Here is a 144179-nt window from a genome sequence, read left to right on the forward strand (position 1 = left end):
ATTTTTTTTAGTCTCTCTATTTTTTTGCACATATAAATTTCAAGGCGCAGAGTTTTTATTTTTTTCATATTCCCCTAGAAAGTTTTCTATTTGACCAGTCTCAAAAATAATGTTGCAATATGCCTCTTTATTTATATGTATAAAGGCTATTACCTCACTAGCTTTAACTCCTAAGAGTGCAATTATTTCATCCCATACCTTATAGCTATCCAAGTCACCATCTTCTTTTTTGTCAATTCATGCTGCAAAGAGTTTCTTTTTTCTTGTACTTATTTCTTTCTTCTCTACTTTCCTATTTTCTCTACCTACCTTCACCATCTCTGCATATGAGTTTCTTTTTACTGCCAATGCTTCTACTCATTGAACAACCTTCTTCTGAATTCTGTCCATTAATTCTCCCCTGGAAATGCCTTTACAACTCTCTCTAGTTCACTCACATTTACTAAATCTATAAGTAACTCATTCCACCATGTTCCCAATGCAGGGTTATAAATATACATTTTTGTGTTGATTCCTCTTCCCAAAAGAGATTCTGCTGAAAAAGTTGTCTGAATAGATCAAATGAAAAACTGCCTTTTCCTCCATATCTGAACATTGCTTTTGAAAAGGTTCAACTGCCTTTTCTTTCTCATTACACTCATCTCCTTCTCACAAAAGCTTGCCCACCTTTGCTTCGATAACAAACAGTTTTGCTATAGTTACAGCCCTATTTGAGTAATGAATAATGCTTCTTTCTTCTATGTTTGAATATTTACTAGTGTTCTTTACAAAATCCATTTTGCAGTTAGCGACTAGCTCCATTTTAACTTTCATTTTCTCCCTACTTCTCCAAGGTGCCACTATGTCCAGAATAGAAGCAGGGTGTGTTACATTAATAGTGCTCTCTCTGCACAGCTATCACACAGTAGGGTTTTTTTCTTTCTTTCTTTCTTTCTTTAGTTATTTTTTAATTTTACATTTGTTTACCAGGAGAGTCTGACGGGGTTGGTTACCCATTTTCAGCAGAGGCCCAGGGAGAAAAGATCCATACAAATGATTAGTAAAGACAGTACATTGTTAAACAAATTAAAGATTAGTAGGACAAATAATACAAGAATAATAGAATAGAAACAGACATTATGATGTGCTTAAAAATTAATCATGCATAATAATTGTAAGGGAAAAGAATTTTAACATTCAAAATACTAAATATGCGTAACAGAAATATATTAAAAAATTGGATCAACATTGGCAAGAGAGAAAAGTTCCTTCACTACCTTGTGGTATCAATGATAGGTAAATTGAGTACTTGAGAATTGTATTTATTACATGATATATGATGCAGTCCATGAAAGTTATAAGGGGAACTGTAGTTAATTTATTGATTAACACAACTTATACACATTATTTACATATCGTACATTATTTGTAATTATTTACATTTTCCATCTACAAAAGAATGTTATATATATTAATGATCCACCCTCTTTTTCTACTACTAAAAAAGTATCTTTTTCAAAATTTCAGGCAATACCCATTTGCACTTTAATTTAATTTAATTTAGTTTCTCATTCCATATTGTCCATTAAATAAAAAACAGTATTTGATCAGTCTCTTTCACCTCCCTTTTTGTTTTGTTCCCATAGTACCCATATTCCAGTATTTCCATATTTATATCTTCAACACTTTTAAAGTCTTTCAGTATCTTATTCTCACATAATTTTATCCATAATTCCTTTGCTCTTGAACAGTTCAGAAAAACATGCTTCATTGTTTCAACCTCCCCACAATTATTACACACTTTGTCTTGTATTTTATATAAGGCATGTTGGCTTTATACAGCAAGTTACTTATTGTCAATCTTCACATAAAATCATGACATTCATAAATTATCATACAGAATGAAGGTCTTGCCTTAATTGCATTTCTTTCTTCATTCCCTAAATGCTTCCATGTATGTATATAATATTGTTCATTCATTATATTAGAATGTATTATTTTCTATTTTATTTCCTACATGTTATATTCAATTTCCATAAAAATATTTATTCTAATACTATTTCACGTATTTGTTTACCAAACATTTCCATCTTTTCTCAGAACTTATTTTCTCCCAATAATTTTTATACTTGTCTTTCATAATAAAATTTATTAAATTGTTATGCTTTTCTTCAGTTGTGCAAAAACGTTATAAAGATTCAATGATGCCGCATCAACAATTGGTTTAAACAATACCAGTCCTTCCTCCTCCTCTTCTTTAACATACAAAATCCTTCTCCTAACTGGATTCAAGCTGGATCCACATGTAAATGAGAATACAATATATAATAACTATTTTTCAAATTTAGATGGAATCATATGAACACCTGCTAAATACATAATTTTATATAAATGTATCAAATTTATTAAATATACTTTTTTCTTACACAGTTTATATGTCTTCCAGAACATACAGACGTCTCTTATTTTTTGTATTATTTGCTCCCATTGCTTTTCTCTATACATTTTAATCTTAAATTTTATTCCTAATATATCTATAACTTTATTATTAAATTGAAACTCTTCTATACTATGTGTTGATCCTATACCACTACTTTTGTATTTATTTATACATACTGATTTACTCTTTTAATGCCTTCTTCCATCTATTACTTATTATTCATAATTAAGGCTATATCATCTGCATAAGTAGAAAGTATTGGAATTTGAATATCTCCAATTATATCTTTCCATTTTTAACACTAAAGTCATATTACTAACAACTACATTCATAACTAGCACAAATAAAATACTGCTTACTTATCCCACATTCTGTTTTTATTTCCTCACTTAACTCATTACATCTGAGTGACGCCTCCAGGTGCATCTGAAGTTAAATGCTACTTATGCCTCTAGGAGTCAAGTATTGTGTGTTCATATTTACATCAATAATTCCAAAACCATGCTATGTACAAGGTTTTAAAAAAATTTCATCTTAAAGGGGGTCTATATTAGAACACCGAACTTTCAAAATTTTGAGTGTTCTAATATCGAACCCTATTAATTGTATATTTAAAACATCAAACATACAGAACAGCAAATTTTTTCCTAGGGAAAAAATTTGCTGTTCCAAAACACATACACACAACACAAGCACACCAAACAAACAGCAATCCACACACATACACCTAAACTCTTACACCAAACCCTACACTAAACTATACATACACCACTAACTATCCACTTACCTTAACCCAAACCCTAACCCTAAGGTCTGTCACTATCGCACAGTTGCCTCAGCTGTGCCCTAACCCTAACTCACCTACCCCGCCCTAACCCTCACATCCACACAATCGCACACTTACCTGACCCATGCCCTAACCCTAACTCAATTAACCCACCCTAACCCTCACATCCACACAATCGCACACTTACCTGAATCTGGCCCGTAACTTTCCACCACAGCGCTAAAAATACCGAAGCAACAGAAACGGACAACCAAATTCTTTCCCTAGGAAAAAAATTGGTTTCTGTTTCTTTGATATTTTCAGCATTTGCTGAAAATGGGTTGATATGAGAACACTCAATATTTTGAAAGTTTGGTGTTGTAATATAGACCCTCTTAAAGGTTACATAATGCCAAACTCAATTGCCTTAATATTTAACTTTTGTCTAGTGCAGGTAAATAGATATTAACTGTTGTTTTTATGATATTAATTTAGATAGATATAATTTTCATATTTTCCAAATATCTCAACAACCAGGTAACACAGACAGAACTCCTTAGCCTCATATAAAAGCTCTCAGTTCGATGAATAAAATGCTGCTGACAGTATGTGTACTACTTGAGTGGCTGCTGAGATATTTTAAGTTGTTTACAAAATATTAAACATGCAATAGTTACTGTGTTTACTGTGACTTATAAAAATCAGTTTAAGACCTAGAATCCAAAGAATACTACCACTATAAAAATTATTTGTGCTGGAGACTTTGCCATTTATACCTCTTTCATAATCTATATGGTTCCAGAGATATGAGCATTTGTTTGAAATGCGAGGACATAATTTGATTCTGTCAAATGGTTTAGGGTCCTCCCATTGGAAGTTACAGTGCAAACTTCCTGAGCTCCACTGGAGTAAATAAGTTAACCACTCATTTATTATCTCTCTCACATTATTATTTGCATATATTGACATAAATATTTGATGTTAGTTGGGGGTTTTGGTTAGTGATATCTAACCAATTAATGTTAACGTCCCCTAGGATGATTGTTTCATTTTGAATATTCTTAGATGACCAGGCAATAATTTCCTCTAGTAAAGGAATATTGTTACCTGGGGGTATGTAAAATAAATACTATGATACAGAGGCTTTTGTAGTTATTTAGCTTTAGGACCATTACTAAAAGTTCTGCTGTGGAGAACTGTGGAATAGGTTTTGTAAATTGGACTATGGTGTAGACACTTGGGTAAATTAAGGCAATGCCTCCACCTTTTCTATGTGGCCTGTGATTTTTAAGGCATGCATAGTTGAGAGGTAGGAATGTAGTGTTGTTGATATATGGTTTAAACCAAGTCTCCGTTATGGCAGTGAAGTCAGGTTTATTTTGCGATCATCTGCAAATTTAGTCAGCCAGAGATCACTGACATTGACCTTGACTTCTGAAAAGTAAATGCCAAAAAGGAGTATTCCAAGGACTGATCCCTTTGTGACTCCACTTGTGACTGACCTCTTTGTAGAGGTGGACTCCCCAATTCTAACTTCTTGGGTCCTGTCTTTGAGCCAGTTGGCTATCCATCGGCTGACATACGGATTTGTACCTAACCCCTTGAGTTTGTCAACAATACCCGAGTGGGGTATTGTGTCAAATGCATTGGCCAGGTCAAGTTAGACAGTGTGAATGATTTTGCCCTCATCCATTGCTTTGGTGACCTTCTCAAAGAAATCCTCCAGGTTGAATAGGTACGATCTGCCCTTGACAAAACCAAACTGGGTTTAGTCCAGTATCGGGAGGTTTACTATATCTCTATTGATTATCTCCATGATAATTCTTTTCATGGCTTTACATATAAGACTAGTGAAACTTATAGCTCTATAGTTTCCAGGGTCTGTACATGGCCCACCTTTGTGCAGATGGATGACTGTTGCCTTTCTCCATTCATGAGGCACCAAGCCTGTTTGGAGGCTACAGTTAAATAGTAATTCCAGATGCCCTGATAGGTCATGTTTCATGCTATTTAGACGGCATCCTGGGATATTGCCTGAGCTTATTGAAGCAGCATCCTTTGTCTTAGAGAGAGCATTAAGGACCTGTTCCCTAGTGATAGTAGGGGGAGATATATTTGATATTTCCTGATAGAAGGGTGAGGGGGAGAGAGGAGTAAAGCTGGAGCTGAATTTATGAGCCAGGAGGTTTGCTATATCTTCTGGCTCAGTATAGGTGGCGCCATTTACAATGAGCTCTTCACACAACTGTGCATTGCCTTTGAGGTTGCGGATATAGCTAAAGAATGCTTTGTGGTTGTCCTTCACTTAGGAGGCCAAACTTACCTCAAATTTGGCTTTGGTAGACTTTATTTGTCCTCTGAGTTGTTTGTTTAGTTTAATGACAGTGCTTTTATCCCACTGGGTGCTGCACCTCCTAATTTTTGCCATGATTTTCTTCCTCCTGTTATACATCTGATGGATTTTGTGATATATATATATATATATATATATATATATATATATATATATATATATATATATGTGTGTGTGTGTGTGTGTGTGTGTGTGTGTGTGTGTGTGTGTATGTGTGTGTGTGTGTGTACATATACATATATATATATATATATATATATATATATATATATATATAAAAACGCACACACACACACACACACACACACACACACACACACACACACACACACACACACACACACACACATACACATACCTATCTCTCTATGTATAAGAGAAAAAGAGCGAGATGTATCAAGTTTTGCCTGTTACTGCTCCTTATATGGTAGTTGACTATATTATCCCCCGGATTTGGCAAGCCCTGCACAGAGTGCAGGACTAGTGTGGGAGCTCCAGCAGGCAATATGTCTGCTGTGCAATCCAGGAATAAGCTGTAGGGACATGCATGAGCGCTCTTGCACTAGTCCTGCATGGACTCAGCCCCTGTATGCAAATTACCCATTTTGCAGGAGAAATCCATGCAAATGAGGTGAATTTGCGATCCAAGAAGCTGGAAACTGGCCGTGCAGGACTAGTGTGATCTGCAGAAATGTACTCTGCCAGTAACGGAGTACATTTCTGCAAACTACAAAATGGAGCTAGGTGGATATTATGTAGAAAGCATGCCAATGGCCAAATATAAGGCCAATGCAATGGAAAGCAGTTGCAAAAATAAAAAAAAAAAATCAACTTTTATTTATTTTTAGCCAATCTTGGCTGTTAAGCATAGGGCAGTGGCGCGCAAATGGGATTGAGTGATAAATAAGAAAAACAACCTAAAATAAGCATTCTAACCAAAATCACTATTTTGCCATTATACTCAATGGAAGGCAGAAGACAACATGGCCAGTGAATAGTGGTTGGTAAGGGGGAGGCTCAGTGTGGGACATGTAACTATGCATCAGCAGACAATCCTATGCAAATGATGGGAATGATACTGAATCCCAGATTTCTGCTGCATGCTAGTCAGCCCCCAACAGTGTAAGAGCAGGAATACCTTGGTGCAAGCCTAGGAGTTAGCTGACATCATAGGGGGGTGTCAGGCATACTGTAAGTGAACTGGAGCCCTGTGGCTTGGGTTTGCTTTTAGCTTAGCAAAGCTAAGCAAGGGGGGCATGTCTGAGGCTGCCTAGCACTCTTTACATTGCCTAAGCGAGTGTGCATGATGCGCACCGGGTTTTAAAGGAAAAAAAAAGTAAACCAGAAAATAGCAGCTCTGTGCACATTTGAGCACTGTATTTGCAGAGTGCACCCCCAGGCTTAAACAGGAAGGCAATGGGAAGGGAAAACTGCAGTAGGAAGGTAATCTAGGAGAACTAGCATAGCTGTCATGTGAAATGTATCAGAATCAGCCAATTACACAGACAGCAGACCAGCCCAGCCCAGAACACTATTATAAACTATGCAAACACCTTTCCCTCCATTTTTTGCCACATACTCTACACCACCGATGTATACAAGCAGGGAACTTTTAACAAACAAAAACAACAAAATGATAGGGGCTGCAGCAGCTATCAGACATCAACATGTGGAAGAGGCTGAGGGTGGTGAGGATGAGAATGCTGTCGACCAACCCACAGTGAGGAGACGGAGAAGGGTGTACAGACCCAGGGTAACCTACCAGGGGCTACATGAGCTGGAGACCGTGGAGTGCTATAAAGTTGACAGGGACCTCCTACAGCAAATTGTTGAGCTGTGCCGGCCATGCCTGACACGCAGAACTAACAGAGGGGAACCCTTTCCAGTGGATACCAGGTATGTGTAGGCCTAGGATTACGAGCCACAGGTGCCTTCCAAAGCCCAACTGGAGATATCATGGGGATCTCACAGGCATCAGCACTCAGGGTATTCCATCAGTTCCTGGATGCCATGTCAGCATATGCCGGTGAGCATGTATATTTACTCAACATCCATGAGGTGTTGCCCAGCAATATGCATCTCTTCCACAAATAGCAAAATACTCTGAGGTGGTGGGTGCTATAGACTGCATGCACATATGCATCAAAGCACCACCTGGTGAATGGGGTAGGGTCTACATCAACCGCAAGAGCTTCCCCTCCATCTACTGCCAGGTCATGTGCAAGTGTGTGTATGTGTGCTGGCTGCCCTGGAAGCTATCATGATACCCACATCTGGCATCTGGCACAGCTGTACTAGAGATGTGCCAATGGAGACATGCCTTACGGTCACCTAGTGGAGGATGCTGGTTATACACTGAAGCCATGGCTGATGACACCCTTCAGAAATGCACACATACCCGAACAAGAACTTCATAATGAGGCACACACACAAACCAGAATCATAATAGAGCACGTGTTTGGGATGCTCAAGTCACAGTTCCAGTGCCTGAACACCTCCAGTGGAGCCTTGCAGTACTCGCCAGCTACTTGTACCCAAATTGTTATCGTATGTGCCATGCTACACGATATGATCCCACAGAAACAGCTGCAGCAGGAACAGCATGGGCCAGGGCCACACAGCCCCCCACCAATGCCAAGGCCTGCAGAGGCACAGAGTGACTCAGAGAAAGAACAACCTGAGCCTGCCCCAGTAGGCAGATGGAGGTGTGCCCAGTATGCCCTGGCCGTGGCAAAGAGGCAACACATAGCACATACACTGACTCAGTAGGGACCCAGGGAATGACATCTCTCTCTCTGACTCACACAAACAGAAAAAGGGATGCCAAACATGACACTTCCTGTGCTCAACCATGTAATGGGAGTGTACTATGTGCATCCAACATAGGCAGCCCCCAGCACCATCCTCAATACTGGCACACCCAGAAGGTAAGTCACTCTCTTTACCAATTGCCAATTGGAGTAGTATGTATTGTTACTTGTATCTACGGTATGGATGTGATCATGCAAGGGAACTGTGTGGCTGAATGGGATGCCAGCATATAGTAAACACATATAGTGGCAGCATGACATCTGTAACAAATACTGGTGTTACCATAGTAGCCACTACTACACATGGTGACAAAACCCACTGCAGGAATTGTGCTAGGCCACATGTGTGTCCATATGACACACACATGCCAGTCAGGGAGGTTCACATACCTGAAAAAACAACAAACAATGTAACAGCTAAACACAGAAGGCTGTAAACCACAATTGCCACTCTCCAAAAAAGACGATATAGCTGTATCATAAAAAAAAACTTTAATTGAATAGTAAGAATGAAAGAAACAAATACAAGTTAAGTGCTTTTCATCCCACCTAGTTGTGGGACTTCTTCAGACAAAGAACCTTACAACAATTACAGTATATATCCTGGAGGAGTGGTGCTGCAATTACAAACACCACAGCTGATCTTGATACTAATTGAGAGTTAAGTAGTTTAAACTAACAGAAAAAACTGTGTTTACCATGAAAGGTAAAACTTAATGCTTGTCTGACATCAACAGGACAAGTCAGAACCATTTAAATGGTGCAAATTTTAAAATGTTAAAAACTTTTTCAAAACATATATATGCATGACAATAATGGGTCTATAATGATAAAATGCGAATCCAATAAATACATATAAAATGCAAATATTTACAATAAGCAAAATCCTGTTTAACAAACAATAGCTACTATACCTAGTATATAAAAAAACTCATGAATCTAGCCTGCATGATATGTGTAAAAGGGAAGGAAAAAGGCAAAAAACCCAATTTGAACGCCACAGCTGATTTTAATGCTGGTTAACATGAAATAGTTAACCCAATGAAAAACCCCTGTTACCATTAAGATAGTCAAACCTAGTACTAGTCTAATGTGAAACAAAGCCATTAAAATGGAGTAAATATTTAAGCAAATATTAAGAAGATTAAAAACTATGGCGTGTACCTTGTATACGTTGACGGCAGTGGATCTATAGTAGTGGAAATAGCTAATCCAGTAAGTACATCTAAACCATATATATTTACAAAGGATGAAGACCATATCAAACAAACAAGAACTTAGTATATCTAAATACATATAAAACCCATAAATCTAATATACATAATGTGTGTTAAAAGGGGGGGGGGTGAAAATGTCCCAAATGACATCATAGAAAACCAGATTGATGCAGAACATATCTGTATATAAAACAGGTCGATGTTGTCATTTTGAAACAATGACTAATACCTGAATCACAAACATAATAAAGATAGAGATAGGTCTATTCTGTACATACAAAATATATATATATATATATATATATATATATATATATATATATATATATATATGTGGATTATAATACGAAAAAGTGTAAATGTGTCAATACATGAATATAACTACATTAAATTAATCCAGATGAAATATATGTGTAGTTATATCCTCATCTGCACAAACTTCTTAGCTTCAATATTGGATAGATAGAGCATATTTCGTTGAGTCCAGGAATAACACTAGCATTACAACGGATCTGCCAGTATAATTCCAGTACCTCTAATTGTACATGGTATGGTCCACCCCTACCATCTGTGAGAACACAATCAACTGCTCTAAACAGAAATTTGTGATTCGGATTTTCCATTGTATGTTTTGCTAATGCATTTTCAAGTTTGTTTTTCCTAATAGCATATAAGTGTTCATAGACAAGTTCACGAAGGTTTCTGTCAGTTTTCCCAAAATAAAATGCTGGGCATTGTTGACACAGGGCTAAATACACTACACCTTTAGACTGACAAGTAAATTTGTGTCTCACCTCATATGTAACATTCCTTATGCAAAATGTTTCCCCAGTATTCATGTAAGAACAATAATTACACATATTCATTGAAACATACCCTTTCTCCATGGCAGTCACTGTATGTTGCTCTCCATGATTTGTTTGATGTTTTTACCCCTTCGCCAAACTATTTTTGGTTTATCTGGTAGTTTATTTCCTAATTCTTTGTCATTGTTGATTATTGGCCATTTTTTATTGATTATCAATGTGATGGCCTCAATGTCAATACTGAAAGGAGTTATGAATGCCAATCTTACTAATGATGTGTCTGGTTTTTGAACCTGTACTACCAAGTGTTTTGTACCACCAAGAGTAGCTTGCAAATACCTGATTCTCTTTTTGTTTTCACTTCATTAATCAGACTGTCTATGAGTTGTTTTGGGTAACCACGTCTCATAAACATTTCTTTGAGTAACTGGCACTCATCAAAAAAATCCACATCTCTGGAAACCATACGGACTGCTCTGACCAATTGGCCTTTTACTACTGATTTTTTCTGATACCAAGGATGTTTGCTGCTATAATGGAGCAAGGTGTTAGAATATGTTTCTTTCATATAAATTTTGGCATAGAATGATTTATTCTTATGCTCTTTAAATAAATCTATGTCTAAATAAGCAATCTTTTCACTACTGTACCTATACGTGAAAGACAGGAAACCAGAACTGTTATTAAAAGATGAAACCAAATCAAGTGCTGTTTCTTCATTCCTTCCATTAAAATAAAAATGTCATCTTGGAAACGTGCATAGAATTTGATTTTATTCATCATTTGGTCATCCTTCCCTATCACTTCTTGTTCCCAGTAGGCCATGACTAAATTAGCAAAGCTCCCCCGCATGGGGAGCCCATGGCTACACCTATTTTCTGTAGATAGGTTTTGTTGTTAAAAATCAAAAAGTTATATGATAGAACTATGTCTAGCATTTTTTCTATCAAGGTGATTTCTGACTGTTTAGCCTGTCTTTTCCTTAACATGAAGCTCACCCATTTTATACCGTCTTGGTGAGGGATGCATGTATACAAATCTCTCACGTCGTCGGTTAAGAAGTTTAGGCTGCCATTATACTCGAGGTTGTTAATATTTCGAAGGAAAGACCAGGAGTCTTTACATATTACTTTCAATTGTTGTACATATTTCTGTAGTATATTATCCACCATTTTCGCACACTGATATGTGATACTATTTCTATCATCGACTAAAGATCTCATGGGACGATCAACTAGTGATTTGCGTATTTTAGGAATACCGAAAAGGTTTGGGGTTCTAGGTGTTAACATGGTCAAATAGTTGAATGTTAACAGGTCTATTCTGCCTTCTATAAAGAAGTCATTGAATAGTGACCCTATTCTAGAATATGCTTTTTGCAATTCATTTCTGGAAGTTTATTGGTAGGCATCACTATTTAATATACTCAACATTTTGTCGGTATATTGTACCTGTGACATAACCACTAGTCCCCCTCCTTTGTCTGGTTGCATAAAACTAACCCCTGTTTCTCTCAATGACTGCAAAGCTGTTCTTTCTTTTGTAGTAACATTAAACAACATGTTTTTCCTATTGATGTTAGAACACAACATATTTCTTAGGTCTATCTCACATATTTTTTCAAATAAATTCAAAACAGGGTGCATAGGTGGTAGAGATGTACTAGCAATATGGAAATTGTTAGTTTCTGTTTGTTCACCACTAAAAAATAATTTCAAATTCATTTTTCTAAGAAATAATTTTAAATTAACTAATGTTTGAACAATATCAGCCTTACTACTGGGAACGAAGGTGTTATCTCTAGCCAGTAGTTCAATAACAACAGGTTCACTTACAACATTGGTATAGCTGAAAATTTTAAAGTCCTTGTCTAGGTTATATAAAATAGTGGGATTAATGTTGGAGTCAATATTTACCTCCCCCTCTTCCCTCGTGGGTTGGTATTGTTCCTGTTGTGATTGTTCTCGTAGTTCGTATTCTTCCGCAAGTTGTAATGTGAGGCTCCCATTCGAAAATTTGGCTGCTGGATGGTTGATTCATCCACAGTGTTGCCAGTATTATGTTGCTCTATGTTATTTGCATTATTAAATGGCAAATTATCTTGTGGGATTTGCACACTATTGTCACCTTGGCCCGTGTAATTCCTTCCATTGGGTTCCGTAGGACCAATCCATGTTTTAACTTGGGAAGGGGGGGGGGGTTGGATAAGCCGTTCCACTGCTATATGCTTGTTTGTCTCTGTTTAATTTTTTAAGTTTACCTTCTTTTATTTTGCCCATATATTAATCAATGCTGCCAAAAATTTGGTCATAGTCATACTGGTATCATGCAAAATTAATATTCTTTTGAATTGATTCATTCAGGGTGGTTGCTTCTTCCATAAGCAAAGCAGCCAATAACTGGTAAGGTTCACATACCCAGCAACAGTCTCAGCTAGCAGGACAGGTGTAGACAAACACAAACAAAGGCTATGCCAAGACCTTTGAATGATGCTTATGGGTAACCTCCCCCCCCCAGGCCTACACAGACAGACTACATCACGTCAGGCAGCGGGCTGTTAGTTCTGAAGGGTAGGATGTCAGAAACTAATATGTAGGTTAATCAAACTTAAGACCTGTAGTACACTGACATGCCTCTAGTCAGCATGATAGGTTAGAATACAGACTGAAATGGAGTACCTGACATACCAATACAGTCATAACAAATTTGTACAAATGTCAGGTGTGCCCACCCAATCATATGTAGAAATGTAGAAACAGCCTGGTGTGCCCCCCCAATCCAGTGGAGAAATGTAGAAATAGTCAGGAGTGCCCCCCAATCCTGTGTAGAAATGTAGAAACAGTCAGGTGTGCCCCCCAACCCTATTTAGAAATGTAGTAACAGTAAGGTGTGACCCCCAATCCTATTTAGACATGTAGTAATGGTCTGGTGTGCCCCACCCAATCCGATGTACACACACGTTGTAACAGTCAGGTGTGCCCCCCCCCCCAAATCCTATGTACAACTGTAGTAACATGTATGTGTAGGTATAATACCAGTGGAGCACAGATGGCCAGAGGTGGCCAAGGTAGCAGGAAAGACTGTAGCATTTGTACAATATGCAGGTATGTCCATGTTAGTTTGGTGTGTGTTTCATATTGTGTGAGAGTGGTCAGTATGTATGCATGATGAGGTTTGACCTGGTGGCCATTGCCCACTACTGCTGATGACAGGGCCAAGTCCTCACAACTACAGTGCCAAAGACAATTCCCATCAGTATAACACATGCTAGCAATAAGCCATTGTAAATGTATGGTGGTAATATGTGTCACCATCTGAAAGATGGACATGGCATGGCTGTTGGGCTAGATATGCAAGCAGTACACAGGGAAAAGTACCCCAGACATGCAGTATATAATTTGTAGCTGTTAAATGGACACACCCTTGGAATTGTACATACAGGTATGCATCACATTATCTGGGCCTGTAGTAGGGAATACCAATGTCGTCTGGCCGAACACTTGCAGATCACAAAGGTGATAGGACTGATGTACTGGGAAACAGCTGATGCCAGCATAACTGGAATGACCCATGCATATCTGTGAGTCAGATTCAAGTAGTATCTATAGCACACATGCACCCAGATAACCCAAATACCACTCACAGGTACCTATCTGGTCGTATCTCTACTGTTGGGAATGGGTACAATATGACCCCCACCTGTGTATGACAATAGCAAAAGAATGCAGCATGCAGTGCAGGTGTCCCATGCAGGTGTGTCCCTAGCTGTAGGTAGCACCCAGCCAGCATCCACACCACCTAATCAATACTGATGGAAAGTATTGGCATGAACACCTAGCACACTTACCCTGTCATCCCAGGGGAATATACTGTATGGTGGTCTGGGTGTGTAGGACTGACAGAATGCATTGGCCTGCCACAGCTGACCCACATCACCACCAAATGGCCTACATGCCTCTGCCAAAGGCCTGTATCTCACACTTACTGCCAGTGCATGTTATGTCATGGACACCCAAATAAAAACATAACACACTCCACATAAGCCATATGCAAGGCCATGTGGACAAACCACAGTAACATGTCCACCATTTCTCACTGCATGAACTGTGGACCAACACAAAACACAGCTGTGATGAGGTGATAACCTTAGGGAAAGTATCAGAGAATGTATGCATAATGTATGGAAGAGGATAGAATAATAGGGGGGGAGGGGTTGGAGCATGGGCAGCATGGAATGTGCAAGGTCCAACACACAGCCATGTGCATACACTATCCCTGGCTGCAAACAAATAAATGGGTGGCTACAAACCTGCCCATACACCACAGTAGGGGTAATGTCCTGATGTATGACCACTGCCTCTGGGTAAGCTGTGTGAATCTGTACAGCTGTGAGGTATTGCCACAGTAAGATAAGGCCATACTGTCATGTCGATGGATGTACAAGTATGGGATCCCCTGCCAGCACTGTACCAAGGTGCTGAACTGGATACACAGAACCAACAGCAAGTGTCTGCAGCTCCCCCTCCAGAATGGCATAACTTTCCATGAATATGTAGGTGTTTGCCCACAATACTGGACACAGCTGCATTCACCCTTGTTCTCCACGACATCACTGTGAGCAAGAATGTCCATTGGACAGTACTTGAGGACATACAACATCACAGTGTATAACAGTACACATGTCTGAATATCTCTGCTAACACCAGTACCATGTAGCAGAAGCATCACAGACACAATAACCTACAGTACACACTATCCCTTGCACAGTTTGACCCCATATTGCCAAATGATTTACAGATACCCTGCAGAAACAGTGTGCTACCTGTAGGTGCACAACACAAAGGTCTGCACTGGAGTACAAACTACCTGGAATGGATCCACACATTCATTGCAGATGGGCATACTGGGAATGCACACACACACTTAGAGAAATGAAGGCAATCTCAGACAACAACATACGGAAAAGTCATACTGGGCATGCTCACACACTCAAAGAAATGAAGCCCATGTCTGCAAACAGCAGTGGACCATACATATCTGACAGTTGCAGCTGTTAGTGCATACACTCCTCAGTATGCACCAGTCATGCTTTGCACACACATTGGATAGGAATACAGACATATATCCAAGGACAACACACTATAATATGCCAAAAGTAGACATACATAGATGTGTAGAAGAGAGTGACTGTGACCAAGAGCCATCCATCATGAGGCCTGTCCCACCCAGCACACAGCCAAATGGCTACAACCACATGATGTGTAAATGTCACTCACTGTAGAATTTATCCACTGGTATCTGTCAGCATTACAGAATATGTGGTGCAAGTGCTAGCTGTGCAACATGACTGTACAAGGCAATAGTAATCTAGCAGCTGTATACACGTACCTGTGGAATATAACCCTGCGTGTGCCTGCATGTGGTGTGTCAACCTCTAGATGAATGGGTTACATCCATGCACGCAAACTGCCCTCCCCACAGCCCTACTATGACAAGCCTGCTGATGTCATCCACTTTGAAATACACCTTTGGGAGTGGAGTAGCCCAGTAAAATCTGTGGCACATCCTAAAACTGCGTAATGCTGTAGTGTGATAAACTAGTTAGGTAGAAGTTCTAGTCCCAGCCAATGCAACTGTGTGTTTGTGTGTGTGTGTGTCTGTCTGTGTAGGGGGGCAATCCTTTTTAGGCTAGTCACACTCACTACAATTCAAATGCCCCACTTTGGCAAGGCTGCTGATGTCATTCACTGTGAAATACACCTTTGGGAAAGGTGTAGCCCAGTAATCTCCATAGTGCTTCCTATAACGGCCTAATGCTGTAGTGTGATAAAGTAGTGAGGTAGGAGTTTTAATCCCAGACATGGCAAGTGTGTGTGTGTGTGTGTGTGTGTGTGTGTGTGTGTGTGTGTGTGTGTGTGTGTGTGTGTGTGTGTGTGTGTGTGGGTGTGTGTGTGTGTGTGTGTGTGTGTGTGTGTGCATGTGTGTGTGTGTTTCTGTCTGTGTAGGAAGGAATGCTTTTTAGGCTAGTCACACTCACTACAGATCAAATGCCCTACTTTGGCAAGGCTGCTGATGTCATTAATTGTGAAATATACCTTTGGGAAAAGTGTAGCCCAGTAATCTCCATGGCATGTCCTATAACTGCATAATGCTGTAGTGTGATAAACTAGTTAGGTAGGAGCTCTAATCCCAAACATGGCAACTGTGTGTGTGTTTGTCTATGTGTGTCTCTGTCTGTGTAGGGAGCAATGCTTTTTAGGCTAATCACACTCACTACAGATCAAATACCCTACTTTGGCAAGGCTGTTGATGTCATTCACTATGAAATACACCTTTGGGAAAGATGTAGGCCAGTAATCTCTGTGGTGTGTCCTATAACAGAGTAATGCCATAGTGTGATGTAGTACTTTGGTAGGGGTTCTAGTCCCACACATGGCAAGTGTGGATGTTTGTGTGTGTGTTTCTTTGTTTGTGGAGGGAGCAATGCATTTGAGGCTAGTCACACTCACTAGAGATCAAATGCCATACTTTGGCAAGGCTGCTGATGTCATTCATTGTGAAATACACCTTTGGGGAAGGAGTACTCCAGTAATCTCCATGGCACATCCTATAACTGTGTAATGCTGTAGTGTAATAAACTAGTTAGGTAGGAGTTCTAATCCCAGACATGGCAGGTGTGTGTGTATGTGTCTGTGTTTGTCATTTGTATCTTGTGTGTAGGTGGCTGTGAGTGTGTAACAACTGGACTCATTGTGGAATGGGTTTTGCAAATTTATTATATGGTGGCCCTAGTATATGTCACAATGTCCACCTTACAAGGATAACAGATGCGAAATCACAGAGAGGCTGGGGTTCCAATCCATAGCCCTACATGTGAAATCAAGGCCTCTTGAACAAAGGTTGCAACCCTTGTATTACCCAGAGAACACTCTCAACCCATGTCTCATACACAAACACACTTGCCTAGGCAACAACCACTATGTTGGTAGTACCCTGCATATTGCTCACAGATAGTAACCATGGTGTGATTGCAGTGGACTACAGAGGGCATGGCACCCTGTCCATCAGGACAATAGCCACGTACATGCAGACAGTGAGTCTACACTATGTTACCCACTGGAAAGCTGCAACACCTTTGGTGCCATCAAATGTGACCCACAAAGGGCATACCATGCCTTAAACACATGCTCTGTATGGACAGATGCCACTGACATCAGGGAATATCTGTATCATGCTATCAATGTAGGTGCAGGGTCAACCTGCTGTCCATTACCAGTTCCCGCCACATGAGGCAAGGGCTGGCACATCTGATGATAACAATCTGTGTACACAACATGGGCCAGACACCACAGGTACAGTTCCACATGTCACTGTACATGCATGTGGGACATGTGCACATCCCAGACACCACCCATGTCATGGACTAAAGAACACATACATGGCAAGCAATGCACAGCACTGGCCACACGCAATAGTTACCCAGGTTACTGGATGGTGAATACAGTACCCACCTGTGTGGGCCAATCCGGACACTACACCTCTGAGGCACACTGCAGACCATTGTCATGTGGCCTGATGCCAAGGAATACCCCCTCACCTAGCCTTGTATAGCCTTCTGGCACAGTCAACCACTACACACCCATGAAGCAATGCACCCATGCATGTCAGTACTGGCACCCTGTGTCAGTGTGTGTGGTGTATGATGGTTTTGACCACATTTACACTCACTAAAACCCCCATTGGCATACTGAAGCATGCTGTCTGATGTCAGACACCTCCCATACCATTTGCTCATATAACCTGTGGATAATCCCTGTGGTGCACGTGATACCTGCACAGTACTGCATTGTGGCAAACTAACTAGTGAGGAGGTGTATTCCTGACCCTGCCAATTGTGTCAATGTGTGTGGGTCCCTGAGAGAGTTTGGCTGTATTGACGCTGACACCTGTTTATGCGGACAGGCACGTGCACTACACCTACCGTATCACTACCATATCACTGTTGCAGATGTCACTTACAATCACATATACTCCTCAACATGTAAGCTATGTGGTGCATCCAATAACTGCATAGACGTGATAGCAATACATAGTCAGGGGTTTGATACCCTGTACTGGTAGGTGTGTGACACAAACATGCTTAGGTTTTACTCTCCCGCCACCACCCTGACTTATCTTTGCCTCTGTCTGCCTCTCTCACTCCCTCTTTGCTGGATGTGGAGACTTACACCTGCTTTGCTTAGGTAGCAGCATGTGTTTTGCAAGTGATGCTCATGATCAGCAGATGGTCTCTGCATGAATTGCAGCCCTCCTCTAGCTGATTGCATGTGGAACAGCTGTGGTAACATTCCCATAGCCAATTGCATGAAAACACACTCCAATATCTAGGAACATCATGTTGGTGTTGGGCCTTTTCACTCACTGTGACCTAGATCTGTTGTTTGCCAAACAGCATCACAGATGGAGTGAGGATTTACCTCTAACAACATACACTATGGAAACAGGCCAACACACAGGATGGGGATGTGCCTGACATGACTACAGAATGTAAGTGCTGCTATTCTGCATTTGGAGTAATGCTGGTTTAACAGGGTGTGTGTGGATATGGCTGGTCTACATGTTTTAATACCTGTCATGACAGTGCTATGTTTCTGAGGAAACTCCCATCTGTAGGGTCATCTACAGACTGAGCAGTGTGTGGCGCCTTTTGTTTCTTGTGTTACTCACAGAGCACCTATCTGTGAACTGCAGACTCATAGTGTGAGGACTGCAGTCAGTACATGGTGACAGACATGAGAGTTACTGACTTCATATCCCTCATAGGATATATGTCACAACACACCCTGTTACAACAATAAATGTTTGAGGTTATCAGAGCAACATGTCAATATTGGCCCTGTATTTATGCCTCCAGGCACAACTCTGTCAACCTTTGTACATATGTCATGCAGTAAGAGGTGCATATGTTCTGTACACCATAATTTATTGACATCATATCTGATAACAAGCCAGTGAAATATCAGACTGCTACACATGTTATGTATAGTAGGGGTTATATATGAGGACATAACCTGGGCATTCTGTGATTGTGTGTACAGTACTGAGGTTTGTATACTTATTATGATTGTCGACAGTGTGTGTATTGTGAATATGTACCTTGGCCTGTGTACAGACTGTGGTAGATGTCATTGTTCTTGGTCCTGTTCTATCTGATATTACATGCTGCTCCACTGTATGTTACCCTATCAGCTTACATGTTTGTAGGGCCAAACACACACATGTCCCATACCATAGACAGGCATTGGACCACACTCTGTAGTGGCCCAGTATATGTAGGGTTAGTTTGTGAGTGGTACATATGAGGATGGCGTTGATCAGATAGTCCATATACTGTAATATTACAGTAGCTACCATATGTGGCAGTGGTTGTGTTCACATTGGTTGTGGTTATGCACTTTCACACAGGTGTCTGTTACTCTGTAATGTGACATGCCTGTAGAGCCTGCTATATATGCAGGTACATGTGTATTCCCCCATAAGAAATGTAGGCCAGTGTTGTGGCAGTCTGTCTGTAGCCTACACAGTGCGTTGTTACATGCTTAGCAGCATAGTGTACTTACCCAGTGTGATTTATTGTCCAGATACTTGCCAGAAATACTGCTGCCAGGCCACCATAACAGTCATGTATGTTAGACAAAGCAGTGGGATGCTGTACAAATGTGTCACTAACTATTGGGTAGTATGTGGCCATGGAGCCTCTGTGCCAGCAGTTAATATGTGTCAGGACAGACAGGGCTGTGTGACTGCATAACCTATGGGGGCAAATGTATACCAGTGTTTATGTGATATCCCCATCTACATGGCTGTTAACATACACATTGTCAGACTTAGTTCACATGTCTTGCACTAAGGGGTTGTGTGTATACCTCTGAACTGACCAGAGTGTGTCAGACTGTCCACAAGTATTGGTCATAGCTCTGCTGTAGTCCACAGGATCATTACTGTGCTAGCAGTAGTACTGTACTATGATGTCCTTAGGATGTCTGTCAGTGGCCAGTGGTGCACATGTTAAAAGCAGATGTGACCTCCCACACACAACATGTCTGTGAAGACAACCCCTATCACAGTAGCAATAGTCTACATATATACCTGCAATACATACCTGACATCCCCTTGCACTAAGAGGTTGGGACTATTGGGGCTGAGGTAGGGCTCCACTCAAAGTTCAGGACATATAGTGAATATATATGTATATTTACTTAGCCATATATCTATATAGATATATACACATATACATATCAACATACATAGACGGATATGTATATGTACATATCTATACAAATAAACACTCAGATATATACATATACACAGCAATATATGTCTGCACATATACAGCTAGAGATACATATACACATATACTTATCGATATCTACATATATATTGACAGTAATAGGTATATCAGAATAGATATGTATGCACATACAGTTATATATATTGACATATATATCTACATAAATAGGCATATCTGTGCACATAGGATGTGCATTCATATATAGCTATATATACATATGTATATATATATATATATATATATATATATATATATATATACACACACACACACACACACACACACACACACACACACACACATATATATATATGTACATGTAGACATATATCAACCTATTATATGTATATATCCATATTCCTGTCATGTGTAAACCTCACGGTTGTGTATACTCTCACAGATGTATCTCACTGTATGTATCTGCTATGTGTGTTATGATAAAACAACATATGTGATGTAACAGTCATATTAATAACAAGTACTACACAATTGTGAAATTAAAGGCAATTGTGCAACACTAATCAATATGTGTATTGACAGATATATTAGAAAACAGCTGTTTTCACAGTGGTCATGGCATAGTGGTTAAGTGTTGTGACTTTAGTGTACAGGGTCCTGGTTTCAAGACCTGCAAGGACTGTTCATTTTGTTGCTGGGCAGAACAAGGGCTGTCAGATACAGAGTGGTTAAGGCAGTTTTGAGCAGCTTTAAGTGCGTTTGCAAGGGTTTGCATGAAGCTAAGTGGTGCTAAGCTACGGGTAAATGTACGGACACTTACACAGTTTAGGCTTCGCTTACCAGTGTGCAAATCAGCTTAGCTGTTACATTGCAGCAATGTTGATAACTACTAAGCATGGTTTATCCCTGGTAACCAGTTCACACCACAAAGTCTGATAACATAGCAGGGTAATGACATCTGTAATAAGTTTACGTAATGCCATGTACAATACATGCTCCTATGTGCTGTCATTACATTAGCAAGGGGTGTAAGTGTCATGTGTGGGACACCGATGTATATAAGGCCTGTACAGCACTGTTATCCATATGAATGTGTTACATACAGTGGTAGTAGCCCAGGGTACATGCTGTCACACTGGCATGCAGTGTATCATGGTGGTACTACTGTTGACAGTGCTTACCCAGGCAAGAGTAGAGTGCTACATGTAGCACTTACAAAAGGCACACCTGCAGGCATAGCTGGACTCTGAGGCATCTCTGTTGTATCCCTGGTGTGTGAGCTGTGTCACAGTATATAACCCCTACTGGGTAATGATCTGACATGTGGAATGTAACTGCAGACTGCCGTCTGTACAGCACATGATAGCGAGGGCTCCTGACATGTAGTTATGGCATACATATCGTTGTCAAACGTCTATCTGTCACCAAATTCATCCTACTGCATAGCTACTTGCCAAGCTGATGACTATCAGTCCTTATACAGATGTGCAGATGGCAGGTATCCAGCTGGGATATATACAGGCATCCTAAGCTTGATTGACACTGACATGTCTGCCAAGCTGTGTAAGAACTGGCGCATATTGGAGATAACACCCTGTATGCACCATATGCCACTGGTACCTCCACTACACTACCATAGTCAACAGAACATGCCTGGATACAGGTCTCCATCACAGACAATAAACATGTGTTGTAATGCATGTTGCATGCATGTCAGCTTGATCATCTCAGTGGCCATTTGCAGGAGGCACCTGGAGGATTGGCTGACGCATACCACTCTCACCCTGAGGGTCGCCACAGTAGTGTCTATCAATAGATTTCCTGCTGTCACATGCCAGGTGGCAGGATACCACTGTACACACAACCCCTACACAACCCATTTCTCCTTGGACAATAGCTAGGTACACAGCTATGACAACCTGCAGTGATACACCCTAGTACTGACACATGTACGTGTGCATGACTGAGTATAGCAGTATCTGTGTGTTAGCACACCTGTACATGGAAATTCCATGAGGGCCTTCACAACCACCGCAACACCCATTGCCATAGTCAGTTGTGGTTGCTGCTGTATGGGACATTGCATGTACCCTGTTAAACTCCTCTCCATTCCAGCTACACAAGCCTTGCAGTAACAGCACAACAGTGTTGTACAAATGGGTTGATAGGCAGGGGATATCCCTTGTGTTCTGGCAAGTGTGTGTATGTGTGCATGTCCGTTTATCTGTAGGGTACAGCATTCTGAGGCCACTTATTCCTATTATAATATCCATTGACACATAGTAGTACAGGTAGTGTTGTTGCTGCCCATAGGTGAGGCATGACAATGAAACACCCTACTATGCATGTGCATTAGATGCATATCCCTGTAGTACCACTGCTGGGAACTACAATGTGTTGTATTGCAGTTGTGGCCAATGTGTGATGGTGGGTATGTCAGTGTCTCATCATGGGTTTCAGGGAGTACAATATCCACTGGGGGATGTGGGTGCTGTGTACACTGTCATTACACCAAGGTACACATGGTATATGTCCCATGTACCATGTTATGGTTACCACTGTCACCATCATCCATACAGGTAACTGATATCACAATCCAGGCCAGTTATGCATGTGCTGTGAGCAGCCTATCTGTAACACATTGGACACATGGTCAAGTTAGTTTGCAGTGATAGGCCCAGGTCTCTCGAATGTGTGCCTGCCTGTTATGTGCCTGTTAATGTGTATATGAAGGTATTTCACATTATGTATTGTCCATATACACCTGTTACATCCTCCATTAGCATACTATACATATCTGGGGATGTTCTGCATGTAACATGTAACCTGGAACACACCTCACCCTAAACGCTGTGTGATGTGTGCAATGGATGCCCCACACTTCAGTATCACTTCATACTTAGGTAGAGGTCTAGTCTCAGTGTTGCCAAGTAAGATTGTGCATGTATGTGGATGGGTCTACATCAGGTTGCAGATTATAATGCCTCATCGGGTCACCTGTCCATGTGGCACAGGCAATAACTGTAATAAAAACCTGTGACATGTGTTCAACTGTACCCCAGATATATCTCAGCCATGGTGTCACCACATTGCCATACCCCATTGTGGAATATGACTGCAGACCATCCTCGTGCTGACACATGTACATCTATAACACAAATGGAAAACATTATAGAGACCACAATCAACCAGTGTTACTAACAGATATAATGCATCATTGCTGGACAGCTAAACTACCTGACACCTATGCATTATAATTTACTCCTTACAACATGTTACACTGCAGTACTGTGGTACACAGTAGTAAATCACCGTGTGCATCAGAACCATATTAGCCTGTCCCTGCATTGATGGTATGGATGACAGGGATGTGACACAGGTATCATCATATGCACAAGGTGCGTTGTTGTTTTGCTAGAGGCTGAGGGTGGGACATACATTTGACACCATGTGTGTGTGGGTGAGGGGTGTACTGAGGTGAACTGGGCATGGCGATGTGGTGTGTGTAGGTATGGGGTTGCCCTAGGTGTGTTTGTATAGTGTGTGGTTATGAATGCACACAATTCTACCATGTGGCTGCCCTACACTGATGTTTATGGACAGCTGAAGACCATACCTGGCAGGGTGTGCAGTTCATGGCTCCAGCCATGGACATGTGGACTGTGCCTGCCAGGGGTCCTGATGATGACAAATGTCTGCTGGAACCAGGTCCCTCCTTGGACTGGCCAGGACCACATGCTCATGGCCTGCTGTGGTGTAGACAGTGGCCCCCCCTGCAGTGTCAGGGCTGGTACTACCACTACAGGAGCCTCTTGGTGTCCTAGCACTTCCACATTGACTGACAGCTGTTGGCGTTGCTGGCCTACGTCGATGCAGCCATTGTTGCACTCCCACCACATGTTCAAGCATGGACAGACCACAGTCGATGAAGGCCATCATCTCATCAGACCATCTATCCATGAGCTCAGTAAACACACAGATGTCACCAGACAGTTTACAGGAGTTGTCACTTACAGATGTGAGAGCAGCCCTCTGCAGTCTCAGGCCCTGTCTGGTGTAATGTTTCATAAGTGCATGGACCACCATGACAGCCTGAAACATGTGCCTGCTGGTACCAGCTGTGTCATGTCCGCCAGGGCCATGATGACTAGCGGCCCTACCATGAGCACCCTGGGACATCTGCCTATGTGGTTCTCTGCTGGACATCTGGCTATGCCTGCTGCCACCACACACAATAGGCATGTTTACCACATGTTCCTGTGCACTGCCACCAAATGCCAGCTGTCCCTCCATTATGGCCAATGGTGATGGGGTATGTATTGGCACTGAAACTGTGTGCGGGGTTGGGGTGGCTAAAAGTGGGATGTCAAATGATGGTGCTGTTTCAGCCCCTAACAACCCCATATGTGCCTCAGAAGTACTATCATCATCTTTAGTGTCTGTATGAGCACCAACATCAAATCGCCTGCAGGAGGGACACTGACCCACCTCACCACCTGTGGGTGAAAACACTAAACACACTTTAAAACCTGTAGAGCATTGCATAACAGTACAAACACACACACACCACCATAATACCTACCTGTCCTTGACTTTACAGGCAGTCCCATGTATATTTCCATCTGTTCCCCATCCTGCATCACACTTGGTAACATACACTCATTGATACCACTCATTAATATATAAGTCCTCTAAATGCCTAGACAAGTGATCACAACACAAGACCTGTTACTACATTATCTGTCTGACCTGTGTGTAGTGGTTTTAGATAGCCTCAATGCTGTCATTCAGTGTTCAACCTGTGTATGTACAGACATCATGAGAATGGCCCCTATATGTGTGGGCTTCTATGTTCACTCCATAATATCACACACTGGAGTGTCATGTGTATGTTTTGCTCGGTACATGCCAGATATGCTGCTCAATCAGCCTATCATGTGACAACTGTAATATATGGATACACTCCCTGGTGTTGACTACTCATTACCCAATGCATCTGTAGTGCTGCACGCATGGGTTGATGTTCACCTCTCTGCTGGATGTGATATTAAGGGTATACTTGGTGTCTATCTTCCCTCTCAATGCCTGTTCCATGCTACAGACCTTATTATACTATCAGCTGTACTGTGATTACATATGTGACAAGTATTCCTGGTGTGTAATGTGGTAGTCCATGTTCATGTACTGCTTGATCCCAAAGAAAGGTACTGCTGTATGAACAATCCCACAATCACACATGTGCATACATGGCCTCCCAAACAAACACACACACATGCACACATGCATCCTACATGCATCAACCTGCCTCCACTTCACCAGAGTGACCCAACAGACAAACTAACTACCCACCAGGATGGACACACACACACACATACAGGTGTGGTTGCACAATGATAGTACACACAGTCCTCCTATTACTCATCTGTCAACATGCATAACATATGGTGCTCAACAGCATGCAGTGCAGCTGTAGTCAATCCATGCTAGCAACAGGATACATGTGTTTGATGCATGTGCTGTGTCACTAATTGATGCCCCTTCCCCGGGATACCACTGCACCCATGTCCACAGTATTGCTGTGCACCTGATCTGCACCCTGCCATGTACTGTGCACCACACCACACAAGTGTACAACCCATTGCTGAATGTGTAGTACTGTGTAAGTTATCTCAGCTTTAATGCTCACAGCCAATATATTTTTCAGCAACACATACCTGGGATGATATGTGGACAGATGTCATTTGTAAATGCCTGATGTCTGATTTACAGCTCTCAACATCAGCGGACCATGTATGATCAATACAATACTCAAAAAAACAGCAGCTCTGGGAATAAAACGAAAGGAGTTGACTGTATCAGTCCATTTGGTGTACGAAGTCAAGCATAAACACAGGTCCAAAGCCAGGAAATGTAAATCACATAAACGCCTTTTATTCTACCAGTACGTTTTCGTCCTTCCACACAAAGTGACTTCATCAGATGTTACATGCTGTTTTTTTGGTTATTGGTCTTTTTTGCTGGGAGTTGCCTTCGTTTTTTATCAATACAATACTATTACACTGGCAACCATCAGAGCATACCATGCCTATGGGGGTTGTACAAACCCTTATTGATATGACGAACCCTTCCTTGATCTGCCATGGGACCACATCACCACATATATTAACAGTACATGAGCCTGATATGTCACATATGTCCTGTACTTTCACATACAGTGTCTACGGAATGTGTTAGGTGTGCAGATGCTGACCGCAGTGCATACACTCCATGTGGGCATACACTCTTATCATGACGGTTTGTTGTACCTATCGTTATGTGTACTACAGCAGTAACTACTCCTGGCAGGGGTATACTAGCATTGGCCATCTGCATTTGCCAGTGTATGTTCGGTCTGCCCTAGACATGTCCCCCTAATCTGCATGATTGCAAGTCCTACTCGTGCACATCCCTTGGTGTTTACACACTGCCGTCACTATTGCTGTGGGGGTAGGGTTAGGTCTGCCACAGTTCCTGAACCTGACTATATGCAGATACAGCTATTCCTAGCATCCTTGGGATCCCTGCTGCAGTGCACTGGCATGTCATGCTGACACCCCCCACATTCAGCCTTTTTGAAGATGCTTGACAAGTAAGGCCTACACATGTGTGTCACTTTGCAGTGTCCCATACACTGAACATTACATGTTGCAGCCTAGTCCCAGCTGACAATGTGGAACACAGTAATACCTTATGCCATAGTGTAACTCTGCAACAGTTGCCATTGTCCTACAGGTATATACACTGGTGTTGCACTGTATATGGGTGTTGTTCCAAACATGTCCCTACTGTAGGCCATGTCTCCCACCATAATATTACTCCACATTCCACAATGACAGGATGTTAGTTATCTTGCAGGTGTCTGACATACCCTTCCAATACCCCATTACGATCACCACTGTGATGCCATGCATTTAACAGCAGCAATGCATGCACATCTGCAGCATGCATTCTGGGTAGGTGTGTTAGATGTGTGTATGGAATATAGCATAGCCATTACATGCCTGGTGTATTGGCAAGCATCTACATAAACCATACTCTCCAGCTACAGGCTGCTGCCATGGTGGTATACTGGAGGGACCTACATAAGAGGGTGAGAGATGAAAAGTCAGTGGCCACACCTGTGGCATTGCTGAAGGGTGGGTGCAGCATTACAATACATCAACAGTACATGTCCACAATACTACCACATATACACATCTGTTTATCACTACTATGCAGCAACAAACTATATCTATGACAGGTCAGATATGCATGATCTACCTGTACAGATGCAGATCTGTACACAACAGTGGTCGACTGATGTGCCTGTGGCCTTGCCTGCATGATCCTCGGCCAGTGTGTGGGTTGCACCCACCTCCACCAAGGTGTCTGGCAGTTGGTGGCTATGTGAATGGACAGGTGTCAAGTGGCTGGCTAGGAGCTCCTCCACATGGGTCAGGGGGGATGGATGGCATGCCCCCCCTGTGGTGAGGTGATTCCCCCAGGACTGCAGCAAAATGCCGACGAGCATTGCAAAGTAGGTCAGAACAATGATGCTGGACCTGCGCATAACTGCGGTTGTGCAGTCCAACATCATTGACCCTGTGGACCAGGTCATTCCACAGGGCGGTCCACTCCTGCTGATCATGGGTTGCCTAGCCAAACAAGACAGGGTAGTGCTGTATGAGATGGTTCACCACAATGTCGTTCTCAGCTGCTGAGTATGCCGGAAGCCTTCCATGGGATGTTTTGCCTGAAAGACATAAAGATGAACACAGGTGTAAGCAAGTCATGCAGCAAGGTTACCACAGTTATCAATACACATCACTGTCACCCCCCCACCATATCAGTGACAACAAACTGTACACACAACTCAATAGGTATGGCTACAGCATACCTACCAGTTGGGCAATGTGTTTGTAGCCATGCTCCCTGTGTGGACACTATCATTGCTGGCCTGTTACAGACTATTCACCTGCATGCCATTGTCAGGGCCACTATGGTTCCGTAGTTCCATATATGCCTGTGGTATGTTTCTATGTGGTTGCTGCACATCTGACATTCTGTGTTATTGAGGTTATCTATGCATGCTGTTGGATATGTTCCGGGATTGTGTAGACTATTACTACCAAAATATGTTCTATAACAGTGACACAATAGTATATATATGTACTATTGGCCAGCAGAACCACCTCTCTAAACTCATCTGCCCATGTTACCAGGCCACATCACATGTGTGACAAACCCCGGGGCCTCCGCATGTACTGGTCCAGCAATACCTTCAGGTAGAACCAACTCAGGGGATGTTGTCCCCCCCAGGGGCACACACAGACATGTTCTTGTCCCCCATGGTCAGGTCCAGGGTCTGTTCCATAATGGGCTCCACAGACACATGTGGGATGTGCTTCATCACCTTGAGGCACCCAGTACACATTCACAGGGCCCACATGCTCCTCCTGCCCAGCCTCCAGGTCAGGCACCTTGGGACATGGACTGCTGTTGTGAATAGCAGTGGGTGGGATGCTTGTTCCCATTGTGTCCATATTGGGGCCTATGGGGCTACCACATCACAGACCACATACACCATTCAGATGGTTTACCCACCACATGTGTCACATACCACCCCAGTAGGCTGTCCTCTATATCTACCAAACCTGACCACCTCCACAACTATACCTGCCATACTTCCCCATATTCCCATTCCATACTTCACAGACAAGGGCAATGTGATCCCAACAAGGGGTTCACATGTGACATACTCGTCCATGTTGCACACACTGACAGCTGTAGGTATCTGTGTGCATTGCTTTGTGTGCTCTTTCCTCACACATAGCATGCAGCACTGTGATGGTAATATAGGGGACATGTATTTACATACATATATGTTTCTGTGTGTGTTTGTATATATGTAGACATGTGCATATAGATATATATGTATATATGTGTAGATATATATAATGTTGTATATATGTGTTTATATATATATGTCTACACATGGATATCTGTATATTTCTGGACATACATGTATATATATATATATATATATATATATATATATATACATATATATATATATATATATATATATATATATATATATATATATATATATATATATATATATATATATATATATATATATATATATATATATATATATATGTATATATATATATATATATATATATATATATATATATATGCATACCTATATATGGGGTACATCCAGACATCAAGTCCACAATCTCACAACACCTTCCTGCACAGCTGCACTGTTCTGCCCTGCTACAACACAGACAGGTGCCACATATGGACACAGCCTGACATTAGGGCGGTATGTATAGGGCCAGATTGCAGGTAACCCTATTACACATCTATGGCATTCCTGCATGCTGCAATACAGGTTAACCTGAGTATCCTGTAAGAGGGGACTGTGGAACCCACGTGTCTATTATTAAGTAATAACAGTGGTATATAGCCCTGTATTATTCAGTCTATGGGGGGATGCACCATAACTAACCGAGGCTGTTTCAACATGTGGTGGTATCAGGGGTAAGCTGCTTTAAGGTATCTGGATGTACATTACCATATCATTTACCTTCGGTAAATGGAGGCCTACTGCTTCCTGCCATACAGACTGTTCTGTTTGTCAGTCTGTTTGTGATGGTGTCAGTTATGGCTTGTTATGTAGCAGATACATCCCATTGTGTCAGATGAGGTCTTTACCCCCAAGGGATAGTGTACAGTGTGTAGTTAGAGGCTGCTGGACTATACATCTGCATTACTTACTGTTGCTTGAGTGTTATCTTGTGGCCTAGCCTGTCTTTACTATTGTACTAATTGAAGGCCTCTGCCTGGACAGCAACATATGTCAACCTTTCCAGACTGCTGTATTAATATAACTGTTTCACAGTTGCATTACTCTGTTTATATGTATGTCTAAACAGCTATATGACATAGCATATACAACTGTAATAGTACACAAATAAAGGTTCCCCATGTATGTAAACCTGTGTGTGGTGTTATATCCTTTGACCTCTCTGTGGGTATATGTTGCAGGCAACAATTGTCATTTGTATGGGTTGCTCATACAGTGTCCAGTTGGTCAGGTGGCAAATGTAGGCATAGTGACTGTTCCGTATTGTGTGTACCTTTTACATATGTATCATCCTATACATATCTCTGTGTGTGTATGTGTTGTTACATATATATATATATATATATATATATATATATATATATATATATATGTGTGTATCAGCATATATGTGTCTGTGTATATGTATCTTAAGAATGTTGATTGCTTCCACATTGTACATTCTCTATGTTAGCCAGACTGTACCACATGATATGTTACTGATTCCAGCCTGACATCATACAGGTGGGATGGAGTACTGTTAACATCTTGTGCCCATGTTGTGTCAGGTCCTGATTATGGGATTTGCAACAGTTGGTATTGTACTGCAGGGCAGACGTGTTTGGCTGTGGGGGTGATATCTATACGTACAGGATGTATGTTGTTTGGGCCCCCTCACCCCCATTAACTGTGCATGTCTGTATATATATATATATATATATATATATATATATATATATATATATATATATATATATATATAATTAGATATATATTTCTGCTTACATATATTTATTGCTGTATATATATGTATATATATATATATATATATATATATATATATATATATATATATATATATATATATATATATATATATATATATATATATATATATATATATATATATATGGGAACACTACTAAATCTCGAACTTTTGAAATCTCGAATTTCAAAAGCTCGAGACCATGTAGCCGAAATCGCACATTACCGAAAGACCAGAAGTGCGAAATTCAAAATCCCGATGGTAAGAGATTTTGAGTTAGCGCTTCTGGTGTTGCGGTTCAGGTAAGTATGTGTGTGTAAGTGTGTTTGTGAGGGGCTTTAGTGTGTGTGTGTGTGAGAGGGGCTGTAATGTGTGGGTGTGAATTTGCCTTGTGTATATATATATATATATATATATATATATATATATATATATAGAATATTAAAATTGGGGGTGTGGGGGGGTGCAGGGGGGCTTTGCCCCCCCTGCTTATCTTTAGTGTAGGGTGGTTTGTTTGGTTATGGGGGGAGGCTGTGTATATGTTTGTGTGTGTGCTGTATGTATGTAGTACTTTCACGATTTTGAATTTCGCGCTTTTAAAATGTCGGTAATGTGTGGTTTAGGGATTTTAGTCTCGGTATTGTGGGCTTCGGGATTGTGTAGTTTCGGTATTAAGTAGTGATTATATATATATATATATATATATATATATATATATATATGTATGTGTATATATATATATATATATATATATATATATATATATATATATATATATATATACATATAGATATGTTATATCTATGTAGATATAAATATATATATAATGGATGAGGAGGTCCTGGGTTGGGCCCCAGATGTGCTGGTGCCTGGTGCCACGGCCAGCTGAGGTGGGACAGGTGGGTCCGCTGGGACCCACATTCCCATAGGTGCTATGGTGTTTATGGTTTATCAACATATGTGGGTTAGTAATAGTCATCATATTCTGGGATTAGGTATAACAGCATGCATACATATTCCCATTAACCCACACACCAGATGAAACAGTTGCATAGCAAACCTAACACATGCATATATGAGACCACAGTGGTAATAACAACAGCATGCAGGTACATTGATGGCACCATGCCACCAATGTGGGAGTCTTTCAGCATAGAACATGCATAGAAACAGATTTAAATAATTATCAAACAATAGGACATATGTCCCAACATTACAGTGGAGTTGTCACTTACCAGTTGAGTTGGGTATTTAGTGTATTGTTGGAGATATGGTGGGGGGAGAGGAAGATGTCAATTGACAACAAGTATATTCCTGTAGTTCACATTACTTTTGTAGTCAGTGCTATTATCTGCACCCTACAAGTATTACTACATTACCCTATTGCCTTAGTTTGGACAGTGATATGGCTGTCAACATCTATATACATGAACTGGTTTCACCTGCAGTATACACCTCTTACCTGGTATACCTGTGGAAGAATTGTTTGTTAACACTAACTAACTCTTTCTACATATACTCCCAGATTCCAGGTTGATGTTATGCACATACCTGTCCATCTCTTTTTGCACAGACTCTGGCCATGTCATAACCACATGCAGGTGAACCAGGACATATGTAGACCATTGCCCTCTTCAACCTTTAGTGACTTACAACACTCTTATACAGAATTTCCTAAACAGTTATATTATGTAGCGCAGTGTGGGTGACAGTGATCAGTGATACCTTATTATTCAGAGCAACAGCAACACTCACAATTCCATACAATACCAGAGTAAACAGTACCAGTACAGGGTATCAAGCATTTATTTCTTGGCACAGTGCTAGTATCTGCCATACCTGTAGGAGCAATGTCTGTTAGCACTACCTTAATGTTGCCACACAAAGTACCAGTTTTACATTAGTATTATGCACTTACATCTCAGTCTGTTACTGTACACATTCTGGTCACAGCTTGACAACATGGGGGTGTAGATGGGACATACTTGGCTTATTACTCTCAAAGTTTGGGGAGTTGCCAGAGTGACTGGTTTGTTCTTGTAGATGTGTGACAGTCAGTTGTATTTCTTGTTTGCAGCCTATATGTCTGGGATCATCCCACTGATTTCCCAGGGGAACACAGTGACAGGCAGCTGATATGGGCCAATATACTGGACATTCTGGACATATCTGTTCAGTTGTGTGGTATGATTCTGTATGCAAACTACTACCACTCTCAAGATTAGAACCAAGGCTGTGTGTGCTAAAAATACAACATTTCACGTCTTAGTTGTGTGTGCAATTTGGATTTTGTTGTCCGTCTTTGAACTGTTTTCTGTCTATGTCTCTCCCAGTTTTACTAGCTGATCTCTGGGGTTTACACCAATCATATACACCAAACTAAAGCAAACAACACCTTAAATGCAAAACATGTTATTTTTTCAAGTTTTGACATTTACGTATTTTATAGTTATGATTTTATGGAATACATAATAGTAGGATTTTAGTAATGTTGCTTATTATAGCAATATGGTAATTTTTACAGTATTTTTTAAGGATGTACATTTTTGTATTGTAGATTAGTGAACTGTAGTTTTGGTACTTTAAATATTTCTAAGGGAAGACACACGCCGATTAAAGCGTTAAAATTATTTACTTTTGTTGTATGAAAGTTGGCGCCAAAAAGTATTTAAAAGTAGTAGTACTAATTGTGTCACCTGGTCTGATGAAGTCTGCAGTGTGCAGATGAAAGCACTTACCAGTATATGTACATATTTTATGGTGATGAGAGTAATGATGAGTTTTAATTGTTAATAAATTTTGTTATTTCATCCTTATCCGGGTATCACTCGCAGCCTTATACAGGAGCTTGGACGGAGGAACCAATCATATACAGACATTTCTACATATTTTTAATTTATGTTGCACAATGTGGGTAGCAGTGCTTAATACAAAAACACTATTAAGTAATTGCAAATCTACATTACCATATGATACCAGAGTAAACACATGCAGTCCAGCTGTGTGACCTTTATTGTCAGGCTATTATGCTTTTATTTATGTACAACCTATATGGGACTCTTCTTGCTGTATTCTCTGGTGTATGCAACACTTGCCTTTAACAATACAGGTTTTATACTGGGAATTAACTTACTAATACTTTTAAATTTATTTCCTATGACAGTACATGCAAGAGTATTACTAACCTGCATTGCGTCGCAACCTCTCCAAGCGACATCCATGGGCCTCCCGGTTTGCGGCTCACTCACTTGCCACTGTGAAGGACATAAGAACAACATTTAGCTATACCTATCCATATTATACATGAGCTGACAATTATTAAACAGGTGGTGGAGTGATACTTACACACAGCTGGGACCTTCCCTGCCATCCTAGCCTCTTGGATCCACTGATCAAAGAGATCTCCCTTTCACCGCTTCAGGTCAGCATAGTGATGCCTGACCTGCTCACCAGTTCATGGTATGCCAGTGGCACTGGTGAGGTCATGGGTGAGATGGTCCCAGGCTTCCACTTTATATTGGGATCCCTGGTACTGGCTCTGCAGCAGTCTCTGCTCATGGTCTTTGACAAAGAGACCTGCCATGACTCTGGACTCCTGGATGCCCCAGCACTGTGCTCAAAAGCACACCCTCTCCCCTTCCTGACATGGTGCCTGCAAGGTGAAGCTACAACAAGTTATGAGATATATTCCCGGCTGTTGGGTTTAAGTAGGGCTGATTTCCCACACTTTTCCATGATTGGACGATTTTGAAAAGGCTAAGCTATGGGCAAACTTGCTTACCTAAGCTGGCATTGTTTAAAGGTGTATAACACTGGGTAAATTGAGTTAGCTGGCCTACACATTGCTTACACCTACTAAGCTGGCCTGTGCAGTGCTTAGCATTGCTTAATATTTACTTTGCTCTATATTTGCTTTTGGGCATTGATTTATTATTCATTACATGTTATATGTATGTCTGGTGTCCATGATTCATGTGCACGTTTACTGTATGGGGTCCTTGTGTTTAATAGGGGACATTAACACTCTATTACAATTACACCTCATATCTGGCCTTACTTCAGTACTCCAGTTCACATATTTATGTTATGTAGTATGTTATAGAACATATGACTGTATACTGATTCGTTTCACATGTACAGTTTGATTTTACTATAGAGATAATTTGTTTGGTGATACCTCAGTCTTATGTACTGCTGTTATGGCTTGGTGGTTAACTACTGTGACTATAGTGTATAGGGTCCTGGGTTCAAGACCTGCAAGGCTGTTTGTTTGTTGCTGGGCAGGACAGCGACTGTTGCATACAGAGTGATTAAGGTAGTTTTAAGCAATTGTAATTGGGTTTGCACGGGTTTACACAAGGGTAAGCAATGCTAACCTCCTGTTAAATATGCTTACAGAGAGTTAGCTTCAGTATTGCTTAACCTGTGTGTGCATTGCTTACCCCCATGCAAATGGCTTAAACCCACTTACTGGTGCTTACATATGCTTACTCCTGCTTACTACTGCTTAATAGTGCTTACACTTGCTTACTAGTGCTTACTCCCACTTACCACTGCACTAATTTAGACAGTAATGTCTACTGGTTTTTGGGAAGGTGGGTGATTTGGAAGCTGTATGGAGTTATCATTCATTACACATTTTACCTTCCATTTGTATCCATGATTCCTGCGTACATATACTGTATGGGGTACATGTGATTATCTGTGGACTTTGCAACATTATGACACTGACACCTCACATCTGCATTTAATGCAGTACTCCAGTTCACAAATATATGTTATTTAGTAGGTTATGCAACTAAAAATATTGGTCATACCATGATTTGACATGGAAAATGGAACATGCTGCAGTGGGACTTGAGTCAGGAATGACTGTTTGTAAGGCAAATGCTCTGCCTACTACACTATTGCTATACTGCTTCATTGGCATATATCTTCCTTTTTAGCATCTTCTGCCATTTAAGCTGCATTAACCGTAGCTAAGTGATGGGCAAACCCATGCACCTACGGTTAATTTTAATCTGTTTCATGAAAAAAAAAGTATCTTTATATTGTTTGTGTTTACTATTGCTCTTGTAGACATGGGGGGATGTTACTGGGGGTATGCAGACTACTATGAGCGGTCTTGCTCTTTCTTTTATGGCTTTCTGCTGTTCTGCCTTGCAGGGGCATGTATATTCTGAGAGCTCTCCTCTCAGACATGCCCTCTGCACTCTTACATGCTCCATGTAAGATTAGGAGCTCAGGCAGCGTGCCTTCATTAATATGCATGATACGCTGCCGTCCTGCTCCTTAATGGCTGCTTCTGTGCAGGACTAAGCTAGTCCAGCATGGAAGAATAGTAAATCCGGGGGTATATCTAGCATATTTTTCAATTTTTTTTTTGTGATTAGGTCATGGCTAAGTAAAGGCTGAAGTGGTTCAGTTTGCTTGTCTGCTAAATAAATCTAAAAAAATGTCTTTATACCTTTGATCCCCTGGTACAAGCAAACAAGCAAACTACATATTTTATGCATTCAAATAATGCAAATGTGGCATGCTTTTGTAAATAGTGTTTCCTGCTTTTTGGTATGTCATGTTAATGGACTAATTGAGTGGATTGCATTTAGGCACTTTTATGCAGTAATGGTCATTTAAGCAGAGTTATACTGCAATAACTACATCTTTTGTTACTGAGATGCTTGGGCTGCATTTAGGGCTTAGTGTTTCATAAAAATTCATACTATAAAGTATAGTTTGATGGGACCAAATATGTCTCGGGGCTTATAGGTTTTCATCATTTTGATGTCTCTGTGCCATATTCATGGTGTTGTTGACATGTTACGAAGACTGATCTTGTCAATATATGTTCAGATTACATAAGGCAGTTATCTCTTCAGTTTTAACAGCTTTGTTGGAATAAGGATATGTCTGTATATGCATTTTCCACAGGCTGCTCATCACTTCTCTTTCAGTTGCAATTTGTTTAGTTTTGGGAGTTACAGTAGTTTTAAATGATTAAAATATGGCACGTAACATAACAGGTACAGTGTGTTCACTTTTTACATTACACACCAATATGGCAGAGATGTTATGTTGTATTGTTCCCTATAGGTTCCCCTTTTGGACATTCAGAAATGCTTCTTTTTTTGTCTAGAGTTTATTGACAGTGTTAGCGTGTGCATGTATGAGTGTTTGCACATAGGTGCGCATGTGCATGTGCATGCATTAGACAACACGTCAATGAGTGTGTGTCTGCTTGTGTTTTTTTTTTAGTTTACTATTACATTTCCAAAGTGCAGGGTATCGAGTGACACATGCTCGTATCACTGTTTTCAAAATGGCAGTGAAAAAAAACAAAACTGATTGATTTTGAAGGATCTAGTGACATGTTACACTTGATCATTCTTGATTCGACGTGCTGGGAGAGCACGGTTCAGTGGGAAACAGGGAATTAGCCCATTTTCTCACTGTAGTACAATCTCAGAGTTGGTATATTTAATGTGCAGGGGAATGCAGCCCCCCCCCAACATGGGGAGGTGTAGCCCCCCTGCAAAATTGTAGCATTAACATACAATTGACTGCAGAGTGTAATGGTAAATTAATGTGGATAGCATGGGTGACTGACGTCACCTCCTGCTATGTCAAATACATCGAACCATGGTGGTCAATGTATTCATTTTCACCTTGGTTTACTTTTCAGCATTCCCGATTCAGCATTTCAGGTATACATTGTAAACTGTCGACCGAAGTGGATTCATAATGCCAATAGTAAACCATTTTGTGTGTGTGTGTGTGTGTGTGTGTGTGTGTGTGTGTGTGTGTGTGTGTGTGTGTGTGTGTGTGTGTGAGAATAGGTCTGTCTGCTTGTACTTGTAAGTGCATGGGTGAATGGTAGCTTTAGTGGAGTTGTATAATGATTTGGAATAAGCAGTACTGAGATTAATGAATTTTCTACCTGCAAAGATGTCAGACCATATACATGGTGTGCTACCTTTGTACAAGACTATTTTATTTTGAACCTAAAAGGTATTCATATTACTGCTAAGATGACTTTTCTGTCCTTTTGCTAAATCCCTGTACATTGGCTTATTCCAGGAAATTCAACTAAAAGACCATGAATTGTCAAGCATTAAGAAATGATGACTTAACCTGTGTCAGCAGGTAAGTATAAGAGTAGTGCAAGCAAACTGATGTTACTTTAGAATACATTGCAGATATGTGGCATTTCTGGTCAAGACAAGAGGGTAGATCCCTGCTCATTACCAAAACCCAGACTTATTTTGATACTAAATGTTTTTACATCCTACTCTGTTAAATCCAGATTTCTTTTTTCTGACTTTTTATGTTTTATCCCTGCTTCTTGTCAATCAGGTGCCTTGAGACCTATCAAAACATTCATTCCTCATCACTGTGGTGAGAGTCAGTGGGGGTAGGTCATCATTCAGACACCTGTCATGTTTATTTTTTTTTTTTTTGTTTGTGGCTGACATTATCGCTCAGTTCACATTCATGGGAAGTTGAAGAATGGGCTGAACTTGGAGACCATTTCACTCACCTATGCAAGGATGCACCATCAAACAACCTTTCCTTCTACATAAGAAGCATGGATAGTGGTTCTCCCAATCTCCACCAAAGGGTATAACACTAATTCATGTGCTGCTGAACACACACACACACACACACACACACACACACACACACACACACACACACACACACACACACACACAAACACACACACACTGAGAGAGGCAAGTAATCATGCCCTTTCACACCTCTTGTTCCTGCCTGACTCCTCCACTGCCAGTACCACTAACTGGACACCAGTCACCTGGGTAAAAGTAATGGCTCCATCCATCTAGTTATATATATATATATATATATATATATATATATATATATATATATATATATGTATGGGTCTATGGGTCTACTAACTTACATAATTCCAGCAACAGACCCAAATGCTGACATTCAAAATATTGACCACAAAAGGTCAATAAAGTGAACATGGAAATGTTGCCATGCATATGCCAAGAAAGTACCCTTGCGCATGCAAACTTTCCTATAAAAAAAACAAATAAATAATATTATTTTTTGCATGGGTGTATATCAAATTGTCACCCATTTAGGTTGTTGAACTCCTAAACATCGACACCTAAACGTTGACAACTTAAAATCACGAACGGCAGTTTCCAAGCAGGGTAACAAGTCATTTGGCCGTTACATGAATTTTGCCCTGTTTAGAACGTAGAGCGATCTCAGAGTTGGTATACTGATTTATGTTTAATTTTTTTTTTACTTTGGCAACAGTATTGTTTCCCTGCGTGGAAACTGCTGTTCATGATTTTAAGTTGTCGACATTTAGGGATCGACGTTTAGGCATTCAACAACCTAAGTGGTTGATGATGTAATATAGACTCTTTTTTACACAGGGGCCCCCCTGCACCATGTGAGGAGCTGCATCCCCACAACATCTGCTAATTATATATACCAACTCTGAGATCACACAGTCCCTAGAGAAAGAAAATATTCCCTCTCCTTGGGTTTGTCAATATTGCACACCTGTTGGCCATCTGAATATGTTGATCAAATGTGGTCGATTAACAGCTGAAGGAGCACCAGATATATATGTAAGTGTGTGTGTGTGTGCAACCTGATGATTTGGCTATTAGTTTTGTACATCATCTTAATCACACCACTTCTTCTCTGAGGTTTAGTTCTCAGATTAGTGACAATTCAGTGAAGTTTTTAGACACTACAATCTTGAAAGGAAGTTGAGGTTTTTCCCTCTAACATTTGCCATAAGCCCACATTTTCAAATAGCTATGTACATTTTGACAGTCACCACCCTTTTTCCCAGAAGAAAAGTCTTGCTCATGGGCAATTCATCCATTTAGCTAGGATGATTTCAAACTAAGTTTCATTTAATCACAAAAGACTGAAACTTGAGAATATGGTCCTTGAAAGAAAATATCCCTGTGCCCTTGTAAAAAGTGTTAGTGACAAAGACTTTGAGGGTTGGGGAACTAAATTTATACCATTTTTGGGGATGGGGTCGCTACCAAACAACAATGACTCTTATAATGTGACTACAAAGGCTGTCAATGATTCCCCCAGACCTTTTTCTTTAAGTTCGAGAAAACATTGGGCTGACTTGAAGCCTAAATACACTAGATCCTTTACTGTACAACATGATACAGGCTGTAAAAGTGTAAAAAGAAGTGTTAATCAATGTCGGTCTATACTTATAAGTGATATGTAGATTAAACATTGTTGGTATAGAACCAGTATTTATTTATAAAAGAGCTAAGAGCATAAGAAATATTCTTGAAAGATCAAGCTGTCCAGACTGTAGTACCAGGTTATGAAATGGCACCACAAAATGTGGTACTTGGAATCAGTGCAAGTACATCCTTGAATTAGATATAATAACTTTAAATAATTCCTTGCATAGTACTGCTTATCCTGCAAAAGGCACTTATAACACAAAGGAGTGGTCTACATTGCTTTGTGTATAGGGTGTTCAGTGTTTTACATTGGAAAAACAGAAAGAAATTTTAAGAAATTAATTGATGAACATCATTATGACATCTCAACGCACAATGACAGCAATGCTTTATATTGATACCCTTTGGTTTGTACTATTTTCATCAGTTTTCATTTATTATTTTGGAAATAAATTTGCCCTGACATCAGAGGACAGGCAGGACAATCTGGATCTTAGGGAACTTTACTGGTAATTAAACCTGGACACCATTCACCCTCAGGTTATTAATGATCATATTTCTGTAATTTCTGTTTTGAAACAGAGAGCCAACAAATTGTAGTGTGCTTCACTTAGATTTTTTCTGGGACTGCACATAGGATTTAATTAAAGTTTAACAACCAATGCTTCTTTTGTTAAAAGTAAGAATGCATTTTTAAAGATTTTAGAATACACTGCACTTACATTTTTTATTTGTTTATTTTTTACTTATATATTGGTTTATCTTAATGAACTTTTGTTGGTGTATCTTTAAACATTTTTATTTTTAGCTATTGGGATTGTTTGATCAATCAACCAATTCTGATGTAAGCAAAGTTTTAGTACTTAAAAATTTGTTCAACATTTCTCTGATTATTTCTGATAAAATCTTGCTTTAAGTTGGTTTAGGATGAAAAGCACATTCAGTTTGAACTGTTTGTGCTTAAAGGTGCTCTTCAACTAAATATTAAGGTGAATAAATCTTGTGGTTTTAACTGATTCTCAGTTGTTTTGTGGTATAGACTTTGTTTTTGGTGTCAGGGCCTAAGGGTTCTTTTGGTGGAGTACGAGTTTTTCTAGAGATTGTTTGCCTTCATTTATCTTGTCTTGTTGGTTTACTTGCAGCATCTTTGTTAACATGCCACGGAGTGGAGCACCATAAAAACAATTCCTTGAGTGTCTGTCACTCTTCTTGTAATGCAGTTGATGCTGGGTATACTGCTTAGAAGCATGTACATTGTACCTCCAACCTTCCCCTAAATTCTTTGTATCTCTATTCAGCAGCTTCCTTACTCCTGGTCGAATATAAACAAGACAGTTTTACAACTCTTTAAAATCTAGTTCATCATTCTGCATCTAATCAATCGCTTTTCTCAATAGTGATTCATTACCTGTGAGGTCTATGGTTGTAAATTGTGCTGCTGCTTAATAAATATTATTACTGCAGTAAGTGACCTATGTAATGCTAGAGAAGGTGTACAGCATGCAAACTCTGGTACATATGAGCAGTTGTCATTCCTGACACCCATGTACTGCACCATACATTTCTGTGTACTGAGAGCAGCACTAACTGCTTTGAAAAGTCACACTGATCTGACATTCCTGTTGATTAATGGTATGCTATGTAGCTACAGCCATACCCCGCACCTGTCCAGATTTTTGCAGAATGTTCAGGTTTTTGACTCATATTTTTAATTTATTTTTGGCTCATATTTTTGGTCTTTTCCTCTTAAAATTTGTTGTTTTCTGGTAAGTGATTTTAGATCAATGACACCAACTAATAACATTCTTTTGTGCTTCAGACTTCATACCCTTCATGAAATGCATTCTAATGCAAGGCCTGTTATCTTAAGAACTTTTTTTAAGTTCTTAGGACCAATAATTCAAATCTGACCCTGGTTTTTGACCCTTGTCCCCTATTATTATAGGCTTTGTTCAGATTTCCTGCTCTATGAAGTTGAGAGGTATGGCTACAGCTTGTGTAGGAGTAAGAAAATATGACATCTCTGTTTAGATCGACATTCATTGCTCAGATCAAAGTACAGGCCCAAGATCTTTATCTTTTGCCACAGGGAATAGATAACTTGAATCAACCATTTATAAGAAAGGCAATAAACAAAAAATCATGAGTGAAATATAATCACTGTATCAGGCAGCAAGGACAAGGGCAAGCAGCTGAAGGTCAGAAAAAAGAGATACAGAAAACTGAGTCCAAGGAATGCTGATCTAATAAATGGTATGGAGATTTAAGGGGGGCGCCAAGGTCTGGGGAGCTAGGACATATAGAAGAGTGAGTCTGCACGCTATGAGGAATGTTCATCATTAGGAAATTCAAAGTAGTATTGTGAGAAGAAATGGTAATGCAACTTCAAATTGTCCAGGCTACCCAAGCTCTGTTAACAACCTGGATGCATGATGCAGCTGGTAAAGGAAGGAGGATATGCCCATACTGGGAGAGGCAGTCTGAGGCCATCCAGTGCCACAATCCCTCAGAATAAGGGTAGAATTACAAGAGGGGGCCCAAGGGGTGAGCATTCTTCTACCAAGCTGCTCCAGTGATGCCTCTCATTCTGACTACATGGAAATATCATCTACATTGGGAGGGCACTGTGGCTCCCATAGTGATGTATGTCATCAGTCCTTCCACCACCAGGATGGGTTAAATAACAATAAATATACACTCATTCCTGGGATGTCAGCAGGGACACAAACCATTGCTGAAACTGCCTGAGACTGCTTCCCCAGCCTACTCTTACAAAGTCTGGGGAATACCCAGGATGAGGGAATGCATGGGAATGACTCATAAGAGGAGACTTGTTCATCAATGGGGAACAGTGCGAAAAAGCTTATAGAAAAGAAAATATAATGATACAAGGCCAAAAAGAATATTTTTGTATTTATCTGTTTGTTTGCTTATTTGTTCATGTGTTTGTTTCCAATTGATAACCAGGTAAGTGAACTGGTCATTGACCCTTTTCAATCATGAACTGGGCACCTCTAGATGCACAAATAAAATAATAATACAATTCAAACAATGCAGTGTATGAAGAAAAGGTACACAGTTACACAGGATAAGAAATGCTGTTCTTACAAAGTGTAATTACTTACTGGATTAACATTGGTAAATTTATGTACAAATATACATGTGGCAAAAGCACACCATAGTTCTGTAATGTATACACAAATGAAGCATCTTCTGAAAAAAACAGATATTTAGCTATTGTTACCCATGGCTTCAAAAACACTTGAAGGTTGACTCAGAAAGTAGGTGTTTTTTAAGTATTATCAGAAACACAGAATAACAGTGATGGGGCATACAGACACAGGCTGTGAGCTACCATCACAAAAGAAAAATAAGTGGCAATATTGTTAGTGTTGCTGAAGCTTATTATAGAATGGAAAAAGCAACACAAATATAGCAATGGAGACTCTGCAGGAACTGGTCCAAGTAGGCTGAGGACAAAGGAAACAAAAAAAGGGGAGGAAGGTACTTTCTGCAGTCCCATAAATACTTCATGCAAACAATATTGTGCATACCTCTGCCCATAGAAAACATTCTACATTTAGCAATGAGCTGAAAAACAGTTTTGAAGCTACTTGGAATTGTCATTTTACAAATAATATAACAACTCACAAAAGTCTTCAATCATAATATTCAGTACGATAAAAAAAGATCAATAAATTACCATGCATTATCATTAGGGACCCTTCAGGCTTGTACATTCATTATGTCACCAGCCAAAAATATATTGGTTTACAACTTGACAAAATTTAATCTAAAAACGATCTGCTGAAAATTAGAATAAGATAGTAGGAAACCATTTAAGTTTCCAACATACCTTCTTTCCATGGAAGCTAAGAGAGACATTATTATTAACATTTTGCTACCAAGACAAGAATATGCACTGCGTTTACTGCTCTCATCTCCAAGTATAGTACTAAATTCCTGCCAATCGTTGAAAGTACAATTCTTAGATTTTTATGTTCCAATCTCTTGCCAAAAAATATAAAAAAATAAAAAAAACAAACACTACTGCCGTTCTGTTGCTAAAGCCAAATGACTGATTATCACAAACAGGGTTACATTATACCTGCGGTGGTGGTGCTGCGGTAGCGTTGTCACCTCACAGTACGACGTTGTCCTGTTCAATTCTCAGCTAAAGCGTCTTCTGTGTGGAGACATGTGTGAATGGGCGTACCTTCGTTGAAAGTTGTGCATCAGAGCTGGCAACTCGGTACGTAAAAATCTACTGCCAATCATTAGTGGACCGGAGTTTCACTGTGGCGACCCCTAACTGGGAAAAGCCGAAAGATACAACAACAACAACAACATTACTATATAAAATTATTGCTCCCCAGTCAAAAAAAAAAAGCTTATAAAATGATCGGCTAACAATGACCTTAGAAACCATGATTCCATACAGTAGCATGTACCCAACTACAATTAAGCTTCTGTAATAATGACATTTTGAAAAACTGGCCCAGGTTTGCAAAAATAAGATTTCAAATGAAATAAAGAGTATTAAGAAGTTCATTATTTTTAAGAAGCAGGTAAAAAGCATTTATCAAAGGAGACAAAATGTGACTTCTTCCACAAGCATTCCTCTCAACCTCTTAGAACAAGAAATCTGGACAAAGCCATAAATAATGCGGTGAGCAAAGCCCCCAAAATAGGGACAATTTTTAAATATCGCTCCTACAAATTTAGAATGTTGATAGAATAACAGGTTTCACATTAGCATGCATTTTCTGAAGGGTATGAAGTCTGAAACACAAATGTCTGTGATTACTTTTTGACTTCACTCTTTAGTACATTGCCAATGATTTGCCAGAAAACCACACTTTTTTGAAAAATGGACCAAAAATATGAGGCAAAAATCTGGGCATTCTGCGAAAACATGTACATTTGAGAGATATGTCCACAAGGCTGATTAATGGTAGTCTACTCAATTGTTTCCACTAATTATCATTACTTAATATTGGTTATAAGCCACTGCAGTCAATCTTTGCTATTTTCAAATGTCTGTGTCTTTCTGACCAGCAACACAAGTAACACTGCATCCCAGTTGTCATGTTTACTGTGCTTTATGCTCATGCCCTGCATTTTAGACATATTCTTTGGTGAACTTTGCTTTACATCTAAAATGGCATTGCACTTGGTATGCTCAGTAATTACTGAGTGTTTGACTTTCTGTAATTTTTTACAGTTGTATATACTGTCTCATAAAAAATACTTTTCTTAATTTTTTTTGTAGGCCATTTGTAGTAACATACTGTCAGTAAATTCCCTGTTGGTTTTTAATCTGTTTTTTTTTCGACATTGTAATTTTGTTATTTTGCATAGTGTTAACAATGCTTTATTTGTGTCTATGCCTCTTTGCCCAGGATATGACTAAAGACAGTCTTTGTATGAGACAGAGCCAGTAAATATTATGATTGTCTGTATAAACAATGGCAACACACAGACAGCACATTCATTTTGCAAATGTATAAAAATATGACAAAACAAGAAAGAATCAACAGGACAGAAGTCACAATGGAGGAGCAACATTCCAGCTCTTGCAAATGTATCAACTTATACAACTATCCTCAAATCAATTGAGGACTATATCCCACTGGAATCTTTTGTTTTAAATAATAGTTCAGATTTTTATGGGAAAAAGCAGAGACACTTATGAGCCAAAGGGAAACAGCCACATAATTTGGTTTCTATAATTCATGAACATTCAGTTCCTGGATTTTCTTTTTCATCCATTTAGTACCAGTGTTCATGTCATGCCTGCTCTCAGGAACAGTTAGAAACTAGCAATAAACTTATGTGGGGAAAGTAACATCCTAGAGCTGCAATGAATTATTTTTTATTCTGCAATACTAAATAATTGCTTTGCCATTCAGCCTCATCCAACAAAAGTCAATATAATTAATACATGCTGCCAGATATCTTTCCAAGCTCTTTATTCAGCGATAAAATTATTGTTGGCAATTTGTTTTTATAGGAAATTCCAGACCAGCAGTAAGGCACAAATGGCAAAACTTTACTAAGTACAATACAAACATTAAGAAAATGCATTTAAATATGCAGACAGAATAAAGAGCCTGAAGTTGGTGGAAACTAAACCATAGCTCACTTTAGCTTGGCAAAGTGTAGTATAGCAATAACCCATGCCTGGGTGTGGGTAATGCTAAATTTACCCACGGTTGGCGTGGTTTGGTCCCGAGGGCGAAGCCCGAGAGACCAAACAAAGCCAACCGTGGGTAAATTTAGCATTACCCACCAGAAGTGGTTATTGCTATTATCATGACATTATTTAAGAAAAGAAACTATTACTTTTCTTAAATAATGGCATAGTATAATGCCTGTTTACTGCCCTTCCGCAGATATCTGGCATCCGCGGCAGTTCTGATGTACTGCACGCCTGCGCAGTACATCAGAGCTGTGGGCAAAAGCAACGGAGAAAGCAAGATCTCCGTTGCTTTTTTTTTAGTGTCTCGCTATGTTAAATGAGTTTAACATAGCGAGACAGTTTTAAAATAAGCAATGGACATCTCCGTTGCTTATTTTAAAACTGTCTCGCTATGTTAAACTCATTTAACATAGCGAGACACTAAAAAGCAACGGAGATCTTGCTTTCTCCGTTGCTTTTTTTTAAAACACTGTCTCGCTATGTTAAATGGGTTTAACATAGTGAGGCAGCTTTAAAATAAGCAACGGAGATCTCCGTTGCTTATTTTAAAGCTGTCTCGCTATGTTAAACCCATTTAACATAGCGAGACAGTGTTTAAAATCGAGTTATACTAATGGAAAAAGTCCGGGCGACCGGACCTTTTTCCATTAGTATAACTCGATTTACAACGGGCACGCTGGCCAATCAGCGTGCACGTTTTGGGGGGATCATGGTATAATATCAAATAATTCTGAGTGATATGTGTACAAGCAGGGACTGTAGGCAGCAAGCAAGAGGACTATAGAACTTGTTGTGTGTCCCTGGAATCCATTTAATCTTATTGGAGGCTCTACCAAAGCAATAGATATTCAAGGTTTTAAAAGAAGTAATTCTTTAGATTAATGCGTCCCTGATGGAATGGTGCTGGGCTGAAGCATTTGTGGCAGTAAGAAATCTGGGTACATGACAGGATCAAGACTCATTTATTGCCAGTAATCACAACTAATGTATAAGGGAATCAGGTGCTGAAACTTGGCTAAAGAAAACAGGAAGCAAAAAAAGATGACGCAATAGAAGGCATGAGTGGCATGTGATATCTGGGGAAAGAGTAACCAAATGATTGATCTACACTCTCTTCTTGCAGATAAGTGTATTGACATTGCAGGTGTAACAGAAACAATGGTTTCATTTGATGACTTATGATGTCACCAGACCTGAGGGGAGAGAAAGAGAGAATGCAAAAGGTGACAAGAGTGTTGCTTTATGTTAAAGAAAATAATGAAGATAAAAATAAAGAGGGAAGAGAAAGGTAACAAGCTGGCCATCCACTGAAGTAATGTAGAATATCTGTTGTGGTTGCTTAACATATATATGTCATCAGACTTAGTTGCAAAGGGTGCCAGCAAACTCAGTGTTATAAAATGTCAAAAAGAAGAATACCATAGTAAAATAATTCCTTGGTGTTATGGAGTGAACCATGTTGCACTGGAAGCAGTGCTTGAGCCATCTCTGAGGATTATGTCAGTTAAAAGACATATCATTGACCTATATTTCACTAGTGCTAAACGGACAAAATTAATGTGGTGAAGATACTATGTGATAATTGTGCCAATCACTTTATGTTTCTTAATGTCTGAACTAGGAATGGGAAGGGCAGCATGGGAAGAAAGATTGCAAGAGATAGGAGAAGACTGCTGTGTGATAGAAAACAGTGAGAGACCTTGTAGACAGGATAGCAGCAACAAACATGATATATATATATATATATATATATATATATATATATAGAGAGAGAGAGAGAGAGGAGCAAGTTGCCGTAATGCATTAACAAAGGAGTAAATAAGTAGATGAAAGTCTTTATTAGGTATCTAGGACAGAGTACATAAGGTTCAGGTACAAAGTAAAAAGAGTATAAACACTAAACATCAGTAGACTGGAGTTTGGCAATAGCAGGACTTTTGTAGAAATAGAAACTTAGGTCCAAAAGAAAGTCTAAAATTGGTGTGGCTGTTAAAAATCTCCTCCAACCTATAAAATGTCATAGAAAACTTCCTACAGGACAGGCTGATACAGGCTTAAGCAATGGAGACTTCATATATAGACAATTGTATTTCTTCATGTAACAAATGTCTTAACTTTCCATTCTGATCCATTTCTATGACAGAGACAGATATTACATCAGTAGAAGATGTCCAGAGGATGTATTGTAACAAGATTTCTGCATAAATGTTGAGACTGTACCCAACAGGAAACTACTGAGAAAAAAGAGCATGGATGAGGTCCAACAAGAAGGTGATACGAAAATAACCAACTAACCAGAATCGGAGTAAGGGACTCAGCGATGATTATCAGTAGAAAAGAAAAACTACAGGAGTGTGCCACATGAATTAGTGCTGAGCTAAGCCTGCTTAACATATTTTTGTCAGATATCAAACTGGGCTGAGATAATGGCAAAAGACCTCCAGTTTGTCACAGATTGTGCACCCAGCTTCATGTGAGATCTGTCAAGGTTTCTAGACTGGGCAGATAAGGCATTTATAATAAAGCAGACATGTAAAAGTAAAATTATTCAGTGTTGCAGCGGTAATGCAGTAACTCACTGGGAGCAGCTAAGTAGAACAGGAGAAGGAAAGGATCTGAGTTTTATAATCATACACAGGATGAGTCACTCAGATCAGTGCCAAATGATAATAAGTTCATAGGTTCATAGGTAGGTACTAGGCTATTGGCCCTAGGGCCTATATAAGCCGAGCCAAAAAGGTACCCTGGCTTTCATTACCCAAGAAAATTATTTTCCTGTGCCCCCATCGAGCAGAGCCACAGAGGTGATCCCCAGGGTGAATTTCCTATTTCCCATCCAATCATCAATATTTTTCTTGAAGAGTGCTAATGAGGAGCTTTGTTTGAGATAAATAGGTAATTTGTTCCTGAGTATGGGAAGTCTCTGGGAGAGGAATCTATCCCTCCAGCATGTTCTGTTTATTGTGGTGACAAGGTTTATGTCCCTAGAGCATGTAGCTTGGAGGGATTGGGATTTCTTTAAGTGAAGTATGTCCAACAGCTCTGGGTTTGACATAGCTTTGTATGTTAGGCAGAGACTGCATCTGAGTAGGCGATATGCGATGGAGTAAATCTGGAGTTTTTTTTAAAACGGTCTGCACAGGGCATCTGTTTGAGGCTGATAATCCTCTTTGTGAGGTATTTATGCGGCCTTTCCAGTTGTTGTAGATGTCTTGTGAGGTACATACCAAAAGGGGTGTTGTACTCTATAATGCATCTAAGGAGTGATGAATAGAGGGGAACAATGACCTCTTTTTTCCTGGATGAGAAACCTTTTGTGATGAGGTGTGTAATGTAGAAGGATTTCCTGACTACTGTGGCAATTAAATTATCAAAGGAATGACTACTGTCCACCTGTGTTTCAAGGTTTCTTATCACACTTTTGGTGTTAAGTAGACTACAACCTATGTGGTAGCTCATGGGTAAAGAGTTTTTACCAAAGGGGATGACAATGCACTTTTTGGCATTGAGCTTGAGGCAATGGCTTTAACACCAGTCATCTGTCTCAGTGATGACCTTTTGTAGGATGTCTCCATCTTTAGGAGTTTTGATTATGGCTCCTAGTTTACAGTCATCTGAGAACTTTGTTAGCTAAAGACCTTCTGTGTTAGCCTGTACTTCAGAAAAGTAGATACCAAACAGGAGAGGATCCAGGACTGAACCCTGTGGTACTCCACTTGTCACTGGTCTGAAGTCAGATTTGGAGTCTGCTACTTTCACAGTGTGGGTTCTGTCAGTGAGTCAGTTGGCAACCCATCTTGTGACATAGGGATTTATACCTAGCTTAGTGAGTTTATCTATAATTCCAGAGTGAGGGATGGTGTCAAAAGCCTTAGCGAGATCTAGATAGGCTGTGTGAACCACCTTACCCTCGTCTATGGCTTTGGTGACTGCTTCAAAGAAGTCTATCAGGTTTAGGAGACATGACCTGCCTTTTACAAACCTGAACTGGGTGGGATCCAGAGTTTGGAGATTACCAATGTCTTTGTTTATAAGTTCCATGATGATACATTCCATAGCCTTGCAGACCAGGCTTGTCAGGCTAATGGGGCGGTAGTTCCCAGGGTCTGTGGTGGCTCCCCCTTTGTGGAGTGGGATAACCATTGCTGTGCACCATTTAGTGGGCACAAAGCCTGAGGTAAGGCTATGACTGAACATGGTGCTTCGGTTGGGTGCCAGTTCATTCTGTGGTTCATGTAGAATGCAGCCTGGGATGTTGTCAGGTCCCATGGATGCTGTGTTCTTGGCTTTGGAGAGTGTGGATTTTACCTGTGCAGCCGTGATTACAGGAACTTTGTATTCTTCAGGTATAGAGATGGACCCATTAGGGGGTGAAGGGGGGCTAAAGTTAGCACTGAACCTATCTGCCAGGATGTTGGCAATATCAGTTGGTTCTGTATATTTAGTGCCATTGTGCTGTAACTCAGAGCAGATCTGAGTGATGCCATTGAGATTCTTGACATAGCTATAGAATGCTTTGTGGTTGTTTTTAGAATCAGTGGTGATTTTGTTTTAGTAACTAGCTTTGGAGGATTTTATGAGGGATCTCAGCTTCTTACTGAACCTGACCAGGGAGTTCCTCCAAACATGGGATTTTACTCTTTTTTGCAAGAGTTTCTTTTTTCTGTTGTAGAGTTTGTTTATGGCAAGGGACCACCAGATTGTCTTCCTTTCTTTGGACAATAGCATCTTGGTTCTGTTATGGATAGCATGATCCATGCACTCATGTAAATGCTTATAAAGTGCATTTGTGTAGGATTCATCAGTTGTACCTCTACTGTCCATCTTCATAGGTATGACGAAGTTTGCCACTTCTGTCTTAAAAAGTGTGAAATTGGCTTTGGAGAAATTTTTTACGGTGGTTTCCCTAATGGGGGGTGGGGGCCGGATGTGGATGTCTAGGGTGATTAGCTTGTGGTCAGATCTGACCAACAAGTAATTGACCGCTGGTGTGGAACACCAGTCGCCCATGTTGGTAATGACCAGGTGTAGGATATTGATGCCCCTGGTGGGGAGGTAAATACGTTGATCCAAGGTGTTGCAATTTATGAATTCCAGAAAATGCTGAGCAAAAGAGTTGGTACATGAATAGTTTTCCCAGTTAATGGTGGGGTAGTTGAAATCACCCATTATTAGGGTGTTGGGTTGTACCCTAATATTTTCCAGTGTATCGAGAAATGAGGAGTGGGAATCTTAGGGTATGGTAGGGGATCTGTAGCAAGTTACAATTTGGACTGCGGCCTTGCCCAGAGTTAGTTGCACTTGGATAATCTTGGATGCATTATACTGAGCAACTAGCCTGGAGGTGTGGATATCCTTAATGAATATGGACACGCCTCTTCCTTTAGTGATTTGGTCCAGGTTAGGTGGCCGTAAAGTGTGGTATGAATTATAGCCTGGTAATGTAGGGGTGCTCTCTGGAGCCTTGAACCAGGTTTCTGTCACTGCACAGATGTCGATGTTCTCCATTTTAAGGAGTGCCTAGAGTGAATGCATTTTGAGGTTTAGACTTCTAGCATTGAGTAGCATTGCCCTCAGATTTTACTTGCTTGTACCTGTTACGGTGGTGAATTTGTCTTTTGAACCTTGCCTAAAAAAGGCACTATAGGTGTGGCAAGAGCCTTACCCAGTATCCAGAATCCCAAGAGCAACAGGTACAGGCCATCTCTGGCAAAGCATCGTGGTCTGTCGATAATGCCATCCGAGGCAGACAGATACTGGATCGCCTTAAAAGGACACCAGAAGCTTAGCCAATTGTTGGAGTCAATCATTTTGACCTTGTACTGTGGTATCATTCTGGGTTATGGCAGGATGCTACCCAGGGCTAGGGTCATACCTGCCTGGGCTACAAGATCGGACAGCTCCTCCATGTCTCTTTTCATGTAGTCCAGAGAGGTACATCTTAGGTCATTAACACCATCATGGACAATGACATTTTCGTATTTGTACTTGTTGTGAAGTGACCTGAGTGCGTGCATTATGTGGAAGATCCTGGCACCTGACAGGCAGCTGACAGTAACTTTCTCCTTGTTTAGCCTGGTGAGTGGGACATCAATCTGCCTGACTATAGAGTCACCTATGATTAGAGTGTTTAGTATGTTGTTATGCCACATAATGGAGGAACTTCCATGTAGAGGATTTTATATGAAAGGTACAGTAGTTGCCCTCTCATTGTAAACAGTGATTACATAACCATATATTAAATTTTATGTCCAGTTCTGGTGACCATGTAGAGTGAGGAACATTAAACTGACAAACAACTTACAAAGGAGAGCCAAAAATGTTTGAACAAGCTGATGGAACACACATATAGGATCATAGGATCATAGCAGATTAATAGGCTATCGACCTGGAGGTCATTTTAAGCCTAGCCATTTCAACCCAATGTAATACTTTAGAGGTACTACTAATACCCATGATTTCATTTAGTGATGACTGTCCATATGCAGGAGGGTTGTGGGCACTATCCCTGGTAAGAATTTATGGTGACTCGTCCACTCATCCAGGTTTCTCTTGAACAGTGTCATAGAGGTGCACTGTTTCACATGAATTGGTAGCCTGTTTCAAACACATGGCAGTCACTGGGAGATAAATCTGTCCCTTCAGCATGTCCTGTTTAAGTCACAAGCCATATTTAAGTCTTTGGAACAAGTAGCCCTACACCCATTTGATTTATGGATATGCAGTAAGTTCATCAGGTTTCAGTCTTGGGTTGCTCTGTAGGCCAGGCATAAGTCCCCCCTAAGAAGTCTTTACAATATTGAGTATAATGACAGGGATTTTTGTTAGTCCATGTAAGGCACATGCTGGAGGCCCTTGATCTTATTTATTAGAAACCTCTGAGGTCTCTCTAATTGCTATAGGTGCTTCGTATGGTACATACTGAATTGGGTGTTATGCTCAGTTATGGGCCAAATAAGTGCTGTTTATAGGGGAGTTATAACTTTTGCTCTTGAGACAATGCCTTCACTAATCACGTGAGCTATGTGGAAAGCTTTCCTTAGAATGGTAGACATGTGGTTGTCGAAACTAAGGTCACGGTCAACCTGTGATCCCAGGTCCCTTCCACTTCATGCGTACTTAGGGTATTGTTATTGATTTGATCGAGTGAAGGGACATTGTTTGTCCTGAAAGGAATTATGATGCATTTTGTTTGCATTCAGTTTGAGACTGTAACTAATACACCAGTCGTTGGTCTGTACAAGACCATCCTGCAATACACTGACATAATTTGGGGATTTATTGATTGCACCTAGTTTGCAGTCATCTGCAAACTTGGTCAGCCACAACCCTTTTGTTTTGACCTGAACATTTGAGAAGTATATACCAAGCAGTAGGGAGCCTAGCACTGACGCTGTGGTACCCTGTATTTAACAGGTCTGCTGTTGATGTGGAGTGACTCACTTTGCTAGTGTGTGTCTGGTTTGTGAGCCAGTTGGCAACCTATTTGATGAATGAAGAGAATGAGAGAGACAGAAGGCTGGATGATGTGGGGATAGTGAATTAGGAAGTGCAACGGATTAGCAAGGAGGAAGTAAGGATAGCAATGAAAAGGATGAAGAATGGGAAGGCTGTTGGTCCAGATGACATACTTGTGGAAGCTTGGAGGTGTTTAGGAGAAATGGCAGTGGACTTTTTAACCAGATTGTTTAATGAAATCTTGGAAAGTGAGAGAATGCTGGAGGGGTGGAGAAAAAGTGTTTTGGTACCGATTTTTAAGAATAAGGGTGATGTGCAAAGCTGTAGTAACTACAGAGGGATAAAACTGATCAATCACAGCATGAAATTATGGGAAAGAGTAGTAGAAGCTAGGTTAAGAAGGACGGTGCTGATTAGTGATCAGCAGTATGATTTCATGCCAGGAAAGAGCACTACAGATGCGATGCTTGCTCTGAGTGTATTGATGGAGAAGTACAGAGAAGGTCAAAAGGAGTTGCATTGTGTCTTTGTGGACTTAGGAAAACATATGACAGGGTGCCTAGAGAGGAATCGTGGTATTGTATGAGGAAGTCGGGAGTGGCAGAGAAGTATGTAAGCATGGTAAAGGATATGTACAAGGGTAGTGTTACAGTGGTGAGATCTGCAGTGGGAGTGACAGATGCATTTAAGGTGGAGGTGGGATTACAGCAAGGATCAGCTCTGAGCCCTTTCTTATTTGCAGTGGTGATGGACAGGTTGACAGACGAGATCAGACAGGAGTCCCCTTGGACTATGATGTTTGTAGATATGTAGTGAGAGAAGGGAACAGGTTGAGGAAACCCTGGAGAGGTGGAGATATGCTCTAAAGAGGAGAGGAATGAAGGTCAGCAGGACTAAGACAGAATATATGTGTGTGAATGAGAGGGAGGATAGAGGAATGGTGAGGATACAAGGAGTAGACCTGGCGAAGGTAGATGAGTTTAAATACTTGGGATCAACAGTTCAGAGTAATGGTGAGTGTGAAAGAGAGGTGAAAAAGAGAGTACAGGCAGGGTGGAGTGGGTTGAGAAGAGTGTCAGAAGTGATTTGTGACAGATGAGTACCAGTAAGAGTAAAAGGGAAGGTCTTCAAGAAGGTAGTGAGACCAGCTATGTTATATGGGTTGGAGACAGTGGCACTGACAAAAAGGCAGGAGTCAGAGCTGGATGTGGCAGAGTTAAAGATATTAAGATTTGCACTTGGTGTGAAGAGGATAGACAGGATTAGGAATAAGCATATAAGAGGGTCAGCCCAGGTTGGACGGTTTGAAGACAAAGCCAGAGAGGCGAGATTGCGTTGGTTTGGACGTGCTGAGGAGGGATGCTGGGTATATTGTGAAAAGGATTCTAAGGATGAAGCTGCCAGGTAAGAGGAAAAGTGGAAGGCCTAAGATAAGGTTTATGGATTTGATGAGAGAGGATATGCAGGTGGTTGGTGTGACAGAGCAAGATGCAGAGGACAGGAAGAAATGGAAACAGACGATCTGCTGTGGTGACCCCTAATGGGAACAGCCAAAAGAAAAAGAAAAAAAAAGACTGTTCCCTTATATTCTTTATTACTGAATATTGGACAATGCTAACAAGGATATAACCTATATAAGTGTGTTATGCAATTATATATATCCATTTCAAATGGCATGCACTAATATAAGCCTTTGGTATTTTACTTTGTCCAACACTGGCTCTAATTTATTCAAGGTTAGAGTTATCTTTCCAGGAGATTGCAGGACATACTACACATGGACAGGGCATAAACATTATTTTTCTTTCTGTCAACAGTCTCTTATATCTTCAAATAACACAGAGGCTCATGATGTTTATTTCCTCTTAATTTCTTTATTCCCATCATCCAGTGCACAGATTAGTAGCACTACACTGAAGAAATTAATAATATCCATTAATTTGTGTGCACCTCACCATTCAATTAGTTAAATCAGTAATCATGTGCAGTGCAGCAACACAGTTGGTATGACAGCTGTCATCTGTCTTCGAATATTTACACTCAATGCTGACAAAACACTTCTGTTTCATAGTGCATTTTATAGTCAAGTTCTGATCTGCAAACATTGTTGACCTTGTAAGTTGACACTGGTTCTAATTAAAATGTGTTAAAATGCAGGTGCTTGTTATCACCAACTGCTGTTTGTTAAACATTGTTGTCTCATTAAAATGTAGGTAAAGCACAATAATTGTCCTTTTTCCTTCTCCTGAGTTTTGTATAGTTAAATGAGCATGAGGGCTGTACAGTTTCTTATGAACTGCTTTATGATCCTGATTTATTAGGTTACTATTTAGATATGGAATGTGTGTGTTTGTGTATGTGCATGTGATTGTGCATGATCAAATCTAATTTGAACCTACAACATGTATAAACAAACTTTGCTATATCAATGGAAAAGTTTTGGTTGCATTGCCCCTGAGTCATTGTGACAAGATTCTTTACAAATCCAAATGAACAAGACAGGTCAAGCAATCAGCATCTAAAATTCATTTTAAGAGTTGTCTGATGAATACCAGTAAGCATCATAATCTGAGGAAATAATGACCAGCAGTTTTCCACAACATCAAACACAGTCCTCAGGGCTAAGGAAAGGTTTTTTTCTTTGTGTTTGTTTTCTTCCCAAACACAGCCATATCAGTGGTTATGGTTCTGGGTCTACTGAATGGCCAAAGATTGATTTTGTGAAGGATGCAGCTAATTAATGGCAAACTAATGCAATGGGCATATGCTACAATTGTATTAAAAACTATTATTAAGCAGGCATTCATCAGTTTTAATAAAATTGCTACATGGGAGGGCACAGGTAATAAAATCAAAACCTGCTGTTTATATATTACATTTTTTTTCAGAACCATATAGGTAGAGTATGAAATCTGGTAACGTAACCATTTGATGTAACAGAACTGGAAATCATTAAATAAAATTATTTAAAAGTAGCCATATGTAATTTATACAATATACAACCTAAAATGGAATTTAAGAACTACATGTTGAAGATTTCAGAAACTTTTATTGCTAAAACAAAACATAAACTGATATTTATGTAAAGAAAACCTCACCTTTTTAAAGTGAGTCCGAATTAAAAATGTCATGGAGAAAGAGAAAAAGAACCTTAAGATCTAAACCTCTTCTAGATGTGTCGTTTTCTATAGGCAGTAGTGATCGGATTTGTCTGTGGTCACAATATTTAATCAATGTGTGACTAATCATGTTAATAAGGACTACCATTTATAATAAATGGTGATTACTTATTTCCATAGCAAATTTTGTTGCTTCATTGATACACGAAAATTTCCATAGAGATGTTTGATGCTAATAATTTATTATGAGTAGGTTTAAATTAAATGGAAATAGCAACAAAATAAATGTAATATATGTTCTTATCTGTATTTTAATTAACCTCATAATCAGCAGTGAACTGCATTGTTACCAGGGCATGTTTTCTTGAGGTAGTCGGTGCAACAGAATGTACCGATGTTGCAATTAGGACCCCTTCTGGTCCACAGGGTGAGCAGAACCACAACAGGAAGGGCTACCATTCCATCAATTTGTCAGATAGTTTGTGATGCATGGGAGAGCATCACCATCGTATTTGCCCAGTTTCCTGACAGTGGACATGATTCCCATATCTGGCACACTAGTGGAAAAATATTTTTCTTTTTTTTCCATTGTGTTTAAGTAGCTATTCATGGCAAAATGTATTGCTGAATAATATACCACTTTTCTTTTTTTTTTTTGTTCCCCACCCTTCTTCTCTTTCTCTGTCTCTGTCTCTGTCTCTCTCTCTCTCTCTCTCTCTCTTTATCTTTCATGTGATGCTGTGTATTCACTGGGGCCATGGTTTATAACACCAATGAGAAATCCAAATGGAGCTGCAGTAGACATCTACATAACATCCCTGTCCCAGACCTGTATTTTCAGAGAGAGGGGCTTTGGCCTCTTGAAGAGACAGTTTATGTGCCTGGATGAGTGTGCAGGTGCCTCCAGTATGACACAGCTACTGCCTGCAGGATATTTAGTGCATGTTGCTTTCTTCACAACATGATCATTTGGCAGTCTGGTGTTGAAGAGATCCATGCTGTCACTGCAGCTCCCAGTTCCTGTACCACTATGACTATGATGACCAGCCGGCAACAGTAGTAAGGGACCTCATGAATCAAGATCATGCACAGCATATGGCTGCAAAGGTAGGGAGGTGGCATCTAGTTCAGAACTGTGGACCATATATTCAGGTTAATGTTTCCTGTCTTGTAAAAATACAAACAGTATAACTGATGTATGTAATGAATATCTGTGGGCTTTGCTGCATGGTGCGTAGTCTGCTGGCATTGTCCCTCTGACATTCCTTCTCATTTTTAAATATATATATATATATCTATATCTATATATATATATATATATATATATATATATATATATATATTTTTTTTTTTTTTATTTCAGAACAGGTACTCCAATTATTGTTTGTAAAAGTCATGCCTGTGTTCTCACTGACTCCTATTCAGTGAGGTAATTTTTATTTAACTTACTTAACATTTGTTTACCAGGAAAGTCTGACTCAGAATGAGCCAATTTTCAGGGGAGGCCCAGAGAGAAATGCTCTAGATGCATGTCTTTGTAACATGGGAGGAAATTGGAGTACCTGGGGGAAACCCACACAAATGCAGGGAAGACATGCAGACTCCACACAGAAGGCACCCCAGGCAAGAATTGAACTGCAGAATCTCTTGTTGTCAGATGACAATGCAAACCGCTGCACCACTGCACCTTATGACTTATATGTCATAAGGCATCATATAAGTAAAAATCACATTTTTAACTGTTTTTTGCAAAATAAATTCTACTGAGGTGGTGTCACCACGTACTGACTTTGTAATACACAGTCACCTCCTGCAGAGTTATTAACATGTGGTGGAATGTAGGATCCTGTCATTACACTTGGGAAGTGTGTGCCACTTTCCTCATGCTGCTTCATAAAAATATAACTATGTTATCATCATCATCATCATCTTCCGCAGCCGTTCTGCTGCTGATATCCTCCTGATGTACTGGTACAGTGGAACTACTTGTTTCTGCTGCTGACCCTGTAAAAATAATTTGAAAAAAAAAATTACTAATAAAGGAATAGCATACACTATTATAAGCTTGTTAAGGAGATTTGGGGGACATTTACACCATGCACATTGTCTTCATTGTCATTCTGTGCAGATGTGGAAAGTTCAGCTATTAATAGCAGTTGTTATGTGTTTAATGTAATCTTTCCTTGTCATCATTCAGTTCTCTATATAAATAGATAATACCATTTTTTATGCAAACCTTCCTGAGCCAATGAGTGTTGCTGCTGCAGCTGTAGGTAACAGCCCGTGTCTACACCACTCCTGGTTATTCCAGTACTATCATCTTTTGTGTCATAGTCATCCACACAAAGGGAAAGGTGCAAAAGCAACCTTTAAAGCAGGAAAGCTGCAGCACCAGGAAAACATCAGTTTGGGACAAGAATGTGAGATAAAAGAACTTGAGCAAGAAGGAGTGCATAAATTCTTGGGAAATGATGAAGGATCAGCAATAAAACATGAACATATGCAAATAAAACTTAGTAAGGAATACTTCAGAAGATGTAATCCTGAAAACAGCATTGATGTCTAGGAACAAAATACAAGCTATAAACCATTTTGTTCTTCCTGTCCTAACTTACAGTTTTGGAGTGATTGATTAGCCCCAAAACATGTTGGATAAATTAGATATTAAAACAAGAAGGATGGTCCATGCTCACCAAATGAGCTATAAAAATCAGTGCATACCAAGATTATATATTCCCCGTTCAGAACGAGGGACGGGCCTCCTTGAAATTGATTACATGCAGCGATCTCCAGCCGTGGGACTCCACATATCTGCTGACCTCACAAGACCCAAATGTAGTGAACATTTTAAAACATGAGGAGAATAAATCTAAGATGACTTCTCTGATTAACCTAGCAGAAGTATATCGCCGTCAAGCAGGAATGGAAATCAAACCAGAAGTAGATAAAAATCAGGCAGCAACTAAATGTGCCAAAAAAAATAAGAAAGAATATAAGGTGAAGGACCAGATGAAAATGCAAGAAATGTGGAAAATGCATAAATATAGTTGCAAGTATAGAAAACGTCTGGAAGAACCACATGTTGATCAGGAACGAATGCAGGAATGGGTAAGGAGAGGTGAATTCAAACCAAAAGATGAAAGGTTAATATTGGCAGCTCAAGATAGTGGGCTACGTACACACTAGTTTACAAAGTCCATTGAACATGTGGGAGAAACAGGCAAATGCAGGTTTTGTAAAACTGAATTGGAAACAGTCGGACAACTCGTTGCTGGCTGTGTTATACTAATGACAGAAGAACTATATACTGAAAGGCATAATAATGTGGCGTGACTGATGCATTGGGGATTGTGCAAACATTATGGTATTGAAGTGTCTGAAAAATACTGGAAACAAGAGCCACAAAGCTTCATAGAAAATGATGAAGTTTACATTATGTGGGATCATCCATTACCAACAATTCACAAGAAAAATGCTAGAAAACTGAATATAGTAGTCCAAGAAAAGAAGACAAGAGTAGCATTGATCATCGAAATTGCCACACCCAGTGACTACAGTGTCCTGCATACAGAGAGAGACATAAAGTTATAAAATATCAGAATCTGCAAGCAGAAACGATAGCAATTTGTAAGAAGTATACCCAGAGAGTTCCAATAGTAGTAGGAGCAATGGGTCTTATAAAAAAAAGAGTCTACAAGCATATTTAGATATGCTACCAATACATGTAACACTGTACAAACTGCAGAAGGAATCGTTACTGGGCATGTTGTGTGTGCTGTGAAGAGCACTTTTGGCTGACATCAAAGAGTGAAACAATACTAATTTCATGAACTTTAATTGTACTTAGACTTAGGAAAGAAGTCCATTCCCATCATGGTATTGGAAACCCAAAAGATCTGGAGAAATTAAAAACGGAAAGGAGGTATTCTTCATCTGGTGTTAAAGGGATATGTGTTTGAGCCGCACCTCCAGTACTGATATGGGCAATTGCATTTTGCCTCACCTGGGCTCTAGCACTCCCTACAATATCATTTGCCTTCTTCTTGCACTGAGTTAATGTACAGTTTCTGCCACCTTCTACATTAATGTCCCAGACAGCTTGAGTCAAGGCTTTTCACCTCTTAGCTTGTTTGAGCCCCATTTACTAAACAAATGCCTCCTATATGTCTAATGCCTGCCACGAGGATACAGTTTCATCATGGCTGAAGTTGCCCTTTCTCTGCCTTGAGCCCTTGTTTTGCATCATTACTGCACATGAAAAAATTCAGTCATATACAAAAAACGTTTGATATAGTCCTCAGACTATCAGGACAACAATGTCTATGAATGCCTGCCATCCTCCAAAAAAAAAAAAAAAGGTAACACAAACCCACTAATTATATACACATGCAAAATCTCAGTCCATGCAATTAGAGTCGTGTTATACTAATAGTTACAGTATCATAAACACATTTAGAACAGTAAAGTCATCCCTTTTTTAATAGATTCATCCTTTACCCTAGCTCTTATCATTTTCATCCATTCATAATACTGTCAATTTTCATTTTTCATTGACACTCAGAAATATTCAAGTAAGGACACATGTATGTTCAGCCAACAGCACATGCTTACTACATTAGTGGTTCACAATTAAAACACCTATGTATGCACAATCATTAAATGACATCAGTGTAGGATTTGTGATTTCCACTTGTAAAAGACAGGGTTGCACTATTCACTAAAGCCATGATAATATACCCATCATATCAGTAAAAGAAACACTTCTTTAAGGTATCTCAATAATTTTACATCATTTTTAAGCGTTTCATAGTAAATTTCAATATTTTTATTATTTTTTCAGACTTTATCAAGTCCGTAGTTTCTGAAGTCATTTGCCACCTAACTTGAGTAATTGCAACTTGATATGGTGACCATAAATTCAGATTAATTTACATATTTTGTAAGTAAATTAGGCACTTTTATACTTGGCTTGATGAATCGCAGTAATACAGAAATATGTATGGCCACTTATTTTTGTAAATCATTTTTGGCTACTCATGAACATGGCCTTGGTTCATAAAATGTACTGCAGAATGTGGCAGTATGCACAGTAGTCTTCAGCAGACCCCAGCATACTGCTGTAATATACTAAGAGCTGTAGATCTGCTCTAAACTAAATTTATAAAAAAAAAAATGAGTCATATGTTTGACTGCATGCACAACCATGGAGTGAAATCTCTGCTCATCTAACATCATCTGACATACCTTCTTACCTCAAACCATTCAACATTTAATAAAAGTTAAATAAGAAAATATTTTAACACAGAAACATGTTTGACACATTAATACATGCACAAGACTTTATTCTTGCAAAACAAATAACAATCAGTAAATGCTTTCAAACTAGACAAAGTGCTTCTTCAAACCATATAAATCTATGCAGCCCACCATCATCTAAATATAAAATAAAATAATACAGTCTTCCAATCAAATCAAATAAGCTACTTGAGAGCAGTTCAAATCAACCATACACCATTAAAATCTGATGAATAATTAAAATTACCTAAAAAGACTCCTGGCTTTAAAGGTGGGTTTTAAAGAAACCCACCAATTTAATCCAGGTTCCTTATCAGCTTGTAACTTGATTACCCAATGTAGCTCATGGTTCTCAGTAAAACTCTTCCAATCCCCCAGTCTAGCACTTTGAAAAACTCTCCCAATGACCATAAAACCAAACCTTGTTCTAATACATGCTTAGCAAGTGCACTTTTAGAATACCCAGTGCAAATGCAATATACATGTTCTTTAATACATTCCATTAAGAAATAAACCAAACCTGCCAATAATAACAGTATCTAGAGTAATTCCCCTTCTGGTTAACTGGGTTTGGTTAAGATGATGGCACACTGAGATGGAATGGTTCTAAACCTGTGAGCCACAGGCCTGCTCATACTTTCTTCATTCTGGTTATACTACTTTTCAAATGATGCCACACCTGTGAAGGCATGAGGCCACTCTCCAAGCTGGTCAGATAAGGAGACCCTAATAATGGCCACCTTGTTAAGGAGTCAAACCTGGATCAAACCCAGACATGCACAAGAGGAAGTGAATGGAAAAAGATTGACATCTGGAATGAGTTGTGTGAACACCTGCCATCCCTAACAGGGATCACCTGCTCTGGCCAAAAGTGCCAGCACAGGTATAACAACTTAGAGAACTGTAGGCATTATCAGCTGGCTGAGTGGGTTGATGAGGTAGTGTCAAGAAGGCCAGAGTTCTATAGTAAGTATTTTGTTAGGGGAGGGGTTATATTAATCATCGGTTTAAAAATAAACTATAAGTAGGTTGTATAATTTACTAGATGAAATAATATAACTGCAAATATGTATCTGGAATATTATTATAACAATTCACAGACTGTTAAAAGCAAAGCACAATATTAAAAAATAAGTGTATCAATTTGTTTATAACTTGCAGTTCATGGAAGTTTGGCAAGGTATGATGATTCAGAAAGTAATACATGTTTCATCAAGCACACACTTAGAAAATACTGCAGTGAATGAAATGCTTTGCAAATAAGTGCTAGTCAAACAAGTAATGATAAGGAAAAAAACATGAAAAACAGGTAAAGAACAATTGTCTTATGTCTTCTCTTTATAGCTGAGGAATAAATCTCCTATAACAGGAGACAGCAGGAAAGGCAAACAGCCAGACTGGTTGAAGAAGCTGGTAAGTACGAATAAAGTACTAAATAACATTGGGCAGGATTCAGGAAGGCTTACACGGAGTTCAAGAGTAGTGTAAGCCTCCGTGTAAGCCTCCCGATTTAGGAACAGCCCAAACCTCCATGTAAGAGACAGCTAACACGTCTCTTACACGGACTGGGTGTGGAAATGCTCAATACCTCATTTGCAGCTGAAATATATGCAAATGAGGTATTTGAGCGATCCAAGAAGCCCAAAGCAGTCCGTGTAACGGACGTGTTAGCTGCAGATATGTACTCAGCTGACAACTGAGTACATTTCTGCAAAAATGAAAATGGAGCTATGTCAGCTCCAAATAAAGGGTGCATATGTTTCATTAAGCATGCCAATGGCCAAATATGTGGCCATTGGCATGAAAAAGTGTTGCAAAATTATTATAAATAACTTTTCTTTTTTCGTGGATTTATGATGTTTAACTGCAGCGCACACCCGCGCAAACGGGGTCCGCTGCCTAAAACTGAAAACCGAAGCTTATAAGCCCACAATTGTGGGATTTATGTATTACATGGAATGTCAATGGAGGGACTTGCAGACCAAAAACAATATGGCCTCCGTTTAGTGTGTGTCAAGGGGGGGAAGCTCCGTGTAAGACATGTAACTAAGCATTACTAGGCAATCCTATGTAAATGAGGGTTACAATACTGAATCACACTGCCACATAGGTAATGAACACTTTCTGAGTAGTGTAAGAGTTATAGAAGGGGGAGGAACAGAGTAAGAGGTAGGTGACATCACGGGGGGAATGATAGAAATAAATGTATCAGATTGGAGGGCAATGTAACTTGACAGATGACAGACAGACATCAGGGAGAGAGGTGTGTCCCAACAGAACACTAGGAAAGTCAAGAAATAGAGGGTGCACACTATCCCTACACTCAAATTTTCTTGAAATACGTGCATGCGCACGTGGGCGCGCATGTAAGGCAGGTTCAACATGTGGGAGCGTGTTGCAAACCGTTTACAATGGTTTGCGCAGGCGTGCACATGTGGAAGGTAGTGTGCGCATGTTTTAACATGAATCAGCCAAGTTCACACCGTGTAAGGATGTGTGTGCGCGTGTAACACCGTGTAAGGATGTGTGCGTGCGTTTAAGTGACTGTGAGCGTGCTTAAGCTGGTGTGCACATTGCTCCCCTTGAGGAAACAGAGAGGAAACAGGAAACAACCAAAATACAGGGAAACTGCCGGAGGATACTGCTGGAGTTAATTGGTGGAAACAATTGGAAGCAGGCAATTACACAGGCAGACTAGAAGCCCAACCCAGCACTTAAAACACTGCAAAGAGCAGTGCAGGGTGTTTCTCACAAGAGATACTGCAAGAAAGTAAGCTATCAGAATTGAAAACTGAAAAAAGCTGAACTCAGAGCAGAAATGCTAGGGGCTGCCATAGCTGTTATAATCAGGCATAGGTGAATTGCTGAGGGTGGTGACAATGCAGATGCTGACAGACAACCCAGAGTGAGGAGAAGGAGAAGAGTATACAGGCCCAGGGTCACCTACCATGGGTTACATGAGCTGGAGCTAGTAGAGCACTACAGAGTGGACAGAGACCTTCTACAGCAAATTGTTGAGCTGTGCAGGCCACACCTCACACACAGAACCAACAGAGGGGAACCCATCCCAGTGGAAACCAAGGTATGTGTTGGCCTAAGAATACTAGCAACAGGTACCTTCCAGAGACCAACTGGTGATATGATGGGGATATCACAGGCATCAGCCTCCAGGGTACTGCACCAGTTCCTGGATGCCATGTCAGCACATGTCGGTGATCATGTATATTTCCCCAATGCCCGTGAGGTTGTGGCCAGCAATATGCGTCTCTTCCAGCAAATAGCAGGATACCCTGAGGTATTGGGTGCAATAGACTGCACGCACATACGCATCAAAGCATGAGCCGGTGAGCGGGGTAGAGCCTACATGAACCGCAAGGGATTCCCCTCCATCAACTGCCAGGTCGTGTGTGATGCCCAGGGCATAATAATGAATGTGTGTGCTGGCTGCCCTGGGAGCTACCACGATTCCAACATCTGGCATCTGACGCAGCTGTACCAATCATTTGCCAGTGGGGACTTCCCACACGGACACCTAGTGGGGGATGCAGGTTACGCACTTGAGCCATGGCTGATGACACCCATCAGAAATACACACACACCTGAACAGGAATGCCATAATGAGGCACACGCACAAACACGTAACGTCATAGAGTGTGTGTTTGGGCTGCTCAAGTCACGGTTCCGGTGTTTGGACACATCTGGTGGAGCCTTGCAGTACACACCAACTACATGTACCCAAATGATCATGATATGTGCTATGCTACATAATATGATCCTGCGGAAACAGCTGCAGCAGGACCAGCATAGGGCTGGGCCAAACATACCCCCACCATTGCCAAGGCCACCACAGGCAGAGGGTGACTCGGAGGAGGAACAACCTGACCTTGCCCCAGTAGGCAGAAGGAGGCATGCCCAGTATGCCCTGGCCTTGGCAAAGAGGCAACGCATAGCACATACAGTTGGTCAGTAGGAACACTGGGACTGATACCCGCTCTGACTCACTCATACAGTAACAGGGATGCCTAACATGATGCAACCTGCTTCCAAACATGTACAGGGAGTGTAGTATGTGCATCCGACAGAGGCAACCCTGCAGCACCACCCGAGGCATGAATGCCATGTGTCAAGTAATGTAACACCACGTACCATATGCACACCTGAGGACCCTGACTAACATCCACCCTCACCCATCACAAACCACAAAAACACAAACCCGCATTCATAGGTACCACAAGGGATAGGAACCTAGATGTAATGCTACCCAATGCCAGAAGTATAAACAGCAAGATGTGTGCAGTGTAACCGCACACAGTATAGAGGATGTAGATATCAGTGCTGTAATAGACAACTGGGACAAAGCCCACACCAGCACCCTAACACTACCAGGGCACATCTCATACAGGGATGTACATGTGCAAAAACATGGAACAAGCTACAAAACGAGGGTGACTAGCAATAAATGTCATGGATAACCACACCCCCATGTTGGTACCACAACAAGAAGCAACATGGATTAGCCATGGTCAAATACCAATTGCTAAAACTGCCTACTACTAAATAGATTGCTGCAGACCACTGTCCTAATAGCAGGAACTGCACCAGGCCTATGTTCATAGGTGCATAGGTTCATACTAGGCTATCTGCCCTAGGGCATATACAAGCCTAGGCCAGAGTTTTGTGGCTTCCACACCCCTTCAGTTCTAAGGATAATATGCCCATTATGTTGCTGTGCCTCTGTCAAGCAGTGACACTGAGGTTATCCCTGGGGTATACCTGCGATCACCAATCCATTGGTCATGATTTCTCTCGAACAAAGCCAGCGAGGTGCCCAGCCTCACATGTACCAGGATGAGGTCCCACAGCATAGGGAGTCTCTCGGTGATGAATCTGTCCCTCCAGCATGCCCTATGAATAGCCGTGTTGAGGTTTAAGTCTCCTGCCTGTGTAGATCTGATGGAGTTAGAGGTTTTGAGGTGAAACATGTTCATTAATTCCGGGTTGGACATGGCCTAGTATGACAGGCACAGGCCACCTCTGAGCAGATGGTAGGCGACTGAATAGAGCTGGGGTTCCTGCAGCCAGGCAGCATAAGACATACATTTGAGACCTTTTATCCGTCTGGTGAGCAATGTGTGGGGCCTGTCCAATTGCTGCAGGTGTTGGGTCAGAAACATTCCGAATGGGGCATTGTACTCAATCATTGGTCTGATGAGTGATGAGTAGATGGGAACAATGACCTCCCTTGATCTAAATGCGAATCCCTGCATAATGAGGTGGGCAATGTAGAAGGTCTCCCTAACTACTTTGGCAACGTGAGTGTCAAACAAAAGGTTACTGTCAACCTGGGTGGCCACAGCCCTGATAACCTCTCTTGTGCTTAGAGGAGTAACACCTATATGGGAACTAGGGGTAACCTTGTTCTTCCCAAAGGGTATGACTATGCATTGTTTAGCGTTTAACAGTAGGCCATGGCTCTGGCACCAGTTATCCGTTTCTATGAGACCCGTCTGAAGGATGTCTGTGTCAGATGGGTTGTCAACTATGGTTCCCAGTTAGCAGTCATCTGCAAACCTTGTCAGCCATAATCCTCCTGTGTTTGCTTGTACATCTGAAAAGTAGATGCCGAACAAAAGTGGGCCCAGGACTGAGCCCTGTGGGACACCACTTGTGACAGGCTTTGAGTGTGACATGGCACCATCAACCTTGACCCTGTGGGTGCTTTCACTTACCAGTTTGTAACCCATCATGTGACGTATGGGTCTACATTTAAGCTGGTGATTTGTCAATGATACCCGAGTGGGATATTGTATCGAAAGCCTTTGCCAGGTCAAGGTAGGCTGTGTGGACTGCTTTGCCCTCGTCAATGGCCTTGGTGACCGTTCTAAAATAGTCAACCAAGTTTAAAAGGCATGATCGCCCTTGACAAAGCCAAACTGGGTTGGATCCAAAGTCTGCAAGTCCCCTATGTCGTCATTCATGAGTTCCATTATGAACCTCTCCATAGCTTTGCAGACCAGGCTTGTCAAGCTGATGGGACGGTAGTGTCCGGGGTCAGTGGAGGCACCATCTTTGTGAAGTGGGACCACCGTTGCCGTACGCCACTCCTTGGGTATGTATCCTGAGGTGAGGCCAAGATTAAACAGCTGACCTAACTGCGGGTTCAATTCCTCATTGAGTTTGTGGAGCCCACAACCGGGGACACCATCCGGTCCCATGGATGCTGTGTTTCATGCCTTGGATAGAGCAGTTCTCACCTGAGCATTTGAGATGTTTGGGGGGCTACAATCCCTTGGTATAGATATCCCTCCCTTTGGGGGGGAGGGGGGAGAAATATGCACTGAACCTCTCAGCCAGTATGTTGCCAATGTCTGTAGGTTCAGTGATCTTTACATCATTATGAACTAATCCTGAGCATATCTGGGAGTCACCTCCCAGGTTTCCAACATAGCTAACAAAGGCCTCATGATTGTCTTCTGAGTCCTTAGCGAGTTTTCTCTCAAAATGTGCCCTGGATGATTTTACGGGAGATCCCAGTTCTTTACGCATAATGAGCAGGGGTGTCTTCCCTTCTATGGAATTTGCTCTACCTTGTAATTGCACCTTCCTTCTGATGTAGAGTATGTTTATGGCTGGGGTCCACCAGACTGCACGCATGCCTTTGGTACAAAGAGTCTTTGTTTTGTGTGGGATTGCCTGATCCATGCAGTCCTGGAGGTGCTGGTAGAAGGCATTTGTAAATGATTCAGCGGCTTGGGTAATGGTTTCCGCTGGCTTGGGGGCCTTGAAAGAGACCACACCAGTCTTTAGAAGTGTGAAGTTGGCTTCTGAGAAGTTCTTCACTGTGGTGTTCTTTATCTGGGGTGGGGGCGGGATGTGGACTTCCAGTGAGATTACTTTATGATTTGATCTCACCAATGATGGGTATACTTCTGGTGTTGAACATTGTGACCTCATGTTCATGATGATGTGATCTAGTATGTTGTCTCCTCTTGTGGGGATGGTGACTAGTTGTTCCATGGCATTTGAGGTTATGAACTCTAGGAACCTTTGACCTAGAGTGTTGGGGCCTGATTAGGTTTTGATTAGTCATCCCAGTCTATATTGGGATAGTTGAAATCACCCAGTATGATGGTGATTGGAGATACATTTATCCCCTCCAGTGTTGTCAGGAAAGCTGTGTGAGGTTCCTGAGTTTGAGAGGGTGGCCTGTAACCTGCTATAAACTGCCGAGCAGTCTTGCCTATGGTTAATTGCACCTGGATGGTCTCCGATGCATCGTGTGTTGCCACCAACCTTGAGGTGAGGGTGCCCTTGATGAATATGGACACCCACTCTCCTTTCTTGGTGTCGTCCAAATTTTGGGGCCGGAACGCATGATATGAGGTAACACCTGATACTGCTGGGGTGCTGTCAGGAGCCTTGAACCAGGTTACAGTCACAGCACAGACATCGATGTTCCCCATACTGAGAAGGGCTTCGAGTGCGTGCATCTTGAGGTTGAGACGTCTGGCATTGAGCAGCATCACCCTTAATTTACTTCCGTTTTTGTGTTCTAGGGTGGTAGGTTTAGAATCTGAGCCTTGCCTAAAAAAGACACAATGGGGGTTGCAAGACCCGAGCCAAATTCCGGAAGCCCAGGGGTGACAGGTGCAATCCGTCCCCTGCGAATCAGAGTGGCTTGTCCAGCATGCCATCCCAGGCAGATGGACATTGGATCCCCTTTAAATGACACCATAGATTAAGCCAACTATTACAGATGATCATCTTGTCTCTGTATTGTGGCATCATTCTTGGTGAAGGTAGGATACTGCTCAAGGTCAGGGTCATACCTGCCTGGGCTACATAAGCAGAGAGCTCCTCTATGTCTCTTATCATGTAGTCCAGGGAGGTACATCTCAGGTCATTCACACCAGCATGGACAATGACTGAGTCATACTTGTACTTGCAGTTGAGTGACCTGAGTGCTTGCATTATGTGGTGGATCCCAACGCCTGATAGGCAGCTTACTGTGACCTTCTCCTTACTCAATCTGGTGAGCGGGACGTCAGTGTGTCTGACTATGGAGTCACCTATGACGAGTGTGTCTGGCATTGTGTTTGGCCTTAAGGGCTGTGAATGTTTGGCACACTGACTCTGTGGTCTATGTGTTGCATGTGCTGTGCCCTGTGGAGGCAGTTGTTTGGGTGTCTGCTTTGGTGGCCTCTGCTGGTATGGTAGATCTGTGATCAGAGCCTCCGAGTATGTCTTTGTGTGTTTATGTGTATGATTTGAAGTTGTGATAGTGCTATGTGAGACTGGGTTTGTGGTGTGTGTGTGGTCACCTTCTCCTCCTCTCTGGTCTTGCCAGTCCTATGTTGAGAGAGCTCAGCCACCAGGTTGGCTATATAGTTGCATCTCTTGCATGCATTTGTGTTTTGTGGGAGCAGGAGAGGGTTGTCTGTGTACATGTGTCAATTGTAACATTGTCTCAATATTCCCAGGTTCACCAGCTTAGTAGGAGAGGACACTAGCAACTGATCCCTTGACATGTCAGAAGGAATAGACAACAAACTGTTGGAAGACAGGAAGATATCAAGCCCCCCAAACCACATTATATCGCTTGACTGACAATACCTAAACATACACCATAGTGTCATAGTTGCATAGTTTACTACTAGGCTATCCGCCCTAGTGCATTTATAAGCCTAGCCATAGTGATGTGGCTAGTGCCACCCCTTATAGTGGTAATATGTGTACAGAATAGATTCTGAATATTGTGCCTCTCACTTAGTAGTGACACATTATGACCCCCGTACATAATTGAATACCTTGACTGTGCCTCTGTCTAGTAGTGACACAGGGAGGACCCCTGGGGTAAAACTACAATCCGACATCCAGTTGTCCAGACTTCTCTTGAAGAGAGTCAGTGAGGGACTCTGTCTAACATGAACTGGGATACTCTGCTAGAATGTGAGATGCCTGTGAGTTATGACTCTGTCCCCCAGCATGTCCTATACATGTATGTGCTGAGGTTCAAATCTTCAGCTCCCATGGTTCTGGTGGATTTGGATTGCTTGCAGTAGAGCATGTCCACCACATCCTGATTGGACATGGTCTTGTATGTCAGGCATAGGTCATCTGTAAGTATGCGGTATGCCACTGAATAAAGCTGGATTTCCTTTAGTTTGGAAGCATATGACATGTGTGGTACACCCCTGGTCTCCTTGGTAAGGTACTTTTGGGGTCTCGCCAGCTGTTGCAAGTGCTGGGTGAGGTACATACCAAATGGGACTTTGTATTCAATCATGGGCCTGATAAGGGAGAAGTATAGTGGTACAATGACCTCCTGTGATCTGGATGGAAAACCCTTAATGATAAGGTGGGCAAGATAGAAAGTCTTTCAAACCACTTTGGCAACATGGGTGTCAAATGAGATGTCACTATCTACATGTGTCCGCAGGTGTCTGATTTGTATTCTGTGCTCAGTGGGTTGCTGTCTATGTATTGATTTGTGTGTACTTTGTTCCGCCCAAAGGGGATGACCACACATCAGGTGCAGTCAGTTTCAGGCCATGATTCCAGCACCAGCTATCTGTCTTTGTGATGGCATTCTGTAGGATGTGTGTGCTGGCTGATGTATCCACATATGGTGCCTAGGTTGCAGTCATCTGTAAACTTTGTCAGCCACAACCCTCCTATGTTTGCTTTCACATCTGAAAAGTAAATGCCAAATAAGACGGGTCCCAGGACAGATCTTTGTGGGACACCACGTGTGACTGGCTTTGAATCTGACAAGGCACCTGCAATGTCGACGTCATGGGTTCTGTTTCTTAGCCATTTTGCAAACTATCCTGTGACATATGATTTGATATTTCAGCTGTTGAACTTGTCTATGATGCCTGAGTGGGGTATTGTGTCAAAGGCCCTAGCCAAGTGCAGGTAGGCTGTGTGGACCACGTAGCCCTCATCAATGGCCCTACTGACAGTATCAAAATAGTCAAACATGTGCAAAATGCAGGATCAGCCCTGTACAAAGCTGAACTGGGTGGGATCAAGGGTCTGTAGGTCACCAATGTCTCTGTTTAAGAGCTCCATAATGACTCTTTCCATAGCTTTATAGACAAGGCTGGGTAAGCTTGTGTGGTGGTAGTCCCCAGGGTCTGTGGAGGCATCTCCTTTGCGGAGTGGGACCACTGTTGCTGTACGCCAGTGTTCAGGTACATATCCTGTAGCAAGGCTAAGGTTAAATAGCATGTGTATATACGGGTTTAGCTCCTTCTGGAGTTCACATAGCACGCAACTGGGGATACCATTAGGTTGCAATGATGCTGTGTTCTTGTCTTTGCTGAGTGCGGCTCTCACATGGACATCTGAGATGACAGTGAGGTTACATTCAGCTGTGATAACTATCATCTGTTGGGGGTGAGGGAGGGGGAAGATTGCACTGAACCTGTCTGCCAGAATGTTGCCAATATCTGTCAGGTCACTGAAATATATGTTGTTGTGTACCAACTCAGAGCATATCTGAGGGTTCCCACCCAGGTGTCTGACATAACTGAAGAAGGCAGTGTGGTTATCTCTATCGTCTTTGGTGTTTATGTCTCAAAGTTGACCTTGGATGTCTTTATGAGAGAATGTAGCTTTTTACTAGTGCTGCTCACAGCCGCCTTCCCTTTAGGAGATGTAGCTCTGTCTTGCATTAATATCCTTCATCTGTTATACAGTCTGTTTATGGCTGGGGTCCACCAGACAGGCCACATTCCCTTGGTGGAGAGGGTCATGTTTCTATTAGTGATTGCATGGTCCATGCTATCTCAGAGATGTCCATAGAAAGTGTCTGTGAAGGATTCACCATTGTGTGTTGTGGTTTCCACTGGCCCAGTGGGCTTAACGGATACCATCTCAGTCCAAAGAAGTGTGAAGTCAGCTTTTGAGGTGTATGTCACTATACTCTTTGTATTATATTAGCACTGACACAAGTGTAGACAATGTCCCAGAATCCATCAAACAGAACGGACATGCAAAATGTAACACTTCCCCAAGAGGGGTACGCATACTGGATGTGATAATCAGAAATATGTGTACTGGATGTCAAGATGAGAAGTGTATCCCTCACTGGTAAGACCAGACCATAGAGTAAGCACACTGTAGTTACACATCACGACCCCAGTCCCTGGCCAGACTACCACAGTGAAACACATGTATAAAGCATAGCTTGCACCCCTACAAACCAATGTGGAATCCATGAAAAGCCCTGTGCAGGTCCAGAATATGGGACACACTGCAGAACATGTTATACAGGCATACCAGGAACACAGCCAAGAGTGCTTGGAGTCTGCAATCACAAACAACAAGACACAATGCCATACACCCAGGCATCTGGCATGCTGGACACCATACATTACTAAACCACTGAAGAGAATGAGGAAGCTACCACATGATAGATCTAACATGAAAAGTGAAGTAATCAGTGATCACTAGTATGGCAATAAAATGTGTCCACACATACAATCCACTAAGGCCAGGCAAAACAAGTAGAATCTGTGAATCCAGTGGCAATGTGACACCTGTCCCAAGTACACACACAACAACTCACCCCAATAAATACAAATGTATGTGATAGACGCAACCAGGTAGCCAAACCGGGGCCTGAGCACCCCCAAATCAGTATTGTCAAAACTAGTCAGGAGGACAAGGTAACCACATACACCACAAACCCAGTCCCACATAGACCTACAACGACTGTAAACCAAACACATAAACACAAAAACATTCCCAGAGGCCCTAATTACAAACACACAACACCAACACAAGCCTCCACAGCAGACACCCAATAAAAAAAACTCCAGACATAGCACATGTAACACATAGTACACAAAGCTGGTGTGCCAAACAGTCACAGGACAGAAGGAGAAACAACATGCCTGATACAGTTGTAATAGGTGACTCCATAGTGAGACATGCTGCTGTCCCAGGGATGGCATGCACCTGTTACCCATGAGCGTCTGGATATTGCCTAAGGCTTTTGCAAACTACAGAGATCCTCCCATAGGCAAGGCCGAAAAGAGCAACCCACCACCATAGAAAACAAAACTGGAAAGAAACAGAAGGGTACTGCTGATCAATGCCAGATGTGTAAACCTCAATATGCATGCTCCTGAGGCCCTCCCCAGTATGGAGAACATTGATGTCAGTCCAGTGATACACACCTGCTGCAAACCTCATGACAGCACACCAGCACTACCAGGTAATACCACATATCATGTGTTATGGCCACAAAACCTGTAACAAAACATAGAAGGAGGGTGAGTATCCATATTCAGCACAGACAGCCATACGTCCAGTTAACTGACAATGCCTATGTCATTGCAGTCCACCCATGTGCAACTACCTGTACGCAAAATTGCTGTACAGTCTGTAGCATGCTACAGACCACACTCTCACACACAGGAACCCCACCCCACTGTCCTGAAGACAGTGGACAGGATGAATGTACCACCAAATACAAAACAAGGTACACACAAATAACCACATAGGTGGTAAACCATTATGTGTGGAAGGAGTAATCAGGGACCTAGTGACACAAGTGGACAGTCACCTGTCATGTGACAGCCACATCACCAATTTGTCTAGGAAGACTGTCTATATTGGACACTGTATCATGAAAGGAGTCACATCTACGTCAACAAAGGTCATTGTGCCCCTATACTGTTCCCCTATCAGACCATATTGTAATCCAATGCCTCATTTGGGATGTACATTACCTGGCACCTGCAGCAGTTAGAAAGACCCCAAAGGTACCTCAGCAAGAGTCATAAAGGGTCTCAACTATATCTCATATGCCACCCGGCTGGAGACACCACAGCCGAATGCAGTCACATACTGCCAACACAGAGGCATTGTATGTCTGTTGTACAAGTCCATGTCCAACACAGAAGTAATGGACATGCTCCACCCCAGAAAACCCAAAGCCATCGGAGCTGTGTGAGTCAGAGATGTCAACCTTAACACATAATCAAATAGGATGTGCTGGAGGGACAGATACCTAACCCTGAGTCTCTCCACACCCTGGAACAGAATACCACTACATGTTAGGCAGAGCCCCTCACTAACACTCTTCAACAGGAAGTTAGCAAAATGGTTGGATAATTGTAGATGTACACAGGGCGTCTTTACTGTGTCATGTCCAGACAGAGGCACAGCTAAGTAAATCATAAGTGGCCATAATATTCACATAGCAAGGGGTGGCAAAAGCTACACGCACTGTGGCTATGCTTACAAATGCCCTAGGGTGGATAGCCTAGTATGAACCCATGAACCTACTATGGTACAAATTGTACGGAACACTAAGGATAACTCCAAGGCTGCTGCAACTGATGGTAGTAAGCGTGTTGTGAATTCCTGGATATGCTCTGGATCACACAAATATTACAAACAACATACCAAACACACACACGTATTGCCAACATACATCCTGACAGGTGCAGTGCAACCCCCCCCCCTCATAATGCCAAATATCTTTCCCAGCAGATCGCTGCCTCCCTGACATTATGTCAGCCTTACCACAGGATATGTACCCAAAGAGCAGTGTACAACAACAGTGGGTGTTCTCAAGAAAGGTGTTGCCTGAATGGATACTAAAAACAACCACCACAGATTCCTGAGAAGCTTGGTCTGCACAGCTATGGTAAGGATCAGCATGTACTGCAGACATAACGATATTGGGGATCTATTGACACCCGACCCTAGCCAGTGTGGGTTTATGAAGTGCAGACCCCCCCTAAACATGTGTGACTCAGTTGAAACAGTGATTGAGGTCACTGATGAGGGCAATGTGGCCCACACAGTGTAGCTGGACCTTGCAAAGCCTTCCATGCAATACCCTACGTGTTCAATATAGATATGCTCACCAGCTTAAATATACACCCCAATGTCACTAGAGGGGTTGCAAACCAGACCAACGACAGAACTGACATGGCCAGACATGCTGTAGCCATGTCAGACTACAAACCACATATAACAGGCATCCCACAAAGCTTGGTCCTGGGACCTTTCCCGTCTGGTATATATGCCCCATAGGTACAGGCCAACATGTAAGGACTGTGCCTGAACATGTTCGTAGAGGACTACAAACCGCCTAACATATCTGACACTCCAGCTGACACAAGCGTCCCACAAAAGGGCCACATAGAAACAGACAACCGGTGCCATAGCCATGTCAGCATGTGAAATGGAGACAACTGTATAGTCAACCTCTGTGGATATACAGTAAGTGACCACCAATTACCACATAGGTGTTAACCCATTACATACATCACATGTAATGACGGACCTGGGTACACAAGGGGATAGATATCCTGCATAGGACAAACATGTGGCTGTAGTGTTAACAGAAACAATCCATATACCAACCTAATCATGAAGGTTATGACATCTAGATAAGGGGAGGTCATTGTGGTTCTGCAGTTATCCTTCATCAGCATTACAAATGACCACAACAGCCCCCATGGGGTGTACCTCAGCAGACACCTCCATCAACTGTAAAGTCCACAACAGTACCTCACCAGGAGTATCAAAGAGCTTGAACACATGTAATGTGTTGCCTGATTAAACAGAGTGCAACTCCACACACTGCCATGTTGGCCACCCAGACGCAAGCTGTGCCTGATGTAGAAAGCCATGTCCAAGCTGGAATCAATGAACATGCTGCACCTTGTACAATCTGAATGGCAGTGAGCTATGCACATGAGGGACCTGAACCCCAGCACTGACATACATAGGACAAGCTGTACTGCATTATCCATAACACAGAAGCCACCCCCATGCATGAGTAAACTACCAGTACAGGTTATCCATAGAGTCACTCATTGATTCTCCTCAACAGGAATCATAATGAGTGGATGGGAGACGGTAGGTTTACCCTGGGTATCAATGTTATGTCACAGGTAGACAGAGGCACAGTATACTACACAAGACATATGTCATGGCAAACTACACTTACAATGTGTCGAAGGACAAACACACTCTCAGACTAGCATTAGAAATGGCCTAGGGCACATCGGTAGTGTTTGCCAATGTACACCTATGTTGTGGAATACACTACTGATGTTGGATGAGGCTGTTGTAAGTAGTTCATATCCGAACATAATGCAACATGGTCAGATAGGTTCATAGGTTTATACTAGGCTATCTGCCCTAAGGCAGGTATAAGCCCAGCCCAGAATTTTGTGAAGTACGCCACCCCTTATATGGAAACAATACTGTGCCCATTAGTCTATCGTGCCTCTGTCCAGCAGTGGCACAGAGACGGTCCCCGGGGTAAACCTATGATCTCCCATCCACAGGTAAAGATTCCCCTTGAACAGAGCCAGTGAGGTGCTCTGCCTCACATGGACCGGGATTGTATTCCACAGCATAGGGAGTCTCTGAGTGATAGATCTATCCCTCCAATATGTCCTACTTATATCCCTGCTAAGGTTTAAGTCACTTACCCTAGTGGTTCTGGTGGAATTGGCGATTTTGAGGTGGAGCATGTCCATTACGTCCTGGTTGGACATGGCCTTGCATGTCAGGCACATGTCACCTCTGGAGTGTCTTCAATCTGGCAGCATATGACAGCAGTTGAAGACCCTTTATCCTTTTGGTGGGGGACTTTTGGGGTCTCTCTGATTGCTGCAGATGTCAGGTGAGATACATCCAGAATGGGGCATTGTACTCGATCATTGGTCTGATAAGTGAAGAGTACGGGGGAACAATGACCCCTCTAGATCTGGATGTGAATCCCTTCCTGATCAGGTGGGCAATGTAGAAGGTCTTTCTAGCCATGTTAGCAATGTGAGTGTCAGGAGAAAGGCCACTGTCAACCTGGGTCCCCAGGTCCATGATAACCTCCTCTGTGCTTACAGGATTGCCACCTATATGGTAGCTTGGGGTTACCTTGCTTTTCCCGCAGGGTATGACTATACATGTTTTGGCATGTAATGTCAGGCCATGGCTCTGGCACCAGCTATCAGTGTCTGTGAGTCCCTTCTGAAGGATATCCATGTCTGATGCACTGTCCACTATGGCACCCAGTTTGCAGTCATCTACAAACCTTGTCAGCCAAAGTCCTCCCATGTTGGCCTGTACCTCTGAGAAGTAGATGACGAACAAGAGGGGGCCAAGGACTGAGCCCTGTGGGACACCACTTGTGACCAGCTTGGAGTCCGACATAGCACCAGCAACTCTAACCCTGCGGGTCCTGTCTTTAAGCCAGTTTGCAACCTGTCTTGTGACATATGGGTTTACATTTAGGTTGGTAGGTCCTTCTACAATACCCGAGTGGGGTATTGTGTCGAAAGCCTTTGCAAGGTCAAGGTAGGCTGTATGGACTGCCCTTCCCTCAGCAATGGCCTTAGTGACTGTTTTGAAGAAGTCGACCAAGTTCAAAAGGCATGATCTGCCCTTGACCAAGCCAAACTGGGACGGGTCCAATGTCTGCATGTCCCCTATATCTTTGTTTATGAGCTCCATTATGATCCTCTCCATAGCTTTGCAGACTAGACTTGTTAAGCTTATAGGGTGGCAATTACCAGGGTCCATAGAGGCACCGCCTTTGTGCAGATGTGCACAACTGGACCATAACCAGGCTGTTGTACACACTATGGAAATGTAAAGCAGTGATAGGACTAAAGCCCAGGATACTGACCACCACAGGGAAAGTACTGAACCACTACACTATACAGTACTACAGTGTTAGGTCAGTATGAATGGATGTTGACAATAGTGTGCAAAGTATCCCATGCAAAACCTGCAGGCACAGTATACTCCCTGTTGTGTTCGCACAAAAAGCATTTGGACAGTAACTACACAACATGGCACAGAACACACAACCATAAACTGGAGGTATTTGTTGAAGGTCACACTCATCCACAAATGTGATGGGCTGCAGAGTTCAACATATGGAAAGCTCACACTGGGCATGCTCACACACTTAGATAAATGAGACATCTTTCACACAACATGCCATGGGAAGGCTGAACTGGGCATGTTCACACACTTAGTCCAAATGTTACTCTTAGCAACTGTGAAAACACACCAGAGGATGCTTATTCCCCTTTCTAGGCACTGATCATGTCAGCACCCTATAAGTATATCAAGAGAAAAGGAATCGCTCAGTAATCTGAATAGCGCGCTCCGCTAATGTGTCTGTTTTTAGTGTCATAACATAGTTCGGTAGAGGTTTGAATCCAGCAAGTGGCAAGTGTGTGTGAAGGGGGGTAAGTGTGTGTTTAAGTGTGTATGAAAGGAACATCCCTTTTGGCAACTGTGTAAACACACCACAGGATGCTCATTCCACTTTCTAAACCCTGATGATGTCAGCACTCTATAAGTATATCAGGAGAAAAGGACTCTCTCAGTAATCCAAATAGCGCGCTCTGCTACTGCATCCGTCTCTAGTGTCATCACATAGTGAGGTAGGGGATGGAATCCCGCAAGTGTGTGTGAAGGGGTGTAAGTGTGTATGAAAGAAGCATTCCTTTTGGCAACTGTGTAAACACAAACTGCAAAACTCAAATGACGCCACAAACTAATTAAACACAAACAAGGAAAACGGAGCTTCCAACACAGAATCCAAACCAAAGATGTTGTTTCAATCAATCCAAAAAAGTCCGAATCCAAAAATGTCGAAAAGAAGAAAACAGGTTTATTTTAGCGCTTTCGGAAGGGTTAATACCCCTCCTTCCTCAGAAAAATGACAAACAGGAAATTAAATACACAATGCCTTATAAATTAAAGAAACATCCGTTTTGGCAACTGTGAAAACACACCACAGGATGCTCATTCCCCTTTCTAAACTCTGATGATGTCAGCACCCTATAAGTATATCAGGAGAAAGACATCCTCCCAGTAATGTGAATAGTACACTCTGCTAATCCGGCTGTCTCTAGTGCTATAACATAGTTAGGTAGGGGTTTGAATCCAGCAGGTAGCAAGCGTGTGTGAAGGGGGGTATGTATGTAAAAAGCTTCCCTTTTGGCAACTGTGTAAACACACCACAGGATGCTCATTCCACTTTCTAAACCCTGATGATGTCAGCACCCTATAAGTATATCAGGAGAAAAGGAATCTCCCAGTAGTCTGACTAGCATGCTCCGCTAATGCGTCCGTCTCTAGTGTCATAAAATAGTTAGGTAGGGGTTTGAATCCAACAGCTGGCAAGTGTGTGTAAAGGGGGGATAAGTGTGTATGACAGAAATCCCCTTTTTGGCAACTGGGAAAACACACTACAGGATGCACATACCCCTTTCTAAATGATATCACAATTATTTATGGCTTTTGATTACAGACATGCCACGTGTGTTTTGCCCACACAGAATGCCCATGTGTGCAGGTTGTCTCTCACAATAATGCATGACATTGATTAAACCAGTTATGGCAATGCACACATGATGTATGTGTGTGCCAAATACACATATGTACCTGTGACCTTCAATAGTTACCATGTGTGATGCCTGCCACATGTGAATACATGGTATTTGCACAGGGTAACATTATGACTGTGGTCTTGTGTGCAGGTGCTGCATGTGGGATGTGTATATACAGTGTGAGATGTAGATGCTATCAGCCTAGTAGTGAGGGATACACACCTGGTCTGGGGCATATAGTCTACCTGTTGTTGATGAACAGGTGCTGCATGTTTTCACCTGTTGTGGGAGTGGTAAGATGTTATTCCATAGCAATGCAGTGACCGCATGCTAGGAACTGTTCAGCTAGGGTGTTGTAGCTACAGTAATTCATTAACATTCAGTAATATGTCAGAATCCCTGGTGAGGGTCTGATGCCAACCAAGGTCAGGGTTCTACCAGCCTGTGTCACTTGCTCAGTGATCCCTTCCATGTTCCCTATCATGTATCCCAGTGAGGGACATCCCACATCAGCTGTGGTGGCATGGACAATGACTGAGTCATATGTGTCCATGCATCTGACTGACCTGTATGCTTGTGTTATGTGGTGGACCATAGTGCCCCATGAGCATATCACTGTGACCTACACCTTGTCCAGCCTGGTGAGCATGTCCTCACTGTACTGGACAATAAAAGTACCTAACACAACTGCAGCAGTAGTGTTGTATAGCCGTACAGACTGTGCTTGTTTGGCACACAGGATTTGTGTGCTATGTGTTATGCGTGCTGTGTGCAGGCCTAACATATGCCTGTGTGCCAGCTGCAGAGGTGTCTGCCAGTCATGCAGGATGCTATCCTTAGGCTCCACGAATGGCCCGGTGTATTTCCATGCTTGTATTGCTGTCAGTGTAGGTCCACATCAGACTGGTATTGCTGTCACTGTAGTATTTCATGCCACCTGGCAGGTTATGCCAGTACTGGATTCAGAGTGCTTAGTCCACAGTTTGGCCATGTGTTTCCATCTCATACATGTGTTGTACATCCATGGGTAGGGGATAGGGTTGACTGTGTACATGTGGCAGCTGTGACATTACTAACATGACTCACATATTCCACAACTGTACCATAGAGGTGACTGACAACTGACCTTTGCACATGCTACCATAGTATTGAGATTGCATTGGTGATTAACAGCACATAGGGCCAATGGTGAACATGATACATAGGTCCATAGGTTCATACAGGGATGTCTGCCCAGGGCATTTATCCACCTAGCCAGAATGTGTGTGGCTTTCACCATGCATTGTAAATCTATCTTGCTATGCCCTTTTCCAAGGTTAGTATACTGTGCCTCTGTCTAACAGTGACACATAAGTGATACCCAGGGTAACCCTACGATGTCACATCCAGTCATTAATATCACTCTTGAAGATAGTCACTGAGTGACTCTGCCTAACCTCTATTGGGATAATATTCCAGAATGAAGGGAGCCTCTGAGTTATGAATGTGCCCCTCCAGCATGTCCTATGTATATCACTCCTGAGGTTCCAGTCTTTCCAGCATGTATCCTGATGGGATCTGGATATTCTGAGGTGCAGCATGGCCATTAAGTGAGGGTTTGACATGGCTTTATATGTCAGGCACAGATTGCCTATGAAGAGGCAGTATGCCACTGAGTAGGGCTACTGTTTCTTCAACCAGTCAGTATGTGGCATCTGTTTGAGCCTTTTGATCCTCTTGTCGAGGTACGTATGTGGTCTTTCCAGTTGCTGCAGGTATCTGGTAAGGTGCATGCCGACAGGGTCATTATAGTCAATTATGGGCATGATGAGGGATGAGTAAAGGGGCACAATGTCCTCACCTGATCTACATGTGGATCCCATCATGATGATGTGGCCCATATAAAATGTTTTCCTAACCACTTTGTCCATGTTGTTGTCAAATGGTAGGATGCTATCGACCTGTGTACCCCAAGGTCCATAATTCCTTCATCTGCACTTAATGGATTAACACATATGTGGTACTTTGTGGTCACTTTGTGTTTGACAAAGGGGATGACTATACACTTGTTGTCATTCACCTTGTGGCCATGTCTGTGGCACAAGTCGTGTGTTTGCAAGAGGCCCTTTTGGACGATGCGTGTGTTAGCTGGAGAGTTGATTATGGCGTCCGGTTTGCAGTCATCTGTGACTTGCTCAGCCACAGTACTTCCATGTTGGCCTGTACCTATGATAAATATATAATGAACATGACAGCTCCCAGGGCTGAGCCTTTTGGGACACCACTTGTAACTGGTTTGAGGCTAACATGGCTCCAGCAATTCTAACCATGTGTGTTCTGCCCTTGAGCCACTGTGCAATATCCATAGTGACATAGGGGTTAATATGTACACTGGTGAGCTTCCCTAGAATGCACAAGTGGGGTATTGTATCACAGGCTTATGCAAGGTCCAGGTAGGCTGTGTAGACCTCCTTCCCCTTGACAGTGGCCTTGGTGACTGTTTCAAAGAAATCAAGCAGGGTTGAGAGGCAGGATCGGCCATTAACAAAGCCAAACTGTGTATGGTGACATGTCTGTAGGTCCCCAGTATCTATATATGTGAGGTTCATGATGATCCTTGTCATAGCTTTGCAGACCAAGCTATTCACACATATGGGGTGAATAGTGTCCAGGATCTGTTAAGGCACCACCTGAATGTGGAGGGACCACTGTTGCTGTACGCCACTCTTTGGCCACATATCGTGTAGTAAGGCTGGGATTGAACAGTAGTGTTATGTCTGGGTGTAGCTCTTCTTGTGGTTCATGTGGGACACAGCCTGGGACACTGTCTAGTCCCATTGATGCAGTGTCTATTGCTTTGGAGAGGGCAGCTCTTACCTGAGCATCTGTGATGTCAGGGGGGGCAGCACTCTGCTGGGAGACATATTTGCCCTTTTGGTGTGGTAGGGGGGAGAAGGTAGCAGTGAACCTGTCCACTAGGATGATGGCAATGTCTGTGTGTTTTGTATTTCGTGTGACATCTTGAATTACCTCTGAGCATATCTGGGTATTACCATCCAGGTTCCTAACATAACTACAGAAAGCCTTGTGATTATCCTCAGTGGCTTGTGGAATCATCTCTCAAAGATGGCCTTAGACAATCGTATGAGTGCCTGTAGGTGTCTTCTAATACTCATCGGTGATGCCTTCACATTTTGGGAGTTTGTTGTATCATGTAGTGGCTTCATCCTTCTATTGTATAGTTTGTTTATGGCTGGTGTCCAGCACACAGGATGTCTGCCTTTGGAGGATTGGGTCATGCTTTCATATGTGGTTGCATGATCCATGCATTCCTGAATGTGTCCATAGAATGCCTTTATACAGGTATCTGCAGTCTGGTCCATATTTTCAACAGGCCTGGGGCCTTTAAAGGTTTCCACATCATTTATGAGGGGTGTGAACATGCTTGACATGAGCTGTTGACTGACGTCCCGCCCTCCAGACTGAGCAAGGTGAGGGTCACATTTAGCTACCTGTCGGGTGATAGAATGTGCCACATAACACAGGCACACAGGTCACTCCACAGCAAGTACAAGTATGAGGCAGTCATTGTCCATGCTGGTGCAAGCAACCTGAGACGTACCTCCCTGGACCACATGGAAAGAGACACAGAGGAGCTCTTACAGCACCCTCTCAAACTCAGGACTCCCACACAGCCTTCATGCTCACACAGGAGAGTATAGATTTCTCTGCAAACACCATCATACTGGGTGACGTCAGCTACCCACTCATAGACTGTGAACATTACACAAGCCACAATACCCAAGCTGTAGGGTTCCCATAGATCAGACACTCTTTAGCTATGGAACAGGTAATCAACCTTCCCACAAGAGGGGCAGATATACTAGACCTGATCATCACAAACATGAGTACAGAATGCTCACCACTGGAAGTATATCCCTCATTGTTGCAATCGAACCATATACTAATCACACTGGAGTACTGGATCCCCCACATATGCAAAGCTCGAGCACATCGATGTGTGTGTGGGAAATGCCCCTATTAGCAACTATGACAGTACACTACAGGATGCAGATTCCCCTTTTGAAACACTGATGATGTCAGGACTCTATAACTATATTACCTGAATTAAAGTCCTCCAGTAATTCGTGTAGCGTGCTCCGCTAATGCGTCTTTCTCTGATGTCATAATATAGTTAGGTAGGGGTTTGAATCCTGCAAGGGGAATGTATGTGTGTTAGCATGAGTGGGGTTTGTGTGTATGCATAATGCTGGGAGGGATAAGTGCCTTTTGCCAACTGGGAGAACACACTACAGGGTGCACATCCCTCCTCCTACACACAGATGATGTCAGCACCCTCCAAGTACAGCATTAGAAAGGATTTCGCCCAGTAATGAAAATAGCACACTCTGCTAATGTGTCTGCTTCTACTGTTATACCACAGTTAGGTAGGGGTTTGAATCTTGCAAATGGAAAGTATGTGTTTTACTGTGGGTGGGGTTAGTGTGTGTGCACAGTGGTGGGGGTGGGATGTGGCTTTTGCCAAATGGGGCTATGCACTGCAGGGTGCACATTTCCCTTAACAAGCAGTGATGTTGACAGCACCCTATACAAACAAAACTACAAAAGTGAAGGTGGTGGTACCAATAACACATGTAAGGTAACACTTCTTCAAGTAGTGTCCACAAAACGAAGTAGGATAAAAGAACAATCCTTTTACTCTATACAAACAACATGACAACAGACAACTGCAGTACTCAGTATAGTGTTACATGCTACTGTAACACGCACATGTACCAGAATATACCTAGATAGTGTTTTGAAGCCTTAATGTGGCAAGTGTGTGGATGTGGGATGTGTCTGTGTGTGCATTTCCGTATGGGAAACATGTTTGATGTGGCAATCAGGGTACCACAGTACCTGATGCACATTACACCTTTGACCTAATGAGGTTGCCTGTCCTTACTACAGGATATGTACCTGAACAGTGCCATACATACACAGTGGTCCCACACCAATGAGGAGTAACCTCTACTGACCCTGGTAACTACTGCATCATATGCACAACTGGCCTTGTGTTCTAGGCTATGGAAGTTTTAAGTATGGGCAACATGTACAGCAATATTACATATGTATATATTTCAGGACTATGTACACACAACCTATCTCATGGACATACCTATAGATAGTGAACTATGATACATTTGGAGGTGTCACAGTAAACACAGTATTAACCTGCTACTTTGCATTACCTGTGTTTGTGGCAGCTGTTGCTGTGTCAGTGGTGCTGCTTGCTGCTTGCTGTTTGCTGCTGCTGCTGCTGGTTTTGCTGCTGGCTGTCTGTATATATTTTTTATTTCTCTCTCTCTGTCTCTCTCTCTCTCTCTCTTTCTCAGTAGGTTTTGTGCAATGACTGTATTGCATGTGTGGAGTGTGGGTACTGGATGCTTTTGTAGGTATCTGCATAGGTCCATGTGATGGCCTCTGCACCAATTGTAAGGCAGCACTGGCTAATTGCATACAGCCAGTTGTGTACTGCTTGCATGTCTCACTGTGATTTCAGGACAGTGCTATAAAATGGTATGTGAGATAGGCGTTGCCTTTTCAGATTGTAAGGGCATGGACCATGCTGGTATGCAGTTGACAATGTTCTGTGAGTGTGAAGGTTAGTCCATCTCTCATGCTTCATGCTGTGTTGTGAATTCAGGTTGCTGCATTTCTCTCGCCTGTTCCCTGTAGTGAGTGTGTATGCATACTGACACCTTCAACTATATTTCATATGTATTGCTATATATACATATGTGTACATATACATAGTTTCATATATGTACATTAGCTGACAATATTGGGTACAGGCTAACAATTTGCAGGGCTGTTTCTGTTAACACTACACTAGTATGGGAATCCAGTAATTGGGACAGTAAAAGTCTGCCTGACATGCTTTGGGTAGTACACATACTATATTGCCTTTATCTTCATTCCTACTATTACATGTTCCACTTATTTAGCACTATATTCCTGTATGAGAGTCATGGCTTACTGGTAGGTCATACAGACTAGTGTTACAATGGTCTTGTGTTAGGGCCTACTAGTATGCTTATATTTTGCTTTCAAATTGAGTATAGGGCCTAACAATCAGAGTGCAGGGGGCACCTTTAAGCAGTTAAAGGGGTTAGTAGGTCTCACAGGAGTCAGGCTGTGTTGCAGATTCTGGTTGCTGCATTTATCTTCACTGTTTCCTGTAGTGAGTGTGCATGGATACTGACACCTACCACTATATTTCATATGTATTAATATGTACAAGCTAACAATTAGCAGGGCTGTTACTGTTAACACTAAACTAGTATGGGAATACAGTCGTTCAGGCATTATAAATCTACCTGACATGCTTTGGGTAGTACACATCCTATATTACCTTTATATTGATTCCTACTATTACATGTAATATTTATTTCAGCACTATGTTTTTGTATGAGAGTTATGGCGTAGTGGTAGGTCATACAGACTAGTGTTACCAAGGTCCTGGGTTTGGAACTGACAGTAGGAATTTTTTTCTTTCAAACTGAGTATAGGACCTGTCAATCAAAGTGCTGAAGGCACCTTTATGCAGTTAAAAGGGCTATTAAGTCTCACAGGAGTCAGGCTGTGTTGTAGATTGTGGTTGCTGCATTTATTTTCACTGTTTCCTGTAGTGAGTGTGTGTGAATACTGACACCTACCACTATATTTCACATGTATTAATATATTTATATATATATATATATATATATATATATATATATATATATATATATATATATATACATATGTGTACATATAATACTTTCATATATGAACATTACCTCACATTATTATGTACAAGCTAACAATTAGCAGGGCTGTTTCCGTGAACACTAAACTAGTGTGGGAATCCAGTAATTCAGGAATTTAAAATCTACCTGACATGCTTTGGGTAGTACACATCCTATATTACCTTTCTATTGATTCCTACTATTACATGTTATATTTATTTTAGCACTATGTTCTTGCATGAGAGTCATGGCTTAGTGGTAGGTCATACAGACTAGTGTTACCAGAGTCCTGGTCTGCGCTCGTTTGCGTGGAGCTCACGCATGCGCACTGGCGGTGAGCTCCGCGCACACAAGCGCACACCCACGCTATTTTCTTTGAAAGAAAAGAAAAAGGGGTGACAGGAAAGTGGTGAAAAAGGGGTCACAAAGAGGGTAAGACAGTAGGGAAACAAGCTTGGTATTTGCAGGAAGGATGTAGGTGAGACCCATAGCTGCCCATGTCTTTCTCAGCAACAGCTGTGCATTTGTATGCAATTTGGTGTGACATTTGGAACCTTCCACCCCTGAGAGAGGTGTCAGGACAACATCAATACCTGTTGTACAGCCAATTGTAATTAACAGTTTCGATGTCCAGCGGACATGTGTGCAACATGGACAGCTATGTATGGGGCGTAATTTTTTTGTGGGTACAGAGTGCCCTTTGTTTTGTTTTTTTATCAGGTGAGAGTGGTATGTCAGGTGAGGTAGTCGGTATAGCTGGGGAGGTAGGTTGGGTAGGTTAACAGACAAGACAGACAAGACGCATACAGGGGCGGTGTATGACACATGTGGGGGGGGTTACACAATTGACGGGGACGGAGGTTGGGATATCCATGGCACATGAGCCCACAGATGGCAACAGTGGAACTGATATCCCCACCCATAGGCAGTTGCCACTGTTCCTTCACAGCCCAGGATGGGGCTGTGCTGGGGGCTGTGCGGGCGGGACAACGGGAAAGCCCATAAGCTGTGCCACCCAGGCCTCAAGCTGGCGTAGGGGCCCAAGGACAGAGTCTTGGATCTCCCTTCGCACCACAGACCGGACACCTTGGAGGGTGAGTGGACGTGCTCCTCTGGCCACGCTTGCAGAGGGGGGACGGGCCCCATCCCCTGCAGCGCTTCCACCCAAAGGTGGCACAGGGCCACCGGAGGAGGGTCCAGCCTGGGCACTAGTGCCAGATGCACTCGCCAGCTGAGGTGGGAGAGGTGGGTCCGCTGGGACCTGCCTTCCCAAGCGTTCTAGGTTTGTGTGTATGTTATGTTAGTTTGGGTTAGTGACATATTATTCCATTCAAATTAGTTGTAACAGCATGCATTGGTATTCCCATTAAACAAACACCCAGATATTAACACCATTGAACAACGGGCATATCAATATCACATGCATTATTTGAACTGCAATACACAATTGAACAACATGCAGGGTTGATTAATGGCAAAAGGCCATCAGGTTTGCCGGTTTGCAGGTATGAAAGGGCACATGCAACAACAGACATGCATATATTTTTGAAACAGGACAAATGTCCATGGTTAATGAAATGTTCACATACCAATATTTAGTGTTTTTTTAATTTGCAATTATGGGGTGGGGTGGAGAAAGAAAATGATGACACATTCATAAATTATACATTGATATACATTTGTAATAGAAACACAATTAACTTGTGGGTGATACTTTCCCACAGATTCTTACTTGACTGTCATGCTAGACCTGTTACAGATACATCACTGTCCTAGTTATTTTGAATTTGATCAGATACATCATCCTGCTACACTTTGATGACAGGGCAGGGGACAGCTATGGATGTTTAGTATGTCAGACAATCATTCATTCTATCTGCAAATTGCTGACTGTGATCACCATATACAGAGTTTGGCCTGAACATTCAAGAGTCACACACACTGAAATCAGTTTGGGATGTTAAGTTTTAATTCCCACATGCATTTATTTCTGTAGAACCACACTGAAGCTTATATATTCAGGTGCTATTACTACGTTATTCATTGATACATGACCCTTTCTGTCACTCTCACACATCCTGCAATTTCACAGTTCAGGTTGGTACTTCTAGGCTTTGTTCACATATTAGACCTGTGGGGATTCCAACACTTTCCAGCAGCCTCACTTCTGTCATGATTCAGCATTTCCACAGGGGATATATCTCACCTGTGATTACCTCAGCTTCTGAAGCTGTACTCTTGAGACTACTGCAGGTTATACTACATTTAATTAATGGTGGGACATCTGTATTACAGCACTATTTATTTCTATCACTTATATTCCCAGTTTCACTTGCATACTGATGAACTTGTTGCAGCCATACCTGCAGACTTTTACTTGCTGCTTGCACATTCTATTACTTTTAATCAATACACTGCAGTGTTCTGCTACGTGCTACACTATAATATTTATTTACAAGTACTAGGTGGGGTTACTAACCTGCATGGTGGCGCAGCCGCACCAGCCTCCGCTCATGTGCCATTTGATTCACAGAGCGGACACCTGCAGCTGTAATACAAAACAAGTAATATTGGAATACACATCTCCTTGGTATCAGCTAGTTGAATTCCTTACATACATAAGTAAAATGTAACTTACTCAGTAGTGGGGCGTTGGGCATATCCCGGGCCTCCTGGATCCATTGGGTCAACTGGTCTTGCTTACGTCGCTTCAGGTCCTCATGGTGGTGACGGAACTGCTCACCAGTGCGTGGAATGCCAGTAGCACTGGTCAGATCATGAGCCAACTGGTCCCATGCCTCCGCCCTGTACGCTCCCCATGAGACCTGGCCCTGCATGAGTTGGGCCTCATGATGGTGAACTAGAAGCCAGACCATGCATCTGGACTCCTCAACGCCCCACCGCTGTGCTCGAAAGCAACGTCCCTCCCCTACTCCACTCATTCTGCCTGCAGGTCTATTCTACAATCGTTTATGCTGTGTATTCCCACCTATGGGGCTTATATATGCCGAATTTCCCGCACATTTCTATGATTGGCCGGTTTAGAATTGTATCTACTTCACAGAAACTGCTTTAGCATGCGCCATTTTGGCTTATACCCTATTTATATGCTATTTCTGCATTTCTATGTACTGCTGTCATGGCTTAGTGGTTTAGTACCTTGACTGTAGTGCATGGTATCCTGGGTTCGAATCTGATCACTGCATTTTAAATTTTATGACTGTCTAGACATGACTTCAGGACCTGTCAATCAATCATGCCAAAAGCACTTTTAAACACTTTAAAACCAGGTCTGCGCTCGTTTGTGCGGAGCTCACGCATGCGCACCGCCGGTTAGATTGTGGGAGCGCCGCGCAAACGGTGTGTGCTGGATTACACCTTAATTGGCTAGTAACACACATGTTAAACGAAGCACAGCTAGTTACACACAGTTTGAGCCTGTTAAACCAGTCCTTAGCTATGGGCAAGCAGTTTGCAGTTTGTGAAACAGTACTTAGCTACGGGCACTCTGTCTCACTGCAGTTTAGCTATCAGTACATTTCTAAATATTTTTATTATTGTATTACTTGAAAACATATGCTCCATTTCATTCCATTTTACAAAAGGGAACACTTTTACATTTGTACAATACTGTCAGGGGCCTTTTTAGTGCTTATTTACAAAAAAAAAAAAAAAAAAGGTTGTTGTGTGGGCTTGAACCTTGCCTGCCTGCTCTGGAGCCGACAACTCTACGGCTATGCTATTACTTCTTGGCTTACTTTGCATATTTTGTTCTTATATCCTTGTCCACTTATTGCTAACTGCAGTTGCGCTAGTAGCACACACGTGCACACGAGCGCACACAGTAGCACACATTTACGGGGTTTAAAAAAATAAAACAGTTTTTATTTTCATTTTACAACATCTCTTCACTTTTTACATTGCTGGTCTGTGGGGGCATGTGTTGTGTAGTGTGGTTATTCACATTTCCATGGCTTCCCTCATGGCTGTTTACTTTCAGCCATTCTAGACTTCTGGGGGCGTGTCTATGGACACGCCCATTACTCTCTTACACGGACCGTGTAAGAGTTACAGTGTGATTCAGCACGCCTCATGCACCTCATGCATATGCATGACATGCTGACATCACACCGTTTAACTGCAGCCTCCGTGTAAGAGTTATAACTCTTACACGGAGGCTTCTGAATCCTGCCCATTGTGTGTTTAACTGATTTCATGTATCTCTCTCTCTCTCTCTATATATATATATATATATATATATATATATGTTTGTGTGTGTGTGTGTGTGTGTGTGTGTGTGTGTGTGTGTGTGTGTGTGTGTGTGTGTGTGTGTGTGTGTGTGTGTGTGTGTGTGTGTGTGTGTGTGTGTGTGTGTGTGTGTGTGTGTGTGTGTGTGTGTGTGTGTGTGTGTGTGTGTGTGTGTAGGAAAAATTATATAGCATGGTAATTGAAGCACTACAGTGCATTCAGTATATTGCATGCAAGAGTGAGAGATATGCAAGTATATAAGTGCAGCGACTTATTGTATTACTACATATAAAGAAATAGTTTATGCAGTGTAGTAAGTGAAGCACTAGAGGGAATTCAATAGATTAATACAACCAAATGTAAAAGATATGTAAAAGTATGCAATACACTAGTCTGTCTAACTGATTTTTAGAATATGTAATTATTCATAATGAGTATTTTCGATGTAATATTGCAAACAAATGCATATCAGGGACAAATATGATTATTATGTTTGCATAGTAGATTGCAACATGTAAAACCCACCGGAACTTGATATCAATAAACACTCCTTCCAAGTAGGCATAAGCACTTCCCATAAAATTTCATCCAAAAGTCTGCATAAGCACTTCATATGCATTCTGTTTTACTTCAATAAAGATTTATAAAATATAAATGTTTTCAAGTAAGAAATTAAATACTGTGTAACATAATGTGAGAATTTATTGTGTGTATTTTCTCTTTTGTTGCCCGCACATTTTCTCTGTTTCTCTTAATTATTCATTCTTTTGCCCTTTATTATTTTCTTTCTCTCCTGTTTATGTTAACATTTCTTACAGATCTAAAATCCTCTGGTGAGGTGCAGTTATGTATTTCCCAGGTTAGGGAGTGCACACCCTTTGCCTGTCTGGGGGGCATCCTCATAGGATCAAGATACTGACACTGGTCCTGCAGGCATCCCAGCACATGACAGCTTAACAGGATTCACTAAACAGGGGCTTCAGGACTTGGTTGAGGACATACTATAGCAGGTTTTGGACAGGTAGATTTAGCCAGTGAAGACTCTCTTCAGCATGTTCAACACATGCTGTCTCAGTTGGTGCAAACTCCCGCACTCTGATTAACACCCTTAGAATATATTTCCCAGTAATAACACTTAAATCTAGTTCTGAAACACAAAATGGGAAGTCTTAAGTAACCATGAAGTTCAATAACTTAACCCAGTCCCCAGGATTCAATAAAAGTTGTGCAAAGTCTACAGGGAATGTACATGGCCATGGTAACCCATCTGCAGTGCATCATGCATATTAATCATGGCACACTGCCTAGGGAGATCACAGTAACATAGATATTGAATCTGTGTAGGCAGCAGTGTAGTGTCCCATGGGTGTGGATTGTCCAGAAAATTCCTGGACAGATGCTATGTACAGGATAATGTACATACCTGTAATGTACCCTGGTAATCTAAAAATATGTGTGAATTTTATTTTTTAATGGCTGTTTGCATGGTGCAGAGAAGAACAATGCCTAGCTGTGTTACAAATGCACAGGTGACATCTGCTAAGCAAAATGGTGCTTTTTTGAAAGTTACAGTATGAGATATAAGGGAGGGAAAACAACCTATATTCAGGGCAATAGGTGGGAATTCTGCAGTATTCATTGGAGTCTTATTAACCTGTCAATATTCCTGCTGATGTTGGAGAGGGAGCACACTTTCTTGTGCAGAGGTGGGGTGTGCAGGAGTCCAGATTGTTTGTTGGACTTGTGGTCCGAAACTACAAATGCCCACTGTTGCAGGTCAATTACCAGAGCTCAGAATATAAAGCTGAAGCCTAAGATTGTTTTGCCAGGGATAATCTCAGTGCTACTGTCATCCCCCACACTGATGAGCTGTGTTGTCACCACTATGATGACCTGAAGCAAAGGAATAGGGGAACCTTGGACACCTGGGTCCAAGAGGTGAGGAATGGGCATGCCACACAGATATGTAAGAAGATTTGTCACTACTTTACTAAAATAAAAGCTGAATCTGTGCAAAATTGGTATGCATAATGGTGTGCTTATCTTGCAACAGCTGCAGCTAAATGGGCTCGCAATGTCCAGTCTCATGCTGGGTGTCTGGCCAGAATGTGCCATGAGTGTGATAAGTATGGATATTTTCTGATAACTGTAGTGCAATATACTATAAATAATACCAATAACAATAAGCAATAAAGTGTAAAGCAGGATTATGTTTTGATGACTAATGTGTTATAATAAGTGCAGTAGGGCTGTATTCACTGCATGTCTGTTCTAATGTTGCTGCAGTCAACTTGAAAACTGAAATAAATAAAGAATGCAAAAGTAATTGCCTGATAAATGTATTGCACAACCCACAGTATGGTTCAGGGCTGTGTGCAGTCCACTTTCAGTAACATAATGCTCCCTATTCCTCCCACCCTAGGAACAAGGTATATGGGTAAGAAAGCCCATGTTCTGGTCAGATATTATGTGTATACTTCAAAGATTCTAAGGAGCAATAACAATAACGTGTAAAGCAGGATTGCGGTTTCAAAGGAATATGCTGAAATAAGTGCAGTAGGGCTGGTTTTGTTGCATGCATGGTCTAATGTCACTGTAGTCAATTGTTACATAATGTGCACATGTCCCCTCCAGTCACAGCTTTTGGGTTCTACTCCCATGCCTGCCAACTAAGACATAATGGCTGTCTAGTCTACTTAATGTACACAAATATACCTCTCAAATGTCACAATTTTTCATAATGTTATGACAATTACCAAATCTGTCTGGTCCGTGATTAGCAGATAAATGATTACCTAGGAAGCAATGTATTTGAAAATCTATTTCCAGAACACCTTGGTAGTTATGTATGAGCACATTATGTGAAACAGTTCCATATAGTTGCTTACTTGCATTTGTTAGTGCTTGGCCCATACTGTCCCATGCTAATAGCTTGAAAGGTGTATACATGCTACATAATTTCTCTATCTCCTCACCCCTTAACTTCTTTAATTTATTAATGCTATTTAAAATTATTATTTAATATAAATATATTATGTTAAACAAACTGTTTTGTTGCTGTTATGGGTTATTTCATTCTGGTTTGCTGTTAACATAGTTATGTTATTTAATGTTGTATTCTACATAATATACCTTAATATGCATTTAGATTCATCAATATGGTCTTCTATTATTTTAATACTAACACTGGTTTTGTTATTACTAACCTTAACTTATCTTTATGTCTAATTTACTACAGGGCAACAAAGTAGGCTAGTTCTAGGTATTCCACCTACCTTGGCTCCTCCGGCCATGGCACCTTGGCCTAGCACATCTGGGACAGCCTGGTTGTGCCCCCTCTGCTGCCCCCTCAAGATGGGGCTTGACCCCCCTCTGGAAACAGTGGTAGAAAGGGTGTTGGCACTCGTGATGCACTGCCAGGTTTGGTGCACAGGATTGTGTTCTGTGGCTTTGGATGCCACCTGCCCTGGATGGAGAGCATGCTGGCTACCCTAGTGGGGCAGGCTCACCCCAGAGCCCAGCCTCCACCACTGGCACCCCAGGGGCAGTAAAGTAGCTGTGCTGACAGCTCCATGGGTGGGGAATTGGGTCAAGCTGCTACCTTGGGGAGGTATGTGGGACTGGGATTCCACAACACCCTCCCCTTTCAATTTCTTCACCCCCTTGTGTCACACACCACCCCTGTCTGCTGTATTGTCTGTCTACAAAAGCCTCCCCACCTTCCCTACTTACCACCCACACATGTGCTTATGTCCCTTCCCCAATATTCCGCTCTCACCTAAAGAAAATGGTCCCCTGTCCCAAAAAAGTATCATCCCATACAAAGCTCTCCATTTTGCAAATGTGTCTACTGGACACACATAATTTGGTCCAATTGGCTTATCAATGTGGTTACATTGTCCTCACCCCTCTCTCTCTGGGTGTGAAAGTCCGAATTCATCAACAAACTCTGTCAAAGTACACAGTTGTTGCTGTGCAAGGAAAGAAATGCTATGACTCTTCCCTGCACCCTTCCTGCACATATCTCCTTGTCTTTCATTATGTTTTCCCCCTGCTTGCACCCCATTTCACCACTGTCCTATCTCCCCCTTTTTTCTTTAAAGAGTTTTTATGCTGCACGTCATGCAGCGTCACTAAGCTCAGCTAAATGGAGCTAGATTGATATATGTGTTTTATATGATAATAAAGATCTGTCCCCCTTTTTGAACTCAAGACTATCGTACCTGCAGACCACTGCATTAACCTCCCATGCCACATAGCTGTTAACTAAAAGAGGTGGTTTAAGCAAAACATGTCAATTGTAAGTTACCATAATTAATCATGTTTAAGCACAGCTGCACATTGCCCTGCATTGCACAGACTTGCTGAAAAACTAATGGAAAACTGGCAAAGTAACATGGAGTCTGGTATAGGACTATGCTACTAGAAAGCCATGCAAAGACTAATGGGTATAACTAAAGTCTCTAATAGCAGATAAATGGGCACTTTTAACAGGAACATGTACAAGTTCTTGTTCTTCTTTCAGCTTTTCCCGGTTAGGGACCGGTCGCCTCAGCAGAATTCCGGTCTGCTAATGATTGGCAGTTGATTTTTTACACCTGCTAAAACACTAGCAGCAAAATACATTTCAGTTGGGACTCTGGTGGGGAAATACATCCGTATAAAGCCAGGTACATAATAATGGATATAATGGATGTATGTCACAGACTGTATGTGAACACTTATACCTTCACAAAGAACCCATGATATAACAGTGACTCAGTAGTTCAGTCTGTTAAATACTTTGCAAATGGCAAGTTTTGTCACATATAGTCCTGGGTTCAAATCCATTGTTGTGCACCATTTAAATTACATTATTGTCAAGCCATCAATGAATGACTGAGTCAAGCAGTCTTTATCCACACAATGCATTTCAAATGAAATGTCTGATTTTCACTGATGGAAGTAACAGGCCTGCAGATAGGAACACACTTGACATATCTCTATAGCAACACTATAAGTGCATAAAGTGTCAGGTCATGCATTAATATAGATTCACAAAGGATTTTAACTTAGGTAATGCAAATGAGGCCCTCTAATATCAGAGTGCAGCACACAATCATTTCATAATGAAATTATACATTAGCACAGCTGCACAACTAACCTACACATATGGAGGTCCTGCTAGTAACAAGGACTGCCAACACACATGTTCCAAATGACTACCATAATGTAAAATATGGCCCAACAGTTGCCCAAATGGTTGACATAATGATATATTTACCCACTATGTTGCTCAGGGACACAACAAACATTTTACCTAGATACCTTTGCCTAACATACTTACCTTAAACACATGCCTTCATTTTCAGTGAAATGGGTACCCTCACTCTACCCTGCCTCTACAAGGCTGCCACAGCTCCCACAGTTACCATTACAGCTTGTTGTCCTCCAAAATGTTTACACTCTTTGCCTGTGCTTACTGCCTGCAGCATCAGCTGCAGCCTGTACCACATATCTGTATGTAAAAGCAGCTGTTACAGACATACCCTCTGTGATGACATAGTATCTTCACCCCAAGAGTGTCCAGCACAACATATCAGAAAGGGTTTCTAATCTACATGAAGGCTTTATATCTTTTTCAGTGGTTGAATGTCATTGGCTGATTATACTGCAAATCTGCTGTGTTGGCTGCAATTAGCATTTCAGAACCACAGACTGGTTAAGAGCCAATCACCTGGTAATGAGAACTATGTTAAAAAAGCAAACAGCTGGCTAGGGGAACCAGTCTGTATGAGACTTTCTTCAGACATGTTGCCAAACACGTTATATATCTGCACATATCTGTAGAGGAGTATTGTACTCTATCAGTTATGTAAACTTTTTGTTTACAAAATCATGCATATGTGTGAATATACTTGGGATTACAGCATTAAGCCTTTCTTAGAATTGTAATGCTGACATGTCATTGATCTCCAGATTTGTTACACCTACACAGGATGTACAGTACATCAAGGGTGGAATGTTTTTGTCAATGTTGCACACTTGTCTTGTGGGAATGTCCCTTTATAGTGGTTGTAATACCACACTGCTATTTGGTTGGCACTATTGTTTTGACATATTATCACAGGGGTTACCCCTAGGAGACACACTACTATGAACTCCTGTGATGGGTGTGTGGTCATACAGCAGTATCTGTCATGGTACCATGGGAATAGTTGACTATTGCTAGTGTCTGAGTTGTATCCACATGGTTAATGTGTTTGCACACTCTGGAATATGACATGTGTGATCAAGCAGTGGATAATGCCAGCCATTCTGTTCTTGCTGTATTTCTGCATAGTGTACTTCCACATACGTCATCCTTACTTGTATTCCCATTTTGTTGTCTTTCAGAAAATATGTATGCCAGACTATGTGCCCCTTTTATGGATGCTGAGAATGATATCATCCTGGAAGGCCTCCATCAACACCATGAACTCCTACTGTCCAGGGGGATGTACAGCAGGGAACAGCGGGCAGCATTGTGGGCTGACCTTATCCATGATGTGAATGCCATAGGTCACCAGAGCAGGACATATAAGCAGGTTAGACATTGTATCACTGATATGATTGATGCTGTATGCATAAGAGCAGCCGATATGGCCAGGGATTGCGATGTCACCAGTGAAAGGCCTGCAGTGGAACATCCAGTCTCAGCCACTGAGGAATTCCTGGCAAACCTAGGAACACACGGCAGCTCACAGGTATCCCATCATGCCATATATCATGGATATGGGTGCCACAGTTTCCACCCCAGAGGAGCATTCAGATAGGCTTAGTTTGATCATCATTGGAATGCTGTAGCATTCAGTGTGTCAGGGTGTAGATATTTTTACATGGGTGTCAGGTGTTTGTTCTTTGAGGGAGAGGAGTTGAACTGCAGTTTGAATTGCATGCTTGGATTTTGACCAACATATCAATTAACAAAGTAACTACTGTAAATGTGAGATATATATGGATGTATTGCCCTCTTATAGTGCAACATGTGGTGGTGTTTACATTACCTCTCCATCAACTTTTCACAGGTCCGTCAGGAATCGGACAAGGCTGTGGTCCTACTCCTGGTAAGCACAACATTATTTTGTTATAGATGAAGATTTTCTGCAATTTATTCCATAAAATGTCATCCCAGGCCTGCTGGCTGGATTGCTGTACTGTCAGCATGGTTGCCAACTGCAAAGATATTTTCAAGCTGTACACACTTTAGAGTCATACCTATACCTTGTATGTGTGACAGCACTGAAAGATGTGACAATATTGTTAGGACTTTACAGATTGCCATATGTGTCAATTGTGCAGAGTCTTCACAAATGTAAACAGAGTATCTCATTGTTGCTGATAAGATTGCAGTGTAAAGAGCTTTTCTTTACAAGTAACTACAGATGTTTTTGGGGAAAGTAATGTCCTCATGTTCTACTATATGAGGTTGAGGGTTAAACAGGTCTGTAATAGTAACAACAGTGTATACATCATTACATATACTGCAACATAGTACTGCAGAGCATAATAGTGCAGGTATTAATGTACTTCTTTTCCCTTCCTTAACACAGTTGACCAGGGGGGTTGATTTCTGTCCCCTATACAACCTAATGTCAGTGCCTCTTCAGACTCTGATGATAACGGTGGCCAAAGTGAGGCACAGGTGGGAGTTTCGGGGAATGAATCTGTTCCAGATGTTTACATCCCTCTTCTGCCCTCATTATCACTGCACACATTCAGTATGCCTACACATGGTTCTACCTGACATAGCCGAAACCACACAACACCGACAACCACATCACCGACACCACATAGTCCATAAACATAACCACACATACATAACCAAAAACAAACAACCGACGGTACACAAACAAAAACCCATACACTGCACACACCCACAATAACAATTATTAAAACAAAACACATCCCCATTCCACAAACCACACACACACTAAAACACACCTAACCCTAGCGCCCACACCACCACACTACACCTTACCCTACCCCCCCCCTAACCACACTCTTACCTACCGCCTCTCCCGCCCCCTCCCTAACCGCCCTACCCACCCTACCCGCTCTCCTCCTAACCTTAACCTCCCACCCCCCCTAACCTAACTACCTAACTCACCTAACCTCCCCTAACTCCCCCCCTACCCCCCCCCCCCCTCCCCTAAACCCTAACTCCCCACACCCCCCCCTATCAGACCGTCAATCTCACCACCTGCCTACTGGCTCCGCACGTCACTCACACTACTCTCACACCAGCCTTTCCCATGTCGGCATCCCCGGCGTTGTGTGTGTTATCCCGTCGTCGGTCTTCTGCATGTTGTCGTTCTGCTGCCAGCGGCGATTTCGTCGGTCTTCTTTTTCGAGATCTGGAGCTCCGAATTCCGCTGTCGGTCTTCTGCGCTGTCGACGAAGTCAGGTAGAACCCTACACATACCTAATCCCCAGAGGCCAAAGATATTGGACAGTCAGAGGGTGGAGACACTGAACATTGAACAGGAAAGTGTGGCGACTATGGCTGTAGTGAGAGTAGACATAGCCAGAGAACTGCTGAGGTTCCACACAGGTGGATTGATAGGGGTGCTCATAGGAGGCCTGCTGCCCATCAACCACCTGTTGCAGGTTTCTCATCCTGGGTAACTCGGTGTATGTTTTAGCCCATCATGGAGGCACAGGCACATTCTGAAAGGAACTCCAGATGAATGCTCAGGGCTATGGATGCAGCACAGTCTGACATTCATGACTGACTCCAGTGCATTAGTGATACCCTGGATTGTGCAGTGGAAAGAAGGTTGTCTGAGACAGATCACAGAATATCTGTCTTGGGATGCACATTGTTTGTGATGGAAAATCTGACTGGAGTCAAGCATCGCACCTGTGGACTTAGGTCAGCAACTACATTGGCAAAAAGTCCATGTGACCATGCTCAGTAATACTCCCATAGTGGCAGTATATTGAGCACTGCAGAGGGGAGTGTGCTGCCCACACTAAGATGTAGCATGCCATGGGGTCATGGTCCTGGGTGTTCCCATGAAGTACATGGTTCCAGCAAACAGCAGTCACCATCAGGTACTAGCACCACTTCTGATCTTGGCCATTCAGGTGCCAGTGCAACTCCTGGCAGAGCCAGTTCCCGAGTTCAGAGATAGAGATGGTGAGCTGTCAGCTCTACTATGCACGGTTCACAGCTGTCCAACATACAAACATGTAGGGATAGCACTGAGCTTGACTGTGTTCAGAGATGTACTAACACACCACTGTCAAAATCAGGTCACCTATAGACACACAGGGCAAATTCCCATGGTCCATCTTGCCTGCTTCTCTTCCTGACTCACACACATGCTTTCATCCTATTGGCTCAGTTTAGGCCTCCTGCACCCCCACACAACACCCAGTACAAGTCATGATACTTTTGCCATATCCCGATCATCCTCATCATTAATGCAAGGAAATGAAGCTATGCATCAGATGCACAAGGTGACTATATAAATTAATATGTAATTGTGTAATGCAGTTTAGCTTTGCCATGCCACTTGTACTGGTCACTGACATATACTGTATGCTGACATTTGTAATGAGTAAGCCAAATAATTTTGTGCACCTTATGTTGTATGATGTTGTAATGGCTGTATACTTACACAATGAAAGGTGTGTCAGGGACCTGTTTATGTTTCCATTTCAGGAGTCTGTAGAGGACACCTATAATTACACAGAGGCAATAAACCCACAGACATTATGGCACAGGATGTTATGTCAGCACAGAAGACATATGTCTCCAGCAAGGTACAGCAGTAAAGGTGCATGGCTCCATAGGGTCATATGTGTATAACAGGCTAACAAGGACAATGGCATCATACAGTCTACTCAAGCATCCATCATCTATGATGGTCAGATGCCCTTAATAAGTGTCACCAGGATTTCTAACACATCTACAAGCTGTGGTGAGGGAGAATACCCATCTACAAATTTCCTCTGTCCATTACAGACATCTGTCTTACACAAGTTATGATTGTCTTGTTCTGCATTCCATTGTGTAACTTGCACATGACATGTGCTTCACCTGCATGGGGAGCCTGTTACATATAGGATTTAGTGTCTGTGTTCCATACCTGTCTCTCTAGCATCTACTATTTATACCACAGTGATGGTGTAGGTGTGTAGAACAGGTAATACATGTGTTAGTTCTGTCTTGGATAAGCAGGAAGTACATAGTGGGATCTGACACCTCTCTGTGTGACAGACATACACATCCCCTTCAAAGCATGTAGGAGACAGACTACACATGTACGCTCTTGACACAGACTGCATCTGAGATGTTATCTGGAATGTGTATTGTTTGACCATGGAACTGGTGTGGCTGCTACAGTTGTAAGATATGCCTATATAGTGACATAGCAAAGGTGCCATTACACTCAATGATAGTTGTGATGAGTGTGAAATACGGTACAACAGTGACAGTCTGGGATTTACATGCCATACCATTCTGTATTGGTTGTACAAAACTGAATGGATTCCCAGATCTTACCAACCAGTGAAAGTCAAAGGATACATTACTCTCTGTGTCCATAAGTCCATGGGAATTGGTACAAAGCACAGACAAACAATGGAGGGAAGCATAATATGTACACCTTGTGAAGGTAAGGTGGGAGATTTTACACAGGTATTCTGCAGTTGGACACTACTCAAGTGGTGTTTACTGCAAGGATACAATTACCTTGTAAAGAATATAGAAAGCATTGGAGTCCCCTGAATTGCTGGTGCCTGGCTACTACTACTGCTGGTCTCACCACAATCACTCTGTCATGGGATACCATGCTCTGATACTTTTTCTGTCATCACATGCAAAATGTTACTATAAAGCTCATGATGAATAGCAGGACACAGCCTGTTTGTTCAGCCATATGGTTGTCCCACACCATGAAAGGCTCTGTAGGCTTCACATACCCTCCTCCAGGTGGATGGCTTGATTGGCGTTCTGAGCAATCGGTTGGCTTTTGCATGTATTATGCCTTTTGTATCAGGGTTGGTAACACATCACTAGGGAACTGACCAGATAATGATTAGGAGCAAAGCCGCAGCATCACAATATAATGTGCAATGTCCAGTGACACAGATGTCCAGGTTTGCTGAAACAAGCAGCATTGCAGTGGTGATCCATCTTAGGTGACAATTTCACAGCACTTCATGCATCCTGCCCTTCAACAGATTAATGGTGGATATCTGCATGACATGGCTGTGAGGCATACTGCATAGGAATGGCCACATTTGGCCAAAGTGTGCCCACCTGTCACATGTCCTAAGTATGTCATATTGTAGAGTTATGTACCCGGAACATGATTGTGTTCCCACATCATGTCACACAACAACCAGTTTTCTGTGTGTTTGTTCGACAGGTATTGTACGCTTGCAAGGCCAACATAATATCAGCAAAGTTGAACAAGTCCTCTATGCATACACAGGCATCCACATCTTCACTGCAAGGCATGCCTAAAATACTATGTTTCAGGCTGTCAACCCCAAGGATGTGGCAGCATTACCCTAATTTTGCAAGACTTCACAGTTTCACATTGTACACATGGCTGGCAAATCATTGTATGGCACACTGACCGATGTGATGTTACATTTCACTAGCTGTCATGACACTGCCTAATGATAGCACTCTGTGATGCACACACAAGCATGACTATATTGCTAATGGCACTATTGATGACTGCTGATGAGATGTGGAAAGTGTACCCACTCCTCTGTTCCTATGCTACACAAACACAACATGTGACAAATGTGACTATACTTCAAACCTTGACTCCATAATGTCTCACACAACAGCCAGTACATATGGCAAAGAGCATTTTGCCATGCACAGATCACCTCATGCACTGCCCACACCCACATCACACACACCTGCATGTGTGCAGCTCCTTACTAGACACATTCCCAAACAGCAGACACCTCAGAAAATCTGACCTGTGGAGCACAAACTATACATAATAGTGCAGGCACCACTGTCTCACCGGTCACACATCTGAGGCACAACACAAAAGCAAACCTATTATTCGTAGGTGAGTAAATCTTGAGACACATTGATGCCCATGTCACCAGGCTATATATGGGAAGCATCCCAGTTACCTGTCTGTGAGTTGACACAATACACCATACCACACAAGGAATATCAGGTGACATAATGATGACATCATATTCCCTGCAGGTGTGGATGACTTAGGGACATACACCACTGGATTGTAAGCAGACACGGCTGAGTTTACACACTCTGTGTTCCTTGCAGGTATGCCCATAGCTTTCAGCTGCATTTGACCTTCACCTAGGAGAAAGATTCAATACACACAGAAAATGAGGGACTTCAATAATTACATTAGTGTGTGGTGTCATTCTAAGGGGATCCACTGCATGTCTGCCTGGGATGACTTGATCAACAGATGTCAATACTTTGCCAGAGATGGTCTTCATCTCTCACTCCTGGGATTTTGAGTACTGGCTAAGGCTGCTGACACCCCACAGTGCATCTTACAGGCACTCTCTGGAGGGAAAACATTCCAGTGAGAATGCTATCTTCATACAACATCATGGTTATGCTGCTACATGCTGGGAATAGCAACACTAAACCCCACTCTGTGGAAGGTGTCGCCACCTTGGAATATGCAGACATTTGTCCAGTCAAAGATACCTGGTTCATGGCTGTGGACAGCACCACAGCCATACCAGACTACATGTTCTTCCACATGTTCAGACCTCAAATTGACAGTGTGCAAGGTAATGCAGGTGTTGTATACATATTCATTAAGCATAGATACACATCCAGATTTAGTAAAACACTATTTGTTCCCAGACATACTTCAGGTGCTATTCACTGCTGGAAGGGCACCTAATCAAACCATTGCCAGCTACAGGAACAGCTCCATGAATCCAGACACCTGTTGGGCTTATTTGAATGTATGTGTGTTTATCAAGATATACCAGTACACCATGGTTTGGGGTGACATTAAGTAACCACCAACTGTGTTGGCAAGTCACGCTGAAGCTCACTTGCCCAAAGGTTAGTCCACGTCCTTAACTACAATGCCCTGGACTAGTGGTATGACATTCACACAAGGGGAGTTGACAGTAGTGCTTCATGTATTTCCCAAGATGGGTGACCACTGCAACCCACCACTGTAAGGTCCTCCCTGGTGAAATCTGACCACAGATTAGTCTCATTAAAACTATCAGACCTACCCCCCTGCAGAAAATACATAAATATACTTCAACAAAGCAATGTATTACCCCAGTGGAATGGTTTACATAGCGTGACTGCACCTCCCCCCTCGGATGGGGCAGGCAAGTATCCAGAGCTCTACAGCCATGCATTATGTAAGCAGCAATACAACTGCATAGGCTAGGCCTTACCTGGCTCCTCACACACAGCAAACCTGCATGGTGGATAACTGCCATTAGCAGGCTGCACGATAAGAGGTGGACATTGCTGTGTGACAGTTGGTTTGAGGGTGAGGGTGCCCCCTAAAATGGAGACACTCAGCTAAAACAAACACATAGTGTTTGCATGATGATGTGTAGAAACAGTATGTGACATAATCAGCCTCCTCCACAAAGAAGAACTACAATGTACAGTGCAGTTACATGTGTAATCTCAAAGGACAGGCCCAGATTGTCAGTGAACTCATACATAATGATACCACATAAAATGGGTCTGTACTCATAGGTAACCTGTTGTCCCACAGGTTCTGCATCAACTTCACTCCCATGTCCTCACCACATTTGCCACATTACATTCATAACAACCTGTTCCATACCTTTCATATCTGCAGAGCAGGTTGTAACTGTTCTCTCTATGGAGGATACACAGCATCTGTTGGACATGCTAACATCCCAGGCTGCATCCTATATGGAATCCACCAAGGATTATTAACACCATTAGGAACTCCTTGCAGTCATACTGTAATCACTGGCTGCATACCAGCTGACTGGACAATGGCAACTGTTATCCCTTTGCACAGAGGTGGTGCATTCACCAACCACTGGAACTATAAACCTATCTGCCTGAGTAGCTATATCTGTACACCCATGGGGCAAATCATCATGGAAATGATCAGCACACATATAGCTGATCTACAAACAGTTGACTGTACACAGTTGGATGTCTGACAGGGAGATCATGGCTGTTAAATGTGGTGGACATGTCCGAGGCAGTCACCAAGGACTTGGGTGAGGGTATACCAGGGCATCCAACTCCCTGGATGTAGCCAAGCCATGTGACTATCCCCCACTCAGCCATCATTGGCAAAAGCACCCACTTAGGCATTGGTAATAGCATTATAGGGATCACTAAATGGTTCATTGATGGCACACATGCTCAAAATAGGGAAATCCACCTCCAATAACTGATCTGTAAGCAGCAGTGTTCAACAGGGCTTAGTCCTGGGTCCTGTACTGCTTGGGATCAATTTAACTATGATACAAGAAAATCCTGACTGTCTGTGGCTGACAATGTTGGCTGATGCCTGAAAACTGTGATCGATCATAGACTCTGCAAGTTATGTCAATATAAATTATACCCCGAACAGTGAAACCATAAAGCCATGAACTGAAGACTTTTAGCAGACAGTCGTTTATTAATACCAATGGACAACCAGCAAAAAATAAAGCACATTAACAAAATTAATACTCTGTTTTCATTTTGAACAACTTCATCAGATGTGGGCTGTGTCAAGTTAATTCTATTTAACTAAAAAATCAATGACATCACAAAATCATTGACCAATGAATGTCTACAACAACTTTTAAAAACACACTAACCATGTAAATTTATATGTATTTCAAATAATACAAATAATAAAACATTCAAAAACATGTGTAAATACCTAAAACATTTAAAAAATAAATAAAACATACTTTAAAAAATCCTTTGTATAAAATACCATTGTAAGTGAACCATTCAAATGCATGTTGAGATTTATAAGGAAAACAATAGTTTTCAGTCTAAGGTTTATAGGAAAAACACCTATTGCAATTCATTCTTACATTTTGATAGTGCCCACCCATTCCACTTTAAAGAAAATATTGTGAAAAGACAGTTTATCCGATCATGCCGTATGACTTCGAAACAGAATGACTTCCTAACTGAAATTTTTTTCCTTAAACAGTTGTTTAAGGAAAGAGGGTACCCAGATAACCTTTTTAAAAAAAAATAGAGTTGGAAGTCTGTAAAGAGAGGGAAGGAAGATAGAAATCCATTTTAGGCCAAGATGCCAAACTACACACATTGGATCCTAGGGGAAACATTTGTGTTTTTGATAGCTCTTTAATTCTTGAATATAATGGTAGTTCAAGATTAGTAAGGAACATTATCAATAAGGAATGGAACAATTTTTGTATGTTTACAAATTTGGAAATAATTAACAATGAAAGAAATTTGAAAGATTATCTGCAAAAAAGACAATAATTTTGGTGAGGGTAATAATAAAAGGAGACAGGGCACATTTAAATGTGGCCAGTGCTCACAGTGTGAGTTTATTATAAACAAAGAAAGTGTTACATTAGATAGTAGAAATATTACCTTAAAAAGTAGGTCCTATAATAATTGTGAAACTAGTGGCCTGGTATATTTAGCTCTTTCTCAAGTTTGTCAGTCTTTCTATGTTGGAAAAACTGAAAGAAAGCTTAAGAGGAGAATATATGAGCATATATATGACATACAGACTAAGAAAGATAATGCTCTGTACAAACACACTTTGGAATGCCCACATGCAGCCTTTAGATATTTTGTAATAGAAAAAATAAGCATGGATAAAAGAGGTGGCATGTGGGAAGAAACTACTGAGTACAGAGAACTATGGTGGCAATTGTCTTTACAATCTAATAAAAGACCTGGTTTAAATGAATCTGTGTCACTGGTTCCACTCTTAAAATTAATATCTGTTAAATTATAGGAAATGGGAATGTTTTTTTTTCCCTTATTTTTTTACTAATACATATTTATTGTTTTTCTTGTTGCTATTTGCTTTATGTACAAGTACCAAGTACCTTTACAATATGCATTTGAATGGTTCACTTACAATGGTATTTTATACAAAGGATTTTTTAAAGTATGTTTTATTTATTTTTTAAATGTAAGTATTTACTCGTGTTTTTGAATGTTTTATTATTTGTATTATTTGCAATGCATATGAATTTACATGGTTAGTGTGTTTTTAAAAGTTTTTGTAGACATCTGTGATGTCATTGATTTTTTAGTTAAATAGAATTAACTTGACACAGCCCACATCTGATGAAATTGTTCAAAATGAAAACGGAGTATTAGTTTCGTTAGTGTGCTTTATTTTTTGCTGGTTGTCCATTGGTGTTAATAAATGACTGTCTGATAAAAGTCTCCAGTTTGTGGCTTTATGGTTTCACTGTTCAGGGTATAATTTCTGTTTTTACTAGTGTTCTGGGTTTTCTACTCTTTTGCCTTTATTGGATGATTAGTTATGGCAATATCCTACAAGATGGTACTGATTAACAAATGCCTGTTGACATAGTACTGGCTGTAAACTCCATGCAAATATATATGTAGTATAATTTCCATCAGTAACACCTATGTTCCTGGTAAGTAGCACATCAATCACAACATGTGATGTACATAATCAAGGGTGATATACCTGGGCACACAGGCCTGGCCACACAGGTTTACACCTAATGTACATGAGATCACCATGACAACCCAGTTGTAAGATGGGAATCATATGTCATTACTGAGGGCACATTCACCCAAAGTTGACATACTCATAACCTCCATGTACTCTTTCCTCAGCGTGCCAATATTTGAGTGCAAAGGTAATTTGGTGCTGTACCTTTCCAAGCACTACTGGCAATTGCACATAACACACTGGTCCCTCACAAGGGAACTTCTTATCTTCAGTATCTGTTCAATGGGCTTCATCTGAAATCAGTGGTCATTGTAGCCTGTGGCCTATAGACTACTCAGAGGTGATCTCTGCCTTGCATGCAAGCAATGTGTGACCCTGCTTGATTGGAAATGGTGCATATCCGTAGGTGGCATGGTACATGGATTACTCACTCTAAGGACATTAACCTGGTATGTGACATTAGTAATACATGCTGGTGGGAGAGATCTGTCTAGCAGACTTTAACACACCTTTGAAACAGAATCCTGCCTAATGGCAAATAGACCACCTCAGTGGACCTCATCAGATGCCATTTGTATGATTGGCTAGGTGACCATCATACCACCACAGGGCTTTTGCCTGTGTCCCTCATGGACAGGGGCAATATGTGCTGATCATGTAAATAAGGGTGTAAACTTGGCTAGGATTATGAGGGCTATAGGGCCATTATGCTACTAAAGTTCAAAGATCCTATGATTCCATAAGCTGATGTAAAATGTTCTAAAAACCACACACACAAACCTGGCTATATTGAGGACAGCACCACATCCACATACTGTTTATAGGACACAGTACAGCACACACAGACACTGCACGTTGACTACATGTAAATTAAAGCACTTATCTATCTAATGGTACACAGTACAGATCACAGTATGTGATGGCACACACTACACCTCAAATTTGCAATGACTGGCACTTTACGACAGCTCATGCTTGATGACATCAGCAGGCCTATTTCTGATCAGGTATTTGGAGGCCCACATCACCTGCTATAACCAAAATGCTGCAAAACCTTACCTCTTTCTAAGTTACTGTGGTGATCATATTTATGTTGTATGGACACACACACACACACACACACACACACACACACACACACACACACACTGAGTGGCCATGAGTGAGATTAGAACTTCTACCTATCTCATCTTATACATTACAAATCACATAAATTATTGCACACACCATGGCTTAAGTCTGATGTTAGAGTGGCAGCTGGTAGTTTTAAGTTTTAAGGGCCAAAAACTACAGAACAATTACAGTTTTATTGTCAATGAGGGATTCGCAGCAAAATAAAGAACAATTGCAGTTTGGGATGTGCAGTTGTTTTGCAGGGAGATAGAGGTGCATATACACAAAGGGGCATACAGTGAGATTAGAACCTCTACCTAACTATTCTGACATACTACAGATCATAGTACTTATTGCACACACCACAGCTTAGATCTGATAATATAATGGCAACTGGTAGTCTTAAGGTCAATGATATCAGCAGGCCTTGTAGAAGAGGGCAGTTTGCAAACCAGCAGCAACTTACAGGACCAACAAGTGCAGAACTATTGCAGTTTCACAGTCAATGAGAAATTGTCAGTTGTTTTGCAGGAAGATCCATACACACACACACACACACACACACACACACACACACACACACACACACACACACACACACACACACACACACACACACACAAAGTAGCCTGAAGTGAGATTAGAATCCCTACAAAGCTACTCTTACACACTATAGGCCACAGTACTTATCACACACACCACAGCTGACGTCTGCTTTAGATGTAACTGCAGGTAAACTACTTGTGGATTACACAAACTAAGCTTGTGTTGGACAGCATCGGTGGCATGCAGAGTGAAATTGTTTTGTACTGTTATCTGTTATCTGCATCTAGTAGCCTAGCAGTCAAATACGTGTTATTTATCTGAGCTATGTGGCTACAGTTACCAGTTTGGCCAGATGTGGCTGTTCGCATTTGGATGGACAAACCTGTAGACATTAATCAATTTGCCCTGTCCATGCGTGCATAGACAACATTATACATTACAGAACTTGTTCACCTGTTGCTGTATATGTGGTGGCAATCAGCAGGCAGAGGGGTTTGTAGGTAAGTGCATTATGTACTGTTGAGACCTTACTTTGGATCCTTTGAGCAACATTATAGATGCATGAAAGCACAGCTTTACTCACCATTATCAGGGTAGGCATTAAAATACAGACATCTGCATGCATATTTATGTATATAACAGGGATGTATATAGAAATATAGCTGTGAGTGTGTGCAAGTGTGTGCTCTCTCTCTCTCTCTCTCTCTCTATATATATATATATATATATATATGTATGTATATATATATATATATATATATATATATATATATATGTATTATATATATATATATATATATATATATATAATATATATATATATATATATATATATATATATATATATATATATATATATATATATATATATATATGCATTACGTGGATATATGGGGAGATACCTGAGATGTATGTTTTTATATGTATAGCTATATACAGGTATATCTCTATTTATATATACATAGAGTATACTATGTATGGGAGAGAGAGATAGTGACAGACAGATATGTACACATATAGTTTCATAGTTTCATAGTTTAGTACTAGGCTATCTGCCCTGGGGCATTTGTAAGCCTAGCCATAGTGATGTGGCTTTCGCCACCCCATGAAATGGTACAAAAATGCACAGAATAGATTTAGAATACTGTGCCTCTGTCTAGTAGTGACACGATGAAGGTCCCCTTATACAATAGAATTAGTTTACTGTGCCCCTGTCTAGCAGTGACACAGATGTGACCGCTGGGGTAAACTTATGATCTCCCATCCACTCATCAAGATTTCTCTTGAAGAGAGTCAGTGAGGGGCTCTGCCTAACATGAACTGGGATCTTGCTCCAAAGCATGGGAAGCCTCTGGGTTATGAATCTATCCCTCCAGCATGTCCTATTCATACTTGTGCCGAGGTTTAAGTCTTTAGATCTCTTGGTCCTGATGGATTTGGATTTTTTGAGGTGGAGCATGTCCATCAGATCCTGATTTAACATGGCCTTGTACGTCAGGCAGAGATCACCTCTGAGCAGGCGGTATGCTACTGAATACAGCTGGAGTTTCTTTAGTGTGGCAGAATAAGACATATGTTGGAGACCCTTGATCCTCTTGGTGAGGTACTTTTGTGGTCTCTCCAGCTGTTGCAAATGCCAGGTGAGGTACATACCAAATGGGGCATTGTACTCAATCATGGGTCTGATGAGGGAGGAGTATAGGGGTACAATGACATCCTTGGATCTGGATGTGAATCCCTTCATGATGAGGTGTGCAAGGTAGAATGTTTTTCTAACCACTTTGGCAACGTGGATGTCAAATGAGAGGTCGCTGTCGACTTGGGTCCCTAGGTCTCTGATTACCTTTTCCGTACTCAGTGGGTTGCTGTCTATGTGATAATTTGTGGGTACTTTGTTTTTCCCAAAGGGGTTGACTATACATTTTTTGGCATTTAGTTTAAGGCCGTGACTCCGGCACCAGTTGTCCGTTTCTGTGAGGCCTTTTTGTAGGATGTATGTGTCCGCTGGTGTATCGACTATGGCACCTAGTTTGCAGTCATCTGCGAACTTTGTCAGCCACAACCCTCTCATGTTTGCTTTAACATCTGAGAAATAAATGCCGAACAAGAGGGGTCCCAGGACAGATCCCTGTGGGACACCACTTGTGACTGGCTTTGAGTCTGACATTGCTCCAGCGATTTTAACTTTATGGGTTCTGTCCTTTAGTCAGTTTGCAACCCATCTAGTGACATAAGGGTTTACGTTTAAGCTGTTGAGCTTATCTATGATACCTGAGTGGGGTATTGTGTCAAAGGCTTTAGCCAAGTCCAGGTAGGCTGTATGGACTACTTTGCCCTCATCAATGGCTCTAGTGACTGTTTCGAAAAAGTCAACCAGGTTCAAAAGGCAGGATCTGCCCTTTACAAAGCCGAACTGGGTGGGGTCAAGTGTCTGCAGGTCCCCTATGTCTCTGTTTATGAGTTCCATAATGATTCTTTCCATAGCTTTGCAGACCAGGCTGGTTAAGCTTATGGGGCGGTAGTTCCCAGGGTCTGTAGAGGTACCCCCTTTGTGGAGTGGGACCACTGTTGCTGTACGCCAGTGTTCAGGTACATATCCTGTAGTAAGGCTAAGGTTAAATAGCATTTTTATGTGCAGGTTTAGCTCCTCTTGGCGTTCACGTAGCACGCAACCCGGGATACCGTCAGGTCCCATTGAAGCTGTGTTTTTAGCTTTGTTGAGGGTGGTTCTCACTTGGACATCTGAGATGACAGGGAGATTACATTCAGCTGGGATAAGTATTTCTTCTTTTGGGGGTGAGGGAGGGGAGAAATTTGCACTGAACCTGTCAGCCAGAATGTTGGCAATATCTGTGGGTTCAGTGTATTTTTTGTTGTTGTGAACTGACTCTAAGCATATCTGAGGGTTTCCACCCAGGTTTCTAACATAGCTGAAGAAGGCTTTGTGGTTATCTTTAGTGTCCTTAGTGATTTTTCTCTCAAAGTTGGCCTTGGATGTTTTTATGAGAGAACGTAGTTTTCTGCTAATGTTGATCAGAGATGTCTTCCCTTTATGGGATTTTGCTCTGTCGTGCAGTAGCTTCCTTCTTTTGTTATACAATTTGTTAATGGCTGAGGTCCACCAGACAGGACGCTTGCCTTTGGTGGAAAGGGACTTGGATTTATTTGGGATTGCATGATCCATGCATTCTTGGAGATGTCCATAGAAAGCATTTGTGAAGGATTCGGCATTGTGGGATGTGGTATCCACTGGCCCAGTGGGCTTAAAGGATACCATCTCGGTCTTAAGAAGAGTGAAGTCTGCTTTTGAGAAGTTTTTCACTGTGGTCTTTTGTGCTGGGGGTGTAGGTGGGATATGTATATCCAGGGTGATTAGTTTGTAGTCAGATCTCACTAGTGAGGGGTATACCTCCGGTGTGGAGCATTTTGTCCCCATGTTTGTGATGATCAGGTCTAGTATATTATCTCTCCTAGTGGGAGAGGTGACTAGTTGTTCCAGTGCATTTGAATTTATGAATTCCAGGAACCTTTGGGCTAGGGTGTTAGGGCTAGAATAATATACCCAATCTACGTTTGGGTAGTTGAAGTCTCCCAGTATGATGGTATTTTGTGATACATTCATATCCTCCAATGTCTTCAGGAAGGCTGAGTGGGGTTCCTGAGATTGGGAGGGTGGTCTGTAACATGCTACCAGTTGTATAGCATTTTTGCCTATGGTTAGTTGCACCTGTATGGTCTCTGATGCTTCATGTGTTGCTACTAACCTGGAGGTGTGGGTGTCCTTGATGAATATGGACACTCCCCCTCCCTTTGTGGTTCGGCCTGGGTTTTGGGGCCGAAAAGCATGATATGAGGTATAGCCTTGTAGTGCTGGGGTGCTCTCAGGAGCCTTGAACCAGGTTTCAGTTACTGCACAGATGTCGATGTTCTCCATACTGAGGAGTGCATCGAGTGCCTGCATCTTGAGATTTAGACTTCTGGCGTTGAGCAGCATTACCCTTAGTTTTTTTCCATTTTTGTTTTCTAAGGAGGTGGGTTTGTCTTTTGAGCCTTGCCTAAAAAAGGCACTATGGGGTGGCAAGAGCCTTAGCCAATATCCGGAAGCCCAGTGGTGACAGGTGCAAGCCATCCCTTGCGAAGCGTGGCTTGTCCAACATGTCATCCCAGGCAGACAGACATTGGATCCCCTTAGAATGACACCAGTACTTGAGCCAATTATTAAAGCTGATCATCTTGTCTTTGTATTGTAGCATCATTCTTGGTGAGGGCAAGATGCTGCTCAGGGTCAGGGTCATACCAGCCTGGGCTACATAATCAGAGAGCTCCTCTATGTCTCTTTTCATGTAGTCCAGGGAGGTACGTCTCAGGTCATTCATGCCAGCATGGACAATGACAGAGTCATATTTGTACTTGCTTTGGAGTGACCTGAGTGCGTGTGTTATGTGGCGGATCCTAGCTCCCAATAGGCAGCTCACAGTCACCCTCTCCTTGTTCAGCCTGGTAAGCAGGACATCAGTGTGTCTGACTATAGAGTCACCTATTACTAGTGTATCAGGCATGGTGTTTGGCCTTAAGGGCTGTGATTGGTTGACACACTGATTTATTGAAGTATGTGTTGCATGTGTTTTGTTTTGAGGTGGTGGATTTTTGGATGTCTGCTTTGTGAGCCTCTGTTGTTTTGGTAAGTTTTTTATTAGAGCCTCCGAGTATGTCTTTGTGTTTTTATGTGTTTGTTTTGCAGTTGTGGTAGGTCTATGTGGGACTGGATTTGTTGTGTGTATGGTTACCATCTCCTCCTGTCTGGTCATGCCAGCCCTGAGTTGAGAGAGTTCAGCCTCCAGTTTGGCTATATAGTTGCATCTCTCACATGTATTTGTGTTTTTTGGGAGGAGGAGAGGGTTGTCTGTGTATATGAGACAATTGTAGCATTGTCTCAAGATACGAACTGGAGACGACACCAGTAATCTACCACTCGACATGCTAGAACAGTATAAGGGAGTGCTGTGCCTTTAAGAGAAGTGGATATTCACAGGGGTGTTAGGTGGATGTAGTGTTTACTTAGTACGAGAGTGCTTACTTAGTAGAGAAGATTTGAGAACAAGTGCTAGGCTTATAATATAGCGAATAGTCTGATTATACTAAGAGTAGAGCTTCCTTAAGGGAAAATTTGAAGAGCAGACTTGGCCGAGCCAGAAGAAGTTTAACCTTCTTTAACCAGCGCTGCGCTATGTGCACAACCACGAAAAGCCATGCAAACGCGGATTTTAAACAGGGAACTACAAAAGAGCTAGAAATGGTCCAAAACAACCAATTACTACAGCTCTTGTGCTGAGGTCACTTCCTACAAGGACAGGTAGGCTGCTCAAGGCTCCCCACTCCCACTGGTGAGCAAAGAAACTTCCTTCTATCCAAGTAAGGTAATGGACAACACAGGAACTACACCACAGCCCAGAATACAGCAATGCCTGTAAACTGGTCTAAACTAGTCGAGGAGAGGCGGGAAAAGAAGGATTATTTTTTGTTTTTTTGTTTTTTTGATAGAAACACACAGAAAATGCAGAAACAGTGATAAATCAGTTACACAGGCTAGCACACCTTAGTGGGCAGCCTCAACAGTTAAATTAAACAAACAAACAAACTTTCAATCAAATTCGACTAAAAAGTAACTTTAAGTGCAGATTTTAAAATAATGCAGCAAACAGCTAAAAAAACAGTTTAAGCTTGTTTAGGGTAAGCTAGAGAAGCTATTCCAAGTAAAAAAAAACAGCAAAGATATTTAAATCCAGAAAGATTTCCAGACATATTTATATATAACAGGTCATTCTGGGCAAGGAGCAACAGAATAGTGCTCTGTTTAACTAAGTGCAGTGTGCCCAGTGGGATTGTTAGTATTTATAAACTGACTCCAGGCAACACCTACCTGTACTTCAGTCTGAGATTTTGTGTGCTACAGGCAATGACATCTGTCCATTTATCTGCAGTACTGCACTTCACTCAAATTGTCCACTGCATTCTTTCTTCAGCTGTATGATGTAATTAATATGCAACAGAGGATAATAATGTTACACCATACACAGACTGTAAAAAAAAAAAATAGATTAGAACCATCAACACCATTACCCATACTAACTTTGTGAGTCCACTGAGCCACACAAGCTGCCAGGCAGAAATCAGTCATTCATCACATAATAAACAGCATCAATATGTAAGTTGTTATTCCTATTTTAAGTGAGACATACAATGTATGATCAGTTTCTATGTTACTGCCCTGTGATTGCCTGGATTGCTGATATACCATTGATGAGTTGCTGTTACACCAGTTATATGGGAACACTGCTGTATTGGGGGTAAGGGAAAATTACCACCTGTTCTTCTAGGACACATAATAGTCCAAATATCATGTAACACCCTCTGTTTAACATCTCCCTTGACTGATGTAGTGAATATTCCACACATGAGGCCCAGTGACTATTAAAAGGCACATGATAGTGGATTGGGTATTGTAATCCCATGTGGATTTTACTTCTGTCCACATAGCCCACTATATTTACTTGCATAAATGTAGCAAATCCATACATGCCATAACATATCATACTAATCCTGACAAGTACTGTGTAATTTAGAGACTTACCTTGCAAGTGCAGCAGTTAAATAACTGTAGTTCAAGGCTGACTCTGCCTGATACAAGCAGTACACAGCCAATACATGGATAGGTACAGGTTGTGTGAGTTGTCTGGCATCAAGTTTAATAAATGTATGCAAGTAGGAGTAAGGTGTGAGTCCCTAGGTCCCTAGGTTGTCAGTGAATGTGCTATGAGTTGTCTCTTAGCCAAAGCCAGGGCATACTGAGCACACCTGCATCTGCCTACAGGGACATCAGCAGGAGGTTCCATCTTCGAGTCCTATTGTGACTGTGGTTGTGGTGACCTAGGCACTAGTGGAGAGCTGTGTATCCCTTCCCTTTGCTGATTCTGCTGCAGCTGTTTCCGCAGGATCAGATTGTGTAGCATAGCACATACTGTGAACATATGTGCACATGTGGCTGGAGAGTACTGTAGGGCTCCACCAGATATATCGAGGCACAGGAATTGCAACTTCAGAAGCCCAAACACACACTCTATGATGTTCTTAGTTTGTGTGCGTGCCTCATTATGGCGTTCTTCTGTGAGTGTACGTGAATTTCTGATGGGCATTGTTATCCACAATTCCAGGGCATAGCCAGCATCTCCCAGTAAATGGTCATGTGGGATGTCCCCCCTAGCAAACATCTGGTACAGCTGTGATGTGTGCCAGATATCAGAGTCGTGATAACTGCCAGTGCACACAAATTCAGTATAATCCCCTGGGCATTGCACATGAACTGGCAGTTGATGGAGTGGTACCCTTTGCTGTTGACGTAGATTCTACACTCTTTACTGGATGGTGCCTTGATGCAATACATAAGCACAGTATATCGCACCCAGTACTTCAGGGTAGTGTGCTACATGGTAGAAGTGTTACATATTGCTGGCCCTTGCCTCAGCAGTGACAGGAAAAGATATGTGCTTACTGGCATATGGTAGCATGGCATCCAGGAACTGGTGGAGTATCCTGGATGCAGATGCCTGTGAGACCCCATCATGTCCCCAGTTGGTTTTTGGAAAGTACCTGTATCTAGTATCCTAAGGACTACATATACCTTTGTTTTCACTAGGATGGGTTCCCATCTGTTGTCTCTGGGTCTGAATTGAGGGCGGCAGAGCTCAGTGAGTTCTTGTAGTATGTCCCTGTCCATCCTGTAAGACTCTACAATCCCCAGTTCATGTAGCTCCTGGAAAGTTACCTTGGGCCTGAACACTCTTCTTCTCTACCTTGGCCCATTGTCAGCAGTACCATCAGCATTAACTTTAGCATCTAGCACATACAGATGTAGCAGACCTGCATCAGCCCCTAGCATTATCTCAGTTAAAATTCCCAAGTCTGTACTCCAATGGTGCAGAGTATAGGGGGAAATCAGAATGCAGGGTCTATGCATACTTTATACAGCTCAGCTATACATGCAGAATATGTGATTTACTAACTATGATGCATTCTACCTGCCTACAATATAAATAACATCATTTAATTGCCATGCCACTCAGCATACCTTATACAAAGGTGAAATGTCTTATTGAATACATCCGTTTTTCAGAAAATGGTCAGCGAGGTAGCCCTCCATGCAAACACATGCACCTAAGCTTAAAAGAGGTTAGAAAAGAGAGGACACCCCCTCCCCGATGTCAAACACATCCTGTGTAAACATCCACATAGTGTAAGACCCTACACGAAGGGAATATGTGGACACAATTACTCCTTTCTGCTATTCAATAACCCCACCTCTTTGCCTACTTTTCCATCTTGACAGCCTAGAAACTACATGCTTCATAGCCCTATCACCTTAGCAACAGCAGGAATGCACCATTGTAGGGCCCCACACAAGCTCCTATAGTACATTTCTATAAAACAAAATAACCAGAAGTCCACAGTTCTAGACAAGCACACTTTTAATAAAACAATAAAATCAGTAAAACACAGCTTTTGAGTGAATACTCTTCCTAAGTGTTATAAAACTCTGTACATCAATGCACTTTTATATATATATATATATATATATATATATATATATATATATATATATATATATATATATATATATATATATATATATATATATATATATATATATATATATATATATATATATATATATATATATCCAGCACAGCCCACAATTAACAATGATTAACAACAATTAATTATTTAAAGTGCACCATCCTAACATACACATTTTACTCAGTTTATCATAATACACAGCCTTATACTAGACCAAATCATGTCTATCTTTTAAAACAGGCTTAATACTAACAGTACCACTGAGGCCTGGTGACCTATCAGACCTAAAAAAAGTTATCCATCTGTATTCGGCTAATTCAGTTTTATTAACCAGATCACCCCATTCGTATTTACAGCTAACACTTGCAGAATCCTAAACTGAAATTTATGCTCAGTGCCTGAACTGGCCACATACTTAGCTAAAGCATTGGTAAGAACATTCCTACGGATATCTGAGAGATGGGAATTTATCCTTTCTTTTAACTTTTTATTCAGTTTGCCAATATATAAACTTTGGCAAACTAAACACTTTTCAAAATACACCACATTTTCTGTAGCACAGGTACCCTTAGCCCTGAACTCAAACCTTTCTTGACTAACAGGATGTATAAAATCTACCTTTCTGTATTCATGTCCTTACAATGTATACAATTATAGCAGGGCTTTGTACCTGGTTTCAATAAAGGTCTCCCCACTATCACATTACTATCTAAATCTTTATAACATAGATGTTGCTTCAGAGTTTTTCCTCTCTTAAGCACAAAATGTGGTGTATCCCCCACTACTTCACTAACTTCATGACTGGACATTAAAATAGTCCAAGTTCTCCTAATAACCTGTTGTAAGGACCTAGTACGTCTATTAAATTCCATCAGATAATTTATCTTACCATATCTCTTCTCTTTTCTCACTTGGGCAGAAGCATTCCCCCCATTACTTAATAAATAGGGTTTCACAACATCCTCTCTTAACCTAGTGACTAACTCCTTGGTCTGATTGACCATGGCACTATCATACCCTCTAACTCCAAAGTCTTTTGCTATCTCATACATTTCTTTGTTAAACTTACTATCCTTCATGCTAAGCCTGCTGGCTCTCATAAATTGCCCTTTCACCACACCTCTTAAAATATATTGGAGATGCATGCTCTGGGAATTTACACATTTTGTTACCTGCACATTTTTCCTATGTATCATAGACTCAAATGAAGAATCATGCCTAGTTATCACTATGTCCAGAAAATTAATCTCCATATAAGGTGACTTAACCTCAAATTGTAAAAAGTCTGTGGTAGAATGTAGATAGTTGTCAAAAGCTGCTAACTCCTCTTTGTCCCTTTCTAAATATTTTTTTTATTATTTCAGATAAGAATTCTTAAGAAACATTACATGAAGTAAAGATAAATAATATATTTATAATTCTAAAACATTACTAACTTCATACCATTGTATAACTATTTACATTGGTGTCTATTCAAATAACATTGAACTTTTAGATTATATAAAATTCGAAACATAAGATAATTTATCTTTATCAATCTTTTCAAGTATTTCCAGTACTTTCATCCAAGAGTAATGGTAAGAAGTAGATCTTTTAGTTCTGTTCTTCACAGTTAATATTTCCATGTGTGCAACTGTTGATGTTAAATTCTTAAATTCATTGAACGTAGGAGAAGTCTCATTTTTCCAATGTATAGTTATGATTTTACATGAGATTGCCAATAGTGACCATAGGATTTTAGTGTCTTTTTTTGGTACACAGTTTGGAATAGGAGAGTTGAATAAAATTAAAGCCTTTGAAAATGATTATTATAAACAGTCTGAAAAAATAGTTAATAGAGTTCCAATACATATTAAGACATACACATTCATAAAAAACATGCTGCCAATCTGCTTTTAACTTGATATGGCATCTCCAACATTGATCTTCAATAGAATACATTTTGGTTAGCCTATGTGGTGTATAAAAACTTCTATGTAGAAATCTCCAAGTAAATAATTGCCAGTATTTTGATAATGTAGAAAATTTTGAAGATTTTAAAATATTACTTTTTTCTTCTTCAATTGGAGGATTGTTGTTTATTAAAGTATAATAATCCCAGTATGATTTTTCATAATTGTTTTTTGTTTTTTAACAATTTAATAGATATTAGACAAATAACCTGTACCCTGGTAAGGCTGTTTTGTGATAAGAATAAGGTATACCATGAGTTTTGGAGCTTCATGTCTAACTGAAGATTGCATTTGTTCTATTTTATTTATAAGAAAATGCTTTAGATTTTGTAAAAACAACCAGTTGTCTTTATATTATAGTTATAAATTACCTGTTCATTTGTTATATTTTCCCTTTCTCTATAAGTTGATGCCAAAAGAGTAATGATTCTTTTTTAAGTATTTTTATTTTAGATATGTGGGATGTATCTAGAATATTTGGTGTAAAAGCTATAGGGAAAATAAGAAAAATTCAAGAATTAATATTTGGTATTTTGTTTATATATGTTTTGAACACTGAAAGTGTAGAGCTTATATAGTTTGATGGCAATTTATTGATATTATTCCTTTTCCCTAAACAATAATCTTTTAACATCCTAATAAGGAGTGATGATATTACTGTTGAGTTGTCCTGTATATAATTGTAATTAACTTCTATGCAAATCTGCTCATGGGCTTGTTTCCATATAGGTGTGTATGAATTATTTAACCATATTGTTATATTTTTAATAACAGATGAGGTAATATATAAATCAATAGCCGGTAAATTAATTCCACCGTCTTCCCAATTTGGCAAATGTTCATTTAAGGCTGTACAGGGTTTATTTGGAAACCACAAAAAATTTTAAATTAGTTTATTGTATCTTTGAATAATATATTTGGGAGGTGGCAATGAAGAATTTTGTATTATGTATAATATTTTGGGAAATATGATTACTTTAATAAGATATAATCTGTCTGCTGTTGAAAATATGTATTTATTCCAGTAACAATTGTTTGTTCTATTTTATCAAGTATTTTATTATAGTTCAATATTAAAGAATCTGTTAATTCATTGAGTAGAGTTATTCCCAGATATAATAATGTATTTTCTGTTACTATATATTTGACATTTTTTTTTTGTTTATATTCTTTTTTTTTACAGTTACAGGGCATAATTTTTGTTTTATTTTCATTAAATGTTAAGCCTAAAATATTTTGAAATTTATTCATGGAGTTAAATAATGCATTTAAAGACTCATTGGCATCTGAGAGAGTTAATAGTATGTCATCAGCAAAGAGATGGATTTTAAGGTTTAACATTTTATTTATACAAATGCCCTTTATGTTAATGCTTGATATGACTTGATTTGCAAAGGGTTCCATGAGTAATGCAAATAACAATGGTGATAAAGGGCAACCCTGTTTAGTTCCCTTTTCAATTGTTATAGGGCCTGATCTATGTGATCCTAATTTAACATATGCAGTAGATTTTTCATATAGTATTTGGATAATGTTATTAAAATTAGAAGGAACGTTATATTCTTTTAAAACTAGTGAAAGAAAGTTCCAGTTTACCAAATCAAAAGCTTTATTAATATCTAACGAGATTACATTTAAATCTAGGACTCTATGTTTGCTATAGTCTATTAATGTTAGCATTCTTTTAATATTATCTGAAGTATTTCTTCCTTTAATAAAGCCTGTTTGATCTTTGTGAATTAAGAAAGGAAGAAACTGTTTAATCCTATCTGCGTATATAGCCATAAACATCTTATAGTCTATATTGAGTAATGATAATGGCCTATATGAAGAGTACTGCCTCTCATCTTTATCTGGTTTGATAATTGGAGATATTAATGAATATTTCCAAGAGGGTGGAATGTTCAAATCTTTTTTGGCTATATCATATACTTTTAATAGTAAGGAAATGGCTTGATTGGGTATTAATTTATACATTTCCGGTAGCATATTATCTGGGCCAGGTGCTTTATTTGTCTTGAGCTTTTTAATTTACGATTTTAACTCTGTCATATTGATTGGTTTGTTTATAATATCTATTTGTTCTTGTGTTAATTTAATATGAATATTATTTTCTAAGTATTTTGTTATATCCTTAGTATATGTATCTTGAGTGTTTATGGAATTGTCAATGTTAAATTGAAGTCTGAATGCTTCTAAGATATCATTTAGATCCATAACTCTTGTGTTAGTATTAGGAATAAATATTTCTTTTATTTGTTTAGATTTAATTTTTTTTTGTTCTATTAGTTAAGTGTCTCAGGTGTACTGAATTAGTGGAGTATGAATTTATTTTTATTTTTTTCTAAATGAATCATAATCTTATGATGTAACAATTCTGCATACTTCTTATTGATTTGTGTAAGTTTTTGAACTTGAGTAGTATTTCCCTTTTGTATTTCCAGTTTCAATTCATCTGCTTTGTTTTGTAAATCTAGCATATATTTATTCCATAACTTCCTTTTATTTATGTACCAGGATAATGTTTTCCCATATGTAACTGTTTTTAATGAATCCCAGACATATATTTCTAAAATGTCCTCTTTGTAATTTATTTCTAGAAAATTTTTGATTGTTTCTTCATAAAAGTCTTTGAATTCTGTCATTTTTGTGATATAAGTAGGTATCCTAGTAATGGGATTTGAATAAAAAGGTGTACGTTTTATTTCAAAGACTATGGCATTATGATCAGATAATGGACAATTTATAATTTTGACTTTGTCAGTTTTTGTTATTAGGTCATTGGCAACAAATATTCTATCAGTTCTAGAGTTAGTTTTATATCTATGAGAATAAAATGTGAAGATTAGTGAGTTTGGTTCTACAAATTCATTTATGTCTTTTAAATATAATGTATCTATAAATTTTGACAGTGCTTTAGAGATAGCTTGTTTTCTTCTTGTAGATTTAGAATCTGTATCTTTTTCATTCATTATACAGTTAAAATCTCCTGCCAATATGAGGCTACCCTTAGTTAAATTAATTATCTCTTCAAAATGCTGTTTAACTGTTCTTAATCCTAGTCCTGGGATCCAATATAGATTTACTAATGTATAGATTCTCTTATTTAGTTCTATTGAAGCTAAACAAAACATACCTGATGTATCTTGACAAGTAGTAATTATTTTAGGTATTATAGTTGAGTTACGAAGTAGTATAGCTACTCCTCTTTTTTTTGTTTTGTATTAAGAGTTTATTAGTACTGTGTAATTATTAATATTTAAGTTGTTTATATCTCTGTCTAATAAATGTGTCTCTTGTGGTTTATGTAAGTTTATGTAGTACTCGAATAGGCTTCTCCTTTTATTACTATTATTTAGACCATTAATATTTATAGATAGACATTTCATTTCCTAGTTTTGAATTTGTTTTATATGTGAGTTTATGTAAATATTGTTTACTCTTAGTTTCATCTTGGATGTAGAATTCAAAAATATTTTTCATGTGGTTTTTATATGTCTTTATGTGACACCAAAGTGGTAAAAAAAAAAACTTCCAAACTTGTAATTCTTAACCTTAAAAGCCATTCCCTATCACTATGAGGTAATATACCTCCTTGTTTGGTTAGTGAAACTAACCAAGCAATCTTTCTAACCTCTCTAATAAATTAGGTTTTAAATAAAGATAACTGAATCATATATTAAGATAATCTAATCAGCTAAAATATATAAATTTACTTTTACTCTTTATCTTATTGTAATTCAATAATACTTATTTCAAATCAGACTTCAAAAAGATACAAACATTTAGACTAAGATAATATAATTTCAAAATAGTTTAGAGTATTAATAAACATTTCCTCGTGTTAAAATCTATAACTGCATATTGTAGACATCTGTTGAAAACTATTTACTGACATTACTTTACAAAACAATACCATTGCTGTGTAAGTGATTTTAGACTACTCAAGTCCAAAACCAGTTATTAGAGTAGTATTTACAAAGTTACATTTGAATAAAAAACATAAATAGTTCTGAAACCACATCATATTTCATGTTTAAGCTAAACTGAAATGCAATACAATGCACACATATATTAATATTTATTTAATGGACATTAAATATGTTTGTCTAATTGCATTTTCTAAATTTTCAAAAACATTTCCCATGGGTGGAGGCAACAAGATCAAAATTTAGACATCTCCGTTATCTAAGAGACTGCTTAGAATGTTATTTGATTGAGTGTTTTGTTGTTAACACTTTTATCAATTTTCATAGCGACTTTGTATAATCAAAAGACACAGTGCAAAGGTAAAACTACTGTTCATTTGACCACATTTTCCAAAACAAAGACATATTATCTCTTACAGCTTAGACTGACATTTAATCAGAGAGTTTATCTGCTGACTATAAGTATTGGAAATACAAATTTGGCTTACTTAACATCAGTAATTTAATCTTATAATTGAATAAAATTTTTGGAATTAAACATCTGCAGTTTTTTATTATAGCTGCACCACTGTGGTTATACTTATGCTTAGAAAATGGTCACTATTTACTCTATTTGTGTTTGGTGATATTGTGTTCTTGTGTACTGTGTTTCAGTGTGTGTGTGTGTGTGTATGTGTGTGTGTGTGTGTGTGTGTGTGTGTGTGTGTGTGTGTGTGTGCGTGTGTGCGTGTGTGCGTGTGTGCGTGTGTGTGTGTGTGTGTGTGTGTGTGTGTGTGTGTGTGTGTGTGTGTGTGTGTGTGTGTGAGTATGTATATGTTTATATATTTTTGCTTATATTGATAAAAAGACCCTTTTGTGTATTGTAGTGATGTTTGTTATGCTGGCAATTCTACCATTTCTTTACATATAACTTTATTAAATGTATATTTAAGACAGACATTGGAAATGATGAAAGATAAAAGACAAAAACCTGTATATTCCAAGCAAAAATAATAGTAATCATGAAATATCAATTACTGCATTGATGTAACTTTATAATCTTTAGCTATTTTCTATATTATATTCCTTTGTTAACCAGGTAAACCCACTAGGTATATAACTGATTTCAGGGTGACCTAGGAGGATGTCTGGTTATATGATTTGTTTTGAGTTGCACAGTAGGCAACTACAAGCTGAGGGAATCAAACTCTGTCAATACAAAGTTTTATTCCACTATTTTCTAAATTACATTAAATTTCTGATAAAAAGTCCTCACTATCCTGGATGATATCTAGGACTTGCAGGTCATTAAAGATTGCTGTCAGGAATGGTGTTCACATACTCTATCCTAACCAGTGTGATGAAGACACATTATTTTGTGTCTCAGCCTTCTTATATAAATCATGTGTAAAATTAAATCTGCATACATTTAGATGAACCACAAGTATTAATTGCATTTTATTAAAAGGAATTTGGGTTCTTGTATCTTTAAAAGTGAACGGTGCTTATTTCCTGAATAGATGTCAATTAGATAGGGTCAGAGGATGATGTAAATAAGTAATTGTGACAAGCAATAAGGAATTCGAGTGTCTAGAGATATTCATGGCTGTTTGTCTTGAGAGCTAAGCGGGAAAAGGTATGTGTTTTTCTCTCTTTTTTTTTTCCCCTTTCTCCTTTTCCCTGTCACGCTTTGTGAGAAAATTATATAGTGTGCATGCAAGCACTCTAGTCTGCTGAGTAGAAATTACCACCAACAAAGCCTGCATTTTAAACATAACATGCCGTATCTCTCAACAAGAAAAAATGCAACAGAACACCCAAGCCATTTAAAAGCATCTCTCAACTCTGGACATCCGGAGCCATAACACAGCTGACTCATAGCTGCAAAATATCAGTGACAACATACTTCTGCACTCTATTACATTTAACACGAGCATATGTGGTCAAAGACAGAACACCTTTTAAGACTATCTAAAATAGTCTTATGAAATGTTTAAACTGAAATACTTCATTTCAAAAACAAAAATAGCACATTCCAGTTCAGCATTACTATTTACCCAATCAGGGACATTTTTAACTCATAAAAAGCAATGTTGTCACGGATGAAACTAATAACAAATTATATATATAAACTGAAATACTTCATTTCAAAAACAAAAACAGCACATTCCCATTCAGCATTACTATTTACCCAATCAGGGACATTTTTAATTCATAAAAAGCAATGCTGTCAAGGATGTAACTAATAACAAAATATATAGCAGCTATTATTATACCTATTAAGCAAGGGTGGCCATGGTGGTGCAGTGGTTAGCATTGCCACCTCACAGCTAGAGGTTCTCCGGTTTGATTCTCAGCTGGGGTGCCTTCTGTGCGGAGTCTGCATGTCCTCCCTGTGATTTTGTGGGTTTCCTCCGGGTGCTCCGGTTACCTCCCACATCCCAAAGACATGCAGTAGGTGAATTGGACACTCTAAATTGGCCCTAGGTGTGAGTATACGCATGTGTGTGCCTTCTGTGGAAGGTTGGGTGCTGGGCTGGCAACTCAACACCGTAAAACTCTGCTGCCAATCATGAGCAGACAGATAATCCGCTGTGGCGACCCCTAACCAGGAAAAAGAAGAAGAATTATAGCTATTAAGCAATTTAACCATATACTGGTTAAAGTATTATAAACTAATGAAGACTTTATAAAAAAAGAACAAAGTAAAAAAAAAAAAATATATATATATATATATATATATATATATATATATATACTTGAGAACATTTTTATATGTTGATTATTCTGATTAGAAATATATAATTAATGAATAATAAAATAATGTTTAAATTATGCTTAATATATTAATGTGATTTGAGATAAATGCATTTAAATTAATGTTAACTTTGAGAATTAAAGTATAATTGAAAACAGTACCTGTTTCAGATTGACTTGAAGACAGAAAGAACTTTTCTTTTGTTGTTAGTATTATTATTTAAACTTTTACAGAATATACCATTTGTTAGATTATTTGTCCTTTAGTTTTTTTTTTTTTTTTTTTTTTTTTTTTGCTCAACAGTTTTCCAGTTATTTACTTCAGCATTTCTCTTTGGCATAATAATTGACCAGTCCATGGATTCTTCATGTGTTAGGATGGTATTGCTGGTAAGGTATTTTTTTGCTGAATCTACTGTTTCAAAGACTTTTATTCTATTTGGTAGAAAAACTCTCAGTCTTGCTGGGAATAAAAGATGGGTTTTCAATTGCTTCTTCTTCAAGGTTTTTATTATTGGTAGAAATTATTTTCTTTTTTAAACCACCTTTGTAGAATAATCATTGTCAAATCATATTAATGAATCATTGTATTTAATGGGAGAATTTGCCCAAACATTTCTTAATATAAGATCTTTATCTTGTGTAGAAAAAAGTCTTACAATTATGGATCTCAGCTAGTTTTTACTTGGAGAAGAAGTATTTTCAGAAGCTGCTAGTGATCTATGCGCATGTTCTATACCATATGAAGGAGCTTCAGGTATTTTTGTTACATGTGGTATCCAAGTGGTAAGAACGTTTATCATATTGTCCCCTTCAGATTTTTCTGATAGACCATATATTCTGATATTATTTCTTCTTTTCAAATAAATATGTATTCTGTTGAAGTAAGAATTCAGTTTGTTGTTCTTCTATTTGGAATCTAGTGTCAATGTCATTCAATGACTGTTCAATAAGTGATATCTGTCCTTTCTGCTGAGTAAACATTTCTTGAAGCTGTTCTAATTGTTGTGAGCACTTTTCTTTAAAAGTATCTATTTTATTGTCCATCTTGTCATTTTTTATTGTAAGTTCCTGTATATTTGTAATGAGAGATTGCAGGTCTTTTTTGAAAGAAGAGTCTTGTGCTTGTCTTGTGTGTGAAGCTGATATTGATGCTGATTTTCCAGTAATTAATTTGCCAGGAATTATTCAAGTTCTGACAATGAAATTTTTCTTGTAGATGCTCGAAGTTATCAGAAATAAGTTAGTAATAAATATTTCTTCAAATTAAATGTTATTTTGTGAAATTCCTGTCAGGAATTGAATTAAGGTAAGAGAGCTGAAATGAAGAGCAGCTATCAGTTCAGCATACTAGCCACACACCCCCTGTTTTTCCCTTTCCACAGCAAAAAAATGTCATCCACAAACCTATTAAAAAATAATAGATGGCCATTCTTATAGTTATTACTTTCATTTTAACAACATATTTCTCCTCCCACCTAGCCAACACTAGGTTGGCATAGGTATTCACAGCTGGTGTACCCATCGCTACTCCTAAGCATTGATGGTAATAATCATCATTATATGTGAATACATTACTGTTTAAAATACATTCCAACATAGCACATATAAGCTTAATTTGTGATGTTTCAAATACTCTATGTATGATTAAAAATTCAAGTATGGACTCAATCCCATAATCATTGGGTATAGCCAGGAACAAAGACTTAATGTCCATGGTTACCAGCAGCACCCCTTCTCAAGAATGTTTTTGTGACCATTCATTTAGCCCTTGAAGAAAGTCACAAGTATCTCTAATGAAGCTACTACAGAGCTTCAAAACACTAGAAAGCTGATGGTCTACATACTTGGAAATGGTCACAGTAGCCCATTTTTTTTTACCTGAGACAATCGGTCTCATAGGTGGTGTTAATAGACATTTATGGACCTTAGATAATCCATATATAAAGGGCACTACAGGATTAGTTATATATAAATAATTATATATTTCATGTGTCACCTAGGCATTAATCAATACAGAAGTCTAGTAGTGGATTATCTCAAACAGTTAACAAACCTCTTAGTTTGTTGATTGCATTCTTGGTACCTGGGGCAGCATGTACCATCACTGCAATGGTTAAAGTATGTCCAGGATGTGACTCCATGGAATTAATTAAAGAAGAACATACTGTGGAACTCTCCAACAATAAAATCCAGAAATTGCAGAACAAGGAGATGTCACTAGTTGTAGGACTCCAGGCAAAACAAGCAGCCAAACCGTAAAACAAAATAACCAGAAGTCCACCATTCTAGACAAGCGTACTTTTAATAAAACAATAAAATCAGTAAAACAGAGCTACTAGACTTCTGTACTATCTCTGTGTAAAATAACTGTAATAATGCTAATGTGGAAGATAATATTGAAATGGAACATTTGGATGAAATTTTGAAGTGCCTGCGGTATAAAACTGAACAATACAAGAGACTGTAGTGGCAGAGACTAAGTTTTGATGCCTATCTTTCGCTAGGTATCATCCCTAGGGAGCTAAGAATTAATAAAATGTCCACCTATGTGAATAAATATCAGGGGTTGTTACTGAAATGGCAGGAATTTAGTCTGAGACTTGGAGCAGATTATATGAAATTAATAAACAACTTTTTCTCAACCTATGAAATGGAATTGGTAGCGGAGATTGAGGCTTTGGAAAATCAGATATTAAATACCTCTGGGTTTTCTGCTCTCTCAGAAGAGTATAATGAGTTGCTTGTTTATCTCGGAAATTCCGAAGATAGATTAATTGCTGCTAAAAAGTGCAAACTTCTGAGAGACATTAATGATTTTAAGAATCGTGACATCTTTTTGTGGCCTAAAATGAAGAATCCAATGGGGAAATCTCTTTTTGAAAGGGTTCACCAATTAGAGGTTCATGTAGGAGTGGTTAACAGTGAGCCTGCAAGATGCGGTGAAGCCGTAACCCATCTAGATAGCTTAACCGTAATTGATAAAACAATGGAGGACATCCACCAATTAGTGCAGAGCTCGGATATGACTGCATCCAATAGTACTGTACCTTTGAAGCATAGTGAGGACTTTGTGTTGGGAGATGGAGTGACACCAATGAATGAAGTGAACCTCCCTAAATCTGTTTATGGCGTAGCATCTGGCCATAGTGCAGTTAATTCTCCTAATGTGAAGAAAATTGATTTTCAGTCTTTTTTAAAGTCGATTTACTCTATAGCAGCTGGTAGCAGTGAAGGAGTTAACAAGAGGTCAGAGCAGCAGTGGCAAGCGAATGAGGAATAACAAAGAGGAGAGCGAGTACAGTCAACAGAAAATCAACAAGACAGGCAAGGAGCCAGGAATAAAAAAAGTAAACATTTGACTTTTTTCAATAACTCTGTTCTTAATTTGTCAAGTTATACGTTGACTTTGGGACAAATATATCTATTAAGCAAAGGTCTTACTTTTGTCCCTTCAGCTGCTGGAAAAATAACTGAGATACTAACTGAACTAAGAATGTTTGCCAGATCAGGGGATCTAAACTGTTATATAAAGGTGATTCGCAAATAGATATGCCGGTATTGAGACGAGCTAGTACATTTGTACCTTGTAGTACCCCTACTGTAAAAGCCTTTGTAGATATGTGTGAACAAGAATTTTATCAATTTTTTTTTACAATCAGAAAGGTAATAAATTTTATAACTTAACAGTTGAGAAGAATGCTCTGTTTGCTTTATGTGTGAATAGTGACATTAAAATCAAGCTGGCAGATAACGGAGATTTAATAGTGTTAATGGTCAAGACTCAGTATAATGAATGGATCCATCAATTTTTGTCTGATGATACAACTTTCATTAAGGTTGATAAGAAATTTATGTTGGATACGATATTAAAAGTTAAAAGTTTTTTTATATGATTTATTGATGAATGCCTGGGTGACACCTGAAATATATATTTATTTATATATAACTAATCCTGTAGTGCCATTTATATATGGATTACCTAAGGTCCATTAATATCTATTAACATCACCTATGAGACTGATTGTTTCAGGTAAAAAATGGGCTACTGTGGCCATTTCTAAGTATGTAGACCATCAGCTTTCTAGTGTTTTGAAGCTCTGCAGTAGCTTCATTAGAGATACTCGTGACTTTCTTCAAGGGCTAAATGAATGGTCACAAAAACATTCTTGTGAAGGGGTGCTGCTGGTAACAATGGACATTAAGTCCCTGTTCACCATTATACCCAATGATCATGGGATTGAGTCCATACATGAATTTTTAACTGTACATAGCGTATTTGAAACATCAAAAATTGAGCTTATATGTGCTATGTTGGAATGTATTTTAAACAGTAATGTATTCACATATAATAATGATTATTACCATCAATGCCTAGGAGTAGTGATGGGTACACCAGCTGCGAATACCTATGCCAACCTAGTGTTGGCTAGGTGGGAGGAGAAATATGTTGTTCAAGATGAAAGTAATAACTACAAGAATGACCATCTAATATTTTTTAAAAGGTTTGTGGATGACATTTTTTTCTGTGGAAAGGGACAGAAGAGGAGTTAGCAGCTTTTGTCAACTATCTACATTTTACCACAGACTTTTTGCAATTTGAGGTTAAGTCGTCTTATATTGAGATCACATTTCTGGACATTGTGGTAACTAGGCATGATTCTTCATTTGAGCCTGTGATAAATAGGAAAAATGTGCAGGTAGCAAAATATGCACATTCCCAGAGCATGCATCCCATATATTTTTAGAAGCATGGTGAAAGGGCAATTTATGAGAGCCAGCAGACTTAGCACAAAGGATAGTAAGCTTAACAATGAAATGAATGAGATAGCAAATGACTTTCGAGTTAGAGGGTATGATAGTGCCATGGTCGATCAGACCCAGGAGTTAGTCACTAGGTTAAGAGAGGATGTTGCGAAACCCTATTTATTAAGTAATGGGGGAATGCTTCTGCCCAAGTGAGAAAAGAGAAGAGATATGGTAAGATAAATTATTTGATGGAATTTAATAGACATACTAGGTCTTTACAACAGGTTATTAGCAGAAATTGGACTATCTAAATGTTCACTCATGAAGTTAGTGAAGTAGTGGGGGATACACCCCATTTTGTGTTTAAGAGAAGAAAAAATTTGAAGCAACATCTATGTTATAAAGATTTAGATAGCAATGAGATAGTGGGGAGACCTTTACTGAAACCAGTACAAAGCCCTGCTATAATTGTATACATTGTAAGGACATTAATACAGAGATAGATGTTATACATCATGTTATTCAAGAAAGATTTGAGTTCAAGGCTAATGGTACCTGTGTTACAGAAAATGTGGTGTATTTTGCAAATTGTTTAGTTTGCCAAAGTTTCTGTATTGGCAAAACAAATAAAAAGTTAAAAGAAAGGATAAATTCCCATCTCCCAGATACCTATAGGAATGTTCTTACCAATGCTTTAGCTAAGCATGTGGCCAGTTCAGGCCCCGAACATAAATTTCAGTTTAGAATTCTGCAAGTGTTAGCTGTAAAGAGGAATGGGGGAATCTGGTTAATAAAACTGAATTAGCCAAATACAGATGGATAACTTTTTTAGGGCTGATCGCTCACCAGGCCTCAATGGTACTGTTAGTATTAAACCTGTTTTAAAAGATAGACATGATTTGGTCTAGTATAAGGCTGTGTATTATGATAAACTGAGTAAAATGTGTATATTAGGATGGAACACTTTAAATCATTAATTGTTATTAATCATTGTTAATTGTGGGCTGTGCTGGATATATATAAAAAGTACATTGATGTAGAGATTTTTATAACACTGAGGAAGAGTATTCACTCAAAAGCTCTGTTTTACTGATTTTATTGTTTTATTAAAAGTGCACTTGTGGGTGGCCATGGTGGTGCAGCAGTTAGTGTTGTCACCTCACAGCAAGAGGTTCCCTGGTTCGATCCTCAGCTGGGGTGCTTTCTGTGTGGAATTTGCATGTCCTCCTTGTGGTCGCGTGGGTTTTCTCTGGGTGCTCTGGTTTCCTCCCACATCCCAAAGACATGCTGTAGGTGGATTGGACACTCTAAATTGGCCCTAGGTGTGAGTGTGTGTGTGTGCCTTCTGTGGAAGGTTGGGCGCCAGGCTGGCAACTCGACACTGTAAAACTCCACTGCCAATCATGAGCGGACATGTGATCTGCTGTGGCGACCCCTAACCGGGAAAAGCTGCAAGAAGAAGAAGATTAAAAGTGCACTTGTCTAGAATGGTTATTTTGTTTTATGGTTTGGCTGCTTGTTTTGCCTGGAGTCCTTCAACTTGTGGCATCTCCTTGTTATGGGATAATACATTTCTGTCACATACTATAAAATTCTTTCTTTTTCTTATTTTTTTTATTTTTATATTAAGCATGTTTGCGTGCTGCGGCATATAGAGCAAACATGCCAAGATTATTAAAAAAATTATTAATTTAACTTATTCCCTTTAATAGATACAGACTAATAGTTTTGCACATATGTGTATTACATTTACAGGGGATTTATATCCACATTTCTACAGTTTTACACCCCTTTTTGTCTGTTTAGACTTCTGTAGACGGAATTTTTCCTCGTGCACTATGGACACTGACATGGGGTCTGAACGGCTGCCTTTCTGCATGTTGTATCAGTCTACTTGCCTCATTTGCATGAGATTCACCTGCTTATGAGGCCATTGTCATGCCACAGACGTTTTAGTGCTTGCTCGTGTGTGCACTCCCCTAAGCAGCATTTACTGAATCTAAAAATGTTCGTGCCAGTGTAAGCATCATGGTGCAATGCCTACATGAAAAAAAATCATGTAGCCTTTATTGAATTCCCACCTAGTATCTTTTTCTATAAAATTTAAATGCATGACTGGTTGAGCTCCAAAAGAAATTCCAGCTGTAGGGAGACAGCAAAGAGTTAGTCAATTAAATTGATGGTTTGGAAAAAAGAGGACAATGGAGATATCCCTCTTTTAATTATTAATTTCACTGCATCGTGATATCCCAAGGTTTAATTAAACCATGTTTGAGCTTGTTCTTGCCATAAATGCAGATATGGTTCTCTGCATCAGTTACTCCTTTCTGATGAAGACACCAACACACTTTATGTCCAGATGGATATATCCTGAGTCTATTAATGCTGCCATGAACTTCTGACTGCTTTAGTTAAGCTATACATGTTCTGTTTCTATTAACTTTATTAGAGGAATGTAATCTCATTAATCCCCATGTCCGCTCTCTGTTTATGTTATGGTCAATAAAAAAAAAGTTCTGGCTGCTTGATACCATTCATGATTATGATTTCTTGGATTTATTAATAGTGACTATCTTGTTGAATCATCTGCAACTTTTTTTTTTCATCCACAGGGTGCCTTGAGGTTTTATAATTACTTGTCAAGACCCCAGCAGTTTTTTGCCCTGCTGTAGGTCTGATTCCTATTTTTTTGTTTTAGGTTTTTTTAGTTCTGTTAATTTTATCAGGGTCTATGTATGAACCAGCTGAGGGCCCTGATGTCATAAATCATTCTGGAACCCCTAAAGTATAAAACTTTATCGTGGTTAAAATAACAAAGAATATTAGCTCTGTGAAATCCATAACACAGTGTAACATATCCAAAAGAGGGTCAGTGTATGTCACAGTCATATGTCTTATCACGGGTCTTATCTGTTTGGTTTGATTTGGATGCCTGCTGGGGTTACCTTAGTATGACATCTGTATGTTCTTTCTGTGTAAATATGAGACTTCTCAGGTGGTCTAGTTTCCTTTCACACCCCCACTCAACAGGTAATATTCAAAAATTGCACATTGGTGAATGCAAGTTGTGGCGTGAGGGTATGTACCAAACTCCTGTGAGGATACAATATCTTGGATCTGTGTTTTATCCATGTTCTTTGCCACAAAGGCTGTATGCCCCCAATGATCCTGTATAAAAAAGTGTGCATCAGAGAATGAACAAACAAATTTAGAATACACCATTACAACAAAAAGTGCTATTTAGCAAATTTGGAAATAAAGCATTGTTGGCAAATACTAGTAACAATTAAAACTGTAGAATATCACGAAATGACTTTCACATGAAATAATGTAGAACTAGGAGAAGAACAGATGTGACACGTGACAGGATCTAGACATAGAGCAGGAGCTGTAGAACTTACGTAATCAGTGTTGCTGCTGTTAGTAAAAAAGGCATAGAAATGTGGGAGGGGAATAATTAGCTATAAGTGAAACATTTATATACCTACATACCTATAGAAAACAGCTGTCTACAGTATAAGTTAGAGAACAAAATTGACTTATGAGAAATATTGTCCACTGAATGAACACACACACACACACACACACACACACACACACACACACACACACACACACACACACACACACACATATACACAAGTCCATCAAAAACAATCGCAGAAAAGAACAACTGCTTTACAAGGTCTCATTCTTAAGCACAGCTGCAGCTAACAGCAGTAACACAGGTCAGAAAAGTCCTGCCTAAATTGCAATGCATCATGCAGTACATGTATAAGCATGATTTAGCTCACTATATAGCAAACATGACTGACAGCCAGTTCATATGCAGAAAACAAGGTACAAAGGCCACAATGCTCAAAATGCATACATTAATACATATCTGCAAATGTAGTCTCACCGTAAGCTAGAGAAATAAAAATAATGAAAAGAACTGCAAATATAACTGTTCAAAATGTCAAATGAACAATATGAAGCATGATCAGATGTATTATAATAAGGAATTAAAGTTATTGAAGATCACCTCACGGTAAGACTGCATTTCATAGCAGGAGTCATTTGAGACAGTTAACAGCCAATGCAAACTGTTTCTTAAATTATTTTGCATAACCTACTTCCTGAATTGTCATAAGTTCAAACAATTCAAAGTGTTTCTATGTGTGACAAACTTTGGCCGTATGCCAACTTTCAGCAACCCACAGAACTGGCTTCCCTTAATATGTGAAGATGCAAGCATGTGTGGATGTTACTTTGTTTAAATGTTGTGAATGACCTGGATCACTGATTTCTAAACTGAAACACTATGAAGGACTGTGCTGTGGAACAGATTGTATATTCATCTCTTTGCATTGCACTGTAATTGATCCTCTCATTCTTAGAAATGATCCTGCTTTATTTCAGCCTCAGTTGTGACCTTTCCTATAATAAATGAGGCCTTTACTGCCATTGTTCGCACTGCCTGTAAACAGTGGTTTTATTTAAGGACTGCATACTATGATAAAGCTCTCAGATACATTCTGCCTGTAGCAGTAACTCCTACCTGTCTAATAGCTATCCATGTCTTCCATTTCATCTGTTCACTGCAGAATTCATAAAAGCAGTTACCCACAGAGCAAAACATGATAGCTGCAATATCTTTATATCAAATCCTGTACTGAACATAAAAAATACATTTTTGGAGGTTAGGTTATACAATATGTACTAGTGGTACTATAACTTTTTAATTTACTTTATTTTAGTCAGAGCATTCTTGTATTAGGGCAATCTACTGACTGTCATCATGTGCCCTGTTACCTGCCTTTTGGAATTGTGTCCATTTTGCCTATTTTTTTAATTCATTCAGTGGAATACAATGCCATACTGTGATACTATGATAATCTAGATTTTCTTCTGAGAAATTCTTATGGCCTGTAGATGGCTAAACTGATGCTCTGACCCTTCCCAATAAGCATAGCTTATCCAAACAATGGAATAAGAATAAAACAGGATTTACAAATGTATCTGCACTGCAGTGCAGTGCATATCACACTATTAAGCAAGTGCAAATATATCAATAATTAACTTTGCCAGGTGGCATCCCTTAATTGGTTGCCAGGTACTTGTTTTTATTTATTTATTGGTATTAGTTTACTATCAAAGTCCAAATGGACAGTGCCCTTTTTCAGATTAGGCTTGGAGAGAAAAGCTCCATTATACAAACATCATGAACATTGTTTGCATTGTTTCATCATTTGCAGTCAGTTCCTTTCATTGCTTCATAAGTGTATAGGTAAGTATTAGGCTAACTGCCCTTGTGGGCCAATTAAAGACTAGCCAGTTTCCCTTTTTGTGCTGAAATTAACCTATCCCATTTGGTTAGAAATTGGCCTTACCCATCCCATGGCCAATAATTAGATATTATAGGTTCATAGCTTTATAGGTATTCACTAGGCTAATGATCACAAGGGCCTTTTTTAAGCCTAACCATGCATCCCAAATCCTTGACAAGTGCTAGTTCCCTTGTTAAGTGTAAGCAGGGTCTTGGGAGATGAATCATTTGCAAGCAGAGGCCTGGGAGATGAACCATTTACAGGCTGCCTGTCTCCTTTCGAGTCATAGGTGCCAAGTCAGGGATGAAGGTCCTGTTCCCCATCCAATTCTTTAAGTTTCACTTGAATTGGGTTAAGAAGGAACTCTGCTTCACATGGATTGGGAGCCTGTTTGAGAGATGGGGTATTTTCTGGGATATATACCTGTCTCTCCAGAAGGTCCTATTTATATCACAGGCAAGGTTTAAGTCTTTAGAATGGATAATTCTGGTGCTGTTTGCTTGCAGATATGCAGGAGGTCCACCATGGTGGGGTCCGACAATGCTTTGTATGCCAGACATAGATCTCCCGTCAACAGCCTGTACGAGACAGAATGCAGCGAGAGGGTCTTGAGGCAGTATGCATAGGACATGCTACTTATACCCTGTATTCTTTTAGTGAGGAACCCCTGTGAATGTTCCAATTGTTAGATATGTCTGGTTATGTATATAGCAAATGGAGCACTGTGCTCAATGATAAATCTGATGAATGCCAAATACAATGGATCAATGAGTTCCTTGGACCTAGATGCCATACTTGTGTTTATAAGTTGCAGAATATAGAATGATTTCTTCTCAACTGTAGACACATGATGGTCAAAGGCTTGATTGTTATCTATGTGTGTACCCAAGTCCCTGACTACTGAGTCCACATTTAGGGGTGTGCTATTAATATGATAATTACCAGGGTTGAGTGACTTCCCAAAGGATATTATTATGCATTTCTTAGCATTTAGTTTTAATCCATGGTTTTGAAACCAGTTGTTTGTCTATCTCAACCTTTCTTGGAGAATATTTGTGATGGTGGGGGATTCTATGACTGTTCCTAATTTGCAATCATTTGCATATTTAGTCAGGCAAAGGCCATTGATGTTGGCCTTGACTTCAGAGAAGTAAATGGCAAAAAAGACTGGTCCCAGGACTGATCCCAGAGGATATTACCCCTAATAAGAATAACTAGGATCATACTATAGATAATTTGAGGGGACCCATGCATAGAATAAAGTATTTATGAGCCACCTCTGTCCATTATTAGTGCAGAGGGCAGTCATGTGGTATATTTTTTATCCCATCCATAAATCTAAGTTGTACTTGAATGCAGACAGGGATGAAATTTCTTTAATATGGATGGGAAATCTGTTCAAAAGCACTGTTCAATCTCAGCATTAATACAGGTTTGTGTACCAAGCAAATAAAGAACAGCTACATTCTTTCCACTGCATAAGGGAGGACATTCCGCAGACACAAGCAGTTACTGACCAATACATCTGACCAGCCTCATATGCAAAGCCATGGAAAGACTTATCATAGAAATAATCAATCAGGACATAAGGAACCTTCACACACTGGACACATCTCAGTTTGGATTCATCAAGGGCAGGTCATGCTTACTTAACCTGTTTGATTTTTTTGAAAAGGTCTCCAAAGCAATTGAAGGTGACAAAATGGTACACACTGCAGATCTCAACCTGGTCAAAGCTTTTTACACAATTCACCATTCAGGCATAATAGAAAAGCTAAATAAGCTGGGAATAAACCCTTGTGTTATCCAGTGGAGTACCAATCTGCTCACAGATAGGATGAAGGAAATCAACATAGGAGAAATTTCCTCCACAAAGAGACAAGTCACCAGCAAAGTCCTCCAGGGTTCTGTGCTTGGACATCGCTTGTTTGGCATCTACTTTTCTGAACTAAAAGCCAATACCAAAGGGCTGTGACTGACTAAGTTTGTAGGTGACTGTACGCTAGAAGCAGTCATTGAAAAAAAAATCATCAAAATATTTAGCCATCCTGCAGGAAGGTTTGTCCCAAATAAATAATTGGTGGTAAAATGATGGACTGAAACTATATGCCAAAAATACATTATTACATCATTTGGGAAACGATATAGCCCAGGAAACTACTACCTTAACAATACATCCATAAGAGTTGACCTAGTTGTGCTGGATTTAGAAACTTATGTGGACAGTGACCTAACTTTCGACCAGCATGTGCCCATCGCTGTAAGAAAGTCCTTCTATATTTTCCTTATTTATTTATTACTATTGTTCTGAAAAAGTTACCTGCCATCTTACCCCATGAAATGGCAGACCTGCCACCTGTATCATACTTTGCTTGATTATTATTAACAGAATATCATCCACAACCCCCCTAATGCCAGCTCTGCTATCTGCACCACTCCAACAGATTTGCTTACTTCTTTCTCTGTTTAGATATATAAATGCTTCTCATATGTATCATCCACCACAAAAGAATCTTTGTTTTACATTCTGATTCTCCATATTGAACAAAATTTTCTCCAAATACTCATTTTTAATCTCCAAACTCTCCATCGCTTTTCTGTCCTACTCCACAGTGCTTCTTCCTTTAGGTGTGTTTCTTACTGATATACGAGCCCTCTGGTGTCATCTAGCAGCTACAAAGAGTAGGATTCTTTTTAATTGAAGAACATAATACAATACTTATTATTTACATATTTACATTATATACAGATATTTACAGATCTTTACAATCTGTACAGTATATCTTATATGCTTCCCCTTACCCTTTATTCACAACCAAAACTGTATGCTTTCCAAAATCTTCACCAATGCCCATTTTACATTGAACTTAATTTCATTCAATATTTCAGTCCATATTATCCATGAAGTTAGAACATTATTCTGTCCCTCTTCTTTACCTCTTCTTGTTTTTTTTGCACCATGAAAAACAAATTCAATCATATCCATACTTAATTGTTCAACTTTTGTAATTTATTTCAACATATTACCTTTATATACTTCATTCCATATCTTTTTAACTCATACATTTCAAAAAAACATATTCTGTTGTTTCATATTCTCCACATTCATTACATACTCTATTTTGTTTACTTTTGTAAAGCATATTTGCCTTAACGGCAACTTTCCTAAAGACAATATCCATACAAAATCTTTACATTTATGTATTTTTATACCATTTAAATCTCATTTTTATTTCAGTCTTTTTATCATCTTCTACATTTTTCCATGGATCAGTAAAATAAAAAGTTTTCATGATACACCGATACCATTCTTTTCTATCTTTTTCAATCGTGTTCATTTTTAATTTCCATATTATAATTTTATTTTGATATTCTTTCATCTCTTCATTTATACTTTAATTCTTTTCACTGTCTTCATTTTTTTCTAAAAAGTCTCGTACTTATAATTTAAAATAATATCTATAAGGCTTTTTTCTTCTTTTATGCAACATCTCATTGCTCTATATAAATTCAGTGATGTTACATGAACAATTGGGCATATTAGTCCCAGTCCCCTTCTTCCTTTTTCATATAAAAGATCCTTCTCTTAACTGGATTCAATCTGGACCCTTACATATTTATTTATTTATTTACTTGTCATTTGTTGACCGGGTTAGTCTGACTGGGCAATAGCCCTTTTTTAGCAGAGACCCAAGGAGAAAAGCTCCAATAGAAAAACAGAAAGAAATGCAAATAGTCTGGTAAAAATATTCCAAGAAGAAGAAGATGGTATCTAAACTATGTATACATAGTACAAAGTGCAAAAATATCAGAGAAAGCATGCAAAATAACATCACTCAAAATGATATATAATATATGCAACATAACAGAGTAGGGTCAGTTTTGTACATAAATAATAAAGATAAACATCTTAAAAGGTCACATGCTAGTGGAAACTATAGGAGAAGCAGAAAGATTTAAAGGCATTAGTACATAGAGAGGTAAAGACCCAGGTGATATATGGGTCAGATAGCCATCAATTCCTTTTCATATTTTGTTGGAATCATATAAATGGTTGCCATATACAGAATTTTTATCCCTATACTATATGCATTCAAAATGCTCCATAATGATTCATGCTGAATTCTATCACATGCTTTACTTAGATCTCCTATCATGATCTTTGCAAAAATGTTTTATCAACAATTTCATCTACCACCTCTTAATAATCCATAAAAAATCTTGAGTTCCTTTCCTTTCCTACCAAATGCACTTTGCTCATATAACTTACCAATCATATTTGTTAATCTTTTAGTTATAATTCTCATTAATAGTTTATAATCTGTATTATTTAAAGTTATAGATCTCAAATACTTTATATCATCTTTATCTCCTTTTTTCCATAAAACTTTATGATCCCTGTATATATTTCTTTATAATGTATTCCCAATTTTAGGCATTCATTCAATACTTCTATAAATATAGCTTTTTGCTAATTATCCAGTTCATTATACATTTGATATTCAGTGCCATATAATCACGTTGCTGTATTCATATGTATATCATTTATTTCTTTAATACTTATATTTTTTCCAAGTATTCATTATCTTCCTTATTTAACGTGCTTATTTCATATTTTCTTTTGTTCATTTATTTCTTTTATAACAAACAATTGTGCTACATAATCTTTAATTATTTCACATATACTTCCTAAGTCCTCACTTATTTTACTTCTTTATTGTTTAAATCCCTTATTATGTTTTTCTCTAACTCTTTAATTAATGTACTTAACTACAGTGCTAAGCCTTCCTTCTTTCCTTGTAAACAATACTTTTGTTTATATAACAACTTATTAATCTTCACTTGATTCTTTTCACATATTTCCCTTTCTTTCTCATAAAAGTTCTCTCTTTCTTTAATAAATCACTACATATTTCTTGACTTATTTTTTTATATATCTTCTTGTCCTTCTTTCTCTTATCCTCTATACATTCCAGAAAACATGTTTTATAGTTTTTTTAAAGCTAATCCATCAAATAGTCTAATTTTCATAAAATTTTCTCATACCTACACGATTCCAAGATTAACATAATTATTATATTTTTTCATCTTGCTCTAGTTCTTTCTCATTGAATCTTTTAATTCCTATACCCATTCTTACATATTCTTCTTTTTCATGTACACTTATTCATATAACTAAATGATAGGGGAAAAAACAGTCTTTTTTTATTCCTTGCTGTATTATCCTTAACCTATCTGATACCAAAAATAATTGATTTCAGTCATAATCTCATTTCTCCTACAAGTCCAATATCTATTTTCCCATACATATAATCTACCACATTTCATAATCTCATTTACTATTTTGACATTACATCCATCCTTCTTATTTATTCTTAAGTTGCAAATAAATCCCCTGCTATTATTATATCCATATTTAGACAAACATAATTTAAAAGTTTTTTTAAACATTTATTCCCTTCCTTTTTTATGACATGCATATAAGGCTAAAATTCTATAAACACATTTATTCCATCTTAGGTCTAACATAGTTATATGTCCCAGTTCAACCAATAAGACATAATATTTTAATATTCCCCTGACATAGTATACATATACCAAAACATATCTCTTTTCCCATATAATTGAACCATTCCATAATTTTCTGTTTGCATCCTTTCTTCTTCTGTTAATAACCTAATATATTCTAATATGATTGCATGTGTATTTACTAATGCACACCATTCTAATATACCTATTCTCCTCTTAATAGTTTTCATACTTTTGACATTTAAGTCCAATTTCTTCAGTTTTTAGCAAATAGAGAGAAAAAATTAAAAGGTAAATTTCATCCTTTACCTTTCTTATTTTCTTTCATGGACATACATTTATATTTTCTTTTCCTTTCTTTGACCCTTTTTCCTATAGTATTTTTCCTTCCTTTTACTATTTGCCAATTCACATATTCCTCTTTATTTGTATCACTAGTTCCTTGCTCTCTTTTGTTATCCCCTTCTTTAACATTATTGCCTCATCTGTCTTATTCTGATTTATATGCTCCTCTACTGTACTTTTTTCTTGCTCCAAGTATCGTATAACCTCTTCTCCAACTTGTGGTTTATCATTATCACATTCTAATCATGCATGTTCAGTATTACTACATTTCTTACATTTTAAATCACATTTCTTTACCTCATGTCCTCTCCTTCCACATATAAAACATTTCCTTTTATTACATTTACTAACTAAATGATCATCTTTTCCACAGGAAAAAAAAAACAAGTTTTAGGCTGCTTCCTGTCTTTAAAAAAAACCTCTATTACCATTCACATTTACAACACATGGTACATGTATTAAATTATTATTTTCCATTTTTAAAATAATTCCACATTCCCAACCCCCAGTCCATAGTCCTCTTTCATCATAAATTTTTGTTGTGTCCATAACATGTTTACATATCAATAAATGCATTTTCAATTCTATAGCATCAACTTGTGTTCTAAATTGAACCATTATTCTTTTTTTAAGTTTGTCTAAAAAAGGATTATATGACATACTCCAACCTAGGCTACAGGTTCT

The sequence above is a fragment of the Protopterus annectens genome, chromosome 5.part0 (assembly GCF_019279795.1).
Source record: "Protopterus annectens isolate FY-2018-M chromosome 5.part0, PAN1.0, whole genome shotgun sequence".
Classification (NCBI taxonomy): domain Eukaryota; kingdom Metazoa; phylum Chordata; order Ceratodontiformes; family Protopteridae; genus Protopterus; species Protopterus annectens.